Consider the following 124,456-nt stretch of genomic DNA (forward strand, 5'->3'; position numbering starts at 1 on the left):
GGAAGATGCTCCAGGGCAGCAGGTCTGGGTCGAAAGTTGGAACAGATACATTTGTGTGTTGACATTCTGGGGCCTGAGGAGATGACCCCACTAGCAACTCCTGTCCTGCAGACAGCAGCTGGAAGCCTGTCCCAGGCAATGGCATGCCTGGCTGGACCCCATCACCATTCCCACAGCCCCCCTGCAAGCTCACAGCAGTGGACAGGCACACTGGCATCTCAGCTCAGTGCCAGCTCCAAGTGCAGCCACCCGGGAACTTGTTCTACAAAAGCTGGAAATTCAGGCCCAGCTGGTGCTGTGGGATGGGCAGGGAGAGGCTGACCTGCTCCAAACCCCTGGCAGGACCCTGCAGAGCAGGACTGGGTGCTCTGGCCAAGGATCATCCCTTTTGTGGGCATCCCTGGGGGCAAATGCATGGGCAGAGCCCAGCTGTGGGAGGAAGGGTGAGCACCTCTCCGTGACCCATGGGTGCACCCTCCTGTGCCCCCAAACGGGTTTTTTGTTTTGAAGATCCATGGGTGTGGCAGTGTCAGGGCCCCAGGGCACAGAGCAGGCAGACCTCTGGTTTATTACTGGGGTACACAGGGGGCACTAGGGCATGTGATGGGCTCATCAACATCTGTGGTATGTTCACAGGGGACAGGGAGCATCTCTGCTCACCCCATCAGGCTCAGCAGTGGCTGACCTACCTCTGCTCCTGCAGGGACACTGATGCTCAGGAAAGGAGTCCCTCGGTGGTCATCACCAAAGAGGGCACAGCCCAGCCTGTGCTGATGGGACACTGATCCCCTCCTTGCCGGCTGAGAAGTGGGGGGCAATTTGGCAGAGCTCAGTTGTGTGAGAAGATGACAATCTGGAGAAGGCTGCTGAGATGTTCTGTCTGATTTCCACTTCCCCAAGGAGAACTTCTGGACATCCCAGGGTTTGATTAAATCCCAGCCTGTCAAACGAAGCTGGTGAAGTGCTGCAGTTTTCTTCCCCAAGATGGATTTCCTCCAAAGCCCTTATTAGGGGTTTGGGTTAAGTCTGTGTGAAGCTGGTAAAGCTGCTGTCTCCATGGTGCTCCCCAGAAGACATGGGGGCTTCCAGAGGAAGCACAAGACAGGATCCAACCAGCTAAAAAGCGGAAGAGAGAGGAAGGAGGGAATCATAGGCATCTTAATCTTTCAGGGCTTAGAGGTGGCAATGCCAGTGTCTGCCCTCTGCAAAAGGGGTTGTGAGAAACCTGTGGGAGACAACATGGCTTGGGGGAGATGAGACAAGGGGTGCTTCTGGTTGCCAGGGATGTAAAGCCTGAAGCAAGCTCCCAGTACCAAACCATCCTCCCAGGGCAGATGTGGAGCCTACCCAGCTCTGGCTGATGGGAGTGGGGAGTATCAGGGCAGGCATCAGTGGGTTAAAAGCTAGAGCTGGGACTTGGGTGAGCTGCTTCCTCCCAGCAAACAATAATAAGGGAGGGAGAAGGGATGCATGGGTTCTGCAGGGGCTGATAGCAATGGAGCAACCCCAGCCCTGCAGCTGCAGCTGTGCAGGAGGAAGCCTCAGCACATTATCTGCTGGTCCCACTTGGCTTCCTCAGCAGCCATGGTGCTGCAGGGACCAGGCTGTTCCTCCTCCAGAGCCTCGTTTCTCATGGACACAAGTTGGGTCCCTGTGCTGTGATGGCAGCCCTGGACCCCAACACCCCCCAAGCCCTGCACTCCCAGACAGTCCAGCCTTCCCAGCATTGGTGTTCCCCACTGCTGGGGGCTCTGGTCACCCAGACCTCAGAACCCCAGGACCACGGTGCCACCCAGCACATGGTCCCCACAGCGACCATCCTGCTGCCCCATCCCCCCATCCCAGACTGTGCCCACACCTTGGCAGAAGGAAGTTTTGGCTGGAAGACGACTCCTGCAAATGGGATCTCCAGATCCTGGCTGAGGTCCCTGCAGTCCTGGTTGCCTCTGCTCCTAGTCCTTCTCAACAAAGATCTGCTGCACCTGGAGCTGCTGCAGCCCGGCCACGCTGGCTGGTGTCCCAGCACTTCCTCGTACGCGGCTGATTGTGACCTGCCCGCTGCTCCACCTCCGCAGCTGCATCGCTCTCACAGGAGCAGCCCTTTTCCGTTTCGTTTCCGTTTTTTGACCTTTTCCTCCTGTAGCAGCCTTTGCCTTTCATGGACGCTCTGCCTGCTGCTATTTGCCCCACTCAGGTCTGGGAGGGTGTCTCTCAAAATGGGTCTTACCCTGATCCTGGCAAGTCAGGTCCGGACTCCCGATGTCCTCACGGCTCCCACCCCAACCCACAGACCTGCTTGACTCCAGCTCCTGGTGCAACAAGTCTTTGCCAGTGGATACTGGTCTGGGGTTGGAAGACCCTGGGAAATGTGGGCCTTTCCCACCACTGAGGTTAATCCCTGGAGCCTGGAGAGCTGCAGGGCTCCCTGAAGCAGAGAGATGTTTGCCCCTAGATGTTACTATGGCTCCAGAGAGGGTGGGAGAGGCTGTCTGAGCTGCCTGAGCTCTCATGGGTGACAGCTTCCTCACCCGTGGTCTCTGGAAGTCCCCAGACATGTTTCCATGACCCTGTGCAGCCTCAGGATGAGTAGTGTCCTCAAGGAGTTGTCCAGCTTTCCCCAGTGCTGGAACCAATGCTGGCACCTGTGCCCCAGCTTCAGAACAGAGACGGATTAGCTGGTAAAAGCAGATGGATCCTAAATCACACTTACTCTGTCCAAACCTGCCTGTGCTCCCAGGGAGCAGCTTGCTGGTCAGGGGGATTTCAAGGGTCTCCCCCAAGGAGAGTGCACCCAGTGAAAGGACACAGGGCTATGTGCTCCCATCCCAGTGGGCAGGGGGACACTGAGGTCTGATACTTCCCAGAGCCAGGAAATAAGCTTGACACAAAGGGCAAAACCAGCAAAAGGGAGGGAGGGAGGCAGGAAACATCAGGCAGGAGAGGAAACAGGGAGATAATCAGCTCCATGAGCACAAACACCCGGAACTTGTGCAAAGGAAAAGCCGACACCACTTGGCAAGCATTTGAGCAGGGAGACCTGCCCATCTGGCCTTTTACTGAGACTTCCTGAAGAACACGTGCCCTGCAGCACCTTAAGGTTCTCAGGGGTGCCTGGCCTCCAAGTTACCATGGAGGGCAGTCCCCGGTGGCTTACCTCCAGCATGTGCTCCCTGGGATGAGCCTTGTCTCAGAGGGTGGAAGAATGGAGAACACCTGGCTGCACTTGTAAAGGCAAAGCACTCACCAGGGGTGAATCCCAGTTGCAGAGAGCTCCAAGCTGGGTCATCCTGCCTCAGTCTTGTGTTGGCTTGAAAAATGGGATCAGCTGACCTGTTTCCACTTGGCTCTGCACAGCAATTGGTCTGCTCTCCCAGCATCCAAAGGAAGACCACTGCACTGGGATTCCTACAGGCTGATGGTCCAGGTGCTTCAATGCCCAGCAGTGTCCCTGGGGTTAGTTCTTCTCCCCAGGAGCTGTGTCCAGCACTGCCAGACTGGACTGGCAGAGCTTTCCACTCCTCCTCCTATCCCCTTCAGAACACAGGGCTGCCCATGCCCCGGGTGACCTGACCCCATCCCAGGTGATGCCCCAGGCTGATGGAGCTTGTCCCAGCTGCCAGCAGTCCTGTCTCCTGCTGTGTTCCCAAGGGAGCAGTGACACACATCTCATGGGGTTGGCAATGACCACAACAGGGACGATAACTGTAAATTGTCAGCAATCCATGGTGGGATTCCTGGCACTGCTCATCTCCCAGGATGTAGCACGTGGCGTGGGACAGAAGGGAGAAACATGGAGAGAGATGGGCATGGAGCCAGCCTGTGGTGACTGGCCAGGCTCCAGCTGGCTTCTGTGGATTAACTGGGGAAGGAGAACCTCTGCCAAGGGGCAGGGAGGGCACTCGAGAGAGGCTTGGCCGTGTCTCTGAGCCAGCACTGGGCTGAGCATGGCAATGCACTGGCAGGATCAGGCTCCTCACCCACACTCCTGTCCCTCAGCAATTCCTTCCCAGGGATTCCCCTCCTCCTGCTGCCATTGCAGCACTGATAGGGAGTAGCCCAAGTGGGCACTGACCTCTCTAGCCAGAGATATGAGCTGGGAAAGAAAAGAGCAAGCATTTACATGGGCAATCAGGTGGCTGGATCATGTGGAAGAGCCCAGATGATTTGGAGCTCCTGAGGCTGAGGTCAGTGTCTCCCTGGCAGGGTACACCCATGCAGCAGTGGGTGCTCTGCTGGCAGTGCTGGCTTCTGAGGGCCTTGAAAGCACAGCACAGGCTTGGAAAAAAGCATGTCAGCCTGGGCATGGGGACACAGCTCCTCTGGCACAGCCATGGCCTCAAGATTCCCAGGAAAGCTCCTGGTGCAGGCAAGCTCCCACTCCAGGAAGAGGTACAACCCCAGAAAAGTCCAGACCTAGAGGGACCTGGATGCTTCAACTGGTGCTCCAGAGAAAGAGAAGGTGGTAGCCTCTAAGGGAAGGAGCAGGGGGTTGCCTGTCCTGCAGTCCAGGTTGCTCTGTCCACCAGAGACCAGGCTTGGTTTTGCAGGAGTCCTGGCTCCTTTTGGCCATGTCGCTTTAAGAGAAGCTCTTTCCAGAAGGGGTAAAACCCTCCTGAGTAACCCCAATACCACCCCAAAATACCACATCATTTCTTTGGAGCTGTTACCACTTCTTGGTCAAATTCATGCAGTTGAGGGCTGCCCAGTCCACCTTATTAAGGTTCTCAGCTTCTCCATGCCATAGAAGTGCTGTTCCCATGCTGTGATTCCCAATGGGACCAGATTTCCCCCACCCAGGGGTACCGGCTGGGGCACCACTGTGGCAAGAGCTGTCTGCCTGGGATTGCAGAACTGGACTGCAGTACCCAGTCTTCCCATTCCAACCATGAGGCTGCTCCCAAAGACACCATGTCAGCACAAAGTCATCCCAAGAAATCTACGGCAAATACACCATGCTTTGGTGGAAGCATGGCAGAGACCTGGCAGACCAGGCAGGACAGCAGGAGCTTTGGGTGAGTTACACATCCCCTTCAGCTCAGAGCAGCTGAAGACAAGGCAGGCAGACTGCTCGGATCACAGGATCATTTAGGTTTGAAAAACATCTCCAAGATCATCAAGTTCAGCCATCAATGCCAGGCTATTTTTTGCAGGGGCAAGTCAGTCTGAGTGGAGACTCTGCAGCTGGGAGAAGGCACAAGTACTAACTGACTTTATTTATTAGGAAGGTGACTGCAGGGATCACACCCTGCCTACCCACTGGACTCCCAAGTAGGTCCCTTGCAGACCACAGAGGGCTGAGCACCCTGGTGGACCTGTGCAACCAGGAAGTCCTGTGGCACCGTGGAGTCCCTCACAGGGACAGAGCAGTCACCAGGGGATAGCTTTCCCTTCCCAGTTGAGCAGAGTCCCACTGTGTTTCTCAGAAAGGATTGGCAGCACAGACAACAACCCCCGTACACTTGTTTCCACTGTCAGGTCAGCCTGCAAAGGGAGAAATGAGACACCACCATCACTCCACGCTATCCAGCAGCACCCATTTGGCTAGTGTGCAGTGACAGCAAGGCTCCTTCCACCCAAAGCAAGCAGAGAGCCACAGGAGCTGGGAAAAATCCACAATGTGGGAGTATGGTTGGGTATCTGTACTGCTGGTTTAGATGGAGGTGGCTTGGGCTGGGAAGCCAGCCACAGGTTTAACCCAAACAGGAAGAGATCCCTGCTGCAAATGAGATGCTTTGTGCAGCCTTCTCAAAACTCCAGTGCTGCAGGGACCACCCCCACTGCAAAACATGGATCCTACAGGATGAATGGAAACCTCATGGATCTGCAGTTCTTCAGGAATGGGGCACAGGATGGGATGGTGTTGCTCCTCTTCTCCCTGTTCTGTTGGATTCAGGTTCTCTGCATATCTTCCAGGCTGCCCAAAGTCCCTTTTTTTTGCCCTGAACAAGCAGCCTGATATGTGCTAATGCTATTTCCCAGATATCCCAGTATCCACATGTTCTGCAGGGGCCCAACACCAGCACATACACAGGCAACTTGGAGCCTGAGAGGTAGCTCATTTCCACGACGTGGATCCTCCCTCCCAAGAGCCATCTTGTCCACCTGGGCCACCTCCTGTGCGGGTTTGTAGCCTTGGGTGGCACCCATGGACTCCCTGTTGACCTGCTTGGCCAGAACTCACCTCCTGGCTGCCCATGTCTGTTTTCACCCAGCCAGGGTGCAGTGCCACGCACAGGATCCCAGCTTCCTTGTAGGTCAGAGCCTGGCACATGGTCAGCATGTTGAGGGCAGCCTGGATGAGGAAGGAAGCATCATCCATGGGCAGCAAAAAGCTCCATGAACCAGGTTCCCTACCCATTGCTGCCTCTTGCTGAGGGAGAAAAAGCAATGCCAGGTCTTCAAGAGAGAGTGTGTGTGTTTCCCCTGGGTGGGCATGGAGATGCCCTGGGAGCTTGGGAACTCCCTCCATCTGTTGATCCCAGGTGTTTCCCTGAGACCCAGCCTGGCAAAGGCAGTTCTGAGCCCATGGAGCTCAGGAGCTGGGGCAGGTCACCACTCTCCATACCTTGCTGCAGCGGTAGGAGATGACAGGGCGGAAGAAGGAATCAGCCGTTTTCTTGATGGACCCTAAGATGGTGGACATGTTGATGATGGCTGCCTTGCTGCAACTCAGGCCCTTTTCTTTGCTGTCCTGTGCAGCCTTCTTCAGCAGAGGCAGGAAAGCCTGGGGAGAAACAACCTAGTGGGACATCTATACCCTCAAGTCAGTCTCACTTATGGAAACTGCAACCCAGGGAGGGTGAGGAAGAACAGCAGGATGTCAGGAGAGCACAGATGTTGCTGCAGTGGCCCTGCCCACTCCCAATTAGACTTGCACAATTCAGAGAGGCTGCAGAAGGCTTAGGCTTGAAGAGCAGCCTTAGCACTACCTTGCACAGCCCCAAGAAATTTGGTAAAGCCCTCCAAGATTTCTATCATGACCATGGACAGCCTGGGTCACCCTCAAATTGGGCCAAATTTCATTCCCAGAGCTTCACCCGTACCTGGGCCATCAGCATTGGCCCCACTGCATTGGTCTTGTACGTCCTGACCATGTCCTCAGTGTCGACCGTCTCCAGCGAGGCCGTGGGGGTGTAGATGCCGGCGTTGTTTATCAGCAGGTTCAGCCCCATTCCGTTCAGCTTCCCTTCCACCACCTTCGCCGCATCGGTGATAGCCGAGGGGTTTTCCACATCTGCAGAAGGAGAGAACGGTCTGAGAGCCACGGGGGTGCTGGGGAGAAGAGGGAGGGAAGGAGGCTGAGGAAATCTGCGCGTTCTGACCCGCGCAGTCCTTCCATCCACGGGCACCAGATGGTGCTGCGAAACCAGCTCCAACCCATCCCCATCATCCCAACGCGCCTCCTCCGCCGGCAGCCGACAGCTCTCGCCAGGAAAAGCCCACCGTGGGGACAAACCGCTGCTCTGACTCCCGTGCTGCGTGCCTCAGCAGCCACGGCCTCCAAAGTCTACATCTGAACAATTTCTGGAGAACCCAGGGCAGCCTCCGAGGGGACAAGTCCCCAGGGGAAATGTGCTGGGACCTGCTGTGGGATGGCTCTGCAAGGTCCTTCAACTGCTCAAGCTCTGAGCTAATCTTACAGCATTTCTACAGGAGCTGCCTTCCTCCCAGGGCCCTCCTGGTCTTGCCTAGGACTTGGGATCAAGGCACAGCAAGGATATGGTCACTCAGCTGGGGGAGCCAGAGGCCTGCCCAGGATGGGTCTCAAGAACATTCTGGTCCTGTGGCCATGGAGCAAGGAGTTTCCAAGGAATAGGGTACTTGAGGTCTGGAGAAGCTGGGGTATTAGCAGAAGGCCTTGAAGAAGCTCTGAAGAAGTGGATCCCCATGTATAGCCTGAAGGGAGGGAGGGAGGGAGGGAGGGAAGGAGAAATGGGGCACACATGACTGGCAGTCACAAATTTACCAGCTCAGAGGCAGAGCACACGTACCCAGCTTTACAAGAACCAGGTTTGGGTGTTTGGATGCCAGATCTCTCAGCTCCTACAAAAAGAGATATGGAAATCAGCATGAGGCAAAGGCAATGCCAAGCATCACGCTGGGGTGCCAGCAGTGGCCCACCCTGAGGGAAGCATCTTCCAGATGTTACTCACTGCTTGTGAACAGCTGGGCTGGGGACCAGCTTTGGCTCTCGGGCTTCTCCCAGGCTCCACAAGGCAATGTGCACATGCTCAGTGCATGACATGGCCATGACTGCAAGATGCTGTGGTCACTTTCCCAAAGGGTCATCCACAGCCCAGCCAGAGCCACAGCAAATGATGGGAGCAAACTGAAGGACCAGTTTACCAGGGAAATTATGTGAACTGGCCGGGGATACAGCCAGAAGTGTCTCCCAGAGGCTGCCAGAAATGAGGTGGAAGAGGAACACCCGTGAGTGCCAATATCAGATTTGACCTGTGAGGAAACCACATCTGGATAGGCCAGTCCCAGAGCCACTCGCTCTGGGCTTTATTAATGATTAGTGAATTTAACCACTTTGCACATTTTTATTGGTTGTTTTCACCTCGTGTGGATATTGGGCGGAGTGGGTTAAAAGCTGAACTCCCGGGAGAAGGACTGTAAATCATTCAAATGACCTTACAGCTGGGAATAACACTTGATAAACAATGTAAACAGCAGCCAGTGATCCACTAGCATGGATCTTAATAGTACATGTGTCTCCTTTATCTCTTTACCTCCCTGTACCTTTGTCTGGTGTTGCTTCAGGGATCCCCTGGTTATCAAGATAACAGAAATAAATTCTTGTGTTTTAGCCATTGATTGCCCTGCCTGCCTGTGCCAACTCACACAGTGGAGGATTCAGCTCTTTTCAGCAAGGAAACTTTCTTCTTCACAGTTCCTAGCAGCTCTGTGCTCTGAGTGCTCTGTGTCTGAAACCATGGCAGATTTCAGATACCAGAAACGGAATCACCTTATTTAATGTGCCCAGAAGGAGTGCTTCTAGAATTAAAAACCTCTTCCAAACAGGAGAAATACAAATTGATGGTTTCTTTTGAGAAGAACATGGAGCAGGAGATCTGCTGGCACTGGCCGTGGTTCACTGTCAGTTATCTCTGGGCTCCTTCATCTTCCCACATCAGCCCTGGGCACAGGAAATCATGTAAAACCCATTAATTTGTTTGTGGTCACCAACAGCTATTTCTCCTCTCCTGTTTTTCCCAATTGCCTGCCTCAACAGCCTCATACCATCCCAGCAGGAGCTTCCCTCAGTCCAACAGCTGGTCCAGGCACAAAAGGGCAGGAGAAGTGATGTGGTTCTGCTCTTTGTGTCCTGTGGTCACGGAGTTCAGCAGCACCCTGCCGACACTGCCCTCACCCTACACAGCTGGACAAGGCTAAGGGAAGTACCCCTTGGCTGGGAGAGTTGCATGAGGACCACCTTGTAGGAACATTGGCTCCAGTCCTGCCCTGAAAAAAGTCCCTCATCTCATCGCTGCCCTGCAAGAGTCCGGCAAGTTGTGGGGTGGAAGAATGGGGCAAAAATAAAAGACCTATCTTTGACCCAGACAGCTCGGGCACCAGCCACAGCAGGAGCTGGGCACCCCTGGGCTGGCAGTAGGGTGGGTTCTATCAGAGACGGGATCTATCAGAGAGCAAGTTTCTCCCTATTAGTATTTCAGTGGGACACAGCAAGCAGAGGAACACAAGCTGGATGTAAAGACAGCTGGAAGAACAGGAAGCTCTGCGATTGCCTGCACAAGCAATATGTGTGAGTCTCTCCCATTTAGGCAAAGTGGAAAGCAGGGACAGGGCGATCCCACAGCTCCAATGGCCATCACTTTTGGAAACCGCATGTTCTGAACCTCCAGATTTTGCAGAGAGCGGAGTGACGCAGCGGAACCAGCCCGGGCAGCACCGCGGCCGCTCGCACCGCCTCAGGCGCTGAGGCCGGCCCGGCTCGGCCCGTGCCGCGGCAGAGCGGGTTCGGGCACATCCAGCACGGCCCCGAACTGCCCCGGGGTGACACTGCAGGCGACTTCCACACGGGGCAGGGCGCGGTGCGGGCACCGCGCCGGCACCGACCGCTCGGGCCCGTGGCGGGGCCGAGCGTGTGCCCGCCGCCCCCCGGCCGCACTGACCTGTGCCCGCGGCCCCTCGGGGTCCCGGCAGGTGGCGAAGATCCAGGCCGGGGGTCGCGGCGAGCCCAGCAGCTGCTTCACCAGCTCCAGGCCGATGCCGCGGTTGGAGCCGGTCAGCAGCACCGTGCGCGCCGCCGCCATGGCCGCCGCGGCCCGGCCCTGGCGCCGCCCCCGGCCCGAGCCGCGGGGAGTGCCTGCGGGGCGGATCGCGCTTGTGTCCGTGTGTCCGTGTGTCCGTGTGTCTGTCTGTGTCTGTCCGTGTGTGTCCGTGCGCCTGCCCACCTAATGGTCCGTGCAAACACCACAGCTGCGTCCCAGCCCTGGCGTCCCCCAGAGGGGATCGAGGGGTGTCGGAGCGAGCGGCGGGGGCTGAGGGGACTCTTGCCCAGGGCGGTGGGTGAGGGAGAAAGCTTGCAGCAGGTCTGGGGCGGTGTCTGCAGCACCCTTAGCACACTAATCTTCACCGTAGATAAGAGTTAAAAAAAAAAAAAAAAAAAAAAAAAAAAAAAAAAAAAGCCCAACCCAAACGAAGCCCGTTTAGCGTGAGAAAGCACCAGCCCCTTTACAAGCTGTTTTTATTGCCTGCCCAGAAATGCACGTGATTTGCCTCTTTCCCAGGCCATCAGATGCAATTAATCTGATAAACAAATAGATCCACGAAGACACTCCGAGGCTGTAGCACCCCTCCTACGGAGATGGAGCTGTAGTTGTTCAGCCTGGAGGTGAGAAGGTCCCGTGGAGCCTTTAGAGCCCCTTCAGCGCCTCAAGGGACTCAAAGAGCTGGAGAGGGACTTTGGACAACGGCCTGCAGTGACAGGAAAAGGGGGAATAGCTTCCAAATCACAGAGGGCAGGGTTAGATTAGGTATTTGGAAGAAATTCTTCCCTGGAAGAGTGGTGAGGCCCTTCCACAGGTTGCCCAGAGAAGCTGTGGCTGCCCCATCCTTGGAAGTGCTCAAGGCCAGGTTGGACAGGGTTTGGGGCAACCTGAAGGCGTCCCTGCTCATGGCAGAGGGGTTGAACGAGATGGTCTTTATGGTTCCTTACGACCCAAATGATTCTGTGATTTAAGCAGTTTGGGCTTGCAGGTGTTTTGAGGGATGTTTTCTCCTCATTTTTGTTGCTGAGCATCAGGTACCTGGTTAAACAGCTGCACCAAAGGGGTGGTATAGAGTAAAGCAAGGAAAAGGTTTCCTGGCATCTAGGGATGGGAAAACAGGGCTGGAGTGAAAAGGGAGAACAGAAAAGGGATAATCAGCATCAGCTGGAGGATGGTGTCTGGAGGGGATCTGCATTTACCAGCCCTGCTGCCAGCCTGGAGGTGGATGTTATTTTTTTATTTTTAGCTGTTCCATGGTCAGCCAGATACTCACTAAAATCCCATTACAGTGAGTACACAACTGGGATCTCAACAGTGAAGTAATGACTGAGCAACTCTGATGTATGGAAGGGTTTCTATTTATGTTGCTTATTTTCATCCTTGTTTGACAAACACCACACAAAACATCTCTGATACTGATAAATACATCAGAAACTAAATATTTATATAGATCGGTGATAGCATCAAGTAATTTGACCTAACTCTATTCTGCTCCATGGTGGTTCAAGTACATGGAAGCCTCTGCTCCCCAGTGTACTTCAAGATATTGAAATGCTTTTAGACTTTTCTTTTACAGAAGTTGAAATGTAATAAAAATAAATGTTTGATTATACTTCTAAATGCTAAGAAAATGAACCCCTTCTTTGTAGCAGATATTTGGATTGAAGGTCCCCTTCTCCTTTTCCTACCTCTTTCTGTGCTCAGGCCATTAATTCAGTGACTTCTCAGCAGAAGTGCTGCTCCATCTATGGCAAAGTTTAGCAAATAATGACCGAGGGGTACCAACACTCAGGGTGAGCCACAGCCAGGGTTTGGCCACCTGTTCCACACAGATCCTGCATGCTGCAGGCAAATGACATTGATGAGCCCTTCCTGAAAAGTGCTTGTTTGAAAAACGCTTGGAGACAAGGATCCCCGGCAATCTCCTGTGCAGAAACAGTTAAAGTGCAGCCACACTGAGGGCAGGAGGAGCCTGTTCTGAATGGGAATGTGAACCGTGACAGAAAGGCAGCTCCAATATCAGTAAATTAGTACTTTCCGGGCGGGTGCGGGCATTGCACAACCTGCTTTTTTTCCTCTGTTCCCCATGAATGAAATAGAGGATTATCCATGCTTTGAAAATCTTGTTAGTTAAGTGTTGGGAAGCTTCCAGCAGATAATAATGGGAAATGCAACCAAAAAGAATACCAAGAAATGATAATAGAATAAAAAAGCCCCAAGGCTTATCCAGGTGCCCTAGTTTCACTACAACAGGCATTGGGAAAACTCGTGCTGCTTGGTAAAGCACGAGTCTGACATTGGTGAATTTTGGAGCATTTAAGGGTATAAGTCATAGAATCTTAGAATGTTTTGGGTTGAATGGAACCTTAAAGATCACCTAGTTCCATCCCCTCTGCCATGGACAGGGACATTTTCCACTAGATCTCCCTAAGAATACAAGGAAGTATTTGAGTTCACTTAGCTAAAAATCAAATCTGGTAATTCCTGTTATCAGCTCATTGATGCTGTAATTTGGTTGAAGTTTCTGCACTGTAAACAACAAAATGCATGTGGGCACATGTCCTTTGTACTGAGCTGATGGGTTCATTGTAAGTGCTGCTTTAAGTTACTGGATTTAAAAAACAATGCAGCTAGAGAAGAGGAGGAAACATCTTAATTAAATAAAAAATGGTAAGTGGGTTGTTTTCCCCCTTATTTTTACAAATATGGTTTGAAACCATAATGAACAACTATGTTAAGTTTTAATTTCTACTGATAAAATACCAATGCAGCCCATTTTACTCTAACAGTGTCCACAGAATAATACTATGTTTTGCTGTTCACAGACTGCATTTTTTCTGCTCACCTGTGTGGGCAATGGGTCACATCATTTAGGCTGGCATGGCATTTTTGGAGTAACATGGTGCTTAGCTTTTAACTTCTTTACAAGGAGTAAATTTTCCATAGTCCTTTAAACACTTTTTAATTTAAAGATTATACTAACTCTTTCCTGCTTAAATGTCTTTCCTTAATAAGACTTAATGATTCTTTTCAACTGGATTCCTAAATTAACATCTACATTATCATTATCTATTCCTAAACTTTAATGTGCCTCCTTTTCTCGCTTCAATATTTGGGTGTCAAACCAAGGCAGTCACAAGCTGATCATTTAGCCTGTGCCTCAGTGTTCCTGAGATGGAGCATATCTGCCATGTGTGGCAGCCCATTCTCAGCTGTCCCTGTTAGCAAATCTAATAGTGGGAAAGAAATTTTGTCTTGCTTGGTGGTTCTGAGGTCCCTCTTCATGGCACTATGCTGGAGCATGAAGGATAACCCAGCCACCTGCCCTTTGAGGATTGGAGAAAAGAAGGTCAGTGAGAATCTGTGCTGTCCCCATGGGTCCTGGCAAAGCAGTTCTGCCCCTGTGCTGCCAGCCCTGCTGCACCAGGTAGCTGAGACATCTTGGCTGCTATCACAAGGGGAATATCCCCAGAAAGTTTCTGAACCTGGTGTGAGGCCCCAGGCTGGCACAAGGTCAAAACACGGTGGCCCAAGGGAGGTTGTATGGACAGTGTGAGCATTTTAAATCCTCAGTCACAGAATCACAGAATGGTTTGGGTTGCATGGAACCTTAAAGATCATCTTGTTCCAACCCCTGCCATGGGCAGGGACACTTTCCACTAGATCAGGTTGCTCAGAGTGTCCCCCAACCTGGCCTTGAACACTTCCAGGGATGGGGCAGCCACAGTTTCTCTGTGTAATCTCTGCTAGGGCCTTCCTACCCTCACAGGGAAGAATTTCTTCCCAATCTAGAATACCCAATCTAACCATGCCTTCTTGTCAGTGTGAAGCCATTCCCCTTGTTCTGTCACTCTATGCCCTTGTCCAAAATCCCTCTCCAGCTCTGATACAATGCAGGTGTCACCTGGATTAGCCTGCTTGGAAAACAGCAGAGCTAAGACAAAAGTGTCATGGGAACTTCACTTGGGAGCTGCAGGTAAGCTCAGGCTCCCGCCCCCAGTCCCTGCATCCTTTCACAAAGGGGTGTCACTACTCATAGAATCATATCATGGAATCACAGAATGGTTTCTGTTGGAAGAGACTTTACACATTACATTGTTCCAATGGTCCTGCCATGGGTTTCCAACCCCCACCAGATCAGCCCAAAAGAAAATTAATCAGGAAGGGTGAGTACTGCCCAGATTCAGTTACAGTGCTAGGTTGGTCTCACTCCACCTCTCCATGGGTGGCTCACTTTCCACTATCTATTGATTCTGTAGAAAATGACTAATAGGTGATGACAGACCTGAATGCATTGTGGAGCAAATAAAAAAGGACAAAATCAGCCTGATAAATAGCAGCGAGCTTATTTCTTATTTATAGTAGATTAAATGTACTAAAACTAGTTGTACCACACCCCTGTTCCCCTGGCAGGCAGAGAAAAGCATGTTCCTCCATGTTTCTGTCTGCAGCACTGTCATTGTGCAATCACCTCGGTGACTGAGAGCACACTTGAGCCTCCAGCAACTGAGGGTGGAAAAGGTGTGACTGCATCTTGGAAAACTGGCTGAGTCTTCCCAGTGTGGTGATGTGAAAACAATCCATGGTAAAATGCATCAGCCTGGGGGGTCGTGGGAGAAGAGCTACAGTGCCCCTGAGCTTGGTGTTTGTGAGGCTGCACCTTGAATCCTGTGTTCAGTTTTGGGCCACTCACAGCAAGAAAGACATTGAGATGCTGGAGTGTGTCCAGGAAAGAGCAATGGAGCTGGGGAAGGTCTGAAGCACAAGTTTAACGAGGAGCTGATGATGAGGAGCTGATGGGGAGCTGGGAGGGCTCAACCTGGAAAAAAGGAGACTCCAGACCCTTATCACTGTACAGCTCCTCGACAATGAGGGTGGAGCCAGCTGAGGTCGGGCTCTGTTCCCAAGTAACGATTTACAGGATGAGAGGAAACAACCTCAGGTTGTGTCAAGGGAGGTTTCAATTGGATATTAGGAAAAATTTCTTCACAGATAGGACTTTCAAGCACTGGTACACAGACTGCCCAGGAAAGTGGTGAAGTCACCATGCCAGAAGTGTTTCAAAAATTCATGGTTGTGGCATCTGGGGATGTGTTTAGTGGTGGAAATGGCATTGTTAGTCTAATTGTTGAAATCAATTATCTTAGAGGCCTTTTCCAACATAAATGATTCCATAAGTCCAAGGACTTTAATGCTCAGCTTAAGATTTAGACCATGCAAGAACATTTCAGAGCAAAGGAAGTGTCTGAATCCCCTCTTAGGAGCTGGACCAAGATCCTTTCCAGAGGCTTGGGGACAGCAGGAGCCCTTGTGATGAGGCTAGGCTGCAAGGCAGTGAGACTGGTTTCTTTCCCTTCATGCCAGGCTGGACTTAGACTCCTGGTGAAGCAGTGCTTGTTTAAAGTCTAATAATCAATAATGCAGTGTGTGGCCCCAGAGCAAAGTCAACATTATAAAGTTACAGCTCCAAAACAGTGGAAGGCTACACGAATGAGGTGACACAGCAAAAATAGGAGATTGAAAATATTAATTATTTGTTTTCTGATGCTATCTGCTTCTAAGTCACTGTGGAGGTTTCAAACTGGCTGTGGGTGATGGCCTCATTGTTCACCTAGAGGAAGAAAACCATGGAAGTCTGTTTGGAGGATTTGAGCTCTCGTGTGTCTGTTGGCAAGTATAATTGAGATCTGTGGTAATTGAAAAGGAAATACTGAAATTGTCTGTGAAGCCTGAATGCCAGTCCAGCCATGCGGGAGATCCTCAGTGAGAGATCAGTCTGAGACAGAAGCTGAAAGGCCCAAAGCTTTGTACTGCTGGTTAGTGGTAGGAATTCACAAGGGCAAAGAAGTTTCTCAACCCAATATGGAAATTCAAAAAGTAGACAGAGATCCAATTGACCAAGGAAACAGAGTGGGAAAAAAAGTTAATTACGTGAAACTTAAGGGAGAGGCTCAGACTTGAGAGAGAAGATATGGGATCGTCTCAGCATGGAAGCTGCCAGTGTGCACCTTCCCAAACGGGTTTGCACCCTGTGCAGGTGGTCCCAGGTCAGAGCAGGAAAGGACCTGCTTATCTCACAGTGTCTGCCAGCTGAGCCCTAGAAAACAGCTGGAGTGGGCAGGAGGAAATCAGCTGCTGCCGGAGCATGGAGACACACTTGGCATTGCCACTGGGAGGAAGCTGTTCTGGTTAATGCTGCTGCCAACATATCCTGGGACAGAAGGTGGCATGTGGGGGCAGTGTCACCTCTATTGCTGCCCGGCAGCCTGTGAAATGGCTCTGGGACTCAATGGAGGAGGACAAGGGTTTGCAAGAGGTTTCTGGGGTTGGGTCTTCACTTACAGTGGGGCAGGAGCACATGATGTACACATGCACCTGATCCAGCCTTGCAAACCTGTCATGCATCACTTGAGGTGCCAAACAGCACTGGGTTCCACTGGCAGTAGCACAGAACAGTCAGTGCCTTGTGGCAACAGGTGAGGTGGAAAATAGGCTTTGAGCAGGGAATTTCCTTTGCAGGTAAATGTCCCAGGTGCCTGAATCCTCTGTGGCTCTGAACAAAGGGACAGCTCAGCTTAGGACTGCATCCCAAGGGATGGGGCGCATGACCTGCAGCATGGTGCTGTGCCAGCCATGCACGTTCCCCACCCTTCTGCCAGGAGACCACGCTGCGTTTGCTCTCCCACTCCACAGGTCTTTTGCTCCACAATGAGGGAGAGGTTATTGTCTTGGAAGAGGCAGGCACAAGGCAGAGAACGTTTGCTCAGGGCCACCTGAGGCACAGCCTGGTACAACGTGCAAAGAAGATCAAGCCCACAGGATGCTCGTGAACGTGTCAAACCCACCTGAGCCATGGAACTTTCCACATCAACCCACATGTTGCTCCCTCCCTTTTCACCCTCAACAGCCCAACCTGTCTTATGGCAGGTTGCCCGAAGAATGCATAATTTACCTGGAAAAGCCAAGTGAATTTTGGTGTTAGGTAACTAGGATTGGTTCCCAGCCAGGACATATGTCCTGGAGCAAAAAGAGCTAGAGCAGTTGCTCCTCCCAGAGAAAAGCCAGCTCCAGTGCAAGCTGTCAGTAAGTGGGTTTGGGACATGCTATAAGGAAATATTAGAGAGCTGGGTAAACAGTGCCAGCTGGAGTGAAGAGGCAAGCAGCATGGCAGAGCTTTGTGTCTGCTCCGTTCTGGTGACTGGGGCCAACCGGGGCCTTGGCCTGGGGCTCGTCCAGCATTTCCTGAGGTTGCCAAACCCACCTCAGTGGATTTTTGCGACCTGTCGGGACCCCAATGGACAGAGAGCACAGGTGAGGTCAGACTGGGAGGCAGGGACTGTGCTGGGGGATGGGAGAACTCGGTGTCAGGTGGAGATTGGAATAGGGATGGTGTTTGCAAGGGCAGGAGCTTCAGCTGGGCACCTGTGGCCCAGGGCAGCTGGGCTGGTACAGCTACGTGAGCAGTTGTGCATGGGATGTGTGGAGGGGACAGGGATACGTGGTGAGTGCAGGAGCTGTGGAATGTTCCCCCTGTATCAGGATCAGGGCAGCAGGAGCAGGGTGCTGGCACTCGGTGGTGCAGGGATAGAGCTGGAGGGACATGGGCATTGGCTGACTTTGCTGGGTGAGCCTTGGCAAAGCTGTTCCAGTCTGTTGGTACCAATATTGTGAACTCTCTGCAGGAGCTGCAGACTTTGGCCTCCAAACATCCCAACCTGGTCATCATCGGTCTTGGTAGGTTTCCTCCTGCCCCTGTTCCTCTGGGGAATGCCTGGGCACTCATCACAGCCCTGGGAGTTCCAAAGAGAAGGCAGCCTTGGCGGGGCACCTCCTCTGGGGGACACAGGGGACCCCAGACCACCACAGGGTCACTGAGCTCCCCTGTGTTGGCCCTGCAGAAGTTGCCAATCCTGCCAGCATCAAGGCAGCTGCAGCCAAGGTTGGGGAGCACTTGGGGGGCTCTGGGCTGAACCTCCTCATCAACAATGCTGGAATTGTGAAGCCAAACTCCCTTGATAATGAGACACCAGAGGATATGATCCAGGTTTACACCACCAACACGGTTGGACCCCTGCTGATGGGCCAGGTGAGTCCCCAGCACTCCAGCACAGCTGCAGAATAATCCCTTCCCATGTCATCAAACTGGACATTACAGAGGGATGGAAGGACCAGTAGAGGGGCTCCTGTCAGTGCTCTGGTGCCCCGATGTGCTCTCAGTTGATGAGAAGCTCAGGGAGCCATGGGCTGGAGCTCAGGAACTGGAGCCAGCCAGGCTGGGGCACTGGGAAAGAGGAGGGAGGATGCCTCTATGCTGGTGTCAGTGCTGCCCAGTGTGGAAGGAGCTTCTCCCCTGCCCTGTGCCATGTCCATGTGTGCTCCTGTCCCCCCTGTCTCCTCGCAGGTGTTTCTGCCCTTGCTGAAGAAGGCTGCCCAGGGGAGCCCAGGCTCAGAGCTGAGCTGCAGCAAGGCTGCCATCATCAACATGTCCAGCATTGGCGGCTCCATCGCTTCTTCCTATGGTTGGGAGTTGATGCAGATCACCTCGTACCGCTGCAGCAAGGTACTGCCACACCTTTGCTTCCCCTGCCCTGGCCAGCTGCAGGTCCCCTTGCAGCCCCCCTTCCCCTCCCACCACCGTCCCCACACTGTCTCCCCACAGGCTGCTCTGAACATGCTGAGCAGGTGCCAGTCCCTGGCGTACAAGGAGCACGGCATCCTCTGCGTGGCTCTCCACCCTGGCTGGGTGCAAACTGACATGGGCAGCTGTGCCGGACACACGGTAGGGATTGCACCGGAGCGGGTCCATCAGAGCTCTGCTGCTGACTTCACGTGGGTGGGAGCTGCTGTCCTGAGCCCCTGCCCATGACTTCCCTGCCTGCCCAATCCCTGCTGGGGCATTTCCCCCTGTCCTAGTGCTGGGTGTCCCCATTCCCTCAGTTCTTGTCTCAGTCCCTCCCTCTGGGGTTGTCAGCTTTCCCTTTGCCCTGAAGCAGCTTTCCCCTGACTCCAGCTGCTCCAGGGCCCCCAGCCAGGCCTTGGGCATGGGCTGCATCTCCTCTTCTGCCCCACAGCCCCCTGTGACAGTGGATGACAGCGTGCAAGGGATGCTGAAGGTCCTCTCCTCCCTCTCTGAGAAGGACACTGGCGCCTTCCTGGACTGGGAAGGGAACGTCTTACCCTGGTGAGACACCACTTCAGGATCCTGGCAGCCAAGAGCTACCTTTGGCACTGCTCCCACCTCCCCCACATCCTCAATAAACTCCTGCTGAGACCCCCAGCTCTGTTGTGCAGTGCCAGCTCATGGGGTGGCCGTTTCCAGATATCCCACTCCTCCACTGGGGATTGGTGGTGCCCACAGCTGCCCCCAGCCCACGGCTGTCCCTGGCATCCCCATGAGTTAGAGCCAGCAGGTCCCATGGCACTGTGACTGCCCTCTGGAGACCTCCCCTGCAGGAGGCACTGGAGAAGCTGGAGCAGCCCCTCTCCTGAGAGGAGAGAGATCTTCTGAGCCCCTGCAGGACTGGCTTTCCCCTGCCCAGGCTGAGCTGCCTGAGGGGCTGGGGGTCACAGGGAGCAGCTGCCCTCTCCCCTCAGCTGTGGGGGTGCCTGGTCACAGGTGGGACAGAAGGACACACAGAGCTTGGGCAGAGCACAGGGATCCTGCCTCGGCTCTGCCAGGGCTCGGACAGGGGGTTTGAGACTGGGTGGAGACAGAGCAGAAGGGCATCACATCAGCTGCCAGAGTTTACAGAGATGAGGGGTACAGGGGGACCACAGGAAGGTAGGGGAAGGAGAGAGAAGTTGCTTCCCAAGTCCTTCTCTTCTTGAAGCTGTAAAGCCAAGTACCTCATCCCCATGTTCTGGGCAGCCTGGAAGAGGCACAGCCCTGCCAGCACAACTCAGGGAGTGGGCAGGCAGGAGAGGAGACATTTCATAACCACAAAATGTCTGTGCAGGTGGGAAATGGGACTTGGTCCTGTGACAAAGCATCCACATGACCTGCTGGGAAGGCTCAGTCCTGCCTGCTGCTGTCCCAGTCTTTGTGCTTCTGCCTGGGAGAACCAGGCAGGGGGTGGGTGGCTGGGGCTGGGGGTGAACCATGGGCTCCCTCCCCTCCATGGGCACCGTGCCTGGGACAGCATCTCCAGCTCCTCCCCTGGCACCTCACCTTGCTGGCCCAGTACGGGTACATGGGAGCCTCTGGGACGTGGAGGCACAGCCCGATGGAGCCCAGTTTGGAGGAGATGTTGATGACAGCAGCCCTGCTGCAGCTCAGACCCTCCTTTCCTGCCTTTGCTGCCTGCTCCAGGAGTGGCAGAAATTCCTGATGCAAGGACACAGATGCTGCATGAAGATGTGCCAAGCCTGCAGTTTGTGTCTTGCTGGAGTGCAAGGCCAGCAGCTGGTGTTGTGCTGGCCATGCAGGTGCCCATCCTTCTGCCAGGAGTCTGAATCCTCTGGGTTTGCTTCCCTCCATGGGAGCCTTGTTTCACTTGGCAATCAGGGAATGGGCATTGGCTTGGAGGAGGTCAGACCAAGGCAGAGTGTCTGCTTGTGGCCATGTGAGGAATGTCCTGGCCAAGGGGACCAGGGCAGGGGGATGAGATCAGTCTGTTCCCAGTCTTGTGTAGGTCTGATGCAGAAAGTCCTTGTGAAGGTGTCAAGCCCAAGTGAGCCCTGGAGCTTCCCACATCCTTTCCATATGCTGCTCCTTCCCTCCTCACCCACAACATCCTCTCCTGGCTTATGACACTAGGTTTTCCAAGGACAGCAGAATTTGTCTGAAACCACCAAGGGGTTTTGCCCTTTGGAAGCAAAGACTGGCTCCCAGCCAGGATCAATGTCCAGGAGTTTGAAAGGCAGGTACAGTTGCTCCTCCTGGATCCAAGGGTTGGTGTAAACCCTAAGTGGGTGGGGTGCCAGTGGAAAATGCTAAAAGGAAATATTAGGGAGCAGAGCAAACAGTGAGAGCTGGAGCAGGGGAGGACAAGCAGCATGGCAGGGCTCCACGTCCGCTCACTTCTGGTGACTGGGGCCAACCGGGGACTCGGCCTGGGGCTCGTCCAGCATTTCCTGAGGATGCCAAACCCACCTCAGTGGATCTTTGCGACCTGTCGGGACCCCAATGGACAGAGAGCACAGGTGAGGTCAGACTGGGAGGCAGTGACTGTGCTGGGGGATGGGAGCACTCGGTGTCAGGGGGAGATTGGAATAGGGATGGTGTTTGCAAGGGCAGGAGCTTCAGCTGGGCACCTGGGGCACAGGGCACCTGGGCTGAGACAACGTGGGAGCAGTTGTGCATGGGACGTGTGGAGGGGACAGTGGTACTTGGTCATGGAGTCCTCCCAATCCGTCGGGTTCAGGGCAGCTGGAGCAAAGCATGGGGTCCATGGTAGTGCAGGGATAGAGCCAGATCAATGTGGGCTTTGCCTGGGGAAGGCTGAGCCTCTGCACAGCCCCTCCAGCCTCTCCATGCCTACACAGTGCCCTCTCTTTCAGGAGCTACAGAATTTGGCTTCCAAGCACCCCAACATCATCATCATCCCGCTCGGTAGGTGCCCCGAGGTGAGGATCCTTTGCCCCAGTTCCTCTGGCAAGTGCCCAGGCTGGGCACACCCCGGGAGCCCCGTGCTGGGCGGGAGCTGTGCCAACGGGCCGGTGCCGGCGGCGCCATCGGGCACTGCCACCTCCGGAGGAACAGAGGGGACTCCACCATGGGAACGCAGGCTCTGACCTCCCCTGTGTTGGCTCTGCAGAGGTCAGCGACCCCACCAGCATCAAGGCAGCTGCAGCCAAGGTTGGGGAGCACTTGGGGGGCTCTGGGCTGAACCTCCTCATCAACAATGCTGGAATTGCAAAGCCAAACTCCCTTGATAATGAGACACCAGAGGATATGATCCAGGTTTACACCACCAACACGGTTGGACCCCTGCTGATGGGCCAGGTGAGTCCCCAGCACTCCAGCACAGCTCCAGAATAATCCCTTCCCATGTCATCAAACTGGACATTACAGAGGGATGGAAGGACCAGTAGAGGGGCTCCTGTCAGTGCTCTGGTGCCCCGATGTGCTCTCAGTCGATGAGAAGCTCAGGGAGCCATGGGCTGGAGCTCAGGAACTGGAGCCAGCCAGGCTGGGGCACTGGGAAAGAGGAGGGAGGATGCCTCAGTGCTGGTGTCAGTGCTGCCCAGTGTGGAAGGAGCTTCTCCCCTGCCCTGTGCCATGTCCATGTGTGCTTCTGTCCCCTCTGTCTCCTCGCAGGCGTTTCTGCCCTTGCTGAAGAAGGCTGCCCAGGGGAGCCCAGGCTCAGAGCTGAGCTGCAGCAAGGCTGCCATCATCAACATGTCCAGCTATGCAGGCTCCATTGAGGACATGTATGTGTGGGATTTTGGACAAATTGTCTCGTACCGCTGCAGCAAGGTACTGCCAGATTTTACTGGGGGTGAGCCCAGACATTTTTCCTTGCAAATGATCACGCTGCCTTCCAGCCTCCCACTCAGGCTGTGCCCCTCTCTATGCTGTGGCTGATCTCCTGTCAGTCCCTGAGTGCCCATCACAGTTCAGTTTTGTGCCTGGCCCTGGGTCCTACCTCAGAGGGACACGATACAATGGGACTTCATCTAGGCTGGGCATCCACACAGGGATGGTGAGGGGGCATCGTGTACCCCAGGACGTGGCCCCCTCTGCCCAATTCCTGCCCCAGCTGTGGGGTCTGCACATGTTCCCTGGCAGCCCCCTTTCCCCTTCCACTGCTGTCTCCTCCCTGTCTCCCTACAGGCTGCTCTGAACATGCTGAGCAGGTGCCAGTCTCTGGCGTACAAGGAGCACGGCATCCTCTGCGTGGCTCTCCACCCCGGCTGGGTGCAAACTGACATGGGGGCCGGAGGCTCATATAAGGTGAGACATCTCCTGTCCATGGTCTGGGAGAACCTCATCCTTTAGGAATGGAGAATTTGCTGGGGTCTCATGCTGGGCTGTGTGAGAGCTCCTGGGCAGATACCCTGGAGGCACAGGAGGGAGGGAGATGACTGACTGGGAATGCTTCTTGCCCAGAGCAATGATGTGTTTCAGGGTAGGCCCCTGAGCACAGAATTGTTTCTCTCTCTGCCCCACAGCCTCCCCTGACAGTGGAAGACAGCGTGCAAGGGATGCTGAAGGTGCTGTCCTCCATCTCTGAGAAGGAGACTGGGGCTTTTCTGGACTGGGAAGGGAAGGTCATGCCCTGGTGAGGCGCTGATCCAGGATTCTGACTGTGAGGACTTTTGCTGCTGCACCATGTTCTACCTGTCCCTTAGTAAATGACTGTCCACAAACAATAAGTAGCACTGTGTGAGCCTCCTTCCCTTGATCTTCTACTGACTATCACTGAGAGAGTCCTCACTGGTGCTTTGAGAGTTCTCAGTTATTTCTGCATATCATTGAGCTAGGTTGGTCTGAACATTTGTTCTTGTTTAACTGGGGACCTGGACACCATCCTGATAGGAATTTGTCCCTGGGCTCACCCCAGAGGTGTCTCTCAGAATGGCAGCACCACCCTACAATGCCTCAGGCACTCCTCCCAGCGAATCCTTTCTCGTTTGTCAGTTCAAAGTCCAAGCAGAGCACTGCTCATCATTAGCTCCTCTACCACACAGGTAAGGAAGCAAAACCTGACATGATCTTTCTGGCTTGCTTATGCCCTGCTGTGTTCCTCCAGCACAGATCAAGATAGCCAAAAACACCCATGAAGACAAGGTCCTCAAATGGGAAATCTGTAAGTGTATGCTTGAGCCCTCTCAGGGATGGGAACCTATTCTGTGTTCCTGTTAAATCCTGTCTGTACCTCTCTTCTTGGCAGCTCTGCTCCCTGTTCCAAGCTGGTCTGTGGAGGCAGGACAGGCTCTTGGTGTTGTATAAATTCCATGGGGCACACGTGGCACTGGAGGCTCTGTGATGAGCAGAGGTGCCCACAGGTCCTCTGGGACTCACCATGGGGCTGATGGGGTCCAAGGGGACACCAGGGATCCCCCACTGTATGTCCTGTGGTGCATGGAGGGATGGGGAGGAGGCAGCAGTGGGATGGTCCCCAGGGGACTCTGGGCTGCCTTGGATGTGGAGCAGGGAGCTCTCACCCCCACTGAGCCCAACCTGCACCAGGGCCAGGAGCAGCAAATGCACCTCTGGAGTTACCAAAGTGCAGTTCTGAAGGCATGAAGCTGGGGAGGAAACACGAAGGATCATCATCAGGCAGGGGAGTGGCAGTGGAACCCTGGGGATGCTGGATAACAGGCCAGGGACATTCTGGATTACACAGACCTCCCTTCTGTTATCCTTCCCACAGCACCACTCAGCTCCCCATGGAGATCTTTGTGCCATTTGTTGCATTTTTAGCTGAATTCCCTCAAATTTGTTGTATCGCACAGGACGCTAAAATTAATTAATTAATTCCTCACCTCTTGTACCACTTAGATTTAGCTGAAATTATTCTAACCCCGACTTTGCTGTACTGTAGGATGATGGCCCCACTGCACGAGGCTGTCCTTTGCAGCAGTCTCATTTCCTGGGTGCCATGCCAGCACTGCCAGTGATTTGCACAATTTAGGGCCCCACTCCAGATTGCCAAGGCTCTGAGCAGCAGCACCCGAGTCCATCTGTAGCCTCCTTAATTAAACTGATTTGTCGGCCAGGCTGTGCTGGGTGTCCCTGCCGTGGGAGGGGACAGCGTGGGGACTTTGCTGGCAGCAGGAGCTGCTCTGCTGTGATCATACAGGGCTCAGTACTCTGCGCTGTGGCCGCAGCAACCTCGGTTTGAATCCGAGTCACAGCAGCTTTTGTCCAGAGCCGGTGGTCCGAGAGGGACCAGACTCACACCGACAATGATTTCCTGACCTGCAGTCACTGTGCAGGGTCTTCCCAGTGAGGCTGCAATGACATTTCTGGGAAAGCGCTCCAGCTTCTCCATTTTCTAGGCAAACTTGAGAATTTAGAGGAATTTGCTCAGCCTTGCACGTTCTGCTTCATCACAGTTTTGCAGAAAGAGGACCAGAAGTAGCTGTGGGGGCCCTGCAGAGTGAGAGGAGGGGGAGGCAGCAGCTTGCTCAGCTCCCGGCTCCCAGGTATGAAGGGTCTGCCACAGCAGAAGAAGGAAGATTACCAGATGAAAGTCCTACTGCTAGCACTCCCTGCTCCAGGAGAGCAGGATTTTGGTTGCAGGACCTCCAGGGATGGAGCAGAAGCAAAACCCACCCAGAAGTGAGGGATGACCCTGACAAAATGTAGGTCTGGGAACCCGAGGTCTCACGGGCACCAAGAAGCAGATGGAGATCTCTGGGTGCACCAAGAGATGCTTCAGCCTGGGGAAGCCTCTTAAACTGCTGCCTTTACCCTTCTGGAGCCTTAATGGAGTTCCCCCGTTTGCTTGGACTTGGTGCCCTCTCCTGACAGCCGCCAGAACTCACTCTGGTGGCAGCTTTCCAAGGAGGATTTACACGAGGTGCGGCGCAGGCTGCTGGCGGCGGAGGCACCGCCCAAGCAGAGGGTCTCAGCCCACCGCCCCGGGGCTCCTGCGAGCAGCAGGACGCTGCAGAACTCAGGCAGATGGGTTCATGCGTCTGCAGGGCTGCTGCTTGGGAAAAGGAGAGGGTGGGTTTCTTTTTTTCCTAGCACAAAATAGATTTATTTTCTTTCGTATCTTATCGAGAGTAAGAAATTTAAGGAAAAAAAAAAATCATTACACATTTACTTTTAGGATTTGCAGTTTATAGGTCACTTACTTGTGTGACTTCACACTCCTCCAACATCCATTTACTGAAAATATATATCTCTTTACTTAGGGAAAGCTCAAAAAGCATGTCCCTTCTAAAGATAAAATAGGAGGAAGAGAAGGCAAACATCTGGAGAAGTCGCTCATTAGCAGCAGCAGTGCCTGCCCCACTTTTACCCAAGGAAATACATAACTTCTCATTCCTCTTTTATTTTTTTTTTTCCACAGAAAGTCAGTGTGATGTGTAAGGCCACTAAACTTACCTGAAAAATAATTTACTGTGCTTGAACAACTGATGTATGCTCAAGTTGAAAAACATTTTAAAAATTTGCTAAGGACAGGGAGTATTTTTCATCCAAAATTGCTTGAATTTCTGTTAAAAGAGTTTCTATTTTGCAAAAATTTCCTGAAGTGTCTATACACCTACAGCACTGTCCAGGGTTTGACTGAGACAGTGTGGTTGCCCCACAGGTCACTGCAGCCTCTTCTCTCACAGGAGCTGTATTCCCTTAAAGTGGCGCAGGGCTCTGCTGGGAAATTTCTGCTCATCATGCTCCCAGTGAAAAAAGGGTGTCCTGATGTTCAGCTGGAGCCTCCTGTGCTCCAGTGTGTGCCCATGGCCCCGGCCCTGAGCACCATGAACAGAGCCTGGCTTCCCTCCCACGAGAGATGCTCCAGTGCCTTCAGTATCTTCATGGAGATTGTCAAGCAGAAAAAAAAACAGCTGCCAGCAGGAACCCAAACGTTAACAACACTGCCTGACGTCGCTTGGGGAAGGAACCCGAGCACTGAGGGAGGGAGCAGCGGAAAGCAAAATTCCCTGCACCAGTTGCCCCGGGAAGGACCGACCTGGGCAGGACGCGATGCCGCCCCTGCCCATGGGCTCCTAAAGGATAAAGCCACCGCCTGAACAGGGGCTTGAACCCTGGACCCTCAGATTAAAAGTCTGATGCTCTCCCAGCTGAGCTATCCAGGCTCACATTTGGGCAGGGGGTGCAGGTCTGTCATAGGTGGGGCACCCCGCTCTCCTCAGCTTGCAGGGACAATGCGGGCACCCTCTCTGCTATTCCCCGCTCCCCCAACGAGGCTCCCAGCGCAGGCCAGACTGAACCCGGGCTCTGGGAATGTCCCTGGGCGCTGAGCGGGCACAGGGATGCGCCCTGGGAAGATGCCGCTGCCGCAGGGATGCGGGGCAGGGAGAGGAGCAGGAGCTGCGGGAGCGGCTGTGAAACCTCCCCGCTCCCCGAGGGAGGCAGGAGGGCCCCGCGGGGACGGGAGAGCGGCGGCTGCGGCCGGTCGGGCTCCGAGCTCTGCTCTGGGGCTGCGGCAGCCTCGGCTCCATCGAGCCCCAGCGGCGCTTTGCAGGAGCCGCGTTAGAGCGGAGCGAGGGAGGCTGCGGGAGCCGGGCCACCGGGACACGGAGCCGTGGGGCACCTACAGCTGCCACCCACATACTCCACTGCCCTTCCTCCCCATTCCTCAGGAAGGGCCCTTTTGCTCTATAGGGAGCCCACCCTGTCAGCCAGCCCACCCACCAGTGCCCTATAGCATCCCTGTCCCACGTCACACTTCCTGGGAGAAGAAGACAATCTTCCCTTCAGCAGGACAATATGATTTTGCCCCATCCTTTCAAGTGTTCAAGGCCACACTGGATAGGGCTTGGAGCATCCTGGTCTAGTGGGAGGTGTTCAAATCCCATGGCAGGGGTTTGAAATGAGATGATCTTTAAGGTCCCTTCCAGCCAGAGCATGAACCCAGTGCAGGCTGGAGCTGCAGGGACTTCCCCCAGCTGGGACTGTCACTGGGGCCTTCCAGTGGATACTGGGAGGATGCTGCACGGGGTAGGGGCAGTGCCCAGGATGGCACTGGGGAACGTGGCACTGCCATGTGTCACAAAGAGCTGCCCAGATGTGTTCTTTTCCTATCCCAACCCCTCCATCTTCTCCCAGATACCTGGGGCCACCTGGCCATGCTGGCAGCACCATCATCCTCGGCCAGGGGCAGGAGGAGTGGAGAGAGGCTGTGTTCACCAAGGCAGGGAGTGAGCATTACCCCTAGAGAACCATAGAGGGGCAAGAACGTGGCAGCCACCTCCCCAGAACATGGCAAAGGGACACTGAGGCACTGGGAAGCTGCTCAAGCTGAGTGCAGCACCCCTGAGCAGGGTTCTCGGGGCCCTAAGAACCCCCTGGCGCTGCTGCACTGGTTTTGACAGGCCATGGTTTGTCCATAAGGCCAGTCCTTCGTCCCTCCCCGTCCCTCCTCCTCCTCGTGGCCAGCCCCTTGCAGCTCTCCCCTCCCCTGCAGCCCGGGTGCCTCTTGGCCGGACCTGTGTAGAAATTATAAAAGGCTGCTTGGCTCGGAGCCGTGCGGAGGAGCCCGGCCGAGCCTGCCATGGGGAGCAGCGGCGCCGGGGCTGCGCTGCTGACGCTGTCGCTGCTCCTGCAGCCCACGTCCCAGTTCTGGCTCTTCAATGTCCTCTTCCCACCCACCACCACGCCAGAAGCTCCCCCGACGAACAGCACGCCGCCCGTGGTGCTGGGTAAGGTCGCGCAGCGCGGGCACCGTGCGGGCCGTGGGTGGCAGCTCTGGCTGCCATGCAGCCCCCAGGACACACAGGGAGCCGGGGCTCCCGTGCCACTGGTGGCTCAGTGGGGTCTGGCTGAGATGGGTTTTACCTGTCTGGGTTGGAGCCACCAAGTGAGGGTGTCACACAGCTCCTCATCCCACACCATCCACTGGGATAGGGACACAGGGCTGGCCATGCCCAGGTAGAGCTTTTTGGAGCTGAGGGGATAGACTGGGCGCCCCAGAAAGCAAATGGGTCTCTGGTATCTCACAGCTGGCCCATGGAATGTTTTAGGGCTTGTTTGTGTCTGGGGAACTCAGAGGGACAGGGGCTGCAGCACAACCTCTTCTGCCGCTTCCCAAACAAGCTGCCATTGGTGCTGGGGATGGACCCACCATCTCTCACTTTCCTGAAGCCCACCCCGTCCTGTGTCTTTTTCCACTCCTGGGAGACAGCAGTCGTCCTCTGCTGCTGCAGAAAAGGAGCCATCTCACATCCCATCCAATACGAACTCTGACCTGGGGCAAGCCAGCAGGAGAGGGGCACAGGGAGATTAATGGAGATGTGGGGGCATCATCTCAAGAAGGAAGCAGCCACCATCAGCAGGTGCCTCCGTGCTGCATGGTTCTGCCTTCCTTTGCCCCTGTGCCATCACCAGGCACTTGAGCTCAGGTTTTGCCAAGAAAACTGCTGAGCAGTTGGGGTTTTCCTCCCTTTTCTTGAATCATGATGAGTTTCCCCTTAAAAAAAGAGAAGAGAAAAAGCAGAAGATCCCTCCCTGCTGCAATGCCAAGGGCTGACCCTGTAAACTCCCTTCCCAGAGGCATCAGGGGGCACGGGCCTCCATGTCCTGGGGTGGTCAGAAGACCCGGCTCACTGTCACCACGTGCCTCTATTCAGGATTACCTGTGACAGTCTGGGCATCTCCTTTTGTCCCTGGTGCCAGCCTCAGGCCGTGTCCCACGCCCGGGTGCCCCTTGTGCCACTTGGCTGTGCTTCATTCCACTCAGCATCCACAGTCAACCCATCCCCCTGGGCCGGGCGTCCCGGAAACCCCCAGTGCCCTTGGGACCACTGATAACCCCTCTGCCCTCACAGAACTCCCTTAATAATTACCTAATGTCCTCTGGGAGGGGAGGCAGAGCTCAGAGTTGTGTGCCAGGGGCTGGGGGGTGCTGGCTGTGCACCTTCAGGAGCCTCCAGAGCAGCTCTTGATCCTGTTCCTCTTGCTGACCATCCCTTTGCCTACTCCCTATCAGGGCTCCCCTACATCTGTCTGATCCCCACCCAGGTGCTTTGAAGACAGGATTAGACCCTCCCTGCACCCCTAGGGATGTGCCACAGCATGAAGGAGCTGTGAGGCAGGTTGAGGAAGGTAACTGCTACATCTTCCCCTCTTGCATGGCACAGGGCATTGAAGGTCCACACCAGCCCCAGCCATGTATTGCAGGCAAGTCCTTGGACCTGCTGGGGCCTTGGGATTTGTCACCTGGTGCTCCCATTCCACCAGGTTCAGTGTCCTCTGCAGTCATTCACCTCTTGTCCTCACCGTCACAGTCAGTGCTGGCACCAGCAGCTGGCTCTTGGCTCGGGCACTCGGCTGGGGAAGCTCTCCTTAGTGTCTGAGCCCAGCACAGGCACATCCCTCAGGGCAGCAGCAGGACGGGTGTCCCATCCCTGCTGGGGCCACACTGATGCTCCCACAGGCAGATCAAACGCCCTGGTGTCTGTCACCTTCCACTGAGGCTGGCCAGGGCACAAAAATGAACTTGCTTAAAGCTGTGCTGTGTTTCCTGCACACACCATTTCCAGTGAATTTCTGCTGAGTTGAGTTCCACTCAGCACTGAACCACTTCAGAGACCTTGTTCAGGCTGTATGGAGGGTTTAAAGTTCAGGAAACTCTCCCTGGGAGCTCTGAATCCCTGAACTGACCACTACCCCCAGACAAGCTGTCAGGACTGCATTAGGAATGGGCAGCCCCAAGCAGCACCAATTTCTTCCCCCAGGTTGCAGCAAGGAGAGGAAGGTGAGAACCCATCCAGGGAGGGGGAGCAGTCTAGGATGCTTTGTGCTGCTGGGGACTCACATGTTTGAGCCAAAGGTGACAGCTCTGGGGGTCATCCCATGGAAATGCAGCTCTAGGGGTTCCCAAGGATGCATTTTAGCACTTTTCATGCTCACCCAGCATCTCAGCTCCAAGCATCCTCTCTCCTGTGAGGAGCAGGTGGTTCTCCAGGGATGCTGCTCCAGCAGGTGCCCTGCCATCCCCAGGCAACCCCAGGGGAGCACTGCCTGGGGGGTGGGGTAAGCACCAGGTTGGGCAGCTCCACAGGGTCAGTGGGAGAGGGTTTGTAACTGGCTCTGCTCTCCCTCTGTGGTGCCTCCAGTGCCGGGGTGTCTGGGGAACCAGCTGGAAGCAAAGCTGGACAAGCCAGATGTGGTGAACTGGATGTGCTACCGAAAAACAGAGGATTATTTCACCATCTGGCTCAACCTCAACACCTTCCTGCCAGTGGGAGTTGACTGCTGGATCGATAACACCAGGTACCATCCAACTCTACCCTGGGAGCTCCCTGGGGAAACGACCTACCAAGGATCTCCCTCCCCTCTCCTCCCCCTGGCTATTATCTAGCACACAGGGAAAAAAAATGGGAGGACCATGGGATTGTTTGGGAACACAAGTGACTGGCTACTGCTCTGAGCATCTGTCCCTTTCCCAAATCCTTGCCATGTGCTCAAGCCCAGCCAGAGCACCCTGAGCACTCACTGGAGATGCTGCCACCCTGCCTGGGGCTGTAGGGTGAGGGGGCTGTGGCAGCTGGTTCCATCAGAGCGTCCTGTCCCAGGATGTCAGGAGAGCAGAAGGGACTCTGGCTGGGCTCCAGTGCACCTCACATCCACACAAGGCTTGGGAACAGCCAGGTCCAAGCCACTGCCAGTGATCTCCATCCCAGCCCTGTGTTCTCCATGGGGACATGGCTCTTCTGCCACTTCCTGTCCTGTCCCCACAGGGTGGTGTACAACCGAACCTCTCGGAAGATGTCCAATGCCCCAGGGGTGCACATCCGTGTTCCTGGCTTTGGCAAGACCTATTCTGTGGAATACCTGGATCAGAGCAAGCTGGCAGGTGAGAGGAGGAGAGGCCAGGGTGTCTGGGGATCCCATGTGCTCCCTGCAAATGGGGAGGTGTCCCCATGTCTCCAGCAGGGACGGGTTCTGCAGAGAGCTCAGGGCACTGGGGATTAAGGACATTAGCCTGGGGGACACACTCCAGCTGAGTGCTGGCAGGGAGCACCCCATCCTTGACCCAGGACTCCGTGCGATGCGCAGAGTCACGACATCTGGCTGGAGCCACTGAGCCACAGGGCTTACCAGGGAACATTTTGACCCTGACCAGGACCAGAATGGAAAAAGCTTCATGAGAGAAGACCACAGACCTAATTCCCACTTGTTCCCTCTGCCCACAGGCTACCTGCACACCATGGTGCAGAACCTGGTGAACAACGGCTACGTGAGGGACAAGACGGTCCGGGCAGCCCCCTACGACTGGAGGGTTGGACCCCGTAAGTCTGGGGGTTGTGGCCAGGCTCCCCATGCACAGAGGGAAGCAGGATGACCCTCATGCCATCATGCTCCCCTCTTGTCCGCAGAGGAGCAGCCCGAATACTTCCAGAACCTGAAGGCGCTGATCGAGGAGATGCACGATGAGTACCAGAGACCCGTCTTCCTCATTGCACACAGCATGGGCAACCTGCACATCCTCTACTTCCTGCTGCAGCAGACACAGGCCTGGAAGGATCAGTACATTGGGGGGTTCATTTCCCTGGCTGCCCCCTGGGGAGGCTCTGTCAAGCCCCTGCGTATCCTGGCATCCGGTGGGTGACTCCTCGTGTGCAGCCACCTCTTTGTTTTCTTTCCCTCCTGTAGAAATGGGAGGGTGGTAGTGGGCAGGGAAAGGGCACAGTGGTGAAAGAGGTGGGGGACCCAGTTCCTGTTTAGGCTCTTTGCAGCCCAGAAAGCCACAATCACTTGCCTAATGCTGACAGCCCAGAATATCTACAAGTCACAAGTCCAAAAACACATGAGATTAAAAATCATGTGCTTGAATGTTTTAACATCTGGCCCCTTGCATCACCCTTAAGTCACCTGCTAATATTTTTCTCTGTTGCCACAAGAGCCAGAGATATATTTAAGGTCATCTGTGGTCATTCCATGGTCTTAGGACTCCAGACATACCAAAAACTATCAAGGCTTGAAGGAAACGTGCAAGTTGGCCACTTATTACTGCTTACTCCTGTCCCTGCAGGCAGGTGAGGCAGTGCCAGGGTTGCAGGGAATGTTCAGGGCTGGGTTGGTCTGTGCCATCACACATCCGGGCTTGTCTCCACTCAGGCCCTTTGAGCAGATAGAGATGTGGAGAGAAGTGTTTGGAAGGCTGTTCTTGATACCTGCAGACAGCGGGGTAAGGAGAGGACGTAAGGTTATGGGCAGGGGAAGAGCTGAGCTGGAGCAGGCCAGGGCACAGTGGTGAGTCACTGTGGGGAGCGCTGATCCCAGCCCAGCTGCCCAAAGGCTCTGTCTGTGTGGGGACATGGCGGTGCCATTTGTGATGAGCCCTTGCGTGTCCCGCAGGTGACGAGCAGGGCATCCCTCTCATGTCCAACATCAAGCTCCGTGAAGAGCAGCGCATGACCACCACCAGCCCCTGGATGTTCCCCACCACCCTGGCCTGGCCCGAGAGCCACGTTTTCATCTCCACACCCTCCTACAACTACACCTACCGCGACTACCAGCGTTTCTTCACTGACGTCAACCTGGAGGATGGCTGGTACATGTGGGAGGACATGAAGGATTTGTTGAAGGATTTGCCCCCGCCTGGGGTGGACATGTATTGCCTCTATGGCACAGGCTTTCCCACCGCAGAGACTTACATTTATGATGAGCGTTTCCCTTATGAGGACCCCGTGAAAATAATTTATGGCGATGGGGACAACAGTGTCAACACGCGCAGCTTGGAGCTGTGCAAGCGATGGCGTGACCAGCAAAAGCAGAAGGTGTTTGTCCAGGAGCTGCGAGGTGCCCACCACTTCAACATGGTCTTCAGCAACCTGACACTCAGTTATATCAACGAAATCCTGCTGGGGAGCAAAGAGGAGCAGGGGGAGCCAGGGCAGGCGAGATCCAGCCTAGAGGCTGGGAAGTTGGGGAAGATCCTACGTGAACACAGGGTCCATAAGGAGCCGAAAAAGAACTGAAAGGAGGGAGGGCCAGCTTCCCTCCATGATGGTAGGCACCACAAAGTGCCATGCAGGGGAGCAAAGGACTTGGAGCTGAGTTTGGAAGGAAAGTGAGCAAGACCAACAGCTCGGGTGGATGGGCTGGCACCCACTTCCACACTGATTGGTTCTTCTTTTGGGAATGGTGATTAATTTTACTTGAGAGGCTTGTCACTTCCCACCAGCGGGTGGATAATTAACCATGCTGCCAGCTCATTAACATTACACTTGTGAATTCCAGTGTACACACAAGCCCTTGTCGTTAGCAAGCCATTTTTAGGTACTGTAGAGGCTGTGGACCTGTGGTGCTGTAGCTTCTGCTCACCTGGGACAGAGCAACTCACATAAGAAGAGCAGGCTCTGACTTACCAGGTGGTCACAGAGGTAGCATGGGGGTAGCACAGTAGATATGGCTTACAGAGCAACGAGCTAGGCTCCTTGGGCAGGACCAACTCAAAATCAGCAGATTTACAAAATAATAAACACATTTTGCTTCTATATTCTGAGCCTGCCTTGTCCTTCAGAGCCGGATGGTGAAGCCAGCCATGACCAGAAAGTGAGGTGCTTGCTGCCTGCAGGCACTCCAGAAGACAGGGCTTTGGGGAAAACACAAGGCAGCTGGGGTTGGTGATGCAACCAGGACTGGCAACATGATGCAGGTGACAATGTGGTTGGGGTTGGTGACATAACCAGGGTTGGTGGTGCTGCTGGAGCATGATGCAACTGCTGCTGCCAGAGCAACTGGGATGGAAATATAACTGGCCTTGGAAATGCAACTGGGATAGGGGACACAAGCAGGGGTGGCGATGCAGCCAAGGCTGGAGATGCAAACAGGGTGGGGATGCAGCTGGAGACTGGCGATGAAGCCGGGGTGGCAATACAAATGTGGTGACACAGCTGGGGTTGGCCAAGCACCCGAGGCAGCGATGCAACTGGGACATGCAATGCAACCGGGACCGGCTGTGCCTCGGGCCTGGCGGTACTGCCGGGGCTGCTCCTGGGGCTGGCGGGGCTGCCGTGCCCAGAGATCCGTGCCCCGTGCTCCGAGCCCCGTGCCCCGAGCCCCGTTCCCCGTGCCCCGAGCCCCGAGCCCCGAGCACCGAGCCCCGTGCCCCGAGCCCCGAGCACCGAGCCCCGTGCCCCGAGCCCCGAGCCCCGTGCCCCGAGCCCCGAGCCCCGTGCCCCGAGCCCCGTTCCCCGTGCCCCGAGCCCCGAGCCCCGAGCACCGAGCCCCGTGCCCCGAGCCCCGAGCACCGAGCCCCGTGCCCCGAGCCCCGAGCCCCGAGCCCCGTGCCCCGAGCACCGAGCACCGAGCCCCGAGCCCCGAGCCCCGTGCCCCGAGCCCCGAGCCCCGAGCCCCGAGCACCGAGCCCCGAGCCCGCCTTGCGGAGCGCAGCGCTCGGGGCCGGGCCCGGCTCCGCGGCCGCGGGGCGGGGCGGGGCGGGGCTCTCCCTCTGCGCTCCTCTCCCATTGGCTGCGGCGCGCCGGGCGCGGCGCCGATTGGCGGGCGGCGGCGCGTGCTCGGGGCGGGGCGGGGCGCGGAGCCGGCGCAGCCCCGGAGCCGGCGCAGCCCCGGAGCCGGCGCAGCCCCGGAGCCGGCGCAGCCCCGGAGCCGGCGCAGCCCCGGAGCCGGCGCAGCCCCGGAGCCGGCGCAGCCCCGGAGCCGGCGCAGCCCCGGAGCCGGCGCAGCCCCGGAGCCGGCGCGGTGCCGCCGTGCTGGAGGCCGCGGGCTCGGGGCCGATGGGCTCGGGGGCCATGGGCTCGGGGGCGGCCGGCGGGCCGGGCCATGGAGCGCCGCTCTGCCCCTGCCCGTCGCCGCCGCCGCCCCCCGCGCCGCGCTGCCCGCGGGGAGCCCGCCGCCTCTCCGAAACGGGGGCCGGGCCGCGGCGGAGCGAGGGCGCGGCGGGGCGCGGGGGGCTGCGGGCCGCCGCCTCGCTGCCGCACATCGCGCGGGGCCGCGCGGAGGAGGGCGGCGGGCGGCGCAGCCCCTGCCTGCTCGTGGCGCTGCGGCCGCGCAACGTGGAGGCGGAGCGGGAGCGCTTCTTCCGCGCCAGCTTCGCCTACGACCCGCAGTTCGAGTACGCGGAGCCGGTGCCCGCCGCCGTCCTGGACAAGTACGGGGCCGCCTCCGACCGCTTCGTGGCTCAGGTGAGGCGGGGCCGGGGAAGGATGCTCGGCCTGGGAGGAGAAGGAGGAGGAGAAAGGAGGGAGCCGGCTCGCCCGTGGGCCGGGGCGAGGGTGTGGGATGTGTCCTGGTGGGGCTGGCCAGGAGATGGCCCATGGTTATAGAATTCAGGAATGGTTTGGGTTAGAAGGGTTTTAAAGACCATCCATTATCCCACACACCTGCCATGACAGTGATATCTTTCACCAGATCGGTTGCTCCAAGTCCCATCCAACCTGGCCTTGAACATCTCCTGGCATGGGGCAGCCACAGCTTCTCTGGGCAACCTGTGCTAGTGCCTCATCACCTTCACAGGGAAGAATTTATTCCTAATGTTCAGCTTAAAACCACCCTCAGTCAACACCATTCTCCCTGGTCCGTGTTACACTGTCACCTTGCCTTCTTTCCTTCCCAGCTGGCACCTGATTACTCTTTCCTTAACACCTTTTGTGTCCTGCCTTCATTACACTCACCCTGTGCTTTCTTAAACCTCAGGTTTTAGTAGCCTCACCTACTGCAGGAATGGTACGTGCTCCACGGTGACATGGGTCATGCTGGTGCTCGGTGGTGCCAGGTTGGATGGGGCTTTGGGCAACCTGGTCTAGTGGAAGGTGTTGCATCCCGTGGAGGAGGATTGGAACTAAATGATCTTAAATGTCCCTTTCCACCCAAGCCAGTCTGTCTTTCTGTGATCAAACTGGCGACTGCCTATGCTGGGAGCTGTGCTTTATCAGGGGCACCTTGCTGGTATGATTTTGCACTTGTTGCTGTAGAACTAAAGCAGAGGAGCTGGAGCCCATGGGTGACAGCATGGGAAATGGTCCTTAGCCTGAATTATCTGGTGGTTAAGTCTGGCTTATTTTCTGGCCTAAAGGTTGTCCAGTGCAGCAGCATCCTTAAGGCATCAGCAAACATGGTCAGTAATGATATTAGTTGGTGAAGATTCCACTTAAGGAGTCTGTATTATTTTGCTCAACGGTTTTTCCATGGCTTAGACACTACTAAAACATTTCTGAGTCGCTCTCTGCCATGGGGATGGCAGTGAGAAAACAGCTCCTGGTCATTCAACAGGTGAGAAGAGGCAGGAGTGTGCTTCCAGGGTGCTGTGCCCACAAATAAGCCTTTGGTGGATGCAGGAGTAGAATTGCTCTGTCCTTCACCCTGTGCTTGGAGCTGAGAGCCTGGCTGTGTCCCAAAACCAGTTTGCACCTGGGAGTGAGCATCCTGCCTCTAAGAAGAGCATCCTTTCTGCCACGTGAACAAGTGAGCAGATAAAAACGCCCTCTTATCCCAGATTCAGGCTGCCACACCAGAGGTGTGCACCTGTCAGTCAGGAGTTACTTATTCTAATAACAACATCTTCACTGATTATTTATTGTTTTTGGAATATTTAGCTTTTCCCGCATCTCTGCCTGGATTATTGTCAGCAGCTTTCTAAGCAGTTTGTCATTCCCAGTGTGTGCCATACCTCTGTCCCAGATAAACTGGTGCCAGGAGGCTCTTGCAGGGGAGACACTCTGACGCCTGCGAGGACCTCACCAGTGTTGGCATTTCCCTCCTGTATTTTATCCCCTGAGTCGTGCAGTAAAATGAGTTGCTCAGAGCTCTTTCACCCCGTGCTTTTTCCTTTGGTTGCTGCAGTTGGCTTGCAGCAGAGTAAAAGATGAATAATTGAGATTATTTTTCTCCAGGCAGTGCTTGGAATGAATGGAATTAAAGTCTGTAACCACTGTGGATCCTGGAAGCTCTTGCAAGAGATACTAAGTGTTGAGTGTTTCTGCCAATGTTTCTCCAGGTTTTCTGGTGGAGCTGGGATGGGACAGCATTCATGGCACTGTTCCTCTGCTCTTACCCTGCAGTAACCTCCTTCCAGTCTCTTTTATTTTGAGAAGCATTTTTCATTGGCAGCTAACTCTTAGTTATAAACTGCTTTTATTTTCAAAGACTTTCATTAATCATGGAGATTAAATAAATAAGACATTTTGCAAAGTCAGGATCCTTGGACATGAGCAGACAAACCAACACCAGCTCCCTGCTTCCAGCTGCTCTGAATGTGTTTGGGGGTTTATTTTATTTTCTTAATAGAAAACTTAAATAAGCCAAGAGGATTCTTCCAGCCCTGTGGAGGCTGATCACCCTGGAGATCACATCCCTGGTTTTCCACGTGAATTTGAGTGGCAAACCAGCACAGAGCTGGAGGATTTGTTGTCCTACTGTATATCTTGGGTACATGATCTGGGGATGCTCAGAGCATTGGAATCTCAGGAATTTTGCTCACCAGGATGTGCTCTGAAGGTCAGGAAAGAGCTCTCTGATTGTCTTACTCCTGGGCACCAGCTGTGCTGGGTTTTTCTTGGCTCAGTGATTTGGGTCCCCTGGGAGGAGAAAGAGCAAGCGGCTGAGCAGAGGTGGGAGGATGAAAGGTTGTTTTTCTGCAGTGGTCAGCTGAAGGTACCTTGCAGGGCTGTAAAAATTAGTCTGATTGTTCAGCAAACAAAGCAAAAAACCCAAATATTTCCACCCCAACACCCCAGAAAACAAAACTGACAGCAGAAAAACTGTGCACAGCTTCTCCTGGGAAGACACAGTAAGTGACTTGAGAATAAAAACCAGCTGTGAAAACTGCTCAGGGAAGGAAAATCAGGAACTTCTGCAGGGATAGAGGAGGTTGCTCACCAGATGGAGACCTAAAGCCCCTCTTAGGAACATAGAATTGTTTAGGTGGGATAAGACTTTTAAGATCAAGTCTAGCAGTTACTTAAGCACTGCCAATCCCACCACTAAACCACGTCCCCAAGTGCCACATCTACATCTTTTAAATACTTCCATGGATGGTGATTCCACCCCTGCCCTGGGCAGCCTGGTTCAATGCTTGACAACCCTTTCCATGAAGAAATTTTTTCTACTATCCAACCTAAACCTCCAGTGGCACAACTTGAGCCATTTCCTGTTGTCTTATGTGGTGTTGGATGATTTGAGCACCAGTACTGGTGGTGAGCACCCATCTCCTGATCCTGGGTAACCTCAGGGACTAGGGAGGGACAACAAGTGGTCTGGGACTGGGAAGCTTGGCAGCAGCCCAGCCAGGTTTGCAGATGCAATAAAACTGCTGGAAAAACTCCAGAAATGGTTGAAAGTCATCTGCTTTGGAATATGTACTAATACAATATTAATATATATTCCAATGACTGGAGAAAAAAAATGCTTGAAAATGTCTGCAATGGAAGCACGCTTTTTGGGGAGGAAATTTGCTAATAAATGTTCATATTTTATAGATGCTCTATAAATGTTAATGTGAATAATGGAGCACGTGATGCTTTTATTAGAAGGCTGCTGGGTGTACAGCAGGCTGGTGGTGCTGAGACACTGTTTGAAGCAGCATCACTGCAGAGGGTGATGCACAGCCTCACTGCTGAGCTTGGAATTCAGCCCTGTTGTAAGAAACTCTGGGAGTAAAAAGCAAGTTCAGAAGGTGGAGATCTTTGTGCAAGCACCGGAGTTTGCAAGGAGAACTGAAAACTGAAAAGATTGTAAATAATCATAGATTTAACCATGCAGCGACGATGTAGTTTCACTTCTGCTTTGCCCCATTTCTGCAAGAGATGCCTGCAAGGGTGACAAAAAGCAGAAAGAATATGCTGTGGGTCATGCTGATTGTGTGAAGTGTCTGTCTGCCCTGGTAGCCACCTCCAGCCAGCTCAGTCTCCTTGGTTTTTTAGATCACGCAAAACCACATCGTATTTTATCGGCATTAATCGGGGGTTTGTTGCACGTGGGATTTTAGGCTGTATTTGTAAGCAGGGAGGTGTTTGTGCTTATGTTTGTGCTCTCTGTGTGCCACAGGCCATCAGGATCATCCGTGCTGTCCTGGAGAAGTATGGCACCTACGAGAGCTTCGAGGTGGCCACGGGCGGGAGGCTGCTGAGCAAGTGCCAGATCTGGTCCGTGATCCGAAAGTACATGCAGAAGGAAGGCTGTGTGGGAGAGGTAACCCGTGTCCCTGCTTTATCACTTGTAAAACACAGCAAAAGAGTTATTTTCTGATTGGTTACAAAGAAAAAACTTTTCTGCTCTGAGCAGTGGTGTCCTTTCACCTCCAGCTTCATCCATACCCTGGCTTTAGGACTTGGGTGATGGTTCCCCACAAACTTCCTGTGATGTTTTCCATGTGTATCTCCCTTCTGTGCTTGAGAGAGAGGGAGCAGCTGCTGCTTGTCTGCATGACCATGCCAGGAGCCATTTGCTGCGTGCATGAGGCATCAGTTACTGTTGGGAAGCTGTCTCTTGCTGTTGGGAGTGGGAGGGCAGACTTCTCTGACAGCTGCCTTAAACCCACATGTCCAAAAGCAAAGCCAGGGGAAGAGATTTCCTGCTGTCCTGCAGGACATGCAGGTTATGGTGCTTTGAAACCCCAGGCTTGGGTTTTAAGGCTGGGAAATACGTGGTTAAGATACAACAGTAGCCATGTGGGATGAAGCCAGGGGAGAAGTTCAGCATCTCCTAACCTGGTTTCTCTGCACTCCCTGCAGCACCAGCATGGAGCATCCCACAGCTGCCATTAAGGAGCTTTTTTTATCCCTTCCGCCAGCAAGGTGTGGGCAGAACAATTCCACCATCCTGGGTTCAAGGTGTGAGAAGGATTTCTGGACCTGGCTTTGTGTGGGTTGGCTTGCAGGGCTCCCAGGGGCTGTTGGCTGCAGGGCAGAGACTGTGTAGTGCTGGCTGGTGTGGGGCTTCTTCACTACTGCTTCTTGGCCAGACTCTATTTCCGACCTCTGATTTTTCACCTCTGTCTCCAAAGAGGATTGGTGACCATTTCTCTAAAGTATCACCTGGCCCAGTGGTATCCAGTGCATTCCATGCAGGCAGAGCAGGAATGAGTGGTCCCCTGAGGTACCTCCTGCCCAAGGACATTTCATTTCCTCCTCAAACGCCCTTGGTTTGCCCTGATGCCTCCTGAGGGTGTTCCTGGGATGTAGATTTGGCACCTTGGTCCTCCTAAGCCTGTTCTTGGGACAGAACAGATTTCTGCAGATGTTTCTCTGTAATTCATCTGCCTTTGAGTGCCCAGAGCCAGTCCCAATACCAGCCAAGCAGCTGCCAGTCTTACAGACCTGCACTTACAACTTGCTAGTTAAGCTCTATCTCTCAGGTTTATTAATTGATTAAATTCAGCTACTCTCTTCTCCATTAATTGAGCCCTGTCTGGGCAGAAAGCCATTGATTTTCTTACCTGTTGGCATACAGCTGGCTTCCTTCCAACCCTGTGTAATTGTCCCTGTGCTCAGAGCTATTGGGTGCTGGGCTCAATGAACCCTGTGCGTCCCTTCCAGCTCAGGACATTCTGTGATTCACGGCAATGCAGAGTTCAGTCACTGTTTGCACATCAGTGTGGCTGTGTTATCCAGGACTTTTGATAAGTGCTTTGGAAACAATGAAAGCATTGGTTTGTTCCTTTCTGTCCAATGGAAATTTTGCTGGATGTGTCTGGGGTAGGGAAGAGAAAAAAAAGGGTTTCACCTGCTCTCAATGCAGCAATGTTGGCAGAACTTGCTCTCTGTACAAGACCAAAACTTGTTGAAACTTCTGCATCACTGATAATCTCACATCCTGTCGGGGAACTGGGCAGTTTCAGGTGTGTGTCTCCCTCCCTGCACCTGTATCTCTGACTTTCACCATCTGTGCCCTGTCTGTTCTGCCGTGCTCTTTGCTTCCCTGATACGTACTAATCGTGATGGCTTGCTTGAAAGAGAAGAAACTCGTGTTGGGGTAGCATTAGGCCAGAGCAGGAGCAGCTGGTGTGCCCCTGGCCACGGGCAGGCCTGGCAGGCAGCATGGCCAGGCTGGTGGCAGCCTCTGCAGCTGCCCTTTGTCCCAGCACCGACCAGCACAGGCAGGATCCTGCTTTCCAGCACCGCAGGCAGCGCGCTCCTGGGTAAGTGTTCATGCTGTGATTAAATTTGTGCCCTCAAAAGCTGCTTTGTTGGGGTCCAAGCTGCAGATCCTGAAGCTCTTCTGCTTTTCTTCTGACTTAGGACAGACGTGATGCTGCCAGAGGTTTCTATATGGATTTCAGTGGGCTCACAGCGTGCAGCAGAGAAACACTTGGCCCCACTGGTAAGTGCTCCATGGCAATCCTTAGGGTTGTGGAGTGTTGTCAGCCTAAACAGTGCTGGCTGGTGTCTCTTGGGATCCCATCAATGGCCTCCCTCTACCTCTGAGCTGCTTGCTCAGTGTCAGAGGTCCTGAGCAGTGCCAGGTTGCTGGGGAGAGACAGGAACCCAAACCCCGGTGCCATGGGGACCACCAGAAGCCTTCCCTTGATTCCTTGAGATGAGCTCTTTCTCCATCAGTGCATTCACAAAAGCTGAATAAAACCATGGACCACAAGGATGCACTGGGGATGCTGCTCAGAATGAGAGAGGTCACAGACGTGGAGAGCTGGTCCTGCTGCTCTTTGGCTGGAGTTGCAGCCCTGGTTGTATCTGCCAAGCTGGAGGGTCCCAAAACAAGGCAAGTGGTGCTGCTCAGCAGGATGAGGTTTTGCAGCAGGAGAAGACCTGCAGTGGGCAGCATAAGAAGCTGTAGTCTCTGGCACTGCCCAAAGTTCCTTTCCATTGCTCCTGGATGCCTGGTTCTGCAAGAGGAGTCAGAAGTGAACTGACAAGGCTCAGCATTGGAAGGATTCCTTTTCACACTGTATGTTTTAACCCAGGTAAGCAGTTGCACTGTAAGTATTTTATGCTGTTTGTTTGCCCAGTGGTGGACTCTGTTAGGCTGCACTTTTCGCTTTCATAATAATAAATCTGACTTAAAGCAACCAATTCAGTCTCCTCTCTTTTTTTTTTAATATGAGAAGAATTGTCATGTAGTAAAATAGGCATGTTTTCATCCTGAAAAGTGTCAGTTAGGAAATAACAGTGGTTTATAGTTAATAGGTATGTAGGATTGCTATCCTGAGGTTTGCCACTGTCAAACCTTGGATGCAAGTGCTCCCAGGGACCATCCTCCTTTGGTGGTGCTGCAGCTTTGAGTTGCTGCAGATCTGAAATCAGGTGGTCAGAAAATGCTGTTGGCTGGCAAGTTAACTTCTGGTGAGCAGCTCTCTTGGCTCCAGCACCTGTGATAGACAGCTTTCTCAAAATACCATTTTTTCTGTATAAAGATACTGAATAGTCCTACACCTGCAATGCCCATCCCTGCTGTGAATTGTGGCCAACACACGTGGTTCCTCCTGTGAGGGTATGCTGGCATGGAGCCATCCTTCCTGCTCATGTCTTGAAGCCTCAAATGGGAGAATCCGTGGAGGGGTCCATGAAAAGTGAACCAGAGCCTTGGATCCCTCAGGAGATGTTTCTTGCAGGGGTGCAGAGCCATTACAAAGCTGGTGCTGTTGGGTGCTCAGGGTGGGGTTGTTTTGATGGCCAAGGTTACTGCCCTGTCCCATTGCCAGTGGGGATGCAGAAGGGGGACCAGGCAGGTCTCCAGAGGATGTCCATCCTGTGTGGCCACAAAAGCGTGGGGAGCCCATGGGAGCAAGCTGGGGAGGTGATGCTGGAGCCAGAGGGATGCTGCAGGAGGCTGCCCAGGAGCTGCCTGCTCCTCCACAGTGCCTGCTCAGCTTTGTTGGCTGTAAAGAGATTAAAGGTGCTACTTCATCCCTGCATGAGGTCATCTCCTCTCATTATTCCCCCCACCCCAGTGGCTCTTGCTGTCTGTCATTCTTTCGGGGAGCTGCAGCACAACCCAGCGATGGTGCAGCAGTGCCAAACGGTGCCGCCGTGGTGTCAGTGGATTTTTCTGACCATCTGCCACCATCTCATCCTCTGCCGAGAGCCAAGCCCCTGCTCATGGCCATTGCCTCCTCCTCCTCCTGCAGGTGGTGGTGCAGCTCACGGATGACCTCCTGTCCCAGGCAGTGATGATGGTGGAGGACAGCCGGCCCACGCTGGCCATCAACCTGGCGGGAGCACGGCAGCACTGGCTGGAGGGGATGCTGCGCCACGAGATAGGTCAGCGGGGGGCTGGGGGGGCAGAGCCGGGGGGTGCTCTGGGCATTCATCCTGTCCCCTCTCCCCAGGCACCCACTACATCCGGGGCGTCAACAACACGCGCCAGCCCTGGCACAGCTCCGAGGGCCGCAAGCAGTACAGCCTGAAGCCCGCCAACCCCACGGAGGAAGGCCTGGCCAGCCTGCACAGCGTCCTGTTCCGCAAGCAGCCCTTCCTGTGGCGGGCAGCCCTGCTCTACTACACCATCGAGCGGGCCAGCCGCCTCTCCTTCTCTGCCCTCTTCCAGGACCTGGAGCAGTACGTCCAGGATGCTGGGGTTCGGTGGGAGTACTGTGTGCGGGCAAAGCGGGGCCAGACAGACACCTCGCAGCCAGGTACCATTGGGGGGTGTCAACTGAGTTTTGAGAAGAATTCTGTTTATTTGTTTTATATATTTCTTCTTCGTTTTTTTAAGGAAAAACAGTGTGTGGTGTGTTCTGCTGGTATGTATGTTGAGCATCACCAGTCCTGTAGAGTGCGAGTTGGCACAGGCAGCCAGAACAGGCACAAACTTAGGCTAGAACACAAAAAGTAAATTTATTCGCATTACCTCACTAACCGGGGGATCCCCAGAGCAACACCCAACACCTGGGAAGAGGAACACAAGATCAGAGGGTCACCAGCTTGCTGTTCACAAGCTTATCAAGGGTTACACCCAGGTGCAAGGTCACTTGAGCAATTTACAATCCTTCAGATCAGTGTTTTGCTTTTAACCCTTTCCTCCCAACATAGCCACAGCACCCAGTCCCTGCATCCCTCCCCATCCCGAGCACCACTCTCCCTGTTCTTGGGGAAGCAGCAGGCAAAGGAGAGAAAACATTTGGATACATTTGGATGCTTGCAGTGCTTTACTCTTTAAAAAATTACTTGGGGATTACTTGCAAGGGAAGTATCCCAGTGGGGTTGTGGCTCTGGCTGCACCCAGCTGCCTCCCCAGTGCCCGGCCCTTGGCACCCAGCGGTCCTGAGCCCTGGCACGCTTGTGGGCAGTGCCCTCATTCTGGTTACTGTGGTCAGCAAACGTTCAGGCAAGTGGAGGGTGGTGGGAAGCCAGGAGCCTTCTCTGAGGTTTTTCTGCTGTTCCAGGCTGTTTCAGTAAGGACCAGGTGTACCTGGACGGGATTCTCCGCATCCTGCGCCATCGGCAGACCATCGACTTCCCACTGCTGGCTGCGCTTGGAAAGGTAACAGCCAGGGGGAGGGTGGGGCAGGGAGTGGCTGATCCCACAAACCCGTCCCATCCCGAAGCTCACACAGGCTCCCCTCAACCTCATGGCTTCCCAAAAACCAGCCCTTGCCTGGCAGCCCTTCAGCTCTTTGTCTTTCCCTGTGCTCATGGATCTCTGTGCCAGGGAAAGGCTGTTCTGAGTAGGATGCAAGGAAGGACAGGACAATCCATAATCCTCTGTGGGAGACCTTTGGGAAGAGGCTTAACCCAGCAGGTTAAGCCTTTCTGGCCCTTGGCCACAGCAGTCCTGCTGTCATCTGTCCTTGCAGTGACCGAAAATTACCAAACCCACAAACCCTTGCAAATCCCACAGCCCCAGCAGCTCTCCTGCTGCCTTCCCGTGAGCAGCAGGGATGTTTTGACTGATCCAAGGAGGCTGCAAGGGCACTGGGAGCCCCTCATGGCACCTGCCAGGGTTTGGGATGGAGCATCTCCGTGCTTCCTGCCAGGTGTCCTATGAAGATGTGAACCGGCTGAAGAAATTTGGGGTGCTGGAGAAGGCCCGCATCCCCCACTTCATGCAGGATCTGGAGCGGTACATGAAGCAGCTGGATCACATTGTCACCACCAATGGCCTGAACGAGGAAGAGCTGGAGCAGCTGCTGCCTGACTGAGGGGCACCCCCTGAACCAGCACCCCAGGGTGTAACTGGTGCTGTTTTTGGGTATTTATTGGGGCTGGAGCAGGGGCAGAGCCTGAGGCAGGCGCTGTGCATGTAGCTCTGTGTAGGGTAGCGCGGCCAAGGGCCCGTGTGGTTGTGTTGATGTGTCCCCTGCATCGTCCCTGTGTATTTTGGGGATGCCTGTGCTGCTCCACGTGGCTTTAGGGAGCCAGAGAAGAGGGTTCAGGGGGAGTGAGGGTGGAGCTGGGACAATGTGCTGGTCCCCGAGTGCAGAAGACTCTGCTGGGGGAGTTGCAGTGGGGGGATTGCTGTAGGGTACCAGGAGTGCTCCCAGCACTGTGGTGGCATCTACTTGGGGCTAGAGACAGGGCTGCTGGCTCTGGGCTGAGCCTGGCAGGGAATAAGGGCTGGACTGCACCCACAGATCACTCCATGGATGCCTTTTCCACTCCCTACCCCTCCCCTGATGTCCCCCCACCAGCAGCAGGAAGGAGTTCATTCCCCAGTACCAATCTTTGCCCAGCTCTGCACCCCAATTACAGCCACCCTGCCTGGCTTTGAGGACTCAGGGTGGGGACTGGGCTTGATGTTAGGAAAAAAAGCGTGTAATAAAGGTGATGTAATGGAAAAGATGTGTGGGCAAAAGGTTGTGGATAGCATCAAAACCCAGGCTGGCACCACTGTTAACACCCACTGTGCCCCTTGCTGGCACAGGCAAAGCTGCATGGTCTGAGCTGCTGCGTCAGGGGCTGGAAGGGGTCATGGACTGTGACATACAACACACTGGACAGGACATCAGTAAATCAAAGCAGGCAAAAGTAAAAACTGCCAATCATGGCACCCCTGGGAGTACCCTCTTAGGAGAAAACAAAACCCAAACCAAACAAACCCCACAGCTTCTCGTCTTACATCCCACTGAGCTCCTGCAAAGGTAGCACAGGCCAATCTGTGGCTCCAGAGAGCTCAGGCTCAATCCCAAAAGCTCCAAGTTTGGCTGCAAGCCCTGTTCGCAGCATCCCCAGCTGCCCCTCACTCCTCGTCCTGCAGGGCAGCTGCAAATTCTTCACAGGGTGCCTGGAGCAGGCAGGGCAGCACAAACCAAGCTTGGGAAAGGAAAGCACTTATCCCTGGGGATTCTGCTCCCTTCTAGTCCAGCTCTCCAAGGACATGCTGGCACTTTTCACAGCTGCCCTGCACAAACCCACTGGCAGCATGGTCAATTAAGACTCCGCTCTTTAATGTACTATTTCCTCCAACATTGCACTCCCCAACGCTGAATGCGATACAGCGCTGCTTTAAAAAGGTATTTACACACATCCCAGCATCACCCCCTTGTCAGCCCAAGGAGCAGGGCCTCAGCCCATGCTAAGACCCAACCAGGGGAAGTCTCTTGCAGCCTTTCTGTCAGAATGGCAGCAGCGACAAAGGGCAACAGAGCTACTGCGGCGGTTTTGGATTGGTTTTGGTCGCATTCCTGATGAAATAACAGCATGGAGATGGGAGAGGGTGTTGATCTATCCCCAGCCAGGGCTAGAAGCGCTTCATCTGTCGGCGTTCCTGCCGCCGCTGCTTCTTCTCGTTCGGCTCCTGAGCGGCGGGCGAGGACTCGGCTGTAAACCAGGGCCCCAGGATGTTCACCCACAGCAGGTACAGAGCACGCCCCGGAGCCTGCAAAACACACGTGGCACAAGCTCAGTCACTGGGGGACAGCGCTGGCTGCTACGGGCGGGAGGGCTGGTCCTTCTGAGGGAGACAAAGCAGCTGGATCAGAGGCATCAGAGGCACGGAAATCAACGGCGGTGGCAGGCGCCCAAAATAAATAGCCTGATTTCATTCCATGGCTGAGGAACGCATACAGCGATCAGACTTCATGCACGGAAATCCCAGCATCAGGTCTGAATTACCCAGAGGGATCCAACTGTCCAGACATTCTGCCTCTCCTTCCTTTGGAAAACACACCTACATTTCTTTGAATTTGTGAAAAACAGCAATCCAGATGGTCTCCAGGGAACAGCCGAGCCTAGGCTGCCCTCTGCCAGGCCAGCTAGAGAGGAATTTGTGAGTGAGGACTGGTATGAGATCAAGGACTGAACTGGGATAACTTTCCATGCTCCCACAATTGCCTTCTGTACCTTTGTGGGATATCCTCAAAGCAAATGTGGGATTTTATCTGGAGACACGTGACAAATATTTCACGAGCAGAAAGAGCTTGGTATTAAGGGGAATGAAAGCTTGTAGCATGCTATCTACCCCAAAGCACAGTGTCCAGCAGATCCCAGCCTTGATCCATGCTGAATGGCTCAAAAAGCCAAACATGATGAAACACCATTTGTTACAGACACAGACTCTGTGCACCAAGACAACTTTGATCTGCCTCATGTTGCTTGTTGCCCATTCACGGGACCAGAGGGAAAGACAAAGGCCAGCCTAGTTTTTGCATGGTTGACCCAGAGAGATCAGGCCTTCTGTGCCTTGTGCAGCCTGAATTTTAAACAAGATGTGACAAGGAGATTAAAAAACACATCAGGAAATAGTTCGGGCCTGAAACATGACACTGAAACGAAATGGATAAATAATGTCCTGCATCCTGAAGACAGGGAAAGAAAGCAACAATGCAGGGCAAGATGGAAAACAGCAGGAGCTGGGGCTTACCAAGAGCCAGAAGTACCAGACGTAGAGCGAGAAGCAGCTCAGCACTTGGACTATAGCTGTCAGCAGGATCACGTCCTTGAGGTGCCTGAGGGAACAAAAGCAAAGCATTAAGCTTTCATTCCAACCCCTGCCAAACACAGCAGCTCCTCTGCCAGCACAGTCTGCTCTGCCTCAGGGGAGAGACCCTGCCCAACCCGGGCTCTGTCCCTGCAGCCCTGCTTTGCCACACAGTTACTGAGAGAATCAAAGCAGTAAACAAACAGCAAAATACTCTGATGAATTAAAGAGGTGATCTCCCTCTGAAAAAACAACATTGAGAAAGCTGAGGAGCTGCTAGGGTTTGGAAATCAGCAACAAAATCACCCCCCACCCCCACAGCTGAAGCAGCAGCTGCCCATTTGACACCTAAATGACATAAAGTGTAACTCCTGATGACTGGCTGTGCTGAAGGGAGCCATGAATCTTCCCCATGCCATTTCACAGGCTGACAGACACTTGGGGTCACTGAAGGACAAGCACACCACAAGCTGAGCTACAGCAACAGACAGCTCCTCCTCCCCTCCTGCTTATCTGACTCCAGCTCTTCCATGCCAGCCTGCGGCAGAGCTGAGAGCAGCTAAGGAGAGGAATAAGCTGCCCACACATCAACCACCACCCTCGGGGGATCTGACACCCAGGGGAGGTAAACAGGTATTCTGTTTCTCAACACAAGCCGCAGGGAGTGCCATGACGGTTTAGAAAAGAGGCCAGCTTTCACTCTGGTTAAATCATCATCTGCTGGAGTAAAAAACCCGTGTCACATACAAGAATGGAGACAAGAAAACAAAGGCATAAACAACATTGACTCAAGATACTGCAGAATCCACCATCAACAGCTCTAGCACAAGACACTAAGGGTTCAGTGACCTCTGACATTACCAGAGGCCACAGAGGGGTGAAAGCAGAGCTCCCACCAAACCCAGCTCTCCTAAACCACGAAGATGGGCCTTCCCCAACCCCAGAGCAACACAAAGCATCCATTTCAGTGACAGACAGCATGAGAGAAATACCATAAAATCCACAGTGTTCCAGAAGCAGCTCCAAAGGAGCAGTATTAATCAGCTGCAGCACACTTAGCTAAGGGGCTGGAAATATCCACTGCTTTCTGAAATACCTGATAGCCTAGGGTGGTTCCCTGATCCCCAGAGAGGTAATTTAGAGGTACAGAGTAAAGATGGGAACTTCAGCTTTGAAGGTTTTGTTTATAGAGCTCTGCCTCCCCTGTGTTTTGCATAGCCCATGACTCAGATAAGCATTAATTAATTTTAATGTGTGATAAAACCCACCCCAAATGCTCAGGCAGAAAAAACCTCTGTGCCTCAGTAGCAAGGGAAGTACATCTGCATGCAGGACTGCAGCAGTGCTATGGTTGTGCCTGTCCCCTTTCCACAGCAGGTACTGGGATCCCTGTGCTGCCTCCTGTCAGTCATTTTGCCTGACAGCACCATCACACACAGAAGGCAGTTATCAGGCACTCTGCCTCAGTGCCTTGCACAACTCCAAGAGACACCTCCCACAATCAGGAGCACACCCCAAACATCAAAGTTTTGTATCTTCCCTCTTTGACTATCCCACATCGTTTCACTAAAAAGGTATTCAAAATATTTTGCAAGTCCACTCTAGAGAGCCAAACCAGTGTAAAATGGGAGCAAAACACTTGGCTGACCAACAGGGAAATGAAGTCACTATAGGATGAAGAGGGAGTAAAGCACCCAGCTCATAGGTCACATCCCCTCTTCTCCTGGCCACTTTGTCCCTTGTCTGAGTCTCTTATACCAGACATCTGAGTCCCACCTGCTGAGGCAGAAAAGGTACCATTCCACCAACCCAAACACAAGATGAGAGCTCATTCTGTGCAGAGACAGCAGGTTCTCTTCCCCGCTGCCTGCTGATAACATCCCCAGGCAAAAAACAAAACTTCCATTAATAAAACTATATACATCTCTATATGATCCTGACAGCCTGAGAACACAGAGGGCTCAGATGGAAGCAAGGCCCCACTGTGCTTCTTCCAAAACCTGGCAGCAAGGGAAGGACAGACGTAAACATGGAACTGTAGCCCAAAGACATGGGAGGAAGGAGCCAAGGACCCCAGCACCTTGCTGAGCACACGCTGAAGATCCTCCTCAGAGGCTCAACCAACAGGCAGGGGCTGAGTGCAGGGAATACAAAGAGCAAAGCCTGACGTGTCCACAACTACCTGGCAATTTTCTGAAACTAATTTGAGGCTCAATGTTAGAAAACATGTAAATCTAGAAGATATTTCTGCTGTACTAGCACTGCTGCCTTCTTATTTTATTTAGCAGTGCTTTTCAATAATTACTGCTGTGTTTCTTGTAATCCTGTGGCATTCCTTCACCAAGGAAAAGAGTTACAGCAGTGCCAAGAACAGTGGACAGGCAGAGACTCAGTGCTGCCTGCAGAGGAACATGAAGAATGCACAAATATGGGGACAGAAATGGCTGCAGAGGTGACAGGAACTGGCTGAGACAGAGGCAGGAATTTTTAGTGTGTGGAGGATTTCAAGACATGGCCAGTTTGCAACCAGGAAGGCGTAACTGGCAGCATGTGCCCTTCTGCTCTGCCAAGCATTACCTGCAGTGCTGGTTTGAAAGGAAAATACCAATCACTGTGTGCTGCAGCAGTGTTTGTTAACTGAAAGATCATTGTAAACTACCCCTGCTGCACTCTTTGTGATCTCTTACCTCTACAGCTCAGCCCTATGGACAGTGACCGTGCCAGGCTGACACACCCATGTCGTGGCTCCTGACTGGGGCACACCACGCCAAGCGTTCAGGTAATAAGGACAGTTAAGGTACACTCTGAGGAAAAATGGCTCCAAACTTCCAGCTGCCCTCATGCCCATGCCAGTGGGCAAGCTGAGGAGGGAGCTGAGGCCCAGCCTTCTCCTCGGGAGCCTCTCCTGGCTCCGTGTGCACGCTCAGGCAGCAGGTCCTGCTCACCTGGACTCGTGCGGGTGTGGACACTCACTCTGCCATCCCCTGCTCCATATTCAGGTCAATTCCCCCGTCGGCAAGGCTGCCATCGTCTGTGAAAGACGGCTTTGCCATGGAGTTCATGGAGCGGTAGCTGGTGCCATAGACCACCAAGCTGAAGATGAAGGCGACCTGCAGCAGGGGAGCCGCTGTCAGCTGCGATGGCCACGACCCCGGGGCCGGGGGCCGCGGCCGAGCCCAGCCCAGGTGCCCCCGCCGGGGCAGAAGCGGTGCCTGGCGCTTACCCACGTCCAGGCGGAGGCGGCGGAGTAGAAGATGCCCAGGTTCACTACGGCGTACACGGCCTGCGGAAAGAGCACGGCACAGCTTTCCTCGTCCGCCCGCTCCCGCCCGGCCCGCGCCCCGCCGGGCCCGCCCGGCCGCACTCACGGACGCGCCCAGGATGATGCGGAGGTAGAAGCGCAGCGTCTCCCGGTTCTCCTCGAAGATCTGCTTCTTGCCCTTGGTGCCCGCCTTGCCCTTGGGCTGCGGAGCCAAGAGAGGCGGTCAGCGTCTCCCCGGAGTCCCGGACCCGCAACCCCGGCCCCGCACTCACCGCCATGGCCGCGCCGGCTCCGGCTTCGCTTCCCGCGGACGTGACGAGACGGAAGCGGCGGGACAGGGACCGGGATGGGCGGGACAGGGGCCGGGATGGGCGGGACAGGGACCGGGATGGGCGGGACAGCGCCCGGGATGGGCGGGACAGCGCCCGGGATGGGCGGGACAGAGCCCGAGATGCGCGGGACAGGGACCGGGATGGGCGGGACAGGGGCCGGGATGGGCGGGACAGGGACCGGGATGGGCGGGACAGCGCCCGGGATGGGCGGGACAGAGCCCGGGATGGGCGGGACAGGGACCGGGATGGGCGGGACAGGGACCGGGATGGGCGGGACAGAGCCCGAGATGCGCGGGACAGGGACCGGGATGGGCGGGACAGGGGCCGGGATGGACGGGACAGAGCCCGGGATGGACGGGACAGAGACCGGGATGGACGGGACAGAGACCGGGATGGGCGGGACAGAGCCCGAGATGCGCGGGACAGGGACCGGGATGGACGGGACAGAGACCGGGACAGGGACCGGGATGGGCGGGACAGAGCCCGGGATGGACGGGACAGGGACCGGGGCGGGACAGGGGCCGGGATGGACGGGACAGGGACCGGGACAGGGACCGGGATGGGCGGGACAGGGGCCGGGGCGGGAGGGAACGGCCCTGCCCGGAGTCCTCCCACGGAATCGCAGAATAGCGAGGCTGCAAAGGGTCAGTTGGTTCAACGTCCCTGCTCAAGTTGGGTCTTTTCAGAAGTGGCTTTTTAATATCCCCAGCGAGGGAGACTCCACACCCTTTCTGGACAAGCGAACTGGGAAGAACTTCACTGTGCGAGTAACAATGCAAAGGAATAGAAAGATTGCCCCAGCATGGGACTGGGACTATCCACAGTGCTCCCAGCCATCTCGGGCTGGAAATGGCCTTAGCTGTAGTCTTAGCTATAGGGAGCTTGACTCTGAGCCTGCACCTCAACACCAGGAACAAGATCTTGCCAGCCATCCTCCCAGCTCCTTCAAGCACAGCTCCCACCGTGCTGCCATCCCAGCCTTACCCACTCTGGCCCCTTTTGACCCTCATCCATCTCAGCTCTTTCCCAAACCTTTGGAAAGGACACGTCTCCGAGTTCTCCACAAGTGTTTATTGTCCCAATACACAGGAGACAGAGGCACGGCTGGATCCCCACCGACCTGTGGCTGTTAGCACAACAGCCCTGGGAGAAGCTGAGGCACGAGGAGTGCAGGGCACTGAGCAGGGGCTGTGGGGCCGGGGAGGAGGTAGCTTGTCGTGGTGCAGTAGTGCAGCAGCATGGCTGAAGTGTGCAAGTATCTGCCCCAGGTGGGGAAGGCACTGGAATTGGCACAACAGGCATACCAGGGTGTCCTCCTCACACCAGACTCAGCTGAACGGTGCTGGGAAAAAGGGGCTTGTACCTAATCACCCCCATTCCAGGACAGTGCAGAGGGCTCAGCAAAAACACCTTTCAGTGCAGGAGGGACCTGGCAGGGCAGGCACATCATGCCCTGGAGATGCCATCTGCTTGACAAACTTAATGGAAAGGTGTGTTCCATCCTTTTTCTAACCACTTTGTTGTCCAGAAAGGATTCCCTACATTAATGGTGAAAGTGAGGCAGTGCAGATTCATACCTTTGTAGTGTTAATCCCCCTTCAGCTATCCCAGGGCTGGCTGTACCTTTATTCCAGTACACATCCTTGCCCACTGTGCCCAAAGCCTGGCTGCAGTGTGAGGGAATCAGGGCCACCACAGAGGGGTTTGACTGTATTTTATCTCACCTTCCCATGGCAGGGGGGCAGAGCAGCCAGGTCACCCCCCTTGAACAGGAGGCTAATGCTTGGTGGCTCATTCCCATGTTTTTGCAGGAGGCAGGACACAGGCAGGGAAGGGTAGGACACCCAAGTCCCCAGCCAGCACCTGGCCTGTCCCTTTGGGCCAGAGATGAGGGACAGAGCCTGGAGGGAGTGTTTTGATTTTGAGGGGCATAGAGAGTGGGGACAGAGCACAGGGAGGAACTCACTGCTCTGCATGGCTAAAGTCATAGCAGAAGTTTAAGTTGCTGGGAGGCTTTGGTATGGGAGGGGGTTCGTCGGGAATGCTGATGTTCTCCAGGTCCAGGAGCCGCAGCTTGAGCTCCATGGACAGCAGGACATCGAGGTCTGTCTGTGTTCGCTCACTTGTCATCTCCTTGCCCAGAAGCACATTCAGCCCATCCGTCCAGAGGCAGAACTGGGGAAGCAGAGCATGGGCATCTCTTGCACCAGCCCTGGGCAGATGGAGAGCCCATCTCTCCCCTGCTGTGGCTTCCACCCCCCAGGGACACACACAGCTCACTCCCCTGACTCTTGTGCCATGGCAGAGACATCTTGGGCACTGTGTGCCTCCCCAACAGGCCCCTGGAGCTCACCTCGTAGCGGGTGGGGGCAATGAAGTTGAGGCAGTATTCCTCCACATCATGCACAATAGAGAAGGCCAGCTCCAGAACATCCTGCAGGGACAGCACAGGGGCTAGCTGGTTTCTCAGCTGGACTCCTCCCAGCCCTGGCAGGGTTCAGAGCAGGAGCTGCACCCAGCCTCCTCCTCTGCACTCCAGGAGACCCAAGAGGCCTCTCTATCCATGAAACCACACATCCTGCCACCCGCTCACTTCCAAAACCCATCCCCAGCTGGACAGGATAGGGTGTGAGGTGCTGACCTTGTTCTGCTTCCCAGAGCTCTTCTCTTTTGTGTGTGGACACTCCTTCCCCACCAGAAGCATCTTCATGTCTGCCACAGGAACTGTAGCAAGTGGAGGAGCTATGAATTCCTTCTCCCTCTTCCCATCCCTCTCCCCCTTCTTCAGGTCCCCCACGTGCAGAGCCCAGTACAACCCGAATGTGGGGACTCACAGCCATCCACAGCTTGGGGTCGGGGGCTCAAGACACTTTGTAGCACCCTTTGGGAAGCCAGTCTGCCCCAGTCTGAACTTCCACAGGTCCCAGTCCCACAATACCAGCAGACACTGGGACAGCCATCCAGCAGCCAAGCAGAGGGACGATTCCCACCTTAAGGCAGTCTTAACCTGGAGGTTATCAGAGGGCTGCCCTCCCTCCTTCCCAGCCTCTCTTTCTCTCCATCACCTACTTTTCTCTGTCAGGCTCTCGATGGGAGGAGACTGCACCCCCTCCTCCACGTCCCCATAGTGCAGCACCTTGTGGTTGGGGGACAGCCGGCAGTACCACAGCTTGTCTGCAGCAGAAGAACCATGAGAAACTCTCAGCCACTCCCAAGGGGCATGGAGCTGCCCCTTATCAGCACCCCTCATTTCTCCCAGCCCATAGGTTTAGCCCATACCAGCTGTCTAGGGAGTTGGGCATTCTACTCCCACAGATAACTGGGACTTCCCCAGTGGCAGGGGACATGTCCCCCTGCCAGGCCCCCCACGCTGGAGCAGGGTTCTGGCACCCACCCTGCCTGCGGCGGCTGCTGATCTTGCGGAAGAGGGTTCCCTCGCAGAGATGCAGCAGGCGCTGCTGTCGGATCAGCTCCAGGAGCTCCGGCTTCAGCTTCTCCCGCAGCTCCCTGGGATGAGAGCCAGCAGAAGAGGAGCACAGCTTCAACAGGCACTCGCTGACCCAATAGTGTTGTCCCTGCCTCAGGCCCCATCACAGCCCCACTCCCTGCCCACAGCCCACTCACAGCACAGGCACAGCCAGCGTCTCCTCCTGGTGCAGCCGCTCCGTCTGCCGCAGCTTCAGGATCTCACTGTAGTTCAGTGCGTTCACTCTGGTCTTGAATAGCTCCAGGGACGTGGGCTTGAGGGACAGGGTCCTGGTGATCTGCTCCCGCACCACCTGCATCACCTGCCAGGCCCGAGATGTCAACTCCAGTTTGGCAACACTCCCCAAATCCATGAATTTGTATTCCCATCCAGAGAAGAAGCATCCCCCTATACCTTGTCAAAGTCCTCCTGGGTTGCTCTCATCTCCTTCCAGGTCTTGTTCACCAGCTGGATGCAGATGCAGAATAGCTCTTCAAAGAAATGATCCTGCCCGAAGAACATAGGGTAAAAGGCCTGAGCCGTCTCCGAGCCTGTGGTGAGAAGGACAGATGAAGCCAGACTCCCCAGTTTTTCCAGGGGATTTCAGTGTCCAGGGAAACCTGGGTATTTCCCAGTCCTACATCCCCCTTCCCATGCTGCCAGCCATGCCAGAGCCTGGTAGCCACATGGATGCAGTCCCCTGCCCTGGCAGCTTGTTCCCCACGCAGCAGGGCAGGGAGAAGGATGAGCTTGGGCACACGTACACGGCTCTCCAATGTGCAGGATCTCACAGAGGATCAGTGTGAGCTGGATGCTGCTTCGAGCAAAGGGACATTCGTGTTTGTCTTCCCGGCTGCTGTTCTCGAGGATAAACTGGAGAAGAGAGCCATGACCTCATGTTACATGGACTTGGAGGGCTGCTCCAACAGTGGATGTCAGACATACCATGCTTCTCTTGCACTCCTAGTCATGCTGTCCCCTCAACAGGTGAAGCCATCTCTAACTCAAGTGACCCACTCTTCCAAAAATCCAACCCCAGCCTCCTTTTCCCTTGTGGCAGTGTGGGAGCTAGTCACAGGCACGGCAGGTTGGAGCATAGCTCATGCCCTGCTGGTTTTGCCCAAACTGCCCCAGTTTGCTCAAGGCTTGGAAACCAAGCTGTGAGCAAACCCTTAAAAATTATGGGGACCCTTCAGAGGCACTAGCCTCAAATGGCTTCCCCTACCCAGAGGAAGGACTAATTTCCATCTGAAACAGAGCAACAGTAGGACAACTGCCTGGGTGTGGCCAAGGACAGATCACAAGGAAAGGAAAAGAAGGTGCAGCTCTACCAGGGAGTTCCCCGGGACAGCACAGCACCTACCCTGCCATAGGCATTAGGGGTGTTCCTGGAGAAATACACCATGTTGTCCAGGGCAAGGAGTCCTGGTGGGGCACGGCGGAGATCCTCTGCTGGGTTGCTGTTGTTCTAGGAGGACACAAAGGATGTGATTTAGCAGCTGCTGCTGCTTTGTTCTTCAAGCAGCAGTGTCTTCCCAACACAGCCATGGGGTTTGCCAGCGGCTCCACAGCACTTGCTGTTCACAGTGCTGAGGGAGCAGAAGGGAGGTATTGCATGGTGGTCCCTCAGCATCAACAGGGACACCTGGCTTAAGGGAGCCATCAGAAGGTGCCACCAAGGCCCTGTGGTGGAGCCAGCACAGGGCTCAGAAGGGGAGGCAGGGGCAACGCACCATGAAGCCCAGCTTGCGGAATTCCTTGGCACACAGGGATCGCCGGCGCTCCGTGCTGAAGGCGCCAGCCGGCACCTCGCCCTCCGACTCAAAAGCAGTTTGGCGCAGGGACTGGAGGAGATCCCGCTGTTCCTGGAGGGCAGCAGAGAGGAGGGGATGCCAGTGAACCACACAGAATCAGGTTCTCCCTGGGCAAACCCAAATGTGTTTGGTTCATCCAAACGTGAGTTTCCACAGGTGGAAGAGACCAAGTCCAGATTTGCAAGGAGAGTACTCCCAGACCTGTGAGTAGGGATCCATGGACATTTTCATGCGATGCTCGCACAAGTTGAGGCTGACAGACTGCAGCACGTAAAGATAATGGGCCATCTCATCCCCCAGTGGCTCGGAGCTGTGGATAATGTTCTACAGGAGATCATGAAACAGAAAGTTCCCCCATGCTGCTGCTTCCAGTCCAAGCACAGGACCCAACAGCCAAATCCCAGCAGGTGCTGCTGCTCAAAGGGGTGTTGGGAAGTGGGACACTCCCCTTGGGGTTGGGCAAGACCTGTATGCACTGAACTGCAGGCAGATGGGGCTGCAACCCTGGGCACGTGGGTGCCAGCAGAGCAGCACCCATAGGTGTTCTCTGGGAAAGGGTGTGGGGCATACAAGCAACCCAGCCAACAATGGACACCAAAGGTTGGAGCTCAGGGGACAGGGCCTGGGGACAAAGGACAGAGAATGAAGCACAGAGCAGACCCTTGCACAACCCCAGCTCCTCACCTTGTGGATAAACTGCCTGATGTTCTTCTGCCTCAGGTAGTCCATCATGTCCTAGGAAAAAAAATAGGCTGTGAGACATTGCCCAGTTCAGCACACCACCATTTCCCCCCAAAAAAAGGAGGGGGCAGTGTGAGGACATAGACTTTAACCATTTCTGGGCACTTCTTTGCAGCCCTGCCATCCCAAAGAGCACAAACCCCACAGCAGAGAACCCAGCTGCCCAAGGCCCCATCACAGGGGGGGGCCCACTCTGAGAGCTCAGATGTGCCAGGGATTGGGTCATCACAATCACTGTGCCGCCACCACCAACTGTGATACTTCTGTCATTTGAGACAAAAAGTCCTGACAACCGAGGGCTCTCAGCAGGCCACCCCGCTGACAGAGGCACTGCGGTGCCTGAGTCTGCAATGCCACCACCCTGCCACGGTGCCCCTCACCCGTCGCTCAGCGTCGGTCGTGCTCAGCAGCAGCGCAATGAGCAGAGCCATCGCCTTCAGCTGCAGCTGGGCATTTGTCCTGTGGGAGGAAGAGCAGGAGGATGTGAGAATCCCCAGCTCGGAGGGTGGGGGTGAACGGTGCTCTGGCCTCTCCACTTACGCCTGCAGGTGGGTGAGAAGGCGGTCCAATGTCACTTCTTTTTTGACCACCTCAAAGAGGAGGCGACTGGTAGGCACCATATTCTCCAAGATAGACAAGGAGAGCTGCTGGATAGATGCATCCACTGCATTCATGTTCACATAACTCACTATCTATGAGACACAAAACCATCTGTCTGTCAATGGTAGGCTGAGCCTGGAGCACAAGGATAACAAGGGATCCCACAGGCACAAACTGTGGGCATTGTAGAAAACTCTTACCTTTTTGATGAAGACTGTACTAAGATTTTCCCAGGAAACAAAATCATGCTCCATCAGCTCTGTGAAGGCTTTGAGGGTATGAGCCAGCATCTCCCCTGTACTGGAGGGACGGATGAACAAATACAGTGAGGATGGCTCCAGATCCCATCTGCAGCTGAATATTGGTGGGCATGTTAGAAACAGCTAGAGAAGAGAGCAGTGAGCAGGAGAAAGGAAAGAGACTGTTAGGCAAGAAAACAGACTCTCACTTAGTCATCCCAGGAAGTCAACTTGCCCAGGAAGTCAAGGCAGGAGAAGTTCAGTAATTGGAAAGCTACATCACCATGGTACAAAGATCGCTGCAGACAAGCCCTCAAGAAAGCTGAACCACCCCATATCCCTCCCTCTACTTCCAAAAAACATGTGGTGCATTGCTTGGTTCCACATTCTCTGTGTGACAGGAGCTCAGAGGAGCTGCACCATCATCACATCCTGAAAGAGTCATACAGGCAGTGGTATTTGGCAACCAGGGTTTTCTCAAGCTCCCTGCAGAACTCTTGAAGCTAAAACCTCAGGGCAGAGGGATCATTCAGGGTGGCAGGAATGAGGAGCAGCACTGGAGGCCAAGATGATCACAGTAGGTTTCCTGGTAGCAAGCCCCATGAGGCTACAGATAACTCAGCCAGAGAAGGGATGGAAGGTTCAAGTCTGGGCACATTCACAAGGAGTCAGGACTGCATATCTGTGGGGACCTTCCCCTGGCTGCCAGCGTGCAGGGACACAGCCACAGTACAGGCATCAACAAGTCAGGAACGCAAAGAGTCCACTCCAACACCCAGCTTGGAGCTCATGCAGCATTAGCAAGGGAGAAGAAAAGCCAAGGACTGCAAGGAAAGTCCTGTCCTGATACTAACTCATTCCCTTCTTCCACAATAGAGTAGATTTGCTTCAAGCCATTCCTGCTGATGAACTCTTGAGCAAAGGTAACATCCTGGGAGAGGCTTGCAAGCTTTTTCAGTGAGTCAGTCTTCACATCCGCATTCTTGCTCTGGATCCCGATATACAACTGCTCTGCTTCTTGGTCCTAGCAGGAAGGAAAGAATCAACCCAAAGGGGCTCATCGAAAGACAGCGAGAAGCTTGAAGGTGGCTGTAAGAGCTGAAGTGCAAGTTTTGGAAGGAGCCTCAGGCTAGAGGAGCCCCACTAAGGAGCTGGACCAAGAAACAAAGCCACCAGAGCAGAGACCAGGTGGAGCTGAGGATAGAGGTCAAACTGGCATGCCACCAAGAACCCTTGATGAGTTGGCCTCCACGTCCAAAGCGTTTCAAGATGATTTAATTTCTCTTCAAACTCCCCCAGGCTCTGCCGAGGGAAAATGAAGGCTGAGACATGTCTCCTGCCTGTGTTTTCTGTTGGGTCTGAGGCACAGAGAAGGGCCATCATGAGCTCAAGTCACGGAGGCAGGCAGAGGGCTCGGAGCACCCCACTGCAGGGGCACGGAGCACCAGAGCACGCAGCGGAGGAGATGGGGGCCAGAGGGATGTACCGGGGAGGTGGTCAGCCGCAAAATGCTCCCGTTCTTAATGTCCCTGCGGTTCTGTAAGGAGAAAGGCAGCCGGTGAGGCGGAGCGCGCGGCAGCGGCGGGGCCGGGGCCGGGCGGTGTCTCACCGACTCGGTGATGTAGGTCTGCCGCCCGTCCGCGTACTGCAGCGCGTACCGCTCGGCGTTGGGCAGGCTCCACCTGCGGCCACGGGCGGCCGGTCACAGCCCCGTTCGGCCGTGCCGGCAGCCCCCGGGGCACCGCCGCCCGGGCACGGGCTGCCCCGGCTGGCGGCAGCGGGTACTCACGCGTCGCAGACGTCCTTGAGCACTGAGGCGAGCGGCTTGGTCTGCGGGAGGGAGGCCGGCGTGAGCCGCGGCGGGGGCGCGGGGAGGGGCGCGGGGGTGCCGGGCGGTACCTGCTGGAGCTCGATCAGCTGCGGGATGGCTCCCACCATCTGGATGGCGATCTTCACCACGTCCTTGGGCGGCGGCATGGCTCCCGCGGCGGCCCCGCACCGGCGGCAGTTCCGGGCTGTGCCGCCGCCTCCCCTCACCCAGGGCCCGGCCCCCTCACCTGAGCTGACGCGGGTGTGGCAGCACCCACCTCCGGCAGGACACGGCCTCCTGCCGGGAAAGCAACCCCATCCCCCGGGCTAGGGCACAGAGGAGGCACAGGCCGCGGCAAGGTGAGAAACTCTGGAAAGTTTTTTGTTTATTCACGTCGGAGAACACTCTGTACAAATATGACAGGCAATTTTCTTTTCCTTGCAAAAAAAAAAAAAAAAAAAGTATAAAAATAATCTTTATATATGAATCAAAAGTTCATTTTGCAACTGTAAATTTTTCTCTAGGTATCCTTTTCGGAAGGTCTAACTGGTGGTGGACGTGAACACTGGGAAGGAGGGCAAGAGCCAGGCAGTGGATGAAGAGCTCGAGCTGCACCAAAGCCACGGAGCTTTAACAGGCAGGACCAAGGGATTCCAGTCAGCTTCCATGTGGAAGGGGGAAAGGCTCAGGGACTGGCAGCACACAGGCTGGAAGTTCACCCCTCGGAGAGGTCTCACACCTCAGCTGTCCTGCCAGCAGCAGCTGCCTGCTGCCAAACCAGCGTCCCATTGCTCCTCCCGAGTTCTTCATGCTTTCCCCAAAGAGGCTGCCAGTGCTTTGTTACTGCAGAAATGAACAGTCCTTGTGGAGGAGTCCCATGCAGAATGAGGGTCTGAGGAGCCACTCCAGGGACACAGGTCCCAAGCACATGCTCTTCTCACCTCTGCAGGCTCTTCACACTTTACATCCCTTAGTGCTGGTGCTGTAGCTGGTTGTGTGGGTCACAGGCAGTGAGCAGCTACACAAAGTAATTAAACATCAGCTGTTTAAGTGGATGGCAGCAGTCAGCCATGGCCTGGCCTGGCTCTCTGTTCAGCAATTTGTGGAGCAGGAAAAGCAGGACAGATGCTTCCACTGTGGTGGCAGGAAGATGTGCAAAAAACTAAAGACACTCACAGGATCTGACCAAAATCCAAAGCTGGGGCTTGCAAAATACAATACAAATTCAATGAGGACATTTTTATGCCAAATAAACTGCACAAGGTCCCAGCCTGGTACCAGCTGATGATCCTAAAGAAGCTAACAGCAGACCTTTAGTTACAAAGCAATGAACAAAATCTTGCAGAAAAATGATGCAGAGAAAGCATTGCAGTAGGTAAAGACCTGCCACAGGATCAGGAACTGGAAGTGTGGGTATGGGCACTAAGGGAACAAATTCAAATATACAGAAAACCTGATCCTGAGAGAAAAAGGGGTAACAAAAAGCTAACTATTTTGACAACACCTACATAACCTGTCACAGCAAAATACTATTGAATTGTAACTGCTTGGTCACCTTTCAGACAGTTGCAAGTTCAAGTGCAATGGTTGGAAAAACCCAGCTATCTGCAAGCATGAGTAGGCTCTGATGTCACTGGAGTACCTTACAGGCACCAGCTGGAGCACTCTTATCCTTTGAAACATCTCTTCAGTCAGGCAAAACCAAAAATTAAAAATAAAACCATACTGGCACCTCTGCTTTAGCCCTGTAGAAACAGCACAGCTGCTGGACAAGGAGCTGGAGCCCCTTGGGTTGTGCATCAGAAGGCTGGTGAAAGCAGACCCAACATTCCTGCTGATGCACCAACAGGGAAAGGCTCAATGCTCCTGGGTCCTATAAGGAGCACTCAGCTCCTGAATCCCACTAGGAGGCACAGCTGGCTAAAAAAAGTGCTTTTTGTAAAACATACTAGCTTGGTCTGAAGTTGCTGAAAGAAATAGACACTTTGGTGCCTTTTTTTTTTTTTTTTTTTTCCTCTTGATGCCTTTTAGAAATAAAACTACCCCAATCTGAAGCACTAACACAAAGAAATCTAACTAGCTACCTCCGGGCTTGCAAACTGACCATGGTATTGGGGCTCCTTGTAGCAGCTGGTACCTAGGAGGTGCAAAGTGCCTCTGGGAGTGCAGGAAAAACCAAGGCATGCAGATTGGAGGAAGCTCAGAGAGGCACATGGGCAAATTCTGCAGGTGAACTGGGAACACTCAAAACACAGACCCTTTGAAGTGAGGCCCAGGATCCAGTGGAGAGATGCAGGGGGAAAGCTGCACATGCGTCTTGCACGTGCACCAGAGGAAGAAGCAAACTATGGGGAGGGCTCCCAGCCTGCAAGTCCACATCTCTTGGTTCTGAGTCCATTTGAGAGCATCTCTGAATTACTCGGCCATCGAGCTCTAGCACAAAAGGAATCCAAAAATAGACACTTTCCAAAGAGTTACAAAACAGTCCGTGTTTGCAGGGCTCACAGCCGCACTGAGAAGTCAGAGGTTGAGGACAGGCACATCAAAGAGGTCGCAAACACCTTCACTCTCATCCAGGTTATAGATGTAGTCGTGATCTCCAGGTGGAGGGGAGAGGCGGAGCAAGGGAGCAAACACTGGGGAAAGAGAAGCCCAGGGTTGGTTACAAAACTCAGCACTCCCACCCCAGCTGTGAGCTGCCAATGGCACTGAGCAGCGCAGCCACCTCACGGGAACAGTCTTTGAGGTTGCTTCAGTCAGCCTCCCAGAAATGAAGAGACTCTTGGCTCCCACACCTCTCTCAGGAACTGGCAGGACAGCAAGAACTGAGTCTGTGTCCAGAGCCCAGAAAAGATGAGGGTGAGTCTGCAGTTACAAGGCTGCCAGCTGGGTAAAGTCACACAGCATAGTCTTCCTCCCGGGAAGGCCACACCATGACAAGACTCACCTTCAGATGACATCAGCTCTTCCAGCAGCTCAGAGTTCACACATTCTGGGGAAGAGACAAGCATGGTAGCTAAACAGTCTGCTCTCCTGGTCTGCTCCTGAGTAGTTCCCCACTTCCCCACCCTTGTTATCCCTTCTCTGGCTAAGGCACAGCATGTGCAGCAGGCAGTGAAAGGAAGCTTGTGCTTAAAAGAGATAAAACCATGTAGTAAAAGTAATTCCAGCACAAAACACTATGAGAGCATGCCAGCTTCTGTGGCTTAAATTGCACAGCCTTAAAGCAGCTGCCCGTGCCAGGGCAACATTAGTGGGATCACACAGAGGATGAGAGGCTGCATGGAGTGTGCTGCAAGGACTGTTCCTCTGAGCTCTGCAGTGCTGCTCTCTTCCAGTCCTGAGTGTTGCCTCTGTAACTGTTGACTCTGTTTTGTCCTTTGCTCCTGGATTTTTTATCTTCCCTCTCCAAACTGGGAAGAATACTCCATAAAACCACATACTTTACCACAGACTAAACATCTCCTTTACAACAGCACCCACACAGTGACACAGTAGAGTTACTTTGGGTAAGTTAGATCTCCTACACGGCTGGGGCTTTGCAGCAGGTTATATCTCACATTGTGAACTCAAACTTACTCTTCAGATGTACTTAGACATCATCAAGACTTCATCCACTACCTGCAGCAGAGGTGCTGGGCAAGGAGGAAGGATGTTCTCCAGAATGACTGTGGAGCCCAGGGCTAAGAGCATACGGATTGGAGACTCACATGTCTCTGTGTTTGGGTCTGTGGGGATTTTTACCCAAAGGCAGCACCTTCACAAAGCATCTGTGGGAACTAGGGACAGCTGTTGTACATCTCCTGTGGCCACCACTGAAGTGCTTGGGTGTACTTGGCCCTGCCTGGCTGTGGAGCTACAAAGTATTTGGCTGTGAAGAGAAATAAATGTACTGATAAGGTCTCCCAGTTTAGGTTTATGTCAGACCAAATTCCTCCACCTTTTCTGCTCTTAAGCCAGGGTCTGTCCTACCATTAGGCAGAAACCCACAGATATTCCTTGGGCAGAGTTAGAATTCCAAACACAAGTAACAGCATCTCCCTCCCCTACTGCTCCAAAATTACCAGCTCTTCCACCACCACCACTGAGAAGTATTTTGAAGAGAGAACACTATCTCCTCAGATTATTTGCTTGGATTAGCCTTAGGCAGCTAAAGCTGAAACAAGACTTAGCAGGGATTTTTCTTTCCCATACTGCTGACAAGCTGAAGGAAAGGCTGAACATGGATTAGTGTCGGCATGGGGACAGGAAAGCCCTTGCTGCTGCACTGCAGGCAAGATCTAACAGATGTTGCTAGAAACATGGAGACAGAAAAATACATACAGAAACCAGTAATTTTAAGAATGTCTAACTACTCTTTAGTAGAAGGCCAGCAGCCACCAATGACCACAAGCACCTTACAAAACCACATCCACAAAATAATCCAAAAGGGAGAAAGTCAAACAAATTGTCCCTTTTCTGTGGATAGATGGGCACAGAAAAAAGCTGTGGTCAGGGAATGAACGTACCTCTCATTGGATCAAACATCTCTGACAGCTCTTTGGGAAGTTCCAGTACTGCAAATACAACAAACCAGATGGTTTGGATCATTACATGCATTTTGTATGTATCAATACATACAAAAATGGTTTGGATCATTACATGAAGAGTCTGAAATGCTTTACAGCAGAATCAACCACAAACCTACTGTGCTCCTTACACACCCAAATCATCCAGAAATTCTGTTCACACGCTCCATGTCAAATATTTCTGCTGCAATGACAAGCAACAAAACACTTGAGCGCCACTACTTTAAAATAAATTTGTAGGAGCCCTGGGACATGAACACGTTATCACAGTCAGCAGCTGTGTCTGTAAACCTCACCCAGTACACTGCCTTGATTACCTTGTGTAGGATGAGGACCTGCCTTTGGAGAGGCAGAGTGATAAGATATATGCACATCCAAGGCCTAATTCCATAACCAAGATGACTCCACAGCTCATGCTTCTCTGAGATATGCCAGCAGCAGAGGTGAAAAAAGCACTGGGTGAGCTGCATTTGAATAAGATTTCTTCTTCTAACCATAACCCAACGTCAAGTGTTTCTGCAGGGAAGTTGGGCTTCAAAACATTCCAGCAGTGTGGCTTACCTAGAGGATGCTTTTCTCTCCTTGGGCCAGGCTGCCATTTCCTGGCATAAAGCGCCAGGGTTCCTTTTTTAAAGCACATCAAGGAGCTCCCCAAATATATACTGCAGGGTCACTAAGAACACAAGATCACTAAAGACAGATGAAGTATTCCTGAGCAAAGGAGGAAAAGGGAGACAAGAGCTCTCCTAAGACAGAAAACTCCCTGAGTTACAAAGGTGCTCTCAGTGGTGGCTGAAAATTCTGTAGCTTCATGCAGTCTCAAAAATAGGACCTTACTCTACAGAAAGGATTGAAAAGGAATAACCCTACATGCAACAGCAGAGACATGTGTCATGAGGGTGTCCCTTGAAGATTTTCTAGTACTGATGTCACAGAAAGCAGCAGGACACTAGACAAGACACAGTCACCTTGTCACCATGTTTCTGGCAGCCTCACAGGGCAATGCCCACTCATCCTTTGCAAACTCTGGCTGACAGCAAAGGCAGAATGGAGTTCAGCTCCTTCCTCCTGGCCCAGCAGCCTTTCCCTCACTCCCAGCAGCAGGATTTTGGAGAAACACATGAAACAAGCAGCACACTCACCTCCTGTGGGGTCGGGCTTGATGGGCTCAAAGGAGGTAGAGGTGCTGGGCAGGACAGAGCTGCTGTCCAGCGAGGCTGAGGACTGCAGCAGCTGCGTGTCCAACGCTGCCGGCTGGGCCTCGAAGTCACCACTGCCCTTGGACTCTGCTGCCGGGGCATCGCACTCTGGGAACAGCCACAGACACACCCAGGAATGTCATCTCCCACCAGCCCAAAGGCAGCTGCAGCACGGACTCAGCCCTCGCTGGCAGTGCTGGCCAGGCAACTGCACAGGGAGAAGCTTTCCTGCTTTCCTCCAGGTCCATATTTGGACATTCCTGCTGATCAATGAACCTGCATGACCAGCTTTTCCCCTACATGTGCTCCTACAGGTTGGCACTACCCACTGAAGCCAAGTGCCCGATCTCCCTGAGCACAGCCAGTCTCACTGACCAAGGCCAAAGGAAGGGCAGCAAAGGCAGTGATGCCCCTTTGCTAGGAGCTCTCAACACTGCACATCCAGGGCCCAGCCCCAACAGGGCCAAGAAATGGACCCTGCTCTACCAGCCACCAGCCCGTTTCTGCCTTCTGTAGCTCCCTCTCACCTGCATTTTTCTGTGTGGGAGGCCCCTGGTCCTGAGTGCTGGTGGGTGTTGGTGTGGAGGGCTGGGTGCTGCTGGGAACGGAGGCCTCCTGGAACTGGGTGAGTGGTGGGATTTGCAGTTTTGAGGGTGCAGCTGCCTGGCACTGAATGAGGTCTTCAGGGGGAGGGACAGGGAGTACGACAGGAGGAGAGCTCCAAGTATCTTTGTTTACTAGGAGAACATCAATGGGACCACTTGTGCTCTTCAGGTGGATCTGGTATTTCTTCTGCCCATTTAAGCCCTGAAAGAAATCAAAAGCAAAACACAGACTTACATTAAAAACCATTTTCAAATAGCATATCAATTTTCCACAGGCAAAACATACATGTACATGCACACACACACAGCCCCTGCACTCTGCCCATAAATTTCTCTCACCTCAGGGACAGGAACCTCCAAACGTGTGCCAGATGGTGCTCGAATCACAAGGAGGGTGTCTCCTGTGAAAACAGAAGCAGTCAGGGCTCCTGGGCACAAGCTGTTGTAATGTTAATTAAGCATGGATGAAGAGCCCCTCCTCAACACCCCCTCTCCTGGCAATCCTCCATGGAAGGAAGACATCTACACCCCAAGCACATCATACAGTTCCTAATGTGCCAACGGCCCAGGGCACAAAGAACTTGCAAAGCTTCCCCCTGTGCAACCCTGAAGTCTTTCAGCAGTGTCCTTATCAAGACTAATTTCTCTTTTCCTCGGAAGAACTGTCTTAAATTCACTCTTAAGAACACCTGATTCCTACGGGAAGTATCCTTCATTCTGCTGTCACAAGCTTTTAGATATGAATTAGAAACAAAAGAGCTGCACTGCCAGCAGAGAGATGGGGTTGAACCAGGCTCAGATCCAGGCTGCCAACCTCAGGCTGGTGTCCCAACACCTGAAACCAACACTCCCCAGTCTCTACTGGCCAGAGCTGCTTTAGTTGGACTGGATCCTCCACACAGCCCAGCACATGTGGGGCTGGAAGCCAGGCTGACAGCATCCTTCCTTTCCAAATTCTGCAGCTCAAGACCTGCACCCTAATAACTCAACAATCACAGGTAAGCAGTTCCCAGCCTATATCTGGGTTTAGAGAAACATGAACAGAGAAATACCAGAGCTATGAATATCTGACATATTTAGATCAAGCAGCTTGCAGCTTTCACTTTGAATGTTTAAGCTTTAGTGGGGTTAATATTCACAATTCACCAGTATTCTGATTAAGCTTCACGTGGTAATTAACACAGAAGATCCCCAGAGCGATGAGAGTGGACAGCAGAAAAGCACATCCCTTAACTTCAGGTTGGCAATCAAGTCAGATCAGCAAAAGGTAAGGGGATTAAAAACAACATGGGATTTGTCAACTGGATGGGACTTTGTTAAACAAACCTACACTTAAGAAAAATGTGAAAAATATTTAAAATGCATAATAAAGCTCAAAGACACCAGCTCAAGCTGTAAGACCTGTCTGTTTCAAAGACAGGTGCTAGGTTTGCATCTCCTTTGATAAGTATGTCCCAAATACTTGTACAAAACAGCACCCAGTAAGTTTCCACTTCCTTTTTGAATCTGCAAGTGCAAAATGCATCACAGCAACAGATGCAGAAATTAGGTTTCCCAGTCACTAAAAACTGACATATTCTTACTTCTTTCTTTTTTAAATTGATCTCTATTTGACGAGAGCCCAAGAGTGTGGAGCAAGCAAATTCAATAGCAGTCAATTAAAAAACCAACAGCTGAAATTCAGCCTGCACCACAGTTTGAGAACACAAGAGATCCACCAAACAACCTCTGTAAGGCTCAGGTGTTCAGGAGAAGAAAAAGAGCTATATAAGGCATATTCATACAGAAAAACTGGACAGGCAATGGAAAACCATGGATGAAAGCCTCTATTCTAGAGGAAACTGACACCTACCCTCAGTAAGATCTAATCTCTGCATGCTTTGGTGAGGTCTGACCTCAAACACCAAGTGGCTTACAAAAACCAGGTGCAATGAAATGCAAAACACTCAACCAGCCAAGCAATGAGCTGTCTGCTGGTCTCCAGTAAACTCTTCCAGACTGTTACAAGTGATCTGGCCACAGCACTGTCAAACAGAAAACACAATCCCTGCCCCCAAAAGTGCAGCTTCAACCAGAAGAGACAGTAAAGCCAAGGGGGTGGTGATGCAGCCGTTACACCAGCAGGAACTTGGTGAACAAGGAAAGCACAAAGGCAGTGACAGCAAACAGAGGAGCTGATGAAGTGCAGGCTGAGAGAAGTGCTTGGAGGAGATGAGGAGAGCCAGACACAGGTGAGATTATGCACGGTTGGGGGCAGCCAGGATAAACAGCTCCAATCTCTGCAGCAACCAAGCAGAAGCAGGAGAGGTCAGGCACCCACTGAAGCAGAAAGGAGCTGCGACTCAACACCACTACAGATGGGAAGAGCAGTTTATGTACTGAGGCTGCCTCACTGCCTGCTGGCCACCAGCCATTAATCTGGTCTTACATCTGTCATTAGAACTGGCAGCAGAAGAAACAAAAACTCCTGTGGGTTTTCTTCACTTTTGCCCAGAGACAGAACACAGGACTTTTGATACAGGCCCCTCCAACTTCAGGAATAAAAGGAGTGAGGGCAGAGCAAGTGGTGCATTCCCTTCTGTTCTCTTCTGTCTCCTTCCTGCATTCTTGTTGGCAGGGGAGATGATGTAGCTGAGGGACCACCTTTAATACTATTTCCCTGCTTACACCATGGTTTCTACTGTGAAATAAAATTTGTTTCCTGTCATTAGAACATTGTCCACCCAAGCCCTTAAAATTAAGGGCTTCTAACATAACTCACATACACACACACAGTGAAAACCAGCAAGAAGACTTCCTTAGGAGCAGCACCTCTATTCCTTCAAGCACAATTAAAATATATGGCCTGTCCCCTCTAATGGAGACAATGAAGCTACAACTCAGTGGTACACAAACCCAGGACAGCATCACAGCTGACATTACATTTCACTTGATGCTGTTGGAGAAAGCAAAGCAGCTGGGACAGACTGACAGGCCTGCAGCATCACATCTTTACAGTGGAGCACCTCATTGAAAATGAGCATTTCCTCACCTGTGAAGCACTTGCAGATATCTTCATGTGTCACATATGCTAATGTTCTCAAGGTTAAGGAGAAAGGCTGCAGCTTCCTGCACAGAGAGCTCAAAGGGTTTCCTTCCTGAGCACAAGGAGCCTTCCCAGAAAGCTCTCCATGCCACACTCTGAAGTGGTCTGCAGGTGAGGTCTGCAAGCTCTGTGCCCATCAGATCTGACATCCTGAGATAGTTAAGCCACAAGAGCAGCTCTGCACTAAATAAAGTGGCACCTGTGACTCAGAAAAAACCACTTTTCTCACTGTGGTAAACATTACTATGTTTTTACTTCCAAAAGCCAGAGGAGAAGCTGGATGCAGAGAAAAGCAGGTCTCCAGGCTGGACAGTTACCCTAATTTCAAACCAAGGTGCTGCCTTTTGATCCTTTCAGTGCAGCTTCTCCAGCAGCAACAGGCCAGCACCCACCAAGCTGTCATGTCTCTGCTTCCCAGCCCAGCAAGTGAACACGGAGACAGAGCCATCAGTTCACACAAAGGATATCGACTGTTCTGCATGTCTTCTGTAACATTTTTGATGCTCTGCTGAACCCACATCTTCTGCTGCTCCAGCTCCTGCTCCCGCTGCTCCAAGTCCTCAATGTCTGCCTTCAGCTCAATCAGTTTGTGAGCTATTTCACGTGTGTTGCAGCCAGGACCCACCCCCCTGGGTAAAACAAAAATGGGTGAGATATATCGGCCTCTGGAGGCACCCAGACCAACATCAATCTCTCTGCCAGCCTCTTATTCCCACCCGTGTCAAACACCAATGCCAGATTGCCTGGAAAGCTGTGTCTGTACCCACTCTAGACCCCCACTTCCCACCATAGCAATGTTTGGTACACCTTTCTACTTCCCACAGTCTCCCCCACCTCCAGTGCCATGACAGGTATCTTTCCTAGACCAAGGCAGTGCAAATATTTAGTTTGTACCAAAATAACACCTTTGCTGTAAGAGAGACACCATACGAACTTCAGCTTTCCTCACTGTGCCATCAGCACAGCACAGCTGGGGGAGGCAAGAGCATGGACCACTCAGGAACCTCCCTCTGCACACAGCATTTTAATCCCACTGTCACTTAAATCTGCATTAGAAGGGACCTGTGAATGATTTAGACCATCTCTACCACTCACTTCCACTGGATACTGTTCTTGGACTTCTTCTCAATCAACCCGATGCCTTCCAGGACATTCGTGATATCGTAGATCCGTCGCTTCTGTCGCACAGCCAAGGTATCTGCAGCCTGAAAAAGGTTAAGATACTTAATTCCAAACTCTCAGTCATGTTTAGCTCCTTCCTGCCTGGCAGATTAACTCCTGGCCAAATACTTTGCTCCCTGTTTCATACCTCTCCCATTCCAGCGTTTCACGTTACACAGCCATCTTCTTGATCTCACATGACCATGAGAAGAAGTCACTCATTCTTCTTTTTTTCTTACCCCATAGCCTCCCCACTAAACCCAAATCAAATTCCAGCACTCCTACTCACAGTGGATACAAAAATCACCATTCTCCAGTAGCAAAGCAGTGCTAGAATATAGTAGTTCAGCAGCCTAAAAATTTAGTGCTCCCTCGGGGTAGAGATGGAGATGGGAAGGGGAATGCTGAGAGCTGTCTGTGCAACACTTCAGTGAAATCAACATTCACAAGGTCTTTTCTAAAGCTGATCTGACACTACTTGATAAAGAATCAATATCTTTTCAAGAGATTCCTCTGTTTGAATGACATGACTCCAGGTGGAGAGTAACCATGAGCATGCCTGGGGCTTCCCTGCCTTGCTCAAATAACCCTTTTCCCTCAGGTTTCAGGACTCAAGGAATGGCACTGTTTCCACTACCACACGGCAACCTGGCACCAGCAAGAGTTAATGTGTGCACAGAAGGACCAACAATGTCAGTGGCAGTGCAGACACAGCAGGTCAGCACAGGAACTATGTCTCTGTCACCTACCAGTGACAGGCCAGGACCTCGGAGATCCTACACCATACAACTACATAAATCACACTGACTAACACGAATTCCCTTAATGGACATTTGAAGAAGAAAAATATTGTCAAATCAAATGAGAAAACAATTTGGCACAGGCATGGAGCCAGGAAACTCCTCCAGTCCATTACTGGGGCTTTCTGGCACTTGTCTGTCTCACACACGTGCCCACATAAGAGATGCTTATATAAACCACAGCAAAGGAACTTCCCCTACAGGAAAGGCCAGAGATTAAATACTATACATTGACAGTGTTACTTCCTCTAGGTGAAGATCTTAAAATGCAGAAGCAAGATGATTTCACACAACACTTCTCCACTGCCTAAAGGCATGGGGACAACCTCTGGCAGGTGACTCTGACCACCCTCCCCATCCTGGTGTGTGCCAGGAGGGTTAAGTGCTGTATGGACAGTTTCTATAGGTATGTGTTTCTGTAGATGTCTGAGGCTTTGGTGCCAGTGATCAAGTACGGGGCAAGAACGCATAAGAGAAGAAGGTGGTCAAACGTTTCTGCAACTGAAGCACACATACACCTCCAATGCATGGTCAAGTCCTGGCGAAAGAAGAGTCGCCGGGACAACCCGACGGGGTGGGGACAAGGGCTGGGAAGGAGGAGCAGGCGGGGGTGTAAGGTCGGCCAATGCAGAGCCCTCTGTGTACGGCCGGCAGCCCTGCCGCAGCCCCAGAACCCCGCTTTCCGCTCGCCTAGAAACAGCATCAGTACGGCTGGAAAAGCCCTCACGGCTCATCGATCCCAGCCCCTAAACCCCACCACTGAACCATGTTCCTAAGCACCGCACCCACAAACCTTTTGAGCGGGGACAGTGCCTCCACCGCTGCCCTGGGCAGCCCATTCCACCAGTGCCTCAGCACTCTTGCCGTGAAGAAATTTTTCCTGGAATCCAAACTAAACCACCTGCTGCACCGGGCGCTGCCATGCCCCCGTTCTCCCCCTGCAGACCTGCTCCAGCCGCCGGATGACCGGTCCCGCCGGAGCATCGCTCTCCCGGCGGCCGCTCCCTCCGAGCCCTCCCCCGGGGCGGCGGAGCCCTCCACCCCCCCGGCTGCCCCCGCACCAGCTTGAGGTCGAGCACGCCGTCCTTGGCCTCCTGCAGCAGCGACACGAACTTGGTGGTCAGCAGCCCCAGGCTCTTCTCGTGCCGGCTGGGCGCGCCCGCAGCCCCGCTGCCACCGCCGGCGGGCTGCGCCCCGCACTCCGCCATCTGCCCGCCGCCGCCGCCGGCTCCGGGGCCGCGCATCCGCTTCCGGGCCGCGGGGCTCCCCGGGAACCTCCGGGGCGGGGACGGCGGCGGGGCGGGGACCGGGGACTCCCCGCCGCCGCCTCCCGGGGCTCCGGAGCCGTTCCGCTCTGCTGCCGGTGTTCCGTCAGCCCCGTCGGTTTGGGGGTCCCCCGGGCAAAGCCAGGGGTGCGTCCATCCCCTCGCCGTTCTGCGGTGCCAAAGTCAAGCCCCACCCTGTGGTAGCGAAGCCAAACCTCAGCCGTGTACTCGGCTCTCACCGCCCGGGTGTCAGGGCCGGTTTGCTGCTCCAGCACACCCAGCGCCGGGGGAATCCTCCAGCCTGTGCCCGGGGAAGGCAGCCTGTGGCAGGGACACATCTGCAGGTCCATCTGCAGCCATGGAGGGTGCATCCCCGCGTTCTCGCCTCCGGGTCAGGCTGGCACAGCACACCCTTCATGGTGATCCACCCTCGAGTGGGCTCGCACTGTGGATGGGCTGGGGTCTGGGACCCCGCTGGCCTCCCCGAGCCAGGGTGGGTGCGAGAGAACAGTGCTGCGGGCACGGACAGGGCTGAGTGTCCGGAGAACAGGGGGTGCCGGTGTGGGTGGACAGGACGAGAGGAAATGGCCTCAAGTTGAGTCAGGAGAGGGCTAGATTGGATATTAGGGGAAATTTCTTCATTAAAGGATGGTCAGGCACTGTAAAATGTTGCCTGGGGCAGTGGTGAAGTCACCATCCCCGGACACGTTAAAAAGCCGTGTGGATGTATCACTTAGGATATGGTTTAGTGGTGGGCTTGGCAGTTACCGGTTGGTACTCGATGATTTTAGAGGGCTTTTCCGATCTAAACGATCCTTTGATTCCGTGACTTGTATTCCCCAGACCTCCGGCTGTCGCCGTGCCTTCCCGTGTCCCCCCTCCCCTCCGCCCCCCGTTCCTGACGTCCTGAGCGCGGCTGCGGGAACACAATGAGGCCCTGAGGAGCGCGGCTGCTCCGGCTGAGGAAACGGCAGCCGGCTTCCTCCGCAGCCCTGCCCTGGCCCCGCAGCTCCGCGCAGCCTGGACACCATGGGCATGTCTGCGGAGGACGAGCGCGCCGCCAGCCCCAGAGGTAACGCGCATGATGCTCCCCGGGAGCCGGCGAGCTGGGCAGGGAAGGGATGCTGCTGCTTTGCAGCACGTTTTGGGGATTCCCCTGCTCTTTGCCTCACCACCCCCTCCACCCTCCTGGATCTTTTCCCTGTGCCGTGGCTGGTGCTTTGTTGTCCTTGCGGGGTGGCAGCCTGGCTGTGCTTCCTGATGGCGATACCTGCGCGGGGGCAGTTCTGCTCACCGCTCATCTTATCCTCAAAGCTGCTGTCCTCCTCCCTAATCCCCTGGTCCCAAGGCTGCCAGCGGCTCCCCAGCAGAGCAGGAGCCTGGCTTGGCACGGGGTGATAGCCCCGCGGAGCTGCAGGGAGTGGCTGGGGATGGGGTGGCGTGGGGGAATGATGAAACCAGGCATGAGGGGACTGGGAATGGTGTGTGATAACTGTGCTGGTTCTCAGACCTCCACTGTGGCCAGGAGCTCTTTGGCATGGCTTTGGACCCTGTGTCAAGGGGGACACAGCTGCATGGGTGCTTTGGGGAGACCAGGAGTCTCCAATCCTCACTTTAGCCTGGCTCTCCTTCCTGCGAGAACTGCTGTGTCCCCATCCCTCCTGCTGACTCACTGCTGGAGTCTCAACCCTGCTGACAGCTGCCCAAGTGGCATCAAACCCCCTCAGACAACCCAGCATTTTGTTTTGGGGAGTAGCCGGGATGTACACTCAGCCTGGGGACAATCTGAGCTGGCAGGCTGAGTCACAGCACCCCAGGACAGCTTTATTTCTTGCTGCCACAGCTGCTATGACAACCCCGGGCCGTGGTGGTGGCATCTTAGGGGGCCCTTGTGGAAGGACCCTCTTGGGGACACGCTGCCCAGCTTCCCACGTCGGTGTGTGCTTGGAAGTCCACTAGCGGCGAGCTTCCTGCCTCTGGCCTCAGGGGCCCTTCCTGCCCCACTTGGTTGTGCTCACTGACCCCTGGCTTCGTCCCCAGACGAGGAGTGGCCGGAAGCGGAGAAGGCTGAGAAGCTGGCGAGAGGAGCTGCTCTGAAATGGGCTTCAGGGGTGTTTTACCGCCCCGAGAAACTGGAGGGGCTCGGGCATTACCGGAGGCGAGAGACGCAGAGGAACAACTCCATCCAGTCCCGGCTGAAGGTGTGTGTTTGCCCATCCCGCGGACACTTGCAGCCACACCCCCTCTTCAGGCAGGGACCCCAGCCAGGTCCCCTCTTGCGCCATCAATTCTCTGTATGTCCTCTTTTGACAAAATCTTTTCCTTTGGCTGGCGTTTGGTGGGTGAAGTGTAATTGTTGGGGAGAGAAGACCCCCTTCACCCTCTGCCTTACCCCCAGGCAGTGTCTGAAGTTTTAAAAGGAGTCTTCTGTGTCTCTGACAATGCGGCAAAATAAAACACCAAGGGGGCTCAGCACATTCCATGTGCAGGACTCAGTGCACCCCATCACTGCCCCGTCCCAGCCCCAAAGGCTGCCCTGCCCCACAGCTGGGAGGAAGCACAGAGCTCCAACCTGTCCCTGCCTGTGCATCTCCACAGGGAAAACTCCATCTCTCCACATTTGTAAGGGTTGTCCCAGTCCCCCTGCACACTTGCCTCCTCACCCACATCCTCTTTTGCATGACCCAAGGAATCAGTCTGAGCACCACAACTTTCTCCTAATAATTTTAGAAATGGTTTCTCCTATCCTGACTCTGGATGAATTGTCTGGGAGGCCTCCGTGAAAGCAACTTTTCCTGGTGATTCTTGGCATCAGGAGCAGGGAGTTAAATGAGTGGATAGGGCACGGAGATGTGCCAGTGCAGGGCTGGAAACGATGGCACTCCATTTGGGAGGAGGGTTTATATGGCCACTGAGGTCCTTCATACCTTGGGGGCACATAGGGACCCTATGACCCACTGCTCTTTTGCAGAAGCAAAGTAATCTTTTAAAACTGAGAGAGGCATCTGCTTGCTGTTTACCATGGGCCTTGTGGGGCTGGGAGAGTGCCTGCAACACATATTGTACAGGGCTGGGACAAGTGGTGTGGAGTCCTCCTGCCTTCTGGAGCTGCTCCACTGCCCTCCATCCTTTTCTGCTCCCCAGTCAACTGTCCAGTCCTACCTGGAGGGGGTAAGTGCAGGGCTGGAGCAGCTGCGGTCGGCGGCCCAGGAGGTGCAGGGCGTGTGCCAGGACCTGGGGGCTGCACGGTGGGCCCTGCTTGACAGCGCAGACAACTTCCAGGGCCTCCAGCAGATGAGGAAGCTGATGGAGGAACATGTGCAGCTGGCCTCGGTGGTCCAGGTGCTGCCCCAGATCTTCTCGGGTAAGGCACTGGCCCAATCCTGGTCAATTTGGGCTGAAAAGCACTGGGGGAAACCTCAGTGCAACCACAGGCTCTGTGCAGGGCTGGTGGTAAAGCAGGTCATTCAGGCTTTGCCAGCTGGGTGAATGGAGATATCCCTGCTTCCCCAGGGCCTGATCCAATGGTGTTCCCAGAGCCCCAGACCTTTCCCCTCACCATCTCCTTGATAACCTGCATCTATGTCCCTGGTGCAAACCCCTTCATCTCCACACTCAGTGCTGGCATCTCTCCTCCCTCTCCCACAGTCCACGAGGTTTTTTCCCATATCCTGCAGCTGCTCCATGGGCAGCATCTCTTGGAGGCCCACGTGGAACTCATGATGGTAGAGCAACTCCGGGATGACATCCTCTCCCAGCTGCACCTCCGCGGGCTCTCCGATGCCCAGGCAACTGTGCTGTCCTACTTCAGTGGCCTGCAGGACCTCAACGAGAGCCTGGCCAAGCAGCTGTGGGACATTGTGGGCAGCAGCCTGCAGCTGGTGCGCGAGGACCCCGTTCTCTTTGTCACTGCTGTGAGGATCATCGAGCGGGAGGAGAAAATAGATGATACTCTGCTCTTGGAGGCCACCTTCCTTCCCCCTGGCCGCCCAAAGGGCTGGAGGCAGAAGTTCTACCAGGTCCTCCAGGACACCATCACAGGAGCCCGTTTCCATGCTCCCCGCATGGATGCTGAGGGGCCAGGGCTGGCCAAGCACCTGGCAGCGCTGCAAAAGGACATCGTGTCTGAGCTGCGTGTGGTGAAGGACCTGATGGTCCAGTGTGTCCCAGCCCACTACAACATCCTCAGCCTCTGCACTGCCACCTACCACCAGGCCCTCACCAGCCACCTCCAGGAGATCCTGCGGGAGGACCTGGACAAACAGGGACTCTTCCTTCTCCTTGAGTGGGCGCTCCGTGTATACCACAGGTCAGCAGCAACCCCGGCACAACCAAGTGGGGGATGTTGTGGAGAGCTGGGTTGTTCACCAGCTCATGGATGGGTTAGGAGAGTGTCTCTAGCTGCCAGGGGATGATGACCAGGAGGGCAGAGGGACAGGTAGGAACTCCTGGAAAACAGGCCTTCCCAGCCCTGCCCCACCTCTGCCCTCCAGCCCAGAGATGATGGGTCACCCTGACCTCCTCCCAGAAGTGGATGTTTCTGCTCTGGATCCCTTGATGTCCTCTGAGCTTGTGGATCAGACAGAGAGGAGATACGTGATGAAAGTCAAGGTGAGTGAGCGGGACGGAGACCCAGTGACTCCCATTGAGCCAAGCATCTGCTCTGACAGCAGCTGCAGACCATGAGCCTGGCATGAGGCCCAGGACTTGCTGTGCTATGTTGGGTCTCAAGGAAGTCCGTATGTGGCTTCTTGGGCTGCCTATGGTGAGTGTCCATTCTGCAGGCTAGCGTGTTCGAGTGGATGCAGAGGACCCTGGAGGTGGAGTTCAAGGAGTGGTTCAAGGAAGAGGAGCCTGAGACAGACCATCAGGGCTTCTTCCAGTCAGCCTTGCCTGCCATTGTCATGCAGGTGGGACCCCAATACATGGGTACAGAGGGGGCTTGGCCATGCTGAGACCTCCCAGAAAGGAGGCCATGGCCTGCAGGCTCTCCCTGAATCGCCCCCACTTTCCTCTTCTGCTGCAGATGCTGAATGAGAACATCCAGGTGGCTTCCTTGATCACCAACTCTCTGCAGCAGAAGATCTACAACATGGCCTTGGAGGAGCTTGAGGCATTCCTGGGCCGGTCAGTGGAGCCACTCACACCCCTGTCCACCCTCACAGACCCTGGGGCCATGGCTGAGCATCACAGGCTGGTGGTGGAAATCTGCTGCCCCAAATGCTTGTCAGGGGATTCAGAATGGGTCCCACTGTCCCGCCCTGCCCAACAACCTGTCACTCTCCAACCTGGTGGCAGGATCTGAAAGGAGCCAAGTGAGCTGGGAGGGTTGTGGGAGGTCCATGTGTCCCCAGGAGCATCCCAGAGCCCTGTCCCCGTGGTGGGATGCCTGGGGCTCTGCCTGCCTGTCACGGCTGCCTCGCTGTGTTGCAGCCTGCGGGAAGCCCTGGCGCAGTGTGGGAAGGAACACCAGCAGGACCGGGCCGTCCCCAAGTACTACATCTCCCACCTGCTGGCCGTGCTCAACAACAACCTGGCTCTCAGGTAACCTGCACCAGCACCTGGGAGCTCCTGTAGCAACACCCACCCCCATCCTCCCTGGAGCCAGTGTTCCCACGATGCTTCCCAGGCTACCTGTACCCTCTCTTCTCTCTCCTAGCAATTTTGTCTCATCCTTGCACCCTGACACTGCCTGCAGAGAAGTCCCTGGATCCCTGCAGGCTGCTCTAGACAGGATGCAGAAGAAAGCCACCCAGCTGCTGCTGGAGGAACTGCTCCTGGACCTGCAGGTATGTTGGTCCAGCACCTGAGGCCAACAGGGCTGCAACGAAGCTGAACCCAGCAATAACAGCCCTACTACAACATGAGTTTATTCCTGCCCAGGGTCCCTGCTCTGCACTCTGTACCCTGCTATCACCCTGCAGACATCTCTGCCAGCCTGTCCCCCAGACCTTGATAAACCACCCGATGTCTGTCACCAGCAGCACCACCCCGTATCGCTGGGGCAGATGGCTCATGGCCCCCAAATCACTAACGGACAGAGACCAGGAGCCTTAGGGCCCCAGCTGCCTCATGCTCTTTCTGGCTCTTCCATGGCAGAAAACCAGCTGGAGAGCAGTAAAGTCTGTGTGGAGGATACAAATCTATGTGCAACTGCCCGAGTAGTTTCCTGCTAGTGTAGTCAAATTTAGCTTTCCTGGAGTCTGGACCAAAAACCTGGAATAATTAACGACATTACTATTTAGGGCTTGAATGCCATGAAAACAAAGGAAGAGCCAAAGGGTGAGGAGATTGCAGGCAGCAGTGGTCCCAGCAGAGACAGAAGGAGTGTGTGCCTGCAAGCAGGAAGACAGGCAAGGACAGCAGGGCGGGAGTAGGAAATCAAAAAAACATGTTATGTTTACACAAGGGAAGTGGAGAGAAGTGGAAATTAAAAATAGGCAGGACAGGCCAAAAGCAGGTGTGTGAGAAGCAGCTCGCTGCCCACACCTCAGGTGTGCATCATGATCCAAATAAAGCCCCAAAATGAGGCTCTCAGGGTGTCAGGGAGGGACAGCCCCAGCGTTTCCATAATTTCCTAACCTTAACCACTCTGCTGTTTTCACACTGAGTTTTGGCTGGCAGCAGGTGCTGGGGGCTTTGCAAGGCAAAGTGGCCGTGGTGCCAGGCAGCAGCTGTGGGTGTTGTGCTGCCCTGAGCTGGCAGCTCTGCGATGATGCAGGGCACAGACGCTGCTCCTCTGCTCCCTTCAGCCCCTCTGCCTGCAGCTGCTTTCCCGCAAGTGGCTCTCCGGGTCCCAGCTCGTCGGCAGCATGTGTGAAGTGATTGACAAGTATGCAAAGGACTTCTCCCGCGTCAGGAAACCCGTGTTCACGGTACCTCCTTCGAGCGGCTGCCTGTGGGACAGGGCGCTGGGCAGCGGGCGCCGTGCTGGGCTGCAGGGAATGCTGGAGAGTCTGTGTCCTCTGAGAGCACCGCCACACGGAGATGTTCAGGGCTTCCCCCAAATTCAGCTGTTTTCTCTGTCCCTTCGGTCAGGGGGCTTCTCAGGAGATTGTTCCCATGGCTTGGTGTTGTATCAATCCTTTTTGCCTTTGCCTTTTCCCTGGGGAACTGGGTCTGGACACCCAGGCAATGCCAGCAGCGCTAACAGCTGTCCCCTGCCCAGCTCCTGCTGGCGGAGAGTGAGCTCCTGGTGGTGAACCAGTACCTGCGGGCACTCCTGCAGAGGAAGATGGTGTGCAAGAGCCGGGAGGAGCGGGGCCAGCTGTGCCACCGCCTGCTGCAGGACGCCACGCAGCTCCGGGAGCTCTTCTGTGGCCTGGTGAGAGGAGCCCGGGTGTGGTGGGGAGCCAGGGCTGTGCCACGGAAAGGGAGCATCACCTCACCCTCCTGCACCCCTCCAGCCCACAGCCCACGAGCAATGGGGCTGTTCCACCAGGGTGGTTGTGAGGCCAATATGGGAGGAACTGGCTGGATTAAGGACCCTGGGGACTGTCACCTGCCCAGCAGCCCCTGATGGGTGGGACATGCTGAGTGGGAAGGCAGCAGCTGCAGGGGCTTAGGTGCCCACGTGGGCACTGAGGATGCAGCTGTCTCCTCAGCCACTGCAGTGACATCCTCTGGGTCTCACACCTGGCTGCTTTCCCTCCCAGGGCCTGGACCGGGGCCAGCAGAGCCTGGAGGCTGTTTTTGCCCTGCGGGAGCTGATCTACCTCAAAGACCCAGCACTACTCAGCCTGGAGGTGCTGGGCTTCATCACCAAGTACCCCGATGTCAGGTAAGCTGCTCCCTGCAGGATAGGTGTGAGCCTGCCCAGGAGAGCCAGTCTTGGGCTGCACCCTCTGAGGTGACAGAGCAGAACAGGCAGAAACCTGAGCCTTTACCCTCTTCTCCCTGAGGTTTCTTTTTCCCATGCTCCAGATTTGACGGGTTCTTGAAAGTCCCAAGGGCAAAGGTGTACAGAAAACAGCAGTTCTGCTGTGGCATTTGCATATCTGTATTTGGTGGCCAAACAAACTGTGAAAATAACAAAACACCAAATTGGAAATGTCAAAACCAAATTCAGAAGGTTTGGGGGGATTGTTTTCAAGAAAATTCTACTTGGCCTGGTGCAAAGCACCAGTTTTCCCCTGGCCCCGGCTTGGCTTCTCTGGATGGGGGAGGTTTGCAGGACACGAGCAGTGCTCGGGCTCACCCCTGGCTCTCTGCCCAGCGATGAGCACATCTCCACCTTGCTGGATATCCGCGGGGACGTCTCCAAGGAAGTGCGGCACGTGGTGCTGGAAATGATGGCTCAGCACCCCCAGGCTCTGCCCGAGGGCTACCGGCCCATCTTCAGCACCATCCTGGTCCCTGTGCAGGAGCAGCCCTTCTGCCTTCGTAAGGGCAAGTGTGCCTGAGCCCGCCTGGCACTGGTGCCCCGCTGGTCCCAGGTAGGGGTCATGCAGGGCAGTTCTGTGGTTGTGCGTGGTGAGAATGGAGGTGAATGTGGCATCCCCTACACACAGCACCTTGTCCTGTGTTGGGGACAGTCTGGGTAAAGGCTGTTCTCCTCTGGTCTTGCCCCATGAGAAGACTGTCCCCTGCAAGCACCAGTCCTGGGATACCTGGACTGGGGGAAATCCAACCTGTAGCTATTTTGGTGGCCTGCTGGGACAGTGACTGAGGGCTGCTTAGGCTCAGACCCATTGCCTGCAGGAGAAAGAACACTTGCAGAATGGACAGGAATCTGCAGCTTGGAAAAAATCACGTCTCCATGGGGCAGAGATGCTTGAGTTTCCCCAAGTCTCCAGACAACCCCCGAGCCAGTGTGTCCCAGCCATGGAGGCTGTTACCATTCCAACTCTGGGGCAGACTGGAGCCTTGCTGGGACCAGGCTGGCAGGAAGGTTTCAGCCATGGGAGCTCCTCTGGGCTCAGCCCTGGGGTTGGGTGCTGCTGCTCCACCAGGCTGGGCCCCGCATGGCCAGTGGGGAGCAGCTGAGCCAGCTCATCATGGCTCATGCATCCTGAGGAGATGAGCACAAGGTGGTCACCTCACCCTCGACAGTGCCACCAGCCCTATCCCTGCTGGCACAAAGGGACAGCTCTGAGTTCCTGCTGACCTGCCAGACTTCTGGCTCATTTGCCAGGAGGAACACTGGAGTTGGAGGCACTCAAGCTGCATGGAGAGTGTGGTTGTGCCTGGTGTGTTGTCCTGCTCCAAGGTTCCTCCGTGATGGGCAGCACCACCCTGAGCACTGGCCCTCCCTCCATCCTCTGCTGCTGCCCAGGCCTTGGCATCTCCTCCCAGGTGCCATATGAAGATCAGGAGCAGTCTGTTTCTACCTACACCGTTGTGCCTAGCCCCTGCAGCACTCCAGGAGACCTCCATGCTCTGCCATGCTTCCCACCCTGGGATGGGCCACATCCCACTGTCCTTGCATGGTACCACTGCTGGAAATAAAGGCCTAAGCTCTGAACTCGTTCCCCAGTGTCCAGGCTCTGCCCCCTGGAGGGTTGGGGCAGGGATCAGGGTATGTGGGTGGCACAGAGAGGGAGGGATCCATCCCCATGTCCAGCATCACCCCAGACCTGGCTCCCTGCACCCTGTGCCAGCCCAGAAGATCACCCAGGACACGGGGGATGATGCAGACAGTACATACCCCATTGTCCAGGACAGAGGGGGCCGAGTGCTCCCCCGCCTTGGGTCAAGTGGTGGCAATGCTTGGGGGATGCTCAGTGAAGGGCTCAACCTCAGCTTGGGGAGGTGCCCACTGTTCTCCCTGGGGGCTCATAGTGTGCTTGCACAGCTGGCCACAGCTCCCAGCTGCCTGGGAAGGTATCTGCTCTCCCCACCTGCCCCTGCTGGCTAGGGGACTGCACCATGGACATGGTTCAAAAGGTTTAACCCTGAGCCCTGGGAACATCCAGGTGGGTCCAGACCACGACTTTATGGCCATGTGGAAAAACAGCTCTAGTCCCAATAGATCTGAAAGAAGTCTAAGTATGGGATGACCTCTCACCCCGGGAACTGGTGCCCATCCCAGCATGTCCAGCCTCACTGCTACCCTAGCTGTGTGCCCACAACCAGCCTCTTGTGCCCTCCATCACAGCCCTGTGGTTCTCTCCAGCTCCACAGGCTGCAGTCAGAACTAACACAACCCATGACAGCAAAAGCCCAAGCCCCCCAGGTGTCTTTTGACAGTACCTTCCCACGTCCCTGTTTGTGTGTGTGCCAGGCTTGGCCTGTCACTGCTGCCCATGTATTTGTCACAAGGCCACAGGGGGACCTTAACCTGGCCAGCTATGAGCCACGTGGCTCCCTGGCTGCTATAAAGCTCATGGTCCCCAGGGGTTCAACTTATCTCCTTTCAACATGGCATTTCTGTGGGTAGTTGCCTGCATGGCCCTTGCCAGCGCCGTCTCAGGTAAATGCTGCCCATGGGTGTGGGGGAGTCCTTGGGGTGCAGCAGATGCAGCAGGGAGGGTGACACACAGACACCCACCAGCACAGGCAGCCCCCAGATATGAGTCCTGAGCTTTTGGGTCACCCTAGTCCCCTGTGCCTCTCCTGCAGGCTGCGGGGTGCCCGCCATCAGTCCCTCGATTGCCTACAGTGAAAGGATTGTCAATGGGCAGAACGCTGTGCCCGGCTCCTGGCCCTGGCAGGTGTCCCTGCAGGTACAGCACCGTCCCGCTCCCTGGGCACTGCCCTAGGCCCTGGCATGGCCAGCTGGCTGCCATGGTTGTGCACCAAGGGCATATCTGCCTGTCCCCAGCTTGGGGGTATTCAGCCCCCCCAGCCCCAGCTCCTGTTCCTTCTTCCCTCCCCAGACCACCACAGGATCCCACTTCTGCGGCGGCTCCTTGATCAACGAGAACTGGGTCGTCACAGCTGCCCACTGCAATTTCAAGTAAGGAGTGATGTCCGGCCAGCCCACGCCGGTGCTGCTGGCGTGGGGGCATCCCTGAGTGGCACTTGGGTCAGCCCCAAAGGCCCGAGCAGCCCGGGGCTTCCTCCCCAATGGTCCCCATGGTGGCTTCCCTTGGGTTCCTTGTGCCGGTGGCTGCCCCAGTGCTGCTCCCACCCGGGGTGCTGGCTGGACTCGTGGCCCTGACTCCCTCTTACCTCTCGCAGCCCGCGCAGCCACGTTGTCGTCCTGGGGGAATACAACCTTGCTTCCAGCGCCGAGGCCGTTCAAGTGAAGACCGTGTCCAGGGTGAGCCAGGCGGACGCGGTCCTGGCACGGGGCTGCAGCTCCGCGCTGCCGCTGCTCCCACAGGGCAGGCGTGAAGGTCTGTGGTGTTCCTCTCTCTGCAGGCCATCACCAACCCCCGCTGGAACCCCAACACCATGAACAATGACATCACCCTGCTGAGGCTGTCCACGCCCGCCAAGCTGGGATCCCGTGTGTCCACCATCTGCCTGGCCCCTGCCAACCTGGTTCTGCCCTCCAACGCCCGGGCTGTCACCACCGGCTGGGGACGCACCAACCCCAACTGTACGTGAGCTGCAGCTTCAGGGAGGGCTGTGTGTAGCTGTTCTTCTTCCTCAGGGTTCTGAAGGTCCAGGAGTGCTTGTGGGGGTGACATCTCCTGTACATGTGGGAAGGGGGGAGCTGGGCAGTGGAGTAACCCTGTCTGAGCATGTACCAGTGTGCACATAGGCGTAGGTGTGTGCTCAGGGGCTGGCTGTGTGTGTAACCCAGGGATGGCTGTGCACAGGCACAAGCCTGCCCTTTCTCAGGGCTGCCTACACGAGGTGATCCTGGAGAAGAAAGGGTTTGTTGGCATGGAGGAGGAAGGTGCTTTGTATGGTAACACCCATGCACCAGCTTGCCCAGGGCACCTGTGTGCACTCCAGGAGACCCACAGACACTGAGGTGATCTAATGGTGCTTCTTTCCCCTAGCCCAAGCCTTGGCAGCAACTCTGCAGCAGGTGACCTTGCCCCTGATCCCCCAGAACAAGTGCATGCAGTACTGGGGCAATCGCATCACCAACACCATGATCTGTGCCGGTGGGGCTGGTGCCACCTCCTGCCAGGTAAGGAGCCAAGCTCCTGCTGCACAGGGTGGGTGGAGGAGGATATGCAGGGTCCTGCTGAGCTCCCATTGCATCACAGGGAGGGTGGAGGAGCAGGGTACGTGGGCTCTTGCATTTCTGGAGCCAGATATTTAAGCTACACCACCTGGCTGTGCAGAGGGGTTCAGGTGGCTGGGGTGGCAGGGACCAGTTTGGAGCATGTGCCAGGAGAACTAAACTTGAATCTTCTCCACAGGGTGACTCTGGTGGACCTCTGGTGTACCAGACTGGGAATGGCTGGACCTTGATTGGCATTGTCTCCTGGGGAACGTCCAACTGCAACATCAACACGCCGGCCATCTACACTCGTGTCAGCCAGTTCCGTAACTGGATCGACACCATCGTTGCTCGGGGGTAAAGCTGCTGCCAGCGTGGTCCCTGCACTGGGACTAATAAAGTATCAGTTTTTCTTGTGCCAAGCACTGTCTCTGGCTCCTTTCTTCTCATGATGCAGAGTGGGGTGGAAAATACATGGAGGAGCCTGGGGCACCCCATGCTCCTCTCCTTCCCAGAGCTGGAGCTTGATGCCCAGCTGGGATCCAGAGGGAATTGATAAACGAGGACAGGATGCTCAGGAATAGGGGGAGCAGGGCTGGCTGTGGCTCAAGGGCTGCTCAGGGGGTCTTCAAGCCTGGCACCAAGCCAGGCAATGCTGAAGGTTGGGACAATGGTCCTCCCACTGACCCAGGTGCGAGGTGCCACCAGAGAAGGGACTGTGGAGCTGCAGCTCAGCACCGGAAAGGACTGCTCAGCTTGCAGTGGAAGGTGGGTGTTGGTGGGTGCACAGGATCCTAAAGAATCCTTGCCTGCAGTCTAAAGCCATGGCTTGTGTAGCAGCTGAGAACACAGCTGAAAGGGACAAGTGTCATGGGCAGCTCCTGAGGAAGGGGACAGCTGGAGAACAGCACACTGCTACACCCCTGCAGACCTGCCAGGTAACGGCAGGAAACTGAAGGCCATTGCAAAGGAAAATCTGAAGCTAAAACAAATTTCAAGGCCAGGTGACAGGCTTTCACTCAAAGGGGTTCTTGAGACAATGGCTGGTGGATAAAAAAAAGAGTCTCAAGACACATGCTCAATGAACTACAATCCAATTCCCAGCAGCTCCAAAGAGAGCTGGTGATAAGGCACTATGGAGAAAAGCAGGATCAGACTGTCCCAACATGAGATGTGAGGTGTAGTTTTCCTTACCCCTGACGTGAAGGTGATACAACACCTTTGCTGTGTGAATCACAGCTCCCAAAATGTAATCACTCTATTAAGCAGAGAGTGTGACACTACACAGGGTCACACTGATGGGAAAGGTTATGGAACATCAATGGAGTGCAAACACAAACAGTCTGGCCCATACAATTGAGTTAAAACAAATACAAATCTACTCAAGTAAAGCCTAGGGCTAACAAATTTTAGTTTTCTTTAGTGGTCTGCTCTGCAGGGAGCATCTAACTGACCTTAAAGGTAAGTGAACAGATGGACCACGCAGGCAGAGAGAACTGGTGGCTACAGGGAACTTCAAACAGAAATAACCAACTGAAGCACTATGGGTCATCTGGTTTGTGTGCTGAGCTCTCCGTCAGCTCTGTCACCACTGGGATAGGGTCTCCTGCCCCCAGAAAATCCTGGAGAGGAGGTGTCTCAAGAGGGGTGTGCATTGTTCACTTGACATTACAAGTTTTCCTGTTGGTCCATAGAAGCTACTCAGACTAAAACTGGAGAGGTGATTGAGTGGCTGTGGACAAACCAGAGCATTCCTCTGGTCCACCTACCATCTTGCAGCCAATGATGTTCCAAAGTGGCTGTTCAGCCTCCCAGCTGCACTTCCAGCAACAGGCTGAGTGCCTGCCACATCCAGGTCATCCCACAGATATCCCAGTCCCACACGAGATCTCCCTTGGGCAGCTCCTGGCCTGGCAGCTGCATTAGAGAAACCAGCAAACCCTCTGATGGGCACTTTGGTACCTCTTGCTGTGATCTATGAATGTAAGAGAAGGGTGAGCACCTCCTGGCTCTCCGTGTATTTACTGACCATCGTTCCCAGCCTGGAAATCATCGCCTTCCAGCAGCCAGCCCACGGGTGATCCACCAGGCAGAAGTAAGGACAGCAGAGCCGTGGGGTACACAGAATACATGGACATGTTTTAGCAGAACGAGTACAACAAATAAATAATTCTGTACACTCTAACTTGAACATTACAGACTAATTACAATGGATCCCAGCTCCTCTGACAGGATGGGCCTTAGAGTAAAGCCAGGACTCAAAAGGCAAGGCACAGCATGGGACACTGGATGGGACACAGACCGACTGGATGAGACCGGAGTCGCTTCCAAACCGTTCCAGCCCAGCACCGGAAACCGGACCGAAAATAACACCAAGTGCCGGAAGATCTGCGATCCCGAGGGCTTCCCGGGAGGTTCCTTCCGTAGGGAAAGGCAACAGGAAAGCTCACGGCACCTGGGCTCTGTACCACACCCCGCGGGGCCGTGGATCTGCCCCAGGAATCGCTTCCACATCCAGCAAACAGCGCCACGGCCTCTGCAACAGCAGCCAGAGCTCGCCCGTCGCCCACGAGGCATCTGCAGTGTCACCAGGCAAGGGGGACAGTGGGAGAGGGACAACTGTCACCAGGCACAGCTCCTGCTGGCACACTGAGGGTGGGAGGCACTGAGCTCCATGATGCCGCTTGCCACCGCACATCCCTGGAGTTCACATTTATTTCTTTGGGAAGTTTCCTGCACAGTAAGGCACAGTTGACATGCAGGCACCTGCCTTGGAGTGCTACACTCTTAATCCAGGGTGAAAGAGGAGACTGAGTGGTTAAAAAAAGCACCAAAACCCTCCCAAGAGTAGTGAAGGCAACTTGGGACTGGTTCCATGCACTGAGTGGTACAGGCACTTTGTGACACTTTCCACGGGAAAGCTGAGTGGGTGAGAGGCACAACCACCCTTCCTGCAAATTCTAGGGCTCACACTGGTGCCAAAGAAGCCAATGTCTGTGTTGCTTTGCATCATTTAGAAAACTAAATTAAGTCAAACAATTGAGATTTTAATTTATCCCACCTCAACCCCCCACAAATCTTCAGTATCATTACTTAAAACAATATGGCCCCACACAGCCTAATTAGAAGCCTGTAAAAGCCAGTAGTTGCCCTTTGTGGTACAAGACTGAGCTGAGCCTGCACTGCAGGTTCTCAAAGGCACCGTATGGAAGCTTTTACCTTGCTCCTGGACTTGCCACAGCTCCTGCAGAGCCAAACCCAGAGCTGCTGCCCAGCAGCCAAGTGAACTATCATTCCTATTCCAGTTTGTGCATCAGATAAAAGCTGACTCTCCTAGTACTGCAGCCAAACACCCGGGTAGAAAACAGGACTGAGAAATGGAGCATGGCCTCAGAAATAGTGAAAATTACCAGAACAGAAAATATCTCACCTAGAAGAGGAAAATACCCAGATTCCAAAGAAGAGCGTGAGGGTTTATCATATCCAGAACAAACACATGAAGCAGCCCCTACACTGCAGCTGGTTTCCACATCACCACCAAAGCCAGCAAGTCTGAGCCCTCTTGTCTGGGCTTAAGCTCCTCACTAGGCTCTCAAGCTTTCTTCCATGTACAGCTGTGTGCTTCCAACAACAACACAGAGCAGGAGCATCTGGATGCTATCACAACTGCAGGGTTAAAGAGCACAGACTTCTTCAGGATCGAAGGAAGGGTGATTTCTACTCCCACTGGTTCGATGTGTTAGGATTTCCAGAAGCCTGAGTGAGAAGTAAATTAACCATGGACTGGTAACTACTGTTTTAGGAAAATACCCTATGCACTCAAAAACCTGGGTGCGAATCTTTAGACCCCTTAATGCAATTTCTGGAAGACTTTTTCACATTATTTTCCAATAACCCTCAACAAAAATAATAAAAATCAAGGAACCAACAGGCCACATTCTTTGAAGCTGTAATTCTCTCCCCCGAGAGAGCAGCCAAACTCCCAGGACAAAAGGATGGGATTGTTTTACACAGTACTGCTAAGTTCCAAAAGACAAACCACCTCAATTCCCTTTACTCCTCAAAGAGCATCTCAGCCAGAAACAGAGGGGACTCAGCGAGGAGAGGGCTGTGCACAGTTTGCCACTAGGTGTCATTCCAACTCCACTTTTCCTGCGTGAGCCAGAGCCGGCAAAAGAGAAGCACTCAGATTTGTGGTGGTCTGGAACAGGCAGGTGTTACTTCTATCCTCCCTGCACATCCAGGAGGGAAGTTTCCCAAAAACATCCTGCCAGCCACATTAAGAACCACCACTAAGAGTCAAAGAAGGACATTAAAAAAAATTAAATGAAAGAGTAGAAAAAAAAACATTTGAGAGAGATTTTAGTTCCTAAAATCCCCAAAAAAGGCACTCCTGAAAAGTGTAAACTCCTGAGACTTAAGACCAACTGAGCACTGAGCTGCTCCTGTGGAATGAAGACAGATGATCAAGGTAATTCACAGTGAAGAGCTTCTTAGAGGACAGATTGAAGGCACCTGGACTATGGCTCAGAATTACAGCACTTTGCCTGTCCCCCTTCACATCAGACCCAACTGAAAACGTGTCCCACTTGCAAGAATAAAAGCACCTGAGGAATTGTTCTTAAGCCAGACCTTCCAACGTGGCATTTGGATCACCACAGTTTTCCAGACTGAGTGAAAGATCACTGAGGACTCCAGGGTCACTTGGACAGAGCTCTGCTCATCTCCCCTCTGGCCACACATTATTGTCTAACTGCAAAGTTCCTACGAATACTGGATTTAGAAAAAGAAGAGGGAGTGAGCCAAGAGTGCAAAAACTGAATGATGAAAGGAAAGCCTGTAAAGATTTCCCTAAGTTTACACTGATTTTTTCCATGCTCACAAGAAAACATTCCATTTGTGAAAATAATTAGAATTCTTTTTTTAGAAAAGCCAAAGCTCTGGATGGCCTTGGTCCTCTTCCCACAGTTCCCAAGCAGTGGAGTGCCCAAGGACTGCACACACCTCGATAACATGGAGAGGCAGCTGCAGTTATCCAGTATTGTCATGTATGTGATGGATCCTCCCTTCTGCCAATTCACTCCTAGTTACAGGGCATCACCACCAAAACCTGACACTGTCAGGAACCTGCACAGTGACCTCCTGCTTCCCAAAACATATTCCAGCCCAAAGTAACCACAAACGCTCAGTCCGAATTTTCCCTGGTGAAAAAACAGTTATTGAAAAGATCAATGAAACAAAAATTGTCACAGATGAGAAGATTCTTGTTCTGCTCTGTGAAGGTGGAGAAACAAGCCTGGTTAGCCCAGAGCTTTATGTATTCCTCATCCCATAAGAGAAGGATAAAGGAACAGCATGGGCAGGTATCTGCATGATGCCTGTGCATTTTGATGGTCTAGTGGTTAAGGGGAGGGTCTCAGTTCTGGAGGTCTTGGCTCAGTTCATCAGTTTGACCCCCTCACACAGGCAAAATCCTTGTTATATGGATAAAAATGCAGGATAATCTGGGGAGAGCCATGGGAGCAGCCAAGAGGTAAAAGCAATCACAGTGCCTGGAGTGATGCTCCAAACACACCAAAGCCTCTTCAAGTAATGGCTCAGAACCAGAAGTGCTCTGAGGGAGCTCCAGCCACCACCTGCCCTGCAGGGCCCCCACGGTCCAGCTGACACTGGCCAAGAGGGGCTCCTGCTCTTGGAGAGCTGTTTGCAGTACCATGAGGGACACTCAACTGTTTATGAAGCACAATGTGGCAAGCTGCCTGTGTTGTCAGAAATCACATCTAGTTTATAGTTCATGGTAATAAACTAGGGAAAAAACAATGTGAGGAGGTAAAAGATGCTGAAAATATTTTTGTTTGTAGCCCACAGAGTTGAAAAAAATAAACCAAATTTGGGGAATTCTACAGTATCTGTTAATGCTGATGGAAGAAAGACTGCGTGTGACATGGTAGGATGGGTTGCTAAGAGCAAGGGCAGCCTGCAAAGGATGTAAGGTTTTCAAAACAGCATGCAAAACCACACAAAGGATTTTGAATTCACTACTGCTACACACAGTGGCTGTCCTCAAGTTTCTGATGTATGCCCCACCACATGCTTGGGCACACCAGGCTGGTTTTTACAACCCATCCCACCTTTGGGGTGGGAAGCCAGAAATCCCCCAGAAAATCACCCCCACAAAAACATTTTTTTTCTTTTTTCTTTTGCCTTAGCACAGAAAACTCAAATCTTCTCCCACTAAAGCTGCTTTGCTGTTTGCTGAGTGACTCTGAGTGCTCCCTGGAGATGTGACTGACCAATTCAGCCCTGCTGACACTGGAGCACAGGCACAGGCATCAATCCTAGTAAAAAGCCAAGCTCACCAGACTCTTGGGCTTGGACTGCCTGAACGTCTAGCCCAGAGCCAAGCAAGCTCTTCCCAAGTGCACAGCACAAAGCAAATTGTGTGGCTTCGTAAGAAAAGTTTCAAACCCCAGCATTTTCCTTCACTGCTGATCTTGTCTCTGCTACCATGAGAAGCCAAATCCATCCTCTGCCTGTGCCATCAGCCCCACTTTGCTGCTGTAACTAGTTGGGGAGATAATCTTGCAAGGAGCTCAGCTCTGCAGCCCCTACTTCCCCTGAGAGTCCTTCATAAGAGATCACCTCATCACCTACACAGCACAAGGACTCCTCAAAGGCAGCTTTTTCCCAGTGAACTTAAGTCACCCCTCACAGTTCTAGGGCATTTGTACAATGTCTCCAGGGTACTGTCAGTGCTGACACTCCCAGATTGGGCTTCCACTACTCAAGTCTCTACCCTGATGCTATGGAGCCATTTGTGGCCCCCCAGCAGCTCCCACCACTGCTGTCCCAAAGCAGGGATGGCAGTGCTGAGGCAGGACAGGCACACAAAGCAGGGGAGCAGCTTGGAACCACCAAAGTTTTGGTGCAATGATAACATTAGTTGGTAACATTGTGCTTACAGTGGTTATAGCCCATCCCACCTCTGGGGTGGGAAGAACATCCCTAAAACTTCCCCTGCTTTTTTCCCCTTAGCACAACAAAACTCAGCTTTCTCTATCTTCTTCTGAAGGGTGCAAGGTGTGTAACACGTCGGAGACACCACAGAGCCACAAGAACAACAAACCCTGCATGACAGGCACTGGTCTTGCTGCAAACAGGGAAAGGACAATTCCAGGGGTAAACCATCAGGCAAGTGAGCCCTTGACGTCATCAGGAGGATGGCAGCCCTTGGGGGAAGCCTTGCAGCTTCCCAGCCCTGGTGGAAAACTGCTGTCTGGCATCTCTTTGGCGAGGAGCTGGTGGGCAGCACACCAGTGAGTCAGACCTATCCCACTTCTAACTGCACATGACTCATTCCAGCTTGGCTGCAAAGGCACCGCTGAGTCTGACTAAACCAGCTCAAAATCTGTGTATACATCATTTTTAAATACATATACACCCCCACACGTGTATGTGCACGCATGGACGCGCATGCACAGACACACCAAGTGATTTCTTCTTTTTTCCATACACAAGTGAGAGAAACGAAACGCTCTGGAATTAATAAATAACTATGAACAACCAAGCTCCTGGGCTACAGAAAGAGCTCTTCTCCCCACGTGGCTCCTTAATTCCTTGAGGCTCCGAGCTCACAAGGACTCCCCCGTTTCTGGCGCGAGACCCCGCGGCACAGCTCGCAGGCCGGGACGGCCACCACAAGGTTCCCTTTGCTCCGCACGGGGTGAGGGGGACACCTCCTCGTGGGAGGGGGAACGCCTGGAGGGAGGGAGGGAGGGAGGAACGTGGCCGTTCCTCACTGGGTGTGTGCACACCTGCAGCGCAGAGGAGACCGGCGGCGGGCGCTCAGCCCGTGTACTGCTGCTGGTAGCGCAGGTTGAGCTCGCGCAGCTCCCGCTCCCGCACGCGCCGCGACTTGTTGGATTTGGTGGAGCGGCTGGAGCGGGTGGACTGCGCTGACTTGGTGCTCTGGCAGCGGGAGGACGCTCTCTTGAGAAGGTTTTGTGAGATGGAACGGTGCAGGTTCTTCATGGAGGAGGAGGCTGCCATGCTGACCACCCACGGGTGCTTCAGGGCCTGCAAGGCCGTCATCCTGTCGCTGGGGTCCACCGTGAGCAGGCGGTCGATGAAATCCTTGGCCAGGTTGGACACGCTGGGCCAGGGCTGGAACACAAAAGAGGGGGTTGGAATGAAACATCCCAGCACAGCTTTGCTGATTAATTAATTCCAACCATGTCTGCCACTTCCCCTCTCTCTTTTATCCTCAAATCTTCCAAGCTGTCACTGGCACTATCTGCCCAAGGAGAATGAGACACAACTACTCCACGTTAGGGGAAGAGGCTGCATTAGTGGAAAATATCTGCAGGTGCACAGGTGCAGAGCAGATCCCTCCAGCAGCTGGGCTCAGGCACTCAGTAGCTGACCCTCCAGCCTGAAGACACTGACACACCCATGTGCACACACTCAAGGGTCTCAGTCAACTCCCAGACCCAACCATCTCTCCAGCAGTGGTTGGGACTTCCCTGGTCCATCTGGACCCCAGATCTTCCGGGAGTTTTGTCCTTGTCCTTAGAGACACACACACATGGACACCCCCAGCTTCCAGGCCCTTTCCCCATGTCCAGCTCCATGTTCATCAGCAGTCACACACTCAGTCACACACCCCCACATGCCTGTGCTTGCCCCGGCTGCTGCAGAGCTATGTCCTGCTCCAGAGATGCTGGTCCTACCTACCTCACCTTCTCACATCACCTTCCAAAATCCTACATCCATCACCAGAAGCACAGTAACCATATCTCAATGAATTAGTGACCCTCCCCTGTCCAAGTGCTTTCTATCCCACAAAGCCATTACTGCAGGAACAGGGGCTCACAGAGGATGGATTCTGACACCAGATCCTCAGGGCTCTTCTGACTCTTCATCTTAAGGCACACATCTAGGGAGGAAGCACTGACCTCTGCAGTGATCCTGGAACTAAAACTAGGCAGAATTTTCTGCTGTGGAACTTGGTGTCACTCCCATACAGAAATTTAGATGTTGCCACTGGTTAACCCTGGCACAGCAGCTCAGCCCAGCTGGAAACAACCCCATAAAATGTTCTAAATATATAGAAATGTTAGATATAAGAAATTTTCAGTAATGTTTACCACAGAAAGAGGAAGGAATTTGTTTAACAATATGCTAGTTTTAAAGAAATAAGCCCAAAATAATTAATTAGTCCCATAATAAATATCCTCCCAGCACACCCAAGAATGGCCGTAACAACTTATGAGTCAAACACCTACAGCCACAGATGTTGAATTGTTTCATTTCTGACAAAATACTGTATTTGCACTAAGGTGGGAAGTGAGAACATTTCCTTCAGCATGAGGTGAAGACTAGGCTGTGGATGTGGACAAAGCTGGGAAGAAAAATGTGACAAAACCCACTGTAAGGGCAGAGAGGAGGAGAAGGCAGCGTGGCCAGCAGAAAACCCCGGTGGTGAATGGAGCCAGCAAGAACATGATTGCAGGGTTCTGGAACCACTGGGTATTTTGGGGGTCTCACCTGTCCTGAAACCACCAATAATGAATTTTTCAAGTCTGTGGAGATCACATCCCAAGCTGCATTAAGAAAAATCCTGAGCAGATTTCTGCAATGAAGATTTTCATATAATAATAGTGACATACATGAAACTGAGTGGACCCATGCCATGTCTAGTTAAAAAAGCAAAACTCTGCTATTGTGTGTCTCTCATTCTTCTCTTCATTGGGTGAGGAAGAAAAGCACCCAGCTATTTTAAAATTCAGGGTTCACTGACTGTACAACCAGAAATAATGCCCTTTTCTTGCACAGAAGGTCTAAAAAAGGTATGTCCTGATTTTTTGGAGCTTTGTCATTCATTGCTATAGAAAGCAATTTTCTTTTCAAAAGACTCAAGGCACCAGCAAGAGAACAGATCCCTGGGAGGATTTTTAATGAAAAGGAGGATGGTGTTAGCTGCTCCCAGCCCACAGCCTGTCAGTGCATGGCCAGGAAAGGTGAACTTGAGCTTTAGGTGAGGAACTGTCTGTGAAGGAAATCAGGGTACCACAGTCTTATTTTACAAAGACTAAAACAGTCTGGCTTAATCAGCTGAAATGGGATACATGGTCACTGCCAGTAACCATGCAAGAGAAGAGACTGAAAATTATATTGACTACCTGATATAAAGAACATACTGCTACGTGAATAAAAACCTATAAATGTTCCTGAACCTATTCAGAATATAAATGGAAATACTCAGGGAGGAAGCAGACCCTTCTTCTGCAGATCAGATACTACTTCAATGTTTGAAACAAAGTCAAAATCTGCTCCACTCTACATTTCAAGAATTAAATCCATTAACAAAAAAAACCCCAGAATTCTCAACATTCAAGTTTTTCTGACATAGAATCATTAAGGTTGGAAAACACCTTGAAGATCACCAAGTCCCACATTAACCCAGCACTGCCATGTTCACCACTAAACCATGTCCCCAGGTATCACATCCACCTTTTGAACCCCTCTAGGGATGGTAATTCCACCACTGCCCTGGACTGCCTGTTCCAGTGCCTGACCACTCCTCCAGTGAAGAACTTCTTCCTAATACCCCATCCAAACCTCCCCTGGCACAACTTGGTGCCATTTCCTCTTCCCCCATCTACTGCTCTACATGGAATATAATTATAATATAATATATAATTAGTTTGTCACAATCTGCCTTAAATGACTTTTTCTTAGCTGATGAAATGTACCTTGGCAATGAATGGTAAGAAAAGCACAGGTGCTTGTTAGAACAGAACAGGGACAAATTCTGATCAGAGACTCATGAAAGTGTTTGTTCATAAAGAAGGTAAATAAAATAGCAAAAATCCTTTTCAAATTAATCAGGCAAACCACAATAAAGGTTCAATTTTAGCTGGACATGCTGGTCTGCTTTGCAGAATGATGGACCATTGAGGAGCCCAGCCTTCGTGGTATTCACAACAATAGAACCAAACAAACAGAATCTGAATCTGCCCTACCATGGGGGAATATAAATCACATTGCAAGCCTATAGATTCCCAACGGACTTTGGATAAGGTACTTCATTTGTTAAATAACAGCAAGGGGAATCAACTTGCAGGATTTAACCTTCATTGGCATAATCTCAGCTAATCCCAGGTGGTACCATATGTGGTGGCAGCACATCCCTTCACACTCGAGATCTCCAGCTGCAGACCCCTGGGCTCTCTCTTCCACTGATGGACAGATCCAAATGGAACCAAACAAGAGGTTTTGCCTCCACTCTTCCAAGCTTGCCTTGAAAAGCTTTTAAAAACCCATTTTCTGTAGGTTTTTTTATGACTCCCTTTCAGCTACTCATTCAGCTAAAATCACAAACTCATCATTACCTGGCTACACTCCATCAACCCCAACTCCTTCTTTCCTTCTCCTTCTTCTAGGAGCCACAGCTCACCCCATTCTGTTTCCTTCACAGAGGACTCATTCTCTACTTCCCAACAATCCTAATGGAACATCCAAGCTAATGATACATCTATTAAATGTACCAACTTTACCTCAAAGTGAAGGTAAATGCAGGTGACAATTTGCTCTCTGTGCAGTAACTTTTTAAGAGCTCTTCACAACCATCTTCATTTCTGTTACTGGCAATTGAAATGACTTAAGATATCCACCCTGAAAGAGCTTTTGTTCCCCTCAGATGGAGAAAACACATCCACACAACTCCAATTTCATGTTTTTTCCTGGGTATTTCTTCCCCTCTTACCCTAAATCCCTTTACCTTTCTGAATATTTCTGTCCCTCACAGAAATACAACCATGTCAGCACCTCCATCCTCTCCCTTTTTTACCTAAATTCCAATAAATACAAACTATGCTCAAATTAAAAGTATTTGAGAACTGGCACAACAGTACTTAGAAATACATCTTCAGGACATGCAGGAGAGCATTATTTTCTTTTCCAGGTGTAAGTAATGGCAGAAACCTGGAATTTGAGGCAACCCAGGAGCTGTGTTGCTGTCCAAACACATTCACACTTCAGTCAAATGAGATTCTGGTGAGTGAAATTAACCTCTAAACACCAGGAATAATATTACTTCAATATTTTCAAGTCTTATTAAAAGATGGAAAATGTGGTGATTTGGAATTTGAAGAAATCTGTGAAATCTGAGGGCCTAGGAACTATGATACATAACCAGCCTAAACCTTGAGAGGCCCATCCAGTTTAATGAATCCTAAAGAAGAATAAACTCCAAACAGAAGCACATTGGATTTCTCATTATCCCAATTACTCTAGTTTCACCACAAATGGTGAATATGGAGTACCCGCAACTAGATTTTTCTTCTGGTCAGCAAACACAAATCAGTTTATTGATCTGTTTACACAGCTGAAGGTTTGATTTGCTGCACCACACACATCTTTCCTATTTCACTGAAGCTTTTTCTTTAGTAATACATAGGGCTACATTCTACCCATGCAATTTGCAACCTCAGACCCTGGAGAAATGCATCCACTCTCCTGAAGACTTGCACCAGTTGACAAAACAGCGGTTTTAACATAGCAAAATCCCACTACCCCTCCAAATTAATACTCAAGGCAGCAGCAGAGGGTTGTGTAGGAGCTGAGGAAGGTTGACACTGGTGTGTTTGAGGAGGACATGAGTGCAGGACATGTGCTCACGTAACAGGACTGAATCAATCCAGAGGAGATGCTGCCCACCTGTTTGCCTGAGGAGAGACAGAGAATAGCCTGGAAAGAAAATATTCCCATCCAGTGGCCATGAAATGTTGGATCAGCTAAACTCTTATCAGATAGCCTTGCCTTTAAATCTCAGTGCTGCAATGACAAATCCTGCTTTTTCTGTGGCACAAAAATGCCACAACAATGCCACAAAAAATGAAGAGAAGTCACCAACACTTGCACTTCTGTTTCGCTAGAAAGCATTTTCAAATGTGATGCAGTTTCAGTACAACTTCTGCTCCCTCTGTTAGACTGTGTAGCTTCAGAAAGATAAAGTTCTGGTGTCTTTCTGCAGAGAAGCAGAGAATGGTTCGGGTTGACAGGGACCTTAAAGTTCACCTAGTCCAAATTCCCTGCCATGGACAGGGACACCTTTCACTAGCCCAAGCTGCTGCAAGCCCCATCCAACCTGGCCTGAACACTTGCAGAGATGAGGCAGCCACAGCTTCTCTGGGCAACCTGTGCCAAGGCCTCAGCACCCTCAAAAAAAGGTGAAATAGCCATATTCTGAGCTGAAGCTCAGCAGTACCACCTGAATGCCAACAGAGACCTCCTACATGTGACCAGTTTTTCTAAAAACAGCAATTGTGTTCTCTGTCTGGGATACCTCATGCAGCGCCTCCTTCAAAAACCTGGTTTCTCATGAGACAATCCCTGGATATAGACTCATTTAACACTGGAGACTATTGGCCTCATGCTGGAGGGAGGACTACACATCCTCTGGAAAGTAAAGTCTGTAACTCTAGAGTTTAGCACAGTGACTGAAAACATGGTTCAGCACAATTCAAAAGGAAAAAAGAAGTGGGGGGAGCAGAAGGGCTGCACAAAGCTGCAGAGGGATCTTCTGGTTAGTTGTGTGCAAATAGAACAAAGAACATCTGAGTTTAAACTCTGCTTGTAGTCTCAACAGTACCCACTGACGGAAGGATACATTCTATTTTCCTACCTAAGTTACACGTTTTCTGGAGAAGAAAGACAATGTTTATGAGGAAGGTGAGGGAAAGGCCTGGATCTCCCTTGCCAGTCAGTCTTTACAAAAACATGAAGCACAAATCATGTTATCACAGCTGCAAAAGATTGCTCTTAGGCCAAAAATACTGTATCCCAGTCCCACTGATTCCCAAGAAAAATATCCCAGTCCCAGTGATTCCTAGGATGAGTCTGAGCACTGCAGAAGCCTCAAAGTTCCAAAGAGACTGAGGAGCCCTGCAGTAGCACACAGGCTCCTGCAAGGTTCTCCTACAGAAAACCTTCAGATATCTACTCTGAAATTTCATAAGATAAGATAGATTTATTGGGAATAAGCCTGCCCCAACAAACAGACTGGGTTTAATGCATCCACTTGGTCAGAGGGAACTGCCTTCACATTGTGCCTTTATCACCACTAGCAGCAACTCTCCGCATCACAGGAGATGAACACATTTCTGTTGTCATTCCTGTTTGATGCTGCACTCCCCATTGTGCCAGCACACATGGTTTGGTTTGTGCAAACAAACGAAGCCAAACTGGGGAGTTTCTGTAAATTTTTCAGCTAGGGTTTTCAGCTCAGCCATTCCTTGGCATGAGTCACCAGATAGCTGCAGAAGGAGCTACATCAGCCCAAGAGAGAGACTGGAATAGAGTCCAGAATTAGCAGCTCTTCAACCAAGTATGGAACCCATCCCACAGCCTGTCTTACAGCCTCAATGACAATGGGAGAGACTCCTATGGTGGAGACACTTTGCCCTGGTCCCTCAGGAATGCCAGCTGCTGCTTCTGAGGTGCACTAGCATTCCCTACAAAACCATCTCCTAGATTTCTAAGCTGCATAAAACACAGGGCACTTCACCCATCTGCAACTCCAGCCCTGCTAGATAACAAACTCAGGGGAAAGCAGCCTCCTTTGCAATGCCTTAAAGAGCTCTCAAGTGTGTTATGTTTTATTCAGACTTAGGCTCCGAGGCTGGAGGAGGAGGAGAAGAAGAAAGAGATCTCCTCTGAGTGTCACTTAGGCTGGGCGACTGCGTGCAGCGCTCCGCTCTGTGTCACCGAATCCCTTCACCAGCCCTGCTTGTTATTCACATCAGCTACAATCTATTGAGGCACCGGCCACGCTGGCGTGTGGGGAACAAACAACTGCTGCTCTCTGCTTTGAACAACCAACCCACCTCTCTCCCCTGCAGCTGATGTGAGCACGGACCCGGCGAGCACCGCAAAGACCTCCCAACACGTGCTGGAAACAAACCCTGACCTGTGTGACCACTGTGCATCTCCTCACCCAACTGCATGGACCTAGGCAGGGCTGGGAGCCAGAGGCAGAGCAGCTTTCTTTAGATCTGTTGATCAAAATGAGCAGATTTTGGATACCAGAACCAAGTCCCTGAATTTTATTCTGCCTGCAATGGGAGCTGCTGTAAAGCGGTCACCAAAGCCAGCACTGCAAATAAGTTAGTGACTTAAATTTATCTTCTTTTCACAAAAATAAGTCAAGCCAAAATATGTGTGGTGCTGAAGGCAGGGCCTTCATCATCATCTCTTCAGCTTCTGTTATTTTTTAGAACAGCTACACCTTTAAATTCTGATGTTTCTGGTGGCAGACAAGTGACATGCTGTTAGTTTTGAGAAGGAAATTAACTGGGCTTGATGCTCTAAGAGGTCTTCTCCAGCTTCAATGATTCTAAGAATGTCCCCAAAAACTCTCTTCATTGCATGACCTATTTATAAATGACGCAGCAGTTTTGTCTCATTTAGGAGATTCCCACATGACATCAGAAAGCAAGAAGTGTCAACTCCAAAGGAGCAGGTTGGGGACTGCAACTGTGACACATGTCATGGCAAACCAGCCTAGGGCTGTGCTGGGGCTCCAATAACACCAGGTTTGCACTGACCTGGGCATCGTTCAGCCCCCAGATAATTGCAACAAGGTGATCAAAGCCAACTGGTTCCAAAGAGCTGGAACAAAAAGTTTCCAGTGAAAAGATGAAATGTGCTAAAGTCTGCGTAGGGCAGATTCCCAAGCATTCAGCATTAATTTGTTGATGTGGGGAGGAGGAATAGAGGAAGGATGAAAGAGGAAAATACAACAGCCCTTTAATAATCCAGAGCATTATAAGTATGCGCAGCCATCTGGTGCAGTGAACTTCTATAACCCAGCTTTTCGAATGGAAATAGCCAGCCCATTTTCCCTGGACAGGCACTGAGTATTCAGCTGGAATCGTGCACTAAAATTACAGCAGCTATAAAAACAATAAACACAAAGCTTTGCTCTCCAGCCAGGGGCAGCTCTTCTAAGTGCAATGCTTAGGGAATAGCTGTTAAAATGGGGTAATACCACATTTCAGCTTGGATCGCTTTACGTCTCTTAAAAATGTGTCAGCAAGTTACAGCTGCACACAGGGGACTTTAACCACTACCCTGACTGAAAAATTGTCTATTAAGGAAGTTCAGGGTTAAGAGATCTGGGCTTGGAAGGTTGCAGGTGAAAAAATGAGATCACAAAGTATACAAAGCTGGAGATTGCCATGAAAACTGAACGAGTCAAAAATTTCCAAAGGTATTGCTATAACACCAGCTCACAGCAGTATTTGCAGTAACTGAACTGGAAAATACCTTCCCCAGACTGCTTCTAACATCTGGGTATCCTGACATCTTCAGTGCTTTGTCAAAAAACTCAAATTTGAGCTGAATGATGTTCTCCCACTCTGAACTATTACCTTAAGAGAGTATTGGATGTGAGCTGGAGCTGAAGTCAGTATGTGTTTCTACGTAAAAATTCAGAGTAAGAGTTTAATTAAGAAATGGTAGTTCCTGACAGGGAGGAAAGATCTTCCCCAGGGAGGAAGAATATCTTTCATCATGCTGATTAGAGCAGTGGTGGGGGGATGAACGATAAGCTTATAAACCTCCCACATACACACAAGCCCCTTCTGCAAGCTCCAAGCTGTCAGTGCACGAGCCCTGGGCGCTTAGGAGGGAATGAACAAGGGGGAGTAAATCCTAAGACAGTCTTAGCTGCCACTCCAACCCTGCCCTGCTCCCCAGCTGGCACCAGCTCTCCTCTGCTGCTCTGGACAACTCCTTTAACCTCCCAGAGCACACTGATGTGTCACAGAATCATAAAATATCCTGAGCTGGAAGGGACCCACAAGGATCAAGATGAGGAGCTGTGCTGCAAACACCAGCAATGTGCAAGCCCCAGCTGCCCCACTGTCTGGCTTGACTCTCCTTTCTCCCTTATAGTCACTCTCAGTTTTAACCAGAATCCAACCCTATCATAGTTTCAGAGGAGGTGAAATGATGCCTTTTTCATCTGAGCATTTGCTGGAAACCCAGGTTTGGTGCTTCCCAAGTTAGGGCAGTGTGGCCCAATGCCATTCCTGGTTTTCTCTCAGAAATCACTGTTTTGGGTAGGCAAGGTGGATATAACCCATTTTAATGTACACAAAACATCAGGAGACTATTTGAGACATTTTAGTTAGAATTCAGAGCATGATAACTGTTCTAGATCCCATTCCAACACATTTATCTGTATTTTCTTCTCAAATTTCTTTCAGCATCCCAGCTATTCAGTGGTGGAGACAGAGATCCTGATGAAAAACAAAGAATGTCACTGACACTGCACCAAACTGCACATACACAACAAGGAAAAAGGACAAACCAAAAATCCTTAATACAAGATATTCCTAATTCTGCATCCTTAATCTTATACCAATGTGATCTTTTTCCATGTTAAAATCCTACCCTGTTCTTACCTACATTGCTGGGGTATTACTCTTCCCAAAAGAAGATTCAAACATTTAAGTTTTCTATGTGGAATCATACTACCTACTGTGGAGCCTGGCCATCCCCCAGGTTCAAAAAGACTGTGGTGAAGATCCAGCTAGGAGCTTCCAAGATAGCCAGGGGTCCTTGACACATGGCCTTCAAGAAGGGGTGAAAGGAGCTGGGCTTGTTCAGTCTGGCAAAGAGAAGTCTAAGGGCAATCTAACAGCATACATTTATTTGAAAGTAGTTACAAGGATTACAGACCCACACAAGAGGTCCAAAGAAGGGGCAACAGGGAGAAGCTGTGCCTTGGAAGGTCTGTGTCAGGAAATATCAGGGGAAGGGTGGTGCAGCCCTGGAAAAGGTCATCAGGGAGGTGGAGGATCTTCATCCCTGAAGCCCTTCAAAACTCAGGAAGACAAAGTCACAGCCAGCATGACCTAGTGCTGGCAACACTGCTGCCTCAAGCTGAATGGGATTAGAGTTCTCCAAAGGTCTCTTGTAACCAAGGTTTTTATTACTCAAGTGCTTCTCCCCTCCCTGTTCCCAGCCAGCAGTGTCATATCCCCTCCAGAGCAGCAGTACATTCCTCCTTCCAACACAGATCCCTGCCCAGGCTCCATCCCACATGCTTAACAGGGTCAAGTGTGCCATCAATGCTTCAGAAATAAACATGTGCTGATCAGCTTCAGGTCAATTTGGACTGATATTCAATTACCTTTCCTGCAGGAAGGATGTGCTTTAGTTCTCTCTCCTGCTTTTATAAAATTCACAGCAACTTTGAATTCTTCACATTGCTCAAACCGAGTTGACGTTGACCTTGGAATTTAAATAGTTAATTCTGGAAGACTGAAAGACAGACAGCACAGTTGCAGAAACTTTGCTTCTTTGGGAAATCAGGGTGAAGGCAGGGCTGCAACAGACACCCAAAGATCATCCAATCCATCCCATGGTCCCCCAAGGATCCACTACAGATGCATCACTCCTGACAGATGACTGCCTCACTTGTTCCACAAGACAGCCCCAGAAATCCTCTGGGTAAACACTTTTTGCCGTGGGAGACACCAGTTTTGTAAAAAGTTCAGTGTGAATCTGTCTAAGTGCCATTTAAGACTCTTGTTTGACATAATCTGGAAAAGAGATCATTCCTCTTCTTCTTTGAAGCAGCCTTTTACATACTTGCAAACTGCTATGACAACATGTTCCCTAGGCCAAACAGCCAAAAATGTTTTAATCTTCCGGAGACTGTGGTTTTTTGACTCACAATTGTTTTTGTTGATCTTCTGTCAAGTCTCTCTGCCTGGCTCATGGTGTTTTTGAAGGCTGCTGCCCAGAAGTGTCAGAGCTTCAGCTTGGCATCTGCAGCAGCCACTAAACACAGCAGGATCACAGCTCATGCTGACTTTCTGTTCATTCACCTCAGTACATTCACCTTTTCCCAAAAGTATGATACTGCTCTCACACAATAGTTTGTGATTCATAGACACATCCTTTTCTGAAAAGCCAACACCTCCTAATTTTCCTCACCTATTTTTGTGCACTTACTCTTAATAAAAAAAAAAAAAAAAAAAAAAAACACAACAACAAACTACACGTGCTACTGAATTGCTTAAATTTGACAGGGCTATCTGGAACTCAATGCCCTTTGCAGCTCTTCCAATTCAATGTCATCTACAAATATAATGAACATACCCACATTTCCCTCACCTGTGTTGGTCATTAACCCCCAAACACCTCTGGAACTTCAGCCACTTCTAGAGAACCACCATCACTACTGTGTTCCACTTTGTTGATGAACCACCAGTAAGTAAATGTCACTTTTAACACATTTGGGGAAATGCAAGATTTTGTCCCCAAACAGATTTGGGGAAATACAAGATTTGGTCCCCAGGCTCTCCCTACTTCACAGTTCATTTCCAAAAAGGAAGTTTTCAGAGACCATGGAGTAGCTGAAGATCTCATGAAATAGCTGAAGGTCTCTTCCATGTCAGATCCATCCTTGCCAAACTCCAGTACCAAATACTGGAGATATGGGAACTCCTATAGCTTTGGAAGAGGACTTAGCCAAGAAATTATTTTACATTCTCAGCCAAGTGTCAAGTTTTCCTTAGTTTTGCAATATCAGCCTCTCAAGCAAAACATTAGCTGAAGAATGCCACCAAGAATTCCTGAAGCTGGACTAAAGCTAAAAGCAAATAAAAAAATATGAAGGACTAAGTGTAGAGAGGTAAGAAACTGTAACCCAGGCACCCCTATCAGCACTGATAAAACAGTATATAGAGTCTTCTGAGTCTTCTCAGCTGTAATGAGAAACCTTTCTCACATGTGAGCCACATAATCATTCTCAAAATTATCTGATTATTAAAAAGCTTCTTAGAAATTACTCTTCAGACACACACAAATAGTTTTATCAGAAAGCACAGTTCTACGTTTTGTGAGACATAAAACCAGACTCTCTGGTTAATCACTCGAAGTGCCTGAAGCACTGGTGCACTGGATGTGTAGGGAGTACCACGATTATGGAAGTTCATGAGCTGTAGACACACAGCCAGGCACAGGTCCACCCCAGCACTTTGGGGAACCCTGCAGGAACAGCAGGCATCTCTTAACAGCCCCCTCCAGAGCGTTCTGCCTCTCCTTGATTTGTGTGAATGGCTCTCATGTCACCAGTCAACTCTAATCTGGTGCATTAGTGAAAGCTCAGTTTTCAGGAAAATCTATAAAAACATCCATTTGAAATAACAAAGGTATTGGAAAACATGCCTGGTTTTTCTACCTCATCACTCACTTGGGGCAGCAGGGGGCAAAGCAGGGGGGTGGGCGAGACTGCAGAGAGGAGGAGCAGCTCATGCTCCAAACAGGGAACACCACTGGCAGTTTGAACCACCCCTTCCAGTTCCAAACAGCTAATCCAGCTCCCTCTGTCTACAGCCTCAACTCTGCAATTGCAATCTTGTCAGATTTAGGGATTTCAAGGATTAGGTAAAGAGACTGACAAGAAAACCTTTTAGGAAGCACCTTTTCAGCCCCTTGGCTCAACATGAACAGAAATTCCCCAGAACAGTTTCTGCACTTGAAAAGAGACTTCAACTATGTGATATTAAAACCTTGACTTTCTATCTACACCAAGCATGCTGCCTAACTCCTCATTCATCACATCCCAGGGCAGGAGCACACTGCAAATGCTAGGGAAGTCCCAAATCCGGGTTAGAGGGAATCTGAAACACCTTTCAATGCCAGATTATTCCAAATGTATCAGGTTCAATTGCCTCTCTCCATGGCAGGGTAAATTACAGGCCACAAAGTGATTTGCAGTAAGATACATGTTCACAGCCCTTCCCCACAGAGCTCAGTTTTGATTAAACAAAAGTGCTTTTAATCTGCAGCAGGGGCAGCAGCTGGAACTTCAGCCAGGTGACAGCTCTGCAAAACCTCAAAGCCTCAGCCTGGGGCTCAGAACAGTTAGGAAGATGCTGTAATTTTCTCCAGAGTGCCCCACTTTTACAACTGCACCCTGAAAGCTCACTTTAAAAATGTTTTATAGGTGCCAGCCAGACCTCCCTGTGCCTCTAGATGCTGACCTGGTATTGTACTTCCATACAATCATCTGGGCCCTCAGGTCCTCAGCAGAGCAGGTCCAGGAAACCCAGCTGAAGCAGTGCAAGATGCTACCCCAATCCACTCACCCCACAACCTGTGATAAACTCCCATGTGTGCCACAGCAAGGAGGGAACCAGGTGAGTCCTCACACCCTGCTCAAGGGCTGCACCTGGCTCAAGCCCATGACCATGAGCAGATGGACCTCCAACACAGACTCCAACCCCATGGTAACCATTTCCAAGGGAGGGGAGGGGTGACAGCTGCTGTATTTAGGGACAGGTTTCCTGCAGGTCTCAGCTCTTCCCACTGTAAAACTAACACATATTCTCACTCCCTGAACCTCATTTCTAAGTCAGTGAACATGCAATAGCATGTCTTGTCTCAAAATACACCTCTACTAAGGTATCAGAAAAAACAACACATCTGAGCCACAGCTGGAAAACCAAGGATTCAGCCAGCCAAAAATAAAAGAGAAAATGACCTAGGCTGTTCTTAGGAAAATGTAAAGGAGTCAAAGACACCAATGGTAGCTGATAGTTCAAATCCCTCCTCTTAATAATGTGTATTCTGTACAGAGGCAGCTTAATATTCTTTTTCTACCCTACCAATGTCCCTTTATCCCTACATCCCTAATTCTGCAGAAATACTATTCCACCATTAACAGGATTTTATAGGGTCTCCAGATGAAGGAATGAAAATAAATGTCAAATCACAGCACTCTTGTAAATCCCTTCCCCCCAGATGTGGCTCTTGCCTTCCTTCATCCTTATATTACATGCCATACATTCTGCACCACTTCCCCAAACTCAGTCCTTCACCCCAAAAATCTTAACCAAAATGCTCAGCTGCTGTCCCTCACTCTGCCTTGAACCTGCAGATACTACTGGTATAGACAGCAGTCCTAAGGAAAAAGGGCTGTGAATTAAATCATTGGGAAAAAACCCACATTGTTCTTCCCCATAGAGATTCCTTCCCTGCTTTCTTTGTCTCTAGAGGCTTTGAGGCTTAGACAGAATTTCCACCCTATCCTGATGACATGCACAATTCTCTGAAATATAAACTGTTAACACTGAGTGTTGTAGACTGCAGCAGTATGGAAATGGCAGATGTAGGCAGAGGAAGATGACCCCTCTCCTTGCTTACCCTGCCCTAGCACTGGGGCTTCTCTCCACTGTTCTGCTGCAACATAACCTGAAGTACCTAGTAAAGAGGCAAAAGGAGTGATTTTGAAAAAGGTCCTTGTGACACCAGTTCTGTTGGAGGAAAAAACCTTCAAAAAGAACCTTAAGATGCAGCCAGAGCAAGGGGGACTTGATTTTCAAATGCATGCATTGGTTTCAAAGCCCTTTCACTGGAAAAGGTGTTTCTTTACCTGTAAGTTAAATGCTTACCAATGCAGCATGCTGAGTTTTTACAGGAGCATGGTCTCTGATACATGCAGGAAGAGGCAGGATTTCCCAGGTTTTAATTGAGGTTATCACATTTCCAAAGATGTCCCTTCCTGCAGAGGGAGAGATCTGGACAAACACTTCAGCTCTTGGAGATGGAATGACACAAACATATCTTTCCTCACAGTCACTGAGCTGGTGCATTAAAAGAAAAGAAGGAGCAAGAGAAGCCCATGTATTGGGCTGGCCTCAGTGTTCTGTGCCTGGCTTGGAGAGGAGCTTTCATCCTGTTCAAGTGCTCCAGCTCTTCAAAGGAGAGCAGAGTGCCCTTTTCAGCAGAGCCCCGTGACTGCAGCTCGCCAACACTCTTGTTGTTCTACTTCAAAATCACCGCTTTCACACAGCCATGTGAAATGCAAAAGCACATTCCTCTGTAAATTGATGGGGTTTTACTTCTTCCAGGCAAAAGGCTCAACAATTTATATAAAAAATAATTCTTCTCTACATGGAAAAAAAGCCAGCTCTAGATTTTAGGGGAAAAAAAGCCTGCATTACTTTAAGAACAGGACTATTGTAAAACACTTCTACCATCTAATGTGGCTCACAGGAAAAAACAGCAACTGCTCTAAGTAAAAAGCTCCTTCTTCCCCCAAGAAGGCTAAAACGTGGTTGCAGAGACTTGTATGCCAGTACGTACTGCAAATGTGTTTTAAAATCTTGTCTTCAGCTGCCCCATCCTTGTTTTCTTTGTCGCACTATATTCAACAGCCTGGGCCACTCAAAGTCCAGGGAAAAGAATGGAAAATTGGCCACACTGCTGCTTTGAAATCTCTCTTCTGGCACAGACATCAGAAGCCAAGGTGATGACTGCCTAGCAAAAGCATCTAATGGGTCTAAAGACATCTTGGCACAGCCATGGAGGGCAACACCACGTGTTGGTGTGGCCTTCTGGGGACCCCACAAGGGAGGGGTCCTGCTGCACCCAGACCCTGCCAGGCACTGAGCCAAGGCAGAACTTCCAGAAAAATCAGGTGGCTTTGCACTGAGCTCCTCTTAGAGCAAAGAACAGCACTACACTTTGCCAAGGTATATCTTCAATAAAGGGGGGCACCTACCAGCTTTTCTGACCCCTTGTACTTATGGGACTTTATCTCCTGCATTAAAAAAATATACAGGACCAAGGGAGAATTAGAGGGCAGTGGTGCTTCTCTGTTCCTGGCCATATTTTAAATCAGCTTTGAATGTTTTCCCAAAGACACAATCCAGGCCAAATTCAGGGAAGCCAGTCTGCCTTACTGACCATCTTAGGAGATATCCTACAAGATCACCAGTTTTCCCTCTTTCGGGGCAGTTGCTACCCTTTAACCAATTTAATTAGCACATAATATATTACACAAAAGTTAATGATACATATTAGTAAAAATATGAACTGCAGGAAAAAATCTGGACAGATTTCTGGGGCAAACTAAGTATCAAATAAAAAATAAAGCTAAATCAGTATGAAATAACTGAATTTTTTTCTAAACTGGTATATTTTGATAAAGTGGTTGTACTTTTATCATCAAAACAACAAAAGACTGATTTTTTTTTTTATTATTTACATAGGCATATGTAATTCATTTTAAGTGACCAAAGGTACAAACATGCAGGACTGGCAGCCAGCCAGTGGCTGACCTACCACAGCATCAATGCAAAACTTACTGCATTGCAAAACTTATGTACGAAACTTCATCCAAAGTTTCAGAATGCTTGTCCTACACTGACTGAATTCTCCTGAAAGTGATAAGGATTATGGAGAGATTTTCTCTAATATGCAAGTATAATTTTTTTTCCCTTATAGGAGACCAATTTCCACAGTAAAATACAAGTATGCAGAATAGAAAGTTGAGTTGCCACTATACATTTCCATCTGCAACTTTTAGGGGAAGGAGGTTGCCAAGAATATTTACAGTTTCTTTTTTGTATTAAGTTTGTTGTTTCATAGGAAATCCAACCACAGTCATCATAATTCATAATACAATGACCCATCAGTCCCTCTGGGGCAGGATGGACGATTCAGCAACCAGCTCCCAGCTGAGTCAGAAGCAGTCTGGGTTCAAGCTCTACCACATTCTCTCTCAAAACGTTGAATAAATGCAGGAAATGAATACTAAAATTTGACAAGCCTGTCACCTGTCTCCTCCACTATGTGTCACAAGGGATTTGAAGGATTACAAGTTCTCCACAGTCTTTTAAGGAGCCCCCACAATGAGGACAATTACAAGGATACTTTGGAAATGCTCTGCAGACGTGCTGGGGGAAGGACTCATCCTGTAAGCACGCATCAGTTGCCTTGGAATGGCTTTATTTTTATCTTGTTTTCTGCCAGGTAGAACAGGTAGTTTGTTTGCTAATGCACTGCCTACACTCTCTGTGCTTTGTGCTTCTACTATCAGCTGCAGGCAGGAAAAACTGCTTGTGGAGAAAGTGGTTTATCTTTTTACTCACACAGACTGAATTAGTTGTTATGGGAACACCATTCATGCTACTCATCCAGAGTAATTTGGTTTTCCTGTAACTAAGGGCATTCTTCCAGCATGAATCTATCAATACAGGATCTGCAGAGTTTACTCAACACCTGCATTTAACTTGGTGCTTTAAACTCCAAGTGAGGGGAGAAGACCACTAAGATTCTGAATATTCAAGGAGAGAAAAGTAGAAATGCAATGCACACACAGTTTGCAAGTCAGGCTTCTCCTCTGACCTTTGGGCATTCTCTCCATCAATGTGTCTTCTATTAATTTGTCCAATTGCTCTTCCAACTCAGGTAAACTTCCAAGGTCCACAGCCCTTGTTTCCACCCTCTGAATAGCCTGTATCATCAGAGGTTTGTTAGGAAACTTTCTCCTGCTGGCTTTTAGGCAGAAGGCAACAGACCCTTCAGCCCTCACTGGTTTTATCCTTCCCTGTGGAACTGGCCATGTATTTCACATCTGTGCTTATCAGCAAACTCCTGATCCATGTCAAGGCCACTGTCACAATATGGCTTCAAAGTTCCTTCAAGAGATTTTAGTGAGGATTTTTATCAAAAACCATTGGAAAATCTAAGTCACACAAAACCAGTTCATCTCTCCACAGGCTGCTAAATCTCTTGCAGAGCTCCTACAGACTTGCACTGCCCTGACCTTCATATATCAAGCTTCCTTGATATACCAAGGGACTTCCTTCATATATCAAGCATGTTTCTCCTATCAATGCACCCATTAGCCTTATTATTTAGAACAAGCTTTTTTGGTTATTTGATTAAGACATGTTCCCACAGCAGCACACACCAACCTCACCCACTGTGAGCATACCTCAAAAAGCTGATTCTGTTCCATGAATAGGAGAACAGCCCATGAGAGAAATTATATGTCCAGATCAGATATCAAAATCAGAACAATTCATAGACCTTGGCTAAGTTTCCAAATTTAACCATAGCATACATTATCTTTCACTTATTCCATCGATTTTCCCAGGTGTGTAAAGCAGCATAAAAGTACTGGTATTCAACAGAAGGAGAAGCTTTGAAAAAGAATCAGAGCAAGCCTGTCCTTAGCAGGATAATGATGGTCCAATCTTCAATTCTGCACTCGCAAATTCAAAGGAAACTAAGAATGGAATTCCAGCTTTATTCCTCAGTCAACTTTTTAAGCTACAAAGAGCTCCCAAAAATCAGTTTTAACTCCAAGATTTCAATTAAAAATTAAATGAAATAATTATGTCCAAACATTCTTTTTAGTAAGTTCTAACAAAACAAGTGTAAAAGAATAATTTTGCAGCAGGCTACGTTCAAAGCAGTGTCAATAGCTCACCTAACCCTTACTCAGGATGCTCAGGGAAAAAAAGCACACCAGTTACAAAGCCAGCTGTCCTTCCTTCCTCATCCTAGCTATTACCCAAAGCAGTTCAAAAGTGGAGAAGGAGATACAAGAGATAATCAGAGCAGTGATGTCAGCAGTACCTGAATAACCTATTGTGGGAGACCTCTCCTATTGATCTGCTAATGGCCTCTTCAAACAGACCTCACACTCCGGGAACAGGAGCCGGCTAACAGGATCCCAGTCAGAAAGCAATTACATTAGCTGGACTAGAGATCACTTGTTTTTCCAAGAAAATGGAGCTGCTTCTCAGGTCAGCATGCATCTTGCCTTTTGTTCCTCTTTCAATACAGCTTTGTCCTCTGTGCCCAGGTGTTGGGGTCAGACTTTTCAAAAAGCAGGACTTTGCACCAAGACTCAGGGCGCTGCTGCTGCCTGCCATGGTACAGCTTGAAGACAGCTCCCTCCTTCCCCACTGGAACTTGTCTGAGCCACACACAGCTCAACCTGTCAGCTCTGTAGTTCACAGGCTTCTTTCAGCACTTCCTCTTCTGTTTCAGATCCTCAGCTTTCAGATCACAGAGAAGAAAAGCAGTTGCTCCCATGAAACCTCTGCTCCTGCATCCATTCAAGACAGATGCTGTCAGCAATGCACTCCAGTATTCTGCCCACTCCTACTCCAAAGAAAGCAGGACTTAGCTCCTGTCATTCCCATTAGTCTGACAAACTTATTAATAGCCTCATTTCTGACATCTGCCCACTTCCTCCAGTGTAACACAAAGAAAGAATAGCCATTGTCTGTGAACACCAAAAACCTGGAAGCATTTAAAAATCCCAAAGATGGCTTTAATAGTGCTGCCAAGATTGTGGGAAACACAGCAGACACCTTTAAACCTCTGGCTCACTTTGTCTTCTCCTAGAAATTATTCACAAAATGAGCAGCCTCTTTACTGCATCTCCTGCCAATACCCACCTACAGTCAAGCACCCTGCAATTTAGGGGCATAGGCTTAATTACATTGGTAAATTAAAGCATCCATTTTCCCTGGCTCTAGAGGAACAGAAAGCATCCAGGCAACAGATACAGGCTGCTGGCTGACACATATTTGCTTTCCAAGCAGTAAAGTATTGACAGCTTTCCAAAATAACCACTCATGTCACACACAGTATCCATAACAGCCTCCTAAAGTGTGTAAGTTGTGGTGGCATAACAAGCAAAATGCCTCAGGCTTGTGCATTGACTTTCAAAATAGAGAGTTTAATGCTTTCTCTGTGGCACATGTGCTACCTCTGCATGTACAACCAACAAGTCTCCAGTGGCCTAGTTGCAATTCACAATATTTCTCAAAACCAGTCTGTTCTGGTACAAGGACGAGTGGACATCAAAGTAAATTACCCCAGGGAATCTTCAAAACACTCAATTCACGCTCTCCAGATTGCCTACGGCTGCACTGAGCTTGATCAGACTCCCTTCAAATGATAATTTTTTTTGGAGGAAAAACCCTAGTCTGTTCATTCATTCTTCAAACAGAAGCCAGGCCATACCTTTGGTTATTCACACTGCCTTTCTACACATGCTTTTCAACTCTGTATCTTTATCCAGAGAACACAGACCTGCACTCAATAGTCAAGGGCATGGCAAGAAAGAACATAACAATAGCAACACTCATTCCTAATATCAACAGGGTTTTGATCAGAAGTGTGAAGATGTTATTTACAAGTGCTTAACTTCAAATTATTTCTTCTGAAGAGCAAGAAGCACCTTCAGGCCACGCTATCATTTACAGAATGCCTAAAAATTATCCCCCAAGACTCTTCTCTCCATACTTACCTATGAAAACTATCCTTCGATCCTGCATTTTTTCACATACCAAACTCAGGAAGCAATGCAAACCAATTTCTGAAATAATCCCATCTCCAGATGGAAGAAGTGCCTGCCATAACCTTGTCTTTCAGCAAAGCTATTTTCCATACTACACTTGAGTTTGTGACAGAAATCAGACTAATGATATATGTGTCACATTTCAAACACCCTGGCACAAGTTTCAACTGCAAAGCCTCTAACAACAGCTTACCACAGCCAAGGTCCCCCCAGCTAGAAGTCCACAAACATCCCAGTTCTGTTCTACAGCAAGTTTCCTCCTTCTGTGCACATGTTTTGTTAAAGGAGCTCGCTATGCTGTACTGGGAGCAGACAGAAAATGGGGAAAGGATTTTAAAAGCCAGAATGGCAGATTTTTTTACCCCTGGTAATGTTACCACCCACAAGACAACCAGCTTTTGGTCATCACAGAGCCACACCTAGGGAGAGCTTCTTGCTTGAGTGCCCCTCACCGCACTCACCTCGCCTGAGTAGCTGTACTTTCCCTTCAGGATCTGCCGGTACAGGCGGGTGCGGTTGTCGTCCTCAAAGGGCATCGTGCCACTGAGGAGAATGTACGAGATCACCCCCAGCGCCCACATGTCCACGGAGTTCGTGTAGGGCTTCCTGACCAGGATCTCGGGAGCGATGTACTCCGGGGTCCCACACGTGGTTTTCATCAGGCAGTCGTCCCCTTTCTTCCGCGCGCTCGCCAGCCCGAAGTCCGTGATCATGATCTTGGAATCCGTTCCCGGGTGATAGTACAGGAGGTTCTCCGGCTTCAGGTCCCGGTGGGTGATCCCCAGCGTGTGCAGGTACCTCACCCCGTCCAGCACCATCTGCAGCACGCGCGTGGCGTCCCTCTCGGTGAAGGAGCCCTTGGCGATGATGCGGTCGAAGAGCTCCCCGCCGGTGGCCAGCTCCATGACCATGTACACGCGGTCCTGGGTCTCGAACACCTCGATCAGCTGGATGATGTTGGTGTGGCGGACGCGCCGCAGGACGCTCAGCTCCGACTCGCACACCTCCCGGCCCTCCCGGTACTTGGTCTCGATCATCTTGATGGCGTAGGGCTGCTTGGTGGCCTTGTGCTCCACCCGCACCACGCGGCTGAAGCTGCCCCTCCCGATCAGCGCTTTGATGTCGTACTTGGCCGTCACTCGGGGGTCGAACTTGGTGCGGTACTTGGCCACTTTGTTCTTGCGGGGCTCGGGCTGGTGGGCAGGCAGGGCGTTCCCGGGATGGGGGTTGGTGTGATGCGGAGGGGAGGGAGAGCCAGCTTTGATGACAGCCCCGCAGTCATCTTTGATGAAATGCTTGTATATGTCACTGTGGCCGGTGTAAGGCTCGACTTTTTTAACCAGGTCTAGCTGCACATCTTTGGGGGGCTCGGGAAGCACTTTGCTTGTCCCACAGCCCATCACTGACTGGTGTTAATTCCCTATCAAGGCATGTTCCCAGGGGAGCACCAGCAGCAACCACATCTGGGGCGATTCCCACGTCTGAATCTTAGAAAAAGAATGAGAAGGAAATAAAAAGGAATCAAGGTAGTAAAGATTCAAACAGAGGGAAAAATCAAAACAATAGGGCCAGGCTATCACAAACTGAGAATATGGGATTTTCACTTCTCTCTGCTACAGAACATGCACAGTGCTCTGCTGCTTTCATCACAAGTGAGTGAAGGCACTGCCTACAAACACCCAATCGTGGTCAGAACAAATGTGCCCATGGAAATCACACAGTATCTTTTCTTTATGAGGGATTGTTTGTTTTCTGCTCCCTTCTGAGCCCTGAATCAGTCACAGAACAGTTGAGGCTGCATAAGACTTCTGGAGGTCTTTTAGTCCAGACACAATTGCTTAATTAAAAATTAATAAAGGAAAAAGTCAAGCATTTTCTTTAGTTTTGTTAGATCTGCTCAACTTTCTCGGTCAGCAGCCAATCCAAACCCTTTAGTTCTGAGTTTGCTCACCAGAAGGTCGACAGAGTATCTCAGCAACTTATATATTGAACCCATCTTCCCAAGATTTTCTTTATATTGAATTTGTACACTGTCATAAACCTCTCTCTAGTTTGCTGCTGGGGATCAATGGAACAGCAGAAGTGCAGGGAATATGGAGACACAGGCACATTGGTTTTAAGGTCCTGCTAAAATGGAGATGTTCACTTGCCCAGAGCAGCTTTTAGTCAGCAAGTCCCTCATCCTCCAAACCCTGAGAAATCAAGGTGGGCTTTCACATCTTTTAACAATATCAATTTTGCTTTATTTTACAACTTTAGGCACCAAGTGGCATTCCTGGCTTTCCACACAGAGCTGCCTGTAAGAAGTGGAATTCCTATCAGCTGTTCCAGACTAGGACCACTTCTTCATCACACTGTATTCCAATAAAACCAAACCAGCTGCACTTGGGCAAGTCTTTATGTGCTGATTAAAACAATAAGACTGGCCAGAAGATGGGGAAGCCACCTGTGGCTCTGGCAGTCACTGGGCAGTTCCACATTTGCCCTTTTTGACTCAGAGCCCATCAGCATGTGCCTGAGAGTTTACAGTAGGCTACAGAAAACCATTAGCCGTGAAAATGTGACTTTAGGTCTTACCATCACCAGGTGTATCTCCACTCATGCACCACCTCTCCAAGAAACTGCTCAGCATGAACAGCAGAAAAGGAAACCCAGTTGGTATTCCATTGGGAGAACAAGTAGAGAAATAAGAAATGTTTCAAAGGGACACCTGGAAGAAGTTCAGACTCTTCATCCAACCTGGAAAGAAGACCAGGCTTTAGTTAAGATTCAGTTTTATAATCAAACATCATCAAAGTAACTTCTCAAGGGACAAGTTCCCTCCTGGCAGCACCCTGAAGTCAAACATCCCAGCCATGCCCAGACATGCCTGTAGTAGGGTGCAGCAATAGAAATAAAAAACAACTTCACAGAAAGCTTGGCTGACTTTCACCAAGCACTGCCCTGGACATGGGGCTTCATTCAGATTAAAGAAGCATGATAAAAAATTAAGAGCTCTGGCTAGTCCTGAACAATGCCTCCCATGGACAGTTTTACAGATTTTTCAGCATTACTGAACCTTAAAGCATTTTAAGCTAACAAAGAAATGAAATGAGAGCATCCATAAATGAGATTATTACAGAGTAATTCAACATGTAGAGAAGGACTGGTGTAAACCATCCCTCCCATAAATAAAACCAAACAGAAGAATTAAACACTTGAAAATACCATCTATAAATCCACTAATGGCATTAACTGAGATCTAGCAGCAACTTCAGCATGTCAGCGGCTCCTCTTTGTAGACTTAAGTGTTCCAGTGAAGGCTACAGAGCCAGAGTCAGCAACAAAAATGCTTAACTCCACATTAGTGCAGGACATGCTCCTGTGCAGTAATCACCAAGGACGTGGGGAAAGAAACTAAGATAAATTACAAGCTCTCCGAGTGGGAAATCGCATACTCTCTGAGCCACAGCTGGAGGTGCTGGGAAGTACCATGGGATGGGATTGATGCTGCTTCCCTGGCAGATCGGGCTCCTCGCCTGCCGTGTTACTAACGCATCTGAACGTGCCTCTCGCTGCCTGGCATAAACCTGGCTTAACTTGGCATGCCCACTGCCAGCTCCTGGTGCAATTTCGGAGGGGAAACCCGGGGCTGGGACAACTGTGCCGGAGCCATGGGCTGACCAGAATCAGCCAAACCCACCGGGATTCCCAAACCCGTTTGTTTTCAGAACTCCTCCCAGCCCAGGCCGTTTGTCCCTACACTGCAAAGCGGACCCAGGGCCGGGCCGGTGCCGGGAGCTCATCCCACAGCATGTTCGGCTCCAGGCCTGGGAACCACCGGGCCTGTCCCACTGAGGGGACGCTCCGGGAGCGGGCAGGGCTCCCTCCCGGCCCGCCCGTCCCCGCGGCCCAGCGCCCCGGGCAGCGGCAGGGCTCAGACGCCGGGGCCCGCCGCGCCCGCGCTTGCCGGGCCGCACCACCGCCGGCTCCGGAGTGAGGGAGGGAGGGAAGGAAAGGGAGGGGAACCGGGGCCGGGCCGGGCCGGGCGGTCCCGGGGCGCCGATCCCGGACTCACCTCGGCCGCGCCGCGGCTCCGCCTCCGACGTCATCACCGCGCGCCGGGGACGCCCGAGGGGCGGGGACACCGCGCGCGGCGATTGGCGGAGAGGGCGGGGGGCGGGGCCGAGGCGCGGGGAGGGCGGGGCGCTTTAGCGCCCCCTGGCGGGGCCACGGGCAGCGCCCGCCCGGGAGGGAGGGGCTTGGGGAGTGTGAGGGGCTCAGAGGGTGTGAGGGGCTCGGGAAGTGTGAGGGGCTCAGAGGGTGTGAGGGGCTCAGAGGCTGTGAGGGGCTTGGGGAGTGTGAGGGGCTCCGGGGTGTGAGGGGCTCAGAGGGTCTGAGGGGCTTCGGGGTGTGAGGGGCTCGGGAAGTGTGAGGGGCTCAGAGGGTCTGAGGGGCTCGGGAAGTGTGAGGGGCTCAGAGGGTGTGAGGGGCTCAGAGGGTCTGAGGGGCTTCGGGGTGTGAGGGGCTCGGGAAGTGTGAGGGGCTCAGAGGGTCTGAGGGGCTTCGGGGTGTGAGGGGCTCGGGAAGTGTGAGGGGCTCAGAGGGTCTGAGGGGCTCGGGAAGTGTGAGGGGCTCAGAGGGTGTGAGGGGCTCAGAGGGTCTGAGGGGCTTCGGGAGTGTGAGGGACTCAGAGGGTGTGAGGGGCTCTGGGAGCGTGAGGGGCTCTGGGGATGTGAGGGGCTCTGGGGATGTGAGGGGCTCCGGGGTCTGAAGGGCTCTGGGCCTCACATCAGCCCCTGGGGCCCCTGAGCCCCGCCTGGCACCCTCAGGGCTCTGGGACCCCTCATCCCCATCCCGGACTCCTCAGCCCCACGGGCCCCTGGAACTCCTCACCCCCATGCACCCCCCATGCCCTGGCCCTGCTGTTGCCCACAAAATCGAGCTCGTTATTGGTGTGCACCGAGCCAATAATGACACACTCAGAGGGACATCGACTGTTTATTTCAGAGCTGCCCCAGCCTGGGTGCTCAGTTCTATTCCACAAATCCAGCACACCTCACCAGACTTTCTGTGCCATTATTTACACAGGGAAACTCAGGGTTAGTAAATTCCCAAGGGCAGCCCCTCTATTAAGATTGGCTAGCAATTTCCATAAAAATGACAAACTCCAAACTTGTACTCATGCTCAGGGGAAGGACCTTCACCTGGGCTTTTTGACCCACAGCATGAATTTTAACATTACCATGAAGACAGCTCAGCTCTAAGATACACGGACAAGGAGTACTTTGCCAAGTTGGCAATGTTTACCTAGGCAAACAACAACATCTTAGTTTGTTACATCCCTAAATCTTGATAGTTCCAGGATATTCTTCAGTGAGAGGTATTGGCTGCTGCCTGTTTCGCTGATTAGATTTGAAAGTGCACAAAAGTCTTACATCAAAGAACATCCTGCCTTAAGGCAATATTGACATAATCTGCATTTTGACCCTCTTCAGCCCCGTGGGCTCAGCCGGTGGCCCCTGGCAGGGGCGATATTCCTGTTCCCCATGCTCCTGCCTCGGAAGAGTGGCCACAGTGCCTCCTCTTTGGAGCCAAATCCAGCTCCGACAGCTCCCCAGCAGCGCCATGGAGCAGCTCCGAGGGCTCCCCGCTGGGCTGCGGGACTCTGGAAAAACATTCCCTTTGCAAGAGAATTGTCCGGAAGCATTGGTCCTTTTCCCTGGCAGGGAAAACCCGGGCCCTGTGGGACAGCTCTTGTGCACAGCAAAATAACGAGGCACATTCCTTTCTCCTTTCTTTGCCCCAGCTAAGTGCCACAAAACCCGCAAAGTTTGCTTGGTAACTGCCTGTGGACTTGCTTCCTCATATCCTTTCCTCATCCTCAAACAGAACACTCCACGTCCCGGCCCTGGATGACCTGAGAGCAGGGAGAGGAAGGATAACACCTTGCAGGGATGCTGACGGCACTCCTTTCCCCCGGGGACATACAAAAGCGATGCTGTCGGGCTTGTTTTCCAGCCTGGCTGTCACGTCATTCCCGAGGCGGTTCAGGTGGAGCGGGGCTATTTTCACACTCCTACCATGCTTTTAAAAATAGCCGGGTTTATTTTAATGCTCCTGGGATCTTCAGCTGTTTTAAAATGATTAGTAAGTCATAATGTAATAAAAGTTGTACCTGCTGATGCACGTTATTGTCATCAGCTGCTTCTCGGTGTAATTCCCAACAAGGTTTGAAATGTGTGAGGGTGGAGAGGTGGCTGCCTGGGCTGGAATTGACAGATCTGGCGAGTTGTGCAGTTCTCTGCGAGGGAAAGTCCCCAGTTCTTGTTGTCCCACACAGTAATGGTGCTGCTGGTAGGTTTTCAGCCCTCTAATCCCCTCACTTTCTTTATGGAGATGTTTCCCCAGCCACTCATCCCCAGCACTGTCCCTGACAGGCGGCTTAACCTGTGTCTGACATGTGAAACCTTGCACGTGTCCCTGTTTAAGGTGATCCTGTTACTTTAGGCTGTTTCTCAAGGTCAGCCTGGTTCCACCAGAGTGTTCCTCTCTGTCATCCTGGCTGACGGGTGTAGAGCAGTGGGCTGCCTCACCTTGGCCAGGGATACTCACACAGAGAAAAGTGCTCAGCAAATATGTTTCCCTCAGGGGATGCCTCTTCCATTAGTCACTTCCTCACAGCTTTGTTTCCTGACCAGCCTCATGGGAACACTGAATGAGGCTGCTCCATCACTGCTGAAAAATATCAAAGAGCCAACAGGCATCGAACCCTTGGGCCAGAACCATGGACTTCTGAGAACCTCAACCACAGCAGCTCTTCTATTATTTATGCTGTGGTGGTTCTCTGAGACCCACTGGAGCCAAGAGAGCTTCACACCAGACATTTGCACAAAGCCAACATCCTCCTGGCAAAACACCCAGGGATGAGGCAGGGAACTGTCTGCTCATCCGTGTGATCCACTGCCTGCCAGGTCAGGCACCCACTTTGACTTTGGGGTCATTGCCTGTTGATTCCTGATGCCTGTTATTCCATCTAGAGCCTTTTCTGCAGCCACAGTAGGAAGATTTCTGACTGGGATAAGCACCTTGCTGCTGGGGCCACCAGCTGTGAAACTCTGAGCACTGAGAGGCTCCGCAGCCGCTCATCCTGCCAGGCTCTGCGTGCCTGGGTTCCCACCAGCACTGCTCCAGCCAAAAACCATTGGGTTTTTTCTCCCTCCTCCAAGAGGGGACTGGTAACAAGTTTCTGACTCACTCACAAAGCAGTGCTGTGCTTGGGCAGGGTCTAACAGTGGGTTTTCCTGCCAAATGGGCTGTTGTCTACTTGTCTATTTTTTTTTCTTTTTTTGTTTTTTTTAATCTTCTCCCTTCCAAGATGCTGCTCTCCCTGGAGAGGAGCCTTGCCTTACTCTTCAGTGTTGACCCCTTCAGAAATCTCCTGCCAGCTCTGAAAACCTACAGCCTGCCCCCAGCCCCATGGGAAAGATTCAGCCCTTGAGGCAGGAATGTCCGTGAAGAGTCACAGAATCCTGGGATGGTTTGTGTTGGAAGGGACCTTTAAAGGTTATCCACTTCCAAACTCCCTGCCATGGGCAGGGACAACTTCCAGCAGACCAGGTTGCTCAGAGCTCTATCCTTGAACACTTCCAAGGAGTGGAACCCTAGGCCACTGCTCCCCTGGTCCTGCAGCATGGCTGGTCCCTCCTGAGAGCCCTGATCCCTCTGCAAGGATGGGCTCCCTTAGAGTTTTTATCTCCTGTTAGTGGCTTCTTCAGGGCTCCTCCTTTGGAAGCTGCTAAAGGCAGGCTGGGACCAGCAGGGCAATGCTGGGTGCCCACACGTGGAGGATCCTCTCTCCCTGGAGGTGCAGAGATGCTCCAGAGCTGGCTCCAGCACCAGCATTAACCCTGCTTGGAGCGAGAACTTCAGTGCCCCCTTTGCATCCCACACCCGCCTGTGGTGCTGCCAGCTGACTCCAGAGTCTCCCCAGGGGTGCCACAAGCTGTAATTCCCTGTGGAGTGGTGGGAATGGCTGGAAGCACCTCCAGCATCCCCCTCCCCCAGCACTACAGAACTGCCTGGGACACTGCTGCACATCCCGGGCATGGGACAATTTGGGGATCCTGAGGCTTCCTGCTGTGCCAGACCATAGGAAGCCAGGAGAATGGGACCTGTCATCTGCCACCAAATGGATGGTGTGAAGTGAGAAACCTGGATTTCCTCCGAGCTGCTCTGCCCTGTGTGGCAGCGAGCCCAAGCCTCAGTGGCCATGCCAGGCCAGAGGTCAAGGTTGTCCCAGCAGGCTGAACAGAGGTTGTAGTGGGAGGATGTTCAATTAAAGCTGCTTAAAAAAGAAATCCAACTTTCCATATGCCTCTCTGGAGAATAAAACAGCCCCAAAGCAGAGCGCAGATGGGGTGCCAGGCACGGGGCTGAACACAGCGCCCACGGCAGAGGTGACTCCAGCTCAGCTGTTCCCACTGCCTCCGATCCACGAGGATTGAGGTTATCTTTTGGTGTTTCCTTACGGGAAGTTGGACATTTGGCTCTGCAGAAATCCCCATGCAAACTCGGACACTGGCCAGCACTGTGACATAGTGTCCTCCAGGCTGTGCTTGTTTTGCAATGCTCCTGCTCCCCTGGGGTGCCAGTGAAGCTGGAGGTGGTGAAACTGGTGCCTGGTTGGAGATGCCAGACTGGGACAGTGGCACTGGCCATGGAAGGGCAAGGAGCCATCCCCCTTCTGCTGGTGGCCTCCACACCAGTCTATCCAGTTAGAGAAACCCAAGTGCATCCCCACAGATGAGGAGTAGTTCCCCAGCTGGCACCTTCATCAGGAGGAATTTCCCTGGGTGAAGGAATGGAGGGTTCAGCCATCATGTAGCAGAGGCGTTGGGCGGCATGGTGAGAGGTCGACCCTCATGTCACTGTGCCACGTGTGCTGTCTCACTCACACAGCCACCTAGAATAGTGTCACCATCTGGTTCCAGCTGCCCAGGGACACGAGGGCCTCCCTGGCCCCTTCTGCGATTACAAAAAGTGAATTCAAACACCAACTCAGCTGGACTCAGCTGGCCTTTATCCCTTCTTTTTTTCTTTTTTTATTAATTCAGGTTTGTCTCTTAGAGAAGAGAGAGGGAGATAATGTCTGCAGAGCATTTAATCTTCTGCCCAAAGAATAGCAGAGAGCAAATTAGGATCTACTCCAATTAATTTGCCTTGATGGGCAAAATCTGGAGAGCGGCCATATCTGGGAATTAAGAACAAAAGCAGGGAGTGTAAAGTAGGTCACCGGAGTTTCGTAACCAGAACGAGGGGTTTTCACAGTACGGCGGGTGCTCCAAAGGCTCCCGCTGCCGGGGTCCACCGGTCTCATTCCCCACCACCCGTTCCTTTCAGCCTGGACAGTTGCTTTAAGATGCTGTCAGTGTGTAGTGAGCCAGCTGATTGTTCTGGGGACAGGAACCTGGATGTTGTCCCCTCCCACAACAGGACACGGCTGCAGGACTGTCCCAAACCCTTAGACCCAAAGGAAAGACAGACACTGGCTCAATGTCCCGGTTTTGGAGCACCAGAGAGCTTTCCTGGAGTCAGCATGCCCACCCTTGCTGTCACACTGCTGCCCTTGGGCCTGCAGGCACCTCCCTGAAGGAGGACTGGGGGGACAGGTGGCACTGGGGTTCGGGCAGTGCTTTGCTGTGGACTCTTGCACGTGCAGTGTCACCAAGCAGTGGTGACCCACAGGCCCACCGTTTTTCCAGCACACCCAAATCCCAGCCCTGGCTTCCCAGAGCCATCCGTGCCAGCACAGTGACGCCTTTCAGCTGCAAGACACACGTGGTAGCACAGCCAAAGGTGTGAGCCATGTGTGGTGACAAGTGCTGGTGCTCAGGACACGTGGTGACATAGCCAAGGGTCTGTGACATGTACGGTGACATTTTCCAGGCCATGGGACCTTCTGTGGTGTGTCTCTGCACACAGGGTGAAACACCCGGGGTGTTCGGTGGGTGTGCACGGATCTTCCCAGGCTTTGATTCCGGCTGGATTGAAGCAGCACAGTTTGTTGTCTGCAAGTGTCACCATCGTGGTGGCAGCCTGTCACAGCACCACGCTGGTGACTGTCCCGCTGCGATCCCACCGCTCCCACCCCCTCGGAGGTGCCGGCGGGCGCTGTGCGGTGCGCGCCCGGCGCCCGGCTGGCGTTTATCCTCTTAGCCACCCTGCCGGGATCCGGCACTAATTCACCCTTAAACACAGGATTGTCAGGAACTGGGAAGGAAAGAATCGGCGGATTATCCCCCCGGCGCTGGCGTTAAACACGGGGAGCGGCAGCTGCTGCATCAGGAGAGCTGGGGCGGTGTCTTGCCCCCTGTCCCACGGGGCACCGGCCCCGGGATCAGCATCTTCCCCCAGCAAGGGCTGCCGGGAGCCCAGATGTTTTGTGTCCCCCCAGCCAGCTCCAGGCTGGTTAGTGAGATAAACAACGGGATATAAACGCAGAACCCCCACAGAGCTGAGGGATCGGCAGGAACCACTCAGCCCCATGGGATGAACCAGCAATCCTGTTAGTGTTTCCCAGACCCAGGACTGACAGAGGGCTGGGACAACCAGGGTGACATCCCAGAGGTGACCAATCACATGTTTAAGTTACCAGACCTCGCAGGAAGGGGTTTT

At 52.5% G+C, this 124,456-nt stretch overlaps 11 protein-coding genes and 1 non-coding gene across 16 annotated transcripts; 6 read left to right on the forward strand and 6 right to left on the reverse strand.

Moving 5' to 3' along the window:
* Positions 1–5,182: 5,182 nt before the first annotated feature.
* On the reverse strand, positions 5,183–10,299 carry LOC110476296 (C-signal). Its single transcript, XM_021541147.2, has 6 exons — positions 10,140–10,299; positions 7,992–8,043; positions 7,044–7,234; positions 6,566–6,724; positions 6,182–6,292; positions 5,183–5,481 (listed from the first exon to the last, which is right to left on the reverse strand). Exons 1-6 carry the CDS (start codon positions 10,278–10,280, stop codon positions 5,368–5,370), a joined length of 768 nt encoding a protein of 255 aa, XP_021396822.2. The 5' UTR covers positions 10,281–10,299; the 3' UTR covers positions 5,183–5,367.
* A 7,079-nt stretch (positions 10,300–17,378) lies between these two features.
* Positions 17,379–19,515, forward strand: LOC110476222 (C-signal-like). Its single transcript, XM_077786233.1, has 6 exons — positions 17,379–17,549; positions 17,921–17,972; positions 18,137–18,324; positions 18,640–18,798; positions 18,898–19,017; positions 19,310–19,515. Exons 1-6 carry the CDS (start codon positions 17,403–17,405, stop codon positions 19,421–19,423), a joined length of 780 nt encoding a protein of 259 aa, XP_077642359.1. The 5' UTR covers positions 17,379–17,402; the 3' UTR covers positions 19,424–19,515.
* Positions 19,516–21,233: 1,718 nt separating this feature from the next.
* Positions 21,234–23,465, forward strand: LOC110476223 (C-signal-like). Its single transcript, XM_077786231.1, has 6 exons — positions 21,234–21,380; positions 21,738–21,789; positions 21,995–22,182; positions 22,498–22,656; positions 23,014–23,133; positions 23,352–23,465. The coding sequence occupies exons 1-6, from the start codon at positions 21,234–21,236 to the stop codon at positions 23,463–23,465; spliced, it is 780 nt and encodes a 259-aa protein (XP_077642357.1).
* A 3,416-nt stretch (positions 23,466–26,881) lies between these two features.
* On the reverse strand, positions 26,882–26,954 carry TRNAK-UUU (transfer RNA lysine (anticodon UUU)). Its single transcript has one exon. It is a non-coding gene; the product is annotated as a tRNA-Lys (tRNA).
* A 1,390-nt stretch (positions 26,955–28,344) lies between these two features.
* LCAT (lecithin-cholesterol acyltransferase) lies at positions 28,345–34,322 on the forward strand. The gene is made up of 6 exons (XM_021541067.2): positions 28,345–28,520; positions 30,936–31,092; positions 31,560–31,675; positions 32,016–32,111; positions 32,199–32,423; positions 33,181–34,322. Exons 1-6 carry the CDS (start codon positions 28,373–28,375, stop codon positions 33,801–33,803), a joined length of 1,365 nt encoding a protein of 454 aa, XP_021396742.1. The 5' UTR covers positions 28,345–28,372; the 3' UTR covers positions 33,804–34,322.
* Positions 34,323–35,579: 1,257 nt separating this feature from the next.
* On the forward strand, positions 35,580–46,518 carry MATCAP1 (microtubule associated tyrosine carboxypeptidase 1). Its single transcript, XM_021541030.2, has 6 exons — positions 35,580–35,972; positions 39,832–39,975; positions 43,868–44,000; positions 44,069–44,374; positions 45,125–45,222; positions 45,716–46,518. Exons 1-6 carry the CDS (start codon positions 35,580–35,582, stop codon positions 45,878–45,880), a joined length of 1,239 nt encoding a protein of 412 aa, XP_021396705.2. The 3' UTR covers positions 45,881–46,518.
* A 586-nt stretch (positions 46,519–47,104) lies between these two features.
* On the reverse strand, positions 47,105–52,173 carry TMEM208 (transmembrane protein 208). Its single transcript, XM_021541148.2, has 6 exons — positions 52,132–52,173; positions 51,966–52,061; positions 51,821–51,880; positions 51,571–51,707; positions 48,541–48,625; positions 47,105–47,556 (listed from the first exon to the last, which is right to left on the reverse strand). The coding sequence occupies exons 1-6, from the start codon at positions 52,135–52,137 to the stop codon at positions 47,419–47,421; spliced, it is 522 nt and encodes a 173-aa protein (XP_021396823.1). The 5' UTR covers positions 52,138–52,173; the 3' UTR covers positions 47,105–47,418.
* A 1,070-nt stretch (positions 52,174–53,243) lies between these two features.
* Positions 53,244–61,028, reverse strand: ELMO3 (engulfment and cell motility 3). The gene is made up of 19 exons (XM_021541031.2): positions 60,841–61,028; positions 60,661–60,733; positions 60,538–60,588; positions 59,906–60,075; positions 59,013–59,112; positions 58,753–58,904; positions 58,593–58,671; positions 58,156–58,206; positions 57,673–57,795; positions 57,391–57,522; positions 57,021–57,125; positions 56,422–56,530; positions 56,072–56,208; positions 55,816–55,979; positions 55,586–55,698; positions 55,261–55,365; positions 54,833–54,915; positions 54,545–54,625; positions 53,244–54,366 (listed from the first exon to the last, which is right to left on the reverse strand). Exons 1-19 carry the CDS (start codon positions 61,026–61,028, stop codon positions 54,154–54,156), a joined length of 2,229 nt encoding a protein of 742 aa, XP_021396706.1. The 3' UTR covers positions 53,244–54,153.
* A 1,852-nt stretch (positions 61,029–62,880) lies between these two features.
* Positions 62,881–73,523, reverse strand: E2F4 (E2F transcription factor 4). 4 transcript variants are annotated; one of them, XM_077786366.1, is made up of 10 exons: positions 73,341–73,523; positions 71,414–71,523; positions 70,784–70,947; positions 70,265–70,306; positions 67,573–67,634; positions 67,156–67,435; positions 66,572–66,736; positions 65,370–65,417; positions 63,809–63,853; positions 62,881–63,497 (listed from the first exon to the last, which is right to left on the reverse strand). In XM_077786366.1, exons 1-10 carry the CDS (start codon positions 73,521–73,523, stop codon positions 63,382–63,384), a joined length of 1,215 nt encoding a protein of 404 aa, XP_077642492.1. In that variant the 3' UTR covers positions 62,881–63,381. The 4 variants fall into 4 exon arrangements, with proteins under 4 accessions (XP_077642492.1, XP_077642493.1, XP_077642490.1 ...); XM_077786367.1 differs by lacking the exon at positions 65,370–65,417; XM_077786364.1 differs by having other exon boundaries at positions 63,444–63,853.
* An 872-nt stretch (positions 73,524–74,395) lies between these two features.
* On the forward strand, positions 74,396–83,012 carry EXOC3L1 (exocyst complex component 3 like 1). The gene is made up of 14 exons (XM_031505860.2): positions 74,396–74,616; positions 75,585–75,745; positions 76,689–76,908; positions 77,193–77,853; positions 78,038–78,155; positions 78,329–78,454; positions 78,571–78,671; positions 78,978–79,088; positions 79,204–79,333; positions 80,312–80,419; positions 80,713–80,868; positions 81,200–81,324; positions 81,760–81,979; positions 82,753–83,012. The coding sequence occupies exons 1-13, from the start codon at positions 74,574–74,576 to the stop codon at positions 81,944–81,946; spliced, it is 2,247 nt and encodes a 748-aa protein (XP_031361720.2). The 5' UTR covers positions 74,396–74,573; the 3' UTR covers positions 81,947–81,979; positions 82,753–83,012.
* Positions 83,013–83,903: 891 nt separating this feature from the next.
* CTRL (chymotrypsin like) lies at positions 83,904–86,052 on the forward strand. The gene is made up of 7 exons (XM_021541155.3): positions 83,904–83,955; positions 84,105–84,208; positions 84,362–84,441; positions 84,666–84,747; positions 84,849–85,029; positions 85,439–85,572; positions 85,808–86,052. The coding sequence occupies exons 1-7, from the start codon at positions 83,904–83,906 to the stop codon at positions 85,967–85,969; spliced, it is 795 nt and encodes a 264-aa protein (XP_021396830.2). The 3' UTR covers positions 85,970–86,052.
* Positions 86,053–87,726: 1,674 nt separating this feature from the next.
* PSKH1 (protein serine kinase H1) lies at positions 87,727–117,905 on the reverse strand. Of its 2 annotated transcripts, none has more exons than XM_021541154.3 (4): positions 117,858–117,905; positions 116,378–116,539; positions 114,262–115,287; positions 87,727–93,771 (listed from the first exon to the last, which is right to left on the reverse strand). In XM_021541154.3, exons 3-4 carry the CDS (start codon positions 115,198–115,200, stop codon positions 93,454–93,456), a joined length of 1,257 nt encoding a protein of 418 aa, XP_021396829.2. In that variant the 5' UTR covers positions 115,201–115,287; positions 116,378–116,539; positions 117,858–117,905; the 3' UTR covers positions 87,727–93,453. The 2 variants fall into 2 exon arrangements, with proteins under 2 accessions (XP_021396829.2, XP_077642494.1); XM_077786368.1 differs by lacking the exon at positions 117,858–117,905 and adding an exon at positions 117,272–117,671.
* Between the last annotated feature and the right edge of the window lie 6,551 nt (positions 117,906–124,456).

Source organism: Lonchura striata, chromosome 13, assembly GCF_046129695.1.
Source record: "Lonchura striata isolate bLonStr1 chromosome 13, bLonStr1.mat, whole genome shotgun sequence".
Taxonomy (NCBI): domain Eukaryota; kingdom Metazoa; phylum Chordata; class Aves; order Passeriformes; family Estrildidae; genus Lonchura; species Lonchura striata.

Coding starts and splice junctions, on each gene's coding strand:
- LOC110476296 (XM_021541147.2), bottom strand. CDS start 10,280: ATGGCGGCGGCGCGCACGGTGCTGCTGACCGGCTCCAACCGCGGCATC. Junction 7,235..7,991: donor CCTGGTTCTTGTAAAGCTGG/GTACGTGTGCTC, acceptor CTCCTTCTGCAG/ATGTGGAAAACCCCTCGGCT. Junction 6,725..7,043: donor GGCCAATGCTGATGGCCCAG/GTACGGGTGAAG, acceptor GTTTCTCCCCAG/GCTTTCCTGCCTCTGCTGAA.
- LOC110476222 (XM_077786233.1), top strand. CDS start 17,403: ATGGCAGAGCTTTGTGTCTGCTCCGTTCTGGTGACTGGGGCCAACCGG. Junction 17,973..18,136: donor CCTGGTCATCATCGGTCTTG/GTAGGTTTCCTC, acceptor TTGGCCCTGCAG/AAGTTGCCAATCCTGCCAGC. Junction 18,799..18,897: donor CCTCGTACCGCTGCAGCAAG/GTACTGCCACAC, acceptor GTCTCCCCACAG/GCTGCTCTGAACATGCTGAG.
- LOC110476223 (XM_077786231.1), top strand. CDS start 21,234: ATGGCAGGGCTCCACGTCCGCTCACTTCTGGTGACTGGGGCCAACCGG. Junction 21,790..21,994: donor CATCATCATCATCCCGCTCG/GTAGGTGCCCCG, acceptor TTGGCTCTGCAG/AGGTCAGCGACCCCACCAGC. Junction 22,657..23,013: donor TCTCGTACCGCTGCAGCAAG/GTACTGCCAGAT, acceptor GTCTCCCTACAG/GCTGCTCTGAACATGCTGAG.
- LCAT (XM_021541067.2), top strand. CDS start 28,373: ATGGGGAGCAGCGGCGCCGGGGCTGCGCTGCTGACGCTGTCGCTGCTC. Junction 31,093..31,559: donor TGCTGGATCGATAACACCAG/GTACCATCCAAC, acceptor CTGTCCCCACAG/GGTGGTGTACAACCGAACCT. Junction 31,676..32,015: donor GGATCAGAGCAAGCTGGCAG/GTGAGAGGAGGA, acceptor CTCTGCCCACAG/GCTACCTGCACACCATGGTG.
- MATCAP1 (XM_021541030.2), top strand. CDS start 35,580: ATGGGCTCGGGGGCGGCCGGCGGGCCGGGCCATGGAGCGCCGCTCTGC. Junction 39,976..43,867: donor AGGAAGGCTGTGTGGGAGAG/GTAACCCGTGTC, acceptor CTCCTCCTGCAG/GTGGTGGTGCAGCTCACGGA. Junction 45,223..45,715: donor TGCTGGCTGCGCTTGGAAAG/GTAACAGCCAGG, acceptor GCTTCCTGCCAG/GTGTCCTATGAAGATGTGAA.
- TMEM208 (XM_021541148.2), bottom strand. Junction 51,881..51,965: donor GCATCATCCTGGGCGCGTCC/GTGAGTGCGGCC, acceptor CTCTTTCCGCAG/GCCGTGTACGCCGTAGTGAA. Junction 47,557..48,540: donor TCTGGTACTTCTGGCTCTTG/GTAAGCCCCAGC, acceptor TGTGTTTTGCAG/GCTCCGGGGCGTGCTCTGTA.
- ELMO3 (XM_021541031.2), bottom strand. CDS start 61,028: ATGCCGCCGCCCAAGGACGTGGTGAAGATCGCCATCCAGATGGTGGGA. Junction 60,589..60,660: donor AGACCTACATCACCGAGTCG/GTGAGACACCGC, acceptor TTCTCCTTACAG/AACCGCAGGGACATTAAGAA. Junction 55,366..55,585: donor CAGCAGCCGCCGCAGGCAGG/GTGGGTGCCAGA, acceptor CTTCTGCTGCAG/ACAAGCTGTGGTACTGCCGG.
- E2F4 (XM_077786364.1), bottom strand. CDS start 73,523: ATGCGCGGCCCCGGAGCCGGCGGCGGCGGCGGGCAGATGGCGGAGTGC. Junction 71,524..73,340: donor GCGTGCTCGACCTCAAGCTG/GTGCGGGGGCAG, acceptor AACCTTTTTCAG/GCTGCAGATACCTTGGCTGT. Junction 67,436..67,572: donor TGGAGGTTCCTGTCCCTGAG/GTGAGAGAAATT, acceptor GATTTCTTTCAG/GGCTTAAATGGGCAGAAGAA.
- EXOC3L1 (XM_031505860.2), top strand. CDS start 74,574: ATGGGCATGTCTGCGGAGGACGAGCGCGCCGCCAGCCCCAGAG. Junction 78,672..78,977: donor CTTGAGGCATTCCTGGGCCG/GTCAGTGGAGCC, acceptor GCTGTGTTGCAG/CCTGCGGGAAGCCCTGGCGC. Junction 80,420..80,712: donor TCAGGAAACCCGTGTTCACG/GTACCTCCTTCG, acceptor TCCCCTGCCCAG/CTCCTGCTGGCGGAGAGTGA.
- CTRL (XM_021541155.3), top strand. CDS start 83,904: ATGGCATTTCTGTGGGTAGTTGCCTGCATGGCCCTTGCCAGCGCCGTC. Junction 84,442..84,665: donor GCTGCCCACTGCAATTTCAA/GTAAGGAGTGAT, acceptor TACCTCTCGCAG/CCCGCGCAGCCACGTTGTCG. Junction 84,748..84,848: donor AAGTGAAGACCGTGTCCAGG/GTGAGCCAGGCG, acceptor CTCTCTCTGCAG/GCCATCACCAACCCCCGCTG.
- PSKH1 (XM_021541154.3), bottom strand. CDS start 115,200: ATGGGCTGTGGGACAAGCAAAGTGCTTCCCGAGCCCCCCAAAGATGTG. Junction 93,772..114,261: donor AGTACAGCTACTCAGGCGAG/GTGAGTGCGGTG, acceptor TTTGTGTTCCAG/CCCTGGCCCAGCGTGTCCAA.